This window comes from Cupressus sempervirens, chromosome 6 (assembly GCF_028749045.1).
Source record: "Cupressus sempervirens isolate cs-2001-9-10 chromosome 6, ASM2874904v1, whole genome shotgun sequence".
Taxonomy (NCBI): Eukaryota; Viridiplantae; Streptophyta; class Pinopsida; order Cupressales; family Cupressaceae; genus Cupressus; species Cupressus sempervirens.
This window is the reverse complement of record NC_143123.1, coordinates 468,759,770-468,903,948: the sequence shown is the minus strand read 5'-3', so window position 1 is coordinate 468,903,948 and position 144,179 is coordinate 468,759,770. Positions and strand designations below refer to the sequence as shown.

At 35.3% G+C, this 144,179-nt stretch overlaps 2 protein-coding genes across 16 annotated transcripts; both read right to left on the bottom strand.

The window, feature by feature from the left end:
* Positions 1-41,616: 41,616 nt before the first annotated feature.
* LOC149553084 (Peptidase S24/S26A/S26B/S26C family protein) lies at positions 41,617-108,764 on the bottom strand. Of its 15 annotated transcripts, XR_016353019.1 has the most exons (8): positions 108,461-108,704; positions 107,336-107,491; positions 106,824-107,045; positions 106,633-106,743; positions 102,174-102,237; positions 65,879-66,984; positions 65,682-65,773; positions 64,796-65,300 (listed from the first exon to the last, which is right to left on the bottom strand). XR_016353019.1 is itself a non-coding variant. In XM_089788595.1 (6 exons), the coding sequence occupies exons 2-5, from the start codon at positions 107,474-107,476 to the stop codon at positions 102,202-102,204; spliced, it is 510 nt and encodes a 169-aa protein (XP_089644721.1). In that variant the 5' UTR covers positions 107,477-107,491; positions 108,461-108,709; the 3' UTR covers positions 41,617-41,943; positions 102,174-102,201. The 15 variants fall into 15 exon arrangements, 5 of the variants coding, with proteins under 5 accessions (XP_089644721.1, XP_089644722.1, XP_089644724.1 ...); XR_016353024.1 differs by lacking the exons at positions 64,796-65,300; positions 65,682-65,773; positions 65,879-66,984 and adding exons at positions 41,617-41,943; positions 75,168-75,252 and having other exon boundaries at positions 102,082-102,237; XR_016353023.1 differs by lacking the exons at positions 64,796-65,300; positions 65,682-65,773; positions 65,879-66,984 and adding exons at positions 41,617-41,943; positions 74,165-74,227 and having other exon boundaries at positions 102,082-102,237.
* Positions 84,295-84,747, bottom strand: LOC149553085 (uncharacterized). Its single transcript, XM_089790282.1, has one exon. The coding sequence runs from the start codon at positions 84,745-84,747 to the stop codon at positions 84,295-84,297; it is 453 nt and encodes a 150-aa protein (XP_089646408.1).
* Positions 108,765-144,179: the final 35,415 nt, after the last annotated feature.

The window sequence follows — 144,179 nt, the reverse complement described above, 5'->3', positions numbered from 1 at the left end:
ATCTTCAATCCATCAGCTGAGATCACAAATCCCAAATATACAATCTCCTCTTGCATGAAAGAACACTTTTTCAAAATAATCAGCACCTTCTCCTCTTTCAACCTCTGCAATACTTGTCTAATATGCTCAAGATGTTCTTCCTTAGTCTTACTAAATATTAGAATGTCATCCAAATAAACAATCACAAACTTACGCAAGAATCTTTTCAGAACTTCATTCATCGACCTCATAAAAGTACTAGGTGCATTAGTCAAACTAAAAGGCATAACTAACCATTCATACAAACCATCTTTTTTCTTGAAAGCAGTCTTCCATTCATCACCTTCTCTGATTCTAATCTCATGATAGCCACTCTTCAAGTCAATCTTGGTAAAATACTTTGCTCCACTCAAACAATCCATTATGTCATCCATCCTCGGCATAGGAAACATATATTTCACCATGACCTTGTTGATAGCTATGGAATCAGTACACATTCTCCATTCTCCATTCTTTTTAGGTGCTAATATAGCAGGTACAGCACATGGACTCAAACTCTCTCTAATCAAACCTTTCTGCAACAACTCATGCACTTGTTTGTTAAGTTCCTCATTCTTTGTAGGTGTCAATCTATATGGTGCTTTGTTGGGCAAACTAGCTTTAGGAATCAGATCCATACAATGACTTATGCTTCTTACTGGAGGTAAACCATCAGGTATATCTTCAACAACAATCTCTTCGTACTCACTCAAAAATTTTGCAATTTCTTCTGGTACTCGGCTACCACTATCCACAGTCACTCGGTCATTACTAGCTTCTACTTCTCTATCATTACTACCAACGCTCGGTCTTCTAGAGATTATGGCAAAACAAACTTGATTACTCTTTACTTCTTTTTCAAATTGCTTTCCATTAACCATACAAACTTTTATTGTAGTACAACTAACCTCATCTAGACCTTAGTCAAAGGCAGCAATATTTGCTTCTTCTCATTTACCCAAAGAGTATATTGATTCAATCTTCCATCATGTACAGCATATCTATCATATTGTCAAGGTCTACCCAACAAAATATGACAACAATCCATATGCATAATATCACATCATCAAAGTAATGCCCAATTTTGAACTTCACAAGGCATTGCTCACTTACCAATATCTTATGCTCATCTTTGGTCTATGAAACATGATAAGGTTTTGGGATGTTTTAGCCTCTGCAATTGCAACTTTGTAACCAACTCTTCCGATGCCAAATTTGTTGAACTTCCACTATCAATGATCACCTTGCAACATTTTCCAGCCATCTTACATCTTGTCTTGAAAAGACTTCTCCTTAAAACAAGTTCCTCATCACTTCCCTTATTACATAAGGATCTTCTTACCATCAGATTTTCCCCAGCCTCAAGTCCACTTGGTGAACACTCATCATCTCCTTAAATCACAGCATTTTTTTTATTTTGCCCACTTTAAGAAGATCTACATTCAAAAGATCTATGCCCTTCTTTGACACATCTGAAACAATTACCACCGAAACTACCTCTAGGATAAGAATTACCTCTTCCTCGGTAAGATCCAGTACCTCCTTGGTAAGAATTACCACTTTTCCACTTGGAATTGTCTTTGTCATCATTCTTCCATTCAGATTTGCCTTTGTCCTGCATAGAATTGTCAAATCTGCCACCTTCTCCATAGGATCTACCTCTACCTCTCTGGAATCTACCACCTCTACTTCCTTTTCTTTGTTCAGGCTTCTTGGTCAAGATCTCCTCAGCTTTCAAGGCATATTTATATGTTTCTTCCACAATTTCCAACGTCACAAAACTTATTTCATCTTGAATTCCATATCTCAATCCATTTAAGTACCTTGCAATTTTCTCAATATCATCATCCACGTGTCCAAATCTGATGTCCAATCTATAGAATTCCTTTGCATACTCCTTCACACTCATGTGTCTTTGCCTTAAATTTTGCATCTTTCTCAACAAGTTAACCTAGTAATCAACAGTAAGGAATTTGTTCTTTACCTTGTTCACCATCTTTGGCCAAGTTCTAATCTTTTCATTTCCTCTCCTTTGTCTATCAATTTGTAAATGCTCCCACCATAGTCAGGCATGACCTTTCAATCTAGTAACTGCAATCTTCACCTTTCTATTATCAGGAGTGTTTTCGTACTCAAAGAACTTCTCCATATCTGAGATCCAATCCAATACAACAGTGGTATCCAATTTCCCATCATAAGGAACAAATTCTATAGTAGGCTTTGAATTTGCTCTAGTTAATACTTTCAATAACCTTGCTTCATCTTGATCATCTTCAAGTTCTGGATTAGGGTTTGGTGCTACTGCTTCATCATCAAGATGCGCTCCTCTCCTCTGGGTTGTCTCCACAGCATCTAATCTAGCTGTAATTTGTCTCAATGTATCCAATATTTCATTATCAGTATTTCCTCTACCTCGAACCATCTTTAGAAATCATGTTCCTACAAAACTGTAACCCTCTGCAAGTTATAGTTCAAATCCGCAGATCTACCACCCTATAACCAAATCTAAAATAGGGTTTTACACAATCCAATCTGCACAAGGACGAACCTCAAGCTCTTATACCACCTGACACAAGGAGAATAAGGAAAACTAGGGCCTAGGGCACACCCAATTGTCCAAATCAACCTGCAAGAGTCAATAACAATGCAAAACACAACACAAATACACCACTAAGGAGAGAGAACAAAGATATTTTATTAATTCATCAAGTGAACAGTATACTGTAAGGCCTTCTAGGTTACTGCCAGATACAATTACATTCAAATCCAAGATCTAACTACAAATTCACACTTCCAATCCAGCTCTGCAATCCTATTCCAACTCTTGCTACTTCTGTTGTACTTAACTTTGAAACTAAACACTCTATTTATACTTGCCAAAATGGCTTACAAAACATTCTAGAACATAGAGAAGCCACAAGTCGGCTCTTAACAAATATAACTACCTATACCAAAATTAAATGTGAACAAAGTTGGCCCAAACTAGAACCAGACATAGATTACTCAGCAAACAAAAGCTTTTCCAAATCTGGCACTCAGCATCCAAAGGAAGCACTCGTCAACAACTCCAACTTGGCATCCAAAGGAATCATTCGACAGGAACTCCAAACTCGACAACCAATGAATTCACTTGGCAACCAAAGGAGCTCTACAACCAAAGGAATCCCTCGGCACCTAAAGGATCACTCGGCAACCAAAGAAACTCGACAACCAAAGGAATCACTCGGCACCCAAAGGATCACTCAACAACCAAAGACTCGGCATAAACTTAAGAAATCAGCAACAACTGACAGAAGGAACAAAAGTGCATGATTATAAGGGAACTTAGGATGCTCCTACATCACATACACAACTTCATCATCATGGTCATCATATTCATCTTTTATTTTCTCTTTAGTAATGTAGCAAGACGTCTTTCCTTTTTCGTTATAATCTTTGTTGTTATCATCTCTTTTACTTTTGTATTTGTCTCCACTTCAATTGTTCTTCTTCTCTAGACATCTAGCAGCAAGATGACCAACCTCATTACAATTAAAATACATGATAGGTATCTTACCTTTGTATTTCTTTTTGCCTCTATGAAATATCCTTGCTAGCAATGCTTTAAGCTCTTCTACATCATCTTCATCTGTATCACTGTCACTAGAAACATGCTTGACCTTTTTATTTTTCTCTTTAGGTTCTTTTAGTGGTATTTTATTTTAGAAAGAAGATTTGATATTTTCAATTTTGAAAGTATTAAAATTAGAGAGCTCAAAGGCAATGAGTCTACTCATCAGTCCTTTAAGGGTCAGATTACTACCAAAAACACACCTTAGATCTTGTATGGAAGAGACTCTAATAGCATAGATAGGTAGCAATGTTCTCAGTACTTTGTTGATTATAGTCTCAGCTTCAATAACACCATTAGCTCCTCTGATAGCATTCACAACATCTTTGATTCTTGTGCAATACTGAACTATGGTCTCACCTTCTTGCATTCTAATGTCATTGAGCTTTCCTCTTAAACATTTAGCTTTGGCTCTCAAAACATTCTTATCTCCTCCATAAATTGTTTGTATGAATCCCAAATCTTCTTTGTAGTATCACATCCTTTGATGTCATCAAACTCTGAGCAACTTAGGTCAGAGGTATGCTCTAACATTGCATCATTGTGTTCTTTCTTCTTTTTCAGATCATCAGTAGTAAGGGCTCTAGCAGGATCAATATGCTCAGTAGTGATGGTAGATTGTGCATTGTCTCCAAGACCTCCAAGATGCAACTTCATCAAACTTTCTCATGCAGGGAGTTTTCCTTGTTCAGTTTGGGCACCTCCTTTCTATACATCTTGATCTTTAGTTATTAGTACCTTCAAACTATTCCTCACAAGAACCAAAGCTCTTATACCATTTGTTGGAATTATTTAGAATAACCAAGAGGGGCATGAATCAGTTATCCAAGGTCTAAATGTACAAATTAACTTTTCATGGCTTAACAGGTCCATATCCATAAAACCATAACATGCATGCATCCATTAGATCATACAATTCCTTAACTTAGTAGGTCAAAATAACTTTGCAAAAATGTAAACATGAAATAACATAAACACATTAATACAATTTGACACAAATATTTTATGTGAAAACCCAATTTGGGAAAACCCACTAGTAACATGCTACCCAATTTCACTCTTTTGAACTGATGCCCTGTGAAAGGCCAACCCTATTAAAAGTTACATTACACACTATTAAATGTGACCCGGTTAGATTATTTCAATCACCTTGTTAGGAGTGAGGCTTGTTAGAAGACTTTAGAATATTCCATTATAATGTAACCTACTTAAAGCATTTACAAATGGTTGTTAGGTCAACCTTAATCCAAAGGATTTATCCACACTAGTATAGTTGTTAGAAAGTAACAACAGGACTTGATCTGATAAAAACTTACAACTCACTTACAGATTATAGATCTATCATTCAATCATCTACTTGGCATTCATACTCTTCAGCTCTGATAGCTTGTTCACCCTTCAAGCATTCACTCTCTGAAGCCTTCTTGAATTGTATGACTATAGACGATCTATTCGGCCACTAAATGAAGCAACACCCTAGACTTGTTGTCTTCCTTAGGTTCTTACACATGACAACCTTTACTTTTGGGGTTACGTAAGATCCAATGAGTCTATCCATTTTAGGGTCACGTAAGATCCAATGAGTCTATCCAGTTTTCCATTTTTGTTCCTCTAGAAACTTCCTCTACAATCTTCCTTGAGTTTGCCTCCAAACATTTTACCTTGAATTCTGTGCCACCAGCTTATCATAGTTATCTTCCACACACTTCATATAATTCAAGAAATCAAATTAGTTGGCTCAGATTCGTCAAATCTTTGATTTGACACTTTTTGTTATCACTCGACACTTACAGATTTCCATCACTCGACCAACACTAGTTCACTCGGCAAACACTAAAGTTAACTAATGCTCGACACCAACTAAACTTTACTCAGTATATACTAACTTTCACTCGAGTTCCATTGTTTATCTTCTTTTCTTGGCACCTATTGATTCTCACTCGGCTTCTACTATTTTCTACTCGGCTTGCACTATTTTCTTGGCAAGGCTTGGCAGACACTTCTCTTTACTTGATTTTTTTCCAATCTTTTCTTGAGTAATCTTTCATTACAAACTTTAAGTAGATAAACAATACACTATAGTATCAATGTCTTACTTGGTCTTAGTGCTCCTTTTATACACAAACTAACTTAACCTTTCTCTAGGTTCTTTTGTTATCTTCTCTTTTCAGATCCTCTTCATCAATCAACCAAATGATAGCATTCAAACCAAAAGACAATTGTCTCACCGGCAAGTAGCAGGTTTGACATCATTGACATAATAATGATTTTTTCATGATAGGTTCAATATTTAAAACAATCTATTTTCAACAATGTTGTGGTAAAAGATGATGTGGATGAGAGCATCCATACACCCTTATGATGGAACAATTTTCAAAAAGAAAAACACTTCCCCAATTATGTCCCAACTTCCTATCATCATCATAACACCTAGAGGGTTTAATTAATTTTCTAACACCCCTACGGACCCTCTCAGTAATATCTGCTAACATATTTGAAATTGGAAGAACAAAATCATTATAAAAGGCTGAAGAATTAGCATAAGGATAAAATCTTTGTCATACCTAGGTCCATCGTTGTACTAGCAAGCTTTATTTCATCTCCTCTTTTCTTTCAACGAAATTGGGATTAATGTATCCTATATTCTTGTATAAAATTATATGCATTAACAATGAAAAATTGTGGAATTTGAAATTCCCCATTTATCCCTTTTGTGCAGTCGTGATCTCGTTGTGCACAACATTTATTATATGGGTAAAAAAGGTGTACCCCATATTGGTGTATAAATCTTGTATTTCTAAATCCATGATGTATACATTACTAGGAGCATCTGTGGTTCCATCCAGCCCTATCACTTGGTCCAATCCAAAAAATGTATACCGAAAGTATTTTCTAAAAGATTCTAGGGGCATGAAGTTTCCAACGTTTTTAGGTATTTCACCCTTTTCTTTTCTAGACCTAGGAATGTGCCTCCTCGTGACTTTGCCAGTAAAGAAACTCTTTTGACTTCTAAAAGTCTCATTGAGTTTGTCTTGTTCAATAATCTTAGTCATAGGTCTTCCCAGGTCAAAGACTCTGTGAATGTATCCATGTCCAGTGTACACAAGACACTTGTATCCTTCCTATGAAATCCGTCAGTCATAGAATTGTATGCCTTAATCAAGGATTTTACCAAGTCTACATCCACAATGACTTTTGGCATGATTAATTTGGCCAAATTCTTGTTCCGTGGATTTGACATGGGCAGCTCGCATAATCTTTTGTTATAGAAATACCAAAACAATTCATTGCCATTAGTTTCTGGTATCTTCGCAACTCTATAGAAATGGTAAGGATCTCTCAAGATGTGTGAATTAACTAAATGGGCATTTGATGACCCCAGTAAAAATTAGACCCATTCATCAACAATACACTCAGAATTGACATTTTTACTTGCTTAGTACTCGGAGCAACTTCTTCAATATTCACTTGAGCAATCAGCTTGCCTACTTCCTGTGTCATGTTTTTCTTAATTTGAGAGTTCAAATTCTTTTGCAATTTAGCTTCTTTGAAGAGTTATATGCACAACTTCTTCTTAGCACTAAAAATCTGTGAATGTTGGTGCCAAAATTCTATTAAATCACACTTTTAATCGAATTTGAGCATGTGAGTGGCATTAATGACATTTTTAAAGCAACATGCATGCAATCTTTCATATTCGCTGAAAACTATCATATTCATTTTTTACGACTCTCGTACTGCCAGTATTAAAAAATTTACCCTTTTTCAAATAGTACTATATGATGTATCCATTATGAAAAAACAATAATCTTTTACTCTTGATCATTCTTTCTCGCTAGCTATTTGTAGTTACTCATTTTAAGTCATGACCAGGTGAACCATTAGCACTTTGAATTGTTCACAACATCACTAAGTCTTCTATCTAACCCCTTTGTCTTGCTTGCAACCATGCAAAACCCTTAATTTCTAGTTTTTGGCCATTCATCACACTTAATCTTTATGTCACGCAAAACAAAGAACAATATTGGCACTACCTCATTGTTTCTTCACAACTTCCCTTTTGGCTTGTAGTTTTAACCACGAGAGCAAGCATCAACTACAATCTCACTAACTTTTAGCCGCATTCCTTTCATCACGAAGCTGCAAACATTGTAGTCTCTCATTCTCTACTCAGTGGTAACATTGGCATTTTCAACTCATGACGGCGTGTTATACTTTAATGCTTGAATGATCATTGCTTCACCACTTAATCTTCAAAGCTTTTAAAATGGCTAGTGAAACAACGAATAATGATAACTTACACTCAATCTCTTCTTCATGGCTTCTATTTTACTTTATAGTTTTAACCACAAGACTTAGTATTAGCCAAACCTTTATGACACATTAACTATTTGGCCAGTTCGTTGTTGTCTATTGAACTACAATCTTTAGGCATGTAAATCTATGATTAGGCTAATCTCCACATATCCCTACTAGGATAACTCTTAAGAATTTAAGATATGAAGTGGCCTGAAGGTATTCTCTAACATTGATCTCTTCTTTTCCACTTGATCCTTTACACTGCACTATAATGTGTCATTTCCAAATGCCTCTACGTGCCATATTTATATGTTGTCATGAGACTATAGATCTAGCGTTAATGCATTATGTGTTGCCGTTGATCAAACCATGCCCTCATGCTTAACCTTGGAGAATCCGCGAAGACTCTCCATAAATTCTATGTTGCGCCTTCACTGCTTGAGCCAACCTTTTACAATAAGTCGTGGAGAACTTGCGGACACCTTTCGATCAACTGTTCTGCATCAACATGACGTAGAAAAGACTAAATCTAAACAATGTGGAGATATAGAGATGATCTTTAGTCGCAACTTCGTCACTTTACATTTTCAATGCTTCTTCTAAAGTGTGAAAAATCCTTAACACAATTAGTTAAAACAAAAGGGTTAAGAATCAAGACATGAAAATTATTGTATATGAACTTGATTAGGTCTTTTCCAACAAGATATTTACAACATGAAAATGCAAACCTTAATCTCATCAACTTAACCTAAATTTTCATAATAGGTTCTCAAAATTTTAGAAATGGTGAAAATGCATGCCATCGGGTATGTAGATGATCAAGTCTTCCTATAAACATAGGCATCTATGGATAGGGAGTCACAGGTGTCTTGTATTTATGCTCATTGTGCATTTCAAGTTTCAAACTACAATTTGAGTGGGAGAAATATTCAAATCTTCATTCATAATTAGTGTTAGAGACTTATAAGGAGAAACCTAACATGAAAGATTTGTGAAAAAAGAAGAAAAAAAAATCTAGCAAGAAAGGAGCCAAGAACCCTAATGTTGTTGTAGCTATGTGACCACGAGAATCCAAAAAGGAGGTTAGTTGTGAATCGAGAGAAATAAGGTGGCAAGTGTAGAGTACACAAGAAAAAGAGAGGCAAAGTGTAGGGGAACCACACTTAAGCCACAATATCAATAGAAGATCAAAGCATCCTTAAGGAGCCAAAGTAGATGATCTATAAGGTAAGGTGTGCCAGACAATTAGATCTATTACTATAGTTTGTTTTCTAACCATTGCATCTATTGTAAGACTTTAACAAGGAAGACTTATAAGAAGTCATTTAAATCCTCTAACAAGGTACCTCTCAAAAAGGGATCTAAATCCTCTAGCGAGGTAGTCTCAACAGACTATATTGTAATCTCAATGGGTTACCAACATTCCTATAGGATGCATTCTTAGAACGAATAGATGTAATCTTTTAACTATGAACCCTTTTACTTAGAAGGGAAGACTTGTGGGTAGATTATTCCCACCATATTCATTCTCCCATTAAGGGTGTCCACGTATAAATATTTGTTTCATTGATGTATGCTTATGTTTGGGATATTGTATGGTTTTACTGTTTGACTTTCATTACTTTCTTATTAGTAAAAGAGTTACTAACTAAGTATATTAGAAGGATTATTGGACTAACCAGTAGAACTTTGATAAGTAGAGGTACTGATTCACCCACCTACCCACGCCACCCCCCTCATGTCCCCCCTTTCAATACCTATTGGGACCAAAAAAAATGTGAGGTGTCTCAACCCCACACATTTCCTCCTAGCAAAAAGTAAAACCCACATGACAAAAACAAGATGAGAAACCATATAGAGTTTTGTATAAATTAGGAAAGTAATAAATTTATGTAAAATAATTTATATCATGGAGGTCTTGAAGCCAAATGAAATGGATGAGAGAATGGACTCATCCACCTGTCTCCTCTCCTTCTTGGTCATCAGCTGAACATTTAAATCACATAAACATGTACATGTCAATGTGCAATTGCTAAAATAATTCTAATAAAATAGTTCATATTTAATTATCAATACTATGAAAAATAAAATGTATAGACTTAAAGTGATACAAATGGTCCATGACTCCACCTACCCATCCTCATGTCTTGCATTAGATATCTCATTGTGAGATGCTCTAGTGTATGTAACCAAGTCTATTCCATCCTCCTCCCAAATACATACCGATATTTATCAAAACCAGTCAGGGGACCCTGGCATAAATTCTTGCATGTAATGCAAGTGTGGGGCATGCAAATATGTGAGTTCTACATGATGAACTTGTGCCAACATCGTCAACATGAGTGAATGGCTCTAATATCCTCTAAGGTATCCTTTGCAATCGCATTGGAGTGTTACACTAGAGGAAGGGGGAAAACATCAAAGTGGGGGGCATAGGTAGTTGCTTTCTTCCTCTGTGAAAATGGTCTATCCTGGGGAACTCCTAATCCTACACTCTGGTTGGGCATCATGCACCAATAGTTCACTTTATTCCCAAAAATAAAAGGGTACCTCCAAATTGGCATGTGGTGGTTTTCCAAACACCATCCACCAACGATCTCAAAAGTTGGCACACATTACCTCATTTATGCACCATTTTATTGACAATTTTAATTTTGTGCTTTCAACTTTGATGCTATTTTTGGGATTGACAAATAGGTTTTTTAGGTCATCTCTACTAATTTTGAGGATAGCGACCTCATCATAATCTAGCCCATCATCAAACTACACATGCATCGCGTTGCACCAACAAAGAGAGATATTATGTTGCTTAGTAATTGTCTCAATACTTTGTACAATAGAGTTTAAGTGGGTAGCATAAGAGAAAATACGTAAAAAATTTGATGTGGTTTAAAACCCTTTTAGTTCATTTATATTCTTTTGCATCAAATATTTGAAATGACGAGGGTTTTGAGGGGGTAGTGGATCATTTAGGCATGATTATGGATCGAGTAGAGGTGATCGTGGTTCATTTTGAGGCTCATTATTTGTGGGAGGGAGTTTCGAGGATTAGTTCTATCAAACATCCCTGTTTAGATTTGAAATAAAATCCAAATTAAACATGTATCCAATCAAAAACCAAATAAACCCTCTTTTTTTAGAACCTAAAATCGTTTGAAAAAAAATAAAATACATAAATGGGAAAAAACTGAACTTACTTGGGGATGTTTGATGGATACCCAAAATATTTTCACGCACCCAAAATGGTTGGTGATAATGTTGCTTTCAACTATTATGATTGGTAAAATAAAAGCATGTCGGTTGTATATATTACAACAGGTATCTAGTACCCAATATTTTGGGTATCCAATATGGTTAAGATAGTTAGACTTTTCTATGGTGATAGGCTTGGGGGGGAAGTTAGAGTAGATTTTGAAGCACTTTTGGACATTATAAAAGTTCTTTTTATTAACATCACCACATTTTGGACCCCCATGATCCTAAACACACCCTTCTGTCTGTTTATTATTTTGAGAAAGAAAAATTTGTGAGTTATAATTATTTCTTTTGAAATACTTTTTATTTGTATCATATTATCCATAATGGTCTCCATCCATTCTTCATAAAATTTATATTTTTTTATCATATACACAGTACTTTATTATATCTCCTAAGAATATCTTCATGCTTTTACATAATGAAAAATGTTTAAAAGAATTATTTAGTGATGCTTCAATTATATTATGAATTATATGTTCACTCTCTGTACATATCTTATAAAACATATTTAGACTATTGTCACATGTATTTCTCTCCTTCTTTCACACAAAAACTTTAGACATATATCATTTGGAAAATATTTCGGAGAGAATTTATTTCATTATTTTCTATTTTATTTTCTCCAATGTTTCTATCATATAATATTTCTAACAAAATTAAGTCATTTTAAAACATAGATCCCTTTTCCTATTCCTTAGAAATTTATTAAAACCATATGAATTTTTACTGTGTCCTTATGATAGATTTGGTCTAGCCTCTTAGGTATTTCATTGCAGAAGATATCAAAAAATTTCATACCTTTATTGGGTTCGTCCCTATAAGAATTGTCATTTACTTCATCTACAAGGACAATATCTTCTTCAATTTTATCCCCTAAAAAATCCTCTTGTTAATGTGTTTTATGCATTTCTATTTTATCTTTAGAGTCTACATGGAAACCAGTCATCTCACATGATGGATTATAAATGGTTCATACTTGGAAGATTATTTTTTGAAGCATTTTTGTCCAAATCATTTGAAAACTCTTCAAGACTATTTTTAAACCCAGCATAATCAAATACTTTGTGGTCTTTAGCCTTTTTATGAAACATGATCTATGTATATTTTGATTTCTTAGTATGGAATATTGAGAAAAGATAGTGACCCTCTTTCTAAACATCTCTTTGATATTCCTCATCTAATAAAATTGAAATTTTATCTATAGTAAGAGAATCCTCTTGTGATTCATCAAGAGGCGAAATATATTTACTAGAAGAATCCATCAAAATTTGTTTAACTAAGGTTTTTCAAGTAGACTGTGATGCTAGTGGGAATGCAATTGGAGTTGTTTTGAGTTAAGAAGGAAGAACTTTAGCTTTATATAGTAAGAAATTGAATGATACTAAAAACAAATACTTAGTTTATGATCAGGAATTATATGCTATTGTTCAAAGTTTGAAGAAGTGGAGACATTATTTGATGACTAAAGAATGTGTCCTATATATAAATTGTAAAGCTTTGCAGTACCTTGGAAGTCAAAATAAGTTGAATCAAAGGCATATGAAGTGGGTAGAGTATTTGTAGAATTTCACCTTTGTGTTGAAACATAGAAGTGGATAGTCAAATAAATTTGTTGACAGAAATGAAGGTTGAAGTGTTTGGTTTTGATGATTTAAAGACTTCGTTTGAAATTAACCATGATTTTGTAGAACCTTGTAAATCTTCTAAGAATCATTTGACAACTGGACATGATAAGTAGATTGACTATTTCATTTAGGATGGCATGTTGTTTAAAGGAATTCAACTTTGCATGCCTAGAGGGTCTATGCAAAGTAATATCATTAAGGAAAAGCATAGGGGTGGACTCACTAGCCATTTTGGAATCAACAAGACATTGAATTTGATAGCTAAAAGATACTATTGGCCACAGATGTATAAGGAAGTTCATAAATTTGTTAAGTAGCTAAAGGAACTAGTCAAAATTTGGTATTCTATTCACCTTTTCCTATTCCTAGTAGACCTTGGGAAGACATAAGCATGGATTTTATACTTGGTTTTCCTAGAACTTAGAGAGATTTTGATTCTATCTTCGTGGTAGTGTACAAATTTTCTAAAATGGCATATTTCTTACCTTGCAAGAAAACATTTGATGCAGTTAATGTAGCAGAACTATTTTTTGAAGAGATGGTAAGGTTGCATAAATTACCAAAGACAATTGTTTCAGACAAGGATACTAAGTTTATTGGTTACTTTGGAAGACACTTTGGAAGAAATTAAATATTGGGCTTAATTTTAGTTCTAGTTTTCACCCTTAAACTAATGGACAACCTAAAGTTGTCAATAGAATCTTGGGTAACTATTTGAGATGCTTGGTTGGAAGTAAGCTTACCAATTGGGATTTGGTCTTGGCACAAGTTGAATTTTCATATAGCAACTTTGTGAACAGAAATACCAAGAAGACACCTTTTGAGATCATAAATGGATTACATCCTAGAGAAAATACAGAACTGGGAGATTTGAGTAAGGAAGAAAACAGTAGTATTGATAATAAAGATTTTGTGAGTTTTGTGAAATATTTACATGATGAAGTAAAGGATATCTTGTAGAATAGTGATTAGGATATAAGTGGTTAATTGATCAAAAGAGGAGACATGAATCTTTTGAATTAGGTGATTAGGTAATGGTTCATCTAAAAGAACATATTTTCATTTGGAACATACTCCAAATTGAAGATGAAGAAATTTGGGCCTTGTAAGAGGAAATTTCATAGTGGAAATGCTATTGAAGTTGAATTATAAGAAGACATGGATATTTCACCTATATTCAACATTTTAGATATCTTTGAGTACTATGAGCCTAAAGATGAATTAAAAGATAATCCATATTATGAAAAGAAGAAAACAGAAGGTATTGAACAAATTTTATGCACAAGAGTAAGAAAAAGAACCAAAGGAAAAGATTCCATGGAATACCTTGTTCAGTGGAAGGGTAAACCAATTAGGATGAGTTGCATCTTTATGATTTAGGTCAAAACATTCTTGAGTCCTAATGTGGACATCAGTTCTATACTTACCCTAGATGTCTGATGCAGGAGCATCTTGGGTCAATGAGAAATCTTGCATCAACCAAAAGAAATCTTGTCTATTGTTCTAGTCTGTTGTTTTTGAAGTAGTTTTTGATACTTGCATCCTTTCTTTACACAAACTTGGAATCTTAAAGAGGACCTAAAGTGCATCATCATACTAAGAGCACATAGCCTAATTCAATGGCAAGTGTGAGATATTTTCATCTTTTTCAAGTTGAACTTCATGGTTATTATTGTGTGTAGCATAAGGATTTTGTGTTCATACGGTTATGTACATTGGCATCGTATCTTTTGCACTTGGGAGTCAACTCCTTGTTCTTGATTATATCTTCCTTCAAGTGTGTGTGGACAATTGTGTTCATTTTCCCATTTTTTGGTTGTCCCTTCCAAGGAAGGACCTATATTGTAACAAATTGTCTAAAAGGTCAACATGTTGTCTTGTTGGCTATATATTGAGTCTTTAGTGTTGTTCAAGGTAGGATAGATAAGATAGGAGATAGTAAGAAATATGAGATTTGGAAACAACTAGCGAAGTAATTCCCTACGAAGACTTGATTTCATTGTAATGAAAGGGCTCCTTGAGCTCACCAACTATTATGAATGTGAAGTTAAATAATTATACTATTGAATCATCTTCCCATCTAGTTGTTATATATGTTGTTGGATATGTTTTATGTTAAGCTTCTATGTGTTACTCTTGCGAAAGTGCTACAAGGTTTAAGTTGATGTTATTCCACTAGTACCCTTATGCCAAATAAGCATGAACAGACTGATATTCAACTTAATTTCCAAAATAGATTATTTGAAGTTCACTTCAATCGACAAACATCCTCACTTCCCTTCTCTGATAATCTAAGATCAGGGCTTGCATCATACATCTTTCACACATACCATTGCATATATCTCAAACAAGGAAAATATATGTCTATCATACCCTTTACAAATAATTAATTAGGTTAGCTTGTTAGAGCTTCCCCAATGTACAATTAATTACATAAGACCATGTTAAGGCATACAATCCTTCATAGGCATCAATAAAACCATTACATTAAATTTTCCACATGTTACAATAATAATATTGCATCTTCCAATCATAAACCATACATTTGCATAACACAATCAGTTTCCAATAAAATGTATCACACATAACACACTATCAACCTTTTCAAAATAATCCAAATGCTTCTCACTTCCAAAGATATGCACACGAATAAGTCTTCTACCACTTTCTATCTTCACCAAAGTTGATTCATATTTGCTAGTAAGATATAGCCAAAATATTTGCAATTTCCTATGCCATTATTTATTGTATTCTAGTTTGCTATCAGTCTCCACCAAACAAACTATAACTTAACTAAATCATTACATAAAGAACATTGAACAATAATCTCGTATTCATTCATTATATTTCACATATGTAAGCTCACATATCTTAATTTGTCAACAACTCTCCTTATTGATCTCATAAACAACCTACAATAAAAAGAATTAAATTGTTGTGAGCATAAGAACATTGGTGTCATCAAGGGCTTGTCCCTTTGGTGAAATGGTGGGGCTTCTTGCCTAGAGGGCCTACAACCAAGGTTCAAGTCCCCACAAGGCCATTCTCTACTGTGGATCTTAATTGAGAATGTTTTTCTATTGACCCTTGGTGAAATAGTGAGGCTTCTTGCCTGTAGTGCTTACAACCAATGGTTAATAAAATTTTAGAAATGGTGAGTGGGAGTAGGAGCGGTCAGGGGAAAGGATGGGATAGTGCGCCCTTTCAAAATTTGAAACTTGTATTGGGCAGGATTCCACAGGGAGGAGGAAATCAGAAACCTGGAATGGAGGGGTTTGCAAAGTGTCAGGGAACTGCAGACGTTGGAGATGAAATGGAGAATGGGGATGGGGACCCACGTGAACAGTGCAGAGGTCCGAACAAATCTATTCCGCTACCCAAGGTGGACCGGTCTAGTTTTTCGACGAAATGGTCGTCTCCTTTTGGTGTTAAACCCTTTGGTAAGTCTTCCTTCCCTCTACCTAAGATTCTTTCTAGATTGGATAAGGGGTCTTGTGCGATTGCTATTCTAGATGAGCTGGTAGATCATAGTATTGCCTAAATGGCTTCTATACTGGTGGGAGATTTTATTGGGCAAAGGTTGAACATAGACATAGTGAGATCCTTCAATCAGAAGAAATGGCAACTTAAAGGACAGGTCAATGTTATGGCTATGGCAAAAGGATTTCTGTCTTTTGATTTTACTTGTCAAGAGAACTTGTCTAACATCCTGTGTGGACGACCTTCGAATATAGGTTGGTCTACCCTTGTGCTTCAAAAATGGTCATCAAAACTCAATTTGAATGAATCATTCTTTGTGCAAGCACTGGTTTGGGTTAGACTTCCAGAGCTACCATTGGAATTCTTGAATGAGGATGTGTTTGTGGGAGTTGCTAATTCCTTTCGAGAACTTTTGTCGATACACTTGCTAGTTTCAAGAAGCAGACTAACGTATGCAAAGATATGTATTGGTGTCAGAGAAGGAGATGATATACCAGAAGTTGTGAGCTTTCACTCTAAGCTGGGAACACATACTCAGCAGCTTGTCTATGAAAGTATCCCTTTTGCTTGTTTTCACTATTTGAAATATGGACACAAGGCGAATCAATGCCCAAAGGTTAAAGCTAAAAAGAAAAAGTCTTCTTCCCTTTCCCAAAGAAAGGAGAAAAATATTTGGAAAAGGAAGGGCTTAAAGGGGGATTAGAAGGATGAAGTTAATGCTCCTATCATAGGAGGAAGTGAACTGGCTACCTTGACCTCTAGGGCAAATAAGGACGTCATGTTGGGAACAAAGATTGATGTTCTGGCTGAACCAACATCAAAGACTAATGGGTCTGCATAACCAATAAGGATAGTGGAAGATCCAGATAAGATAGTGAAAGTCCCTATTGATGGAAGAAAAGAGATGGTCCTTGGAGCATCAAAGGCAGATGAGACAGTTATTTTGTCTGTTGGAGAGGAGGAAGATCTAAGGGCAGTGGAAGATCTAGAAAAGATAGTGAAAGTCCTTGTTGATGGTAGCAAAGAGACAGTCATTGGAGAATCAAAGGTTGTTGAGACAGTTATTTTGCTTGATGGAGAGGAGGAAGATCTATCAATGGAGGAGGATCTATCTTTGATTCCTTGATTTTTAGAGAAAGTAAATCCAGGATTTTTAAAAGATAAGAAGGCAAATGGAGCTAATTCAATTTCTGCTCATATTATGAGGGGGGGCTCCAGGGCTAAGGAGGAAATTACTCAGTTGCAAGAAGTGGGGAAAATTTTCTTTTGAAGGGAAGATAGTGAGGGAAAATCAAGAGGATTTCTTGGCTCTCCCCTCATCTCCTAAGAAGGATCCAAATGCTATATGCAATCTAGAAAAGGGAATAGAGAAGGAGAAATCATTATCTCCAAAGCCTAACAAGAAAAATAATCAAGAACCCTCCCTAGTTTCACCAACAAAGAACAAGATTAATAGTAAACCAAACTTGGGTATAAGGTCTAAATCAAGAGGAAGGAGACATGCTAGCCAAGTCAGAGAAGATGAGACCAGAAGATGTTTGGTGGATGGGAGTCAAAGAAAACTTATGGAGTGTTCCCCCAATTTTAAATGAAGATAATCTCTTGGAATATAAGGGGCCTTAATGGTGCCCATAAGCAAGAAATCATTAGGAATATGATTAGAGATCAGAGACCTGATATTCTGCTGATTCAAGAAACTAAGATGAAAAAATTGAGTTTGGGTAAACTATCTTTTAGTAATAACATGAGTGGGGAAGCCTCAGATTCTGAAGGAGCATCTGGAGGATTGTTGACCCTTTTTAATAATAAGCAATTCAGATTCACTACCTTATATAATGATGGTAATGTCTTGTTTTGTAAAGTTTTCCATAAGTATTCCAATGATTTTTGGTTCATTTTGAATGTTTATGCTCCTAATACCAAAAGGGAAAGAAAGACTTATTAGTCCAAAGTATGTGATTTGGTTCAGACCAATAACATAATTAAAGAAATTACAATGGGGGATTTTAATACTCCATTAGTGGATGAGGAGAAGTAGGGAGGTTTGGCACCTGATTGGGAAAGTAAAATGGACCTCTCCAATTTCATAAATAACTTGGCTTAGTTGGACTTGGATCTATCGACAGGATCTTTTACTTGGTCAAATAAAAGAATTGGAAGGGAGTGTATTCAAGTTTTGTTGGATAGAGCTATTATCTCTCCAGATTGGTTGCATTCCTTTTCCTGTAAGTTGTCTCTGCTTCCCAGAATTGGCTGTGATCACTCCCCTATATCTCTTCCAGTTGCCTCTTTAGAACCAAGAAGGAACTTCCCTTTTTGGTTTGAAAAGATGTGGATTTCACACCTTGACTTATTGAATAAGATAAATCACTGGTGTGGGATAGGAGTAGGAGTTACTGCCATGTTTAGAGTAGTGAAGAAGTTGAGCAATGTGAAAAGAATGATAAAAGTCTGGAACAAGACAATTTTTGGTCATATTTTTCTTGATAAAGATGATCTATCTGTCAAACTCACATCCATTCAAGATGATATTCAAAAGGAAGGGTAAAATGATTTGAACAGAAATGTTGAATTGTCTATTATGTCTGACTTGCATAATATAATAAGGAAGAGAAGTTCTGGAAGCAAAGATATAGAATCAATTGGCTAAAAGAGGGGGATCAGAACACAAGGATTTTCCACATTTCTACTCTAAAGCATAGAGCCAATAATAGAAATTTTTGTTTTAAAAAAGGGGTAGGATATGTTGACAAAAGAGGATGAAATTGTTGTTGAGGTTGTTTCCTACTTCTCCTCTCTTTTGTTTTGGGATCCCTTGTTATCAAAGTTGGATCAGACTGAGATTATCTCATGTATTCCATAGATTATTCAACCCCATCACAACAAAATGTTGACGGCTATTCCTAATGCTCAGGATGTAAGAGAACCTCTTTTTTCCCTACCAATAGATAAGTCCCCAAGTCTAGATGGTTTTCCTACCTTCTTTTTCCAAACTTACTGGCAGGTGGTTATGGAAGATGTTGTGAAGGTTGTTCAGGAATTCTTTGGAGCTAGAAGTATTCTTAAAGAGATTAATTTGACATTTTTGCTCCTCATTCCTAATACTCCTAGGGCTAACTCTTTGCATAAATTTAGACCAATCAATCTGTGCAACTCTTTCTATAAGATAATATCTAAGGTGCTAACCTCTAGAATGATTAGAATTCTTCCTCTGAGTATATCTTACCAACAAATAGGATTTATCCCTGGTAGACAAATTTTGGATTCAATCATAATGGTGCATGAAGTTATCCACTCAATGGAAGTTAGAAAGAGAGATGGAATGCTTCTCAAACTGGACCTTTCAAAAGCTTATGATAGGGTTGACTGGACTTTCCTTGGTATGGTGCTCCAGGCTTTTGGCTTTGATCAGAAAGTTTGTAAGCTTATTTCTCATCTTATTTCAACTTCTTAATGGTACTCCTTCAGTTTTTTTCAAACCTTCGAGAGGGCTTAGACAAGGGGACCCCCTCTTGCCTATTTTGTTCATCATTCTGGATAAATGTATTGGAAGGTTAATTGAGAAGAACAAACAAGTTGGAAGGCTAAAAGGATCTAAACCATCTTCTAGGTGTGAACCTTTTTCTCACCAACTGTTTGTGGATGATACGATTATGGGAGGGGAAGATTCAGTCAAGGAGGCTAAGGTAATGAAGGAGATTCTTGATTTGTATACTAGAGAATCTGGACAACTCATTAATTGGGATAAAAGCTCGGTGTTCTTTATTATAACTCCAGAGGACACGTAGAATAAAATTGTGAGGACCCTTGTTTGTGGAGTGGGAAAGTTTCCTTCTACTTATCTTGGTCTCCCTTTGGGCGCTAAGCCTCCTGATTCCTTCTGGAATGAGATTCTTGATAGGTTTAGTAAGAAGCTAGTGGGTTGGAAAGGGACTACTCTTACTCAAGCTAGCAAATGCCTCTTGGTCAAATCTACTCTTCAGAACCTCAGAATGTATGCCTTGAGCCTTTTTGGGATTCCAGTCAAATTTGTAGAGATGATGGAAAAGATTCAGAGGGATTTTTTGTGGTCAGGTCTTGAAGGGCAGAATAGATATCCCCTGGTGGCTTGGGATAATGTATGTCTTCCTAAGTACTATGGTGGATTGGGTATCAGGAAACTAAACCATCTTAATATGGCTCTCCTAGCCAAATAGATCTGGCGCATCTTTACTAGTGCAAGGGAATGGAAAGATGTTTTTGTTTATAAGTATCTTAGAAGACCTTCAATTTAGTTTTTACTTAACAATGAGGACATTCCGAGAGGGTCTATTATCTGGAATGGTATTCTCAAAGCAAGAGAGCTAGCCAAGACTAAGGTTATTTGGAAAGTAGGGAATGGGGAGGATATTCACTTTTGGATAGATCATTGGTTGCTACAAGGACCTCTTATTAATTACCCTACACTTGAAATGTGGGCTAAAAATTGTATAAGGAAATTTGGTTTGAAAGTTAGTGATTATAGAACCGATTAGGGATGGAAACACTTGTCGGTTATCTCTGAGGATCTCAAGCCGATCATGACTATGTTGAATGCTATGGTTATTAATAACAAAAGAGATGAAGTTCTATGGGTTGACAACCCTAATGGTTCTTACTCAGTAGCTTTGGGCTACAATTGCCTTTGGAGCTTAAAAGAGAAAACCCCTTGGGCGAAAGCTTGGTTACTTGGTCTTACCCCAAAGATTAATATTTTTTACTGCTTGGCTTTGCAAGACAAAATACTTACACAAGAGGTCATATTATACCTAATAAGTGTATCCTATGTAAGAATCAGATGGAATCAATTAATCATATGTTTATTCATTGCCCTTTTTAAAGGAAGGTCTGGGACAATATAACAAAAGAATTTGGGGTTAGCCGATGTAAACTGGATAATCCACTTGATTTCTTTTGCCAATGGATAAGTATGTTCAAGGGTTCAGACATGTTAGACTTAAGTACCTGGACCTTGCCTCATTTTTGTTGGGGAATCTAGAAGGAAAGAAACAATAGAATTTTTAGAGACAAAGAGGAACTTGCTTATGTTCTAGAAGAGAAGATTTATAGAAGCATAAAGGAAAACTATGAGGTAAGGAAGGGCTGATATTGAAAATGGTGGTCATAAGAAAAAGAAAGATAAGGACATGAGGTCTAAAAGACAGGATGTGAAATGGTTGCTCCCTCCTGAGGGATGGCAAAAAGAAAACTTTGATGGTGCTTCAAAAGGTAACCCTGGACCTTCGGGTTGTGGATGTATCATAAGAAATAATTTTGGTGGAGGGGTAGCGGCTTTTTCTCATCCTTTGGGTTTCAAAACTAACCACTCCGTAGAAGCCAATGCGGCTTGCTATACAATTAAACTAGCTTTTGAAATGGGGATCAAAAAATTATGGTTGGAGGGGAATTCTACTAACATCATAAGATGTATAAAAGAAATCAATCAACCTTCGTGGTCTATTGCTAATTTAATTGAAGAGACCTGAAATATCCTTCAAAATTTCAAATGTTTCCAAGTCACCCATGTTTATAGGGAAGCTAATCTTGTGGCTGACTGGTTCGCCAATGAAGCAGTCAGGCAAGATAAGATGGTGACTTAGAATTCGGATGGGAATATTCTGGCAAAAGTGACGAGTCTTATCGAACTGGAAAAAGTCTAGGGAAGTACAATGGAGATCTTACTATAATAATGTTAATTTATGGAAGTTGGGGTGTGAGTTATTGTAATTATTGAATTTACAGCAAATGCAGTCAGGAGGTGAGGTTATTAGTGTCATATCAACACGTTTTGTGGGTTGATATTTTTGACCGCCTTTTTCCTAGGGCATAGAAAAAAATTTGGTGCTTCTTAGAGATGCGAAAACTAGAGCTTTCAAAGGGTTGAGAAGGGTTTTCAAAGGTTGGCATTTATGAGAATTGTAGGGGTGGAGAGCACAGAAATGGTGGCAGAACGAAGTAGGAAGGATCTTGTGGGGGAAGTGGAAAAGTGGAAAGAAAGGGCTAAACTATGGGAGAAATTGGAGAAGGGAGGTACAGGAAATTACATTGTTAAACTCCATGGCTTCGACCCAGATGTTACCAACAGCATGGTGAATTCTTGGAAGGACGGGAGAGTTAAAGTGAATGGAGTTTCGTTCTAGATAACAGAGGAAGTCATTGCTCTCATGTTCGAAATTTTGGCAGAGGGCTTCAAATTTTATAGAGATAAGAAGTTGTCGATGAATGTGGTCAAAGATTTTGCAAAGAAAATGGAGGAGAGGAATGATCAGGTAAAATATGAAACGTACTATGAAATGGATTCCATCAAAAAAACTTCGGAGGTATGTTTTATGAGCTATTATAGAGTATATTTCGTTGGATACCATATTTGACCAAGTCAGAACCTATCACCTTCTTTTTCTCAACCATTTTCATCATGGCATCAAGATTTCTTTCCCCTATTACTTATTTACTTCTATGAGCAAGGCCATCACAACATATAAGAAAAAACCCTATGTGAATCCTACCCTACATGAGGGATTACTGTTGTTAATTTTTTAGTATTTTAAAGCCCAAACTTTAAACAAATCCCCTCAACCTGGTGTGGATGCCTCTAAGGATTCAGGCAATTCTAGTTTTTCCTCTAATTCCAAGGATATTGAAAGTATTAGTTCAGAGGGGAGGAAAAAGCTTCCTCTGGAAAGAAGGCTAAAGAGCCAAAGAAAAAATTGCCCTCACCAATAATCTCAAGCAGGAAGAGTCCTAGAGGACATGGGCCTAAAATTACAGGCCAAGGTGATGAAGAAAACAATGAGGAAGGGGAGGATATAAAAACTGATCATGACAAGGAGGAGGAGACAGAAATTAAGAGGGAGGAACCAATTGCAAACAAAAGGAAAAGGGAAAATCAAATGGATGCAGAGGGGGTTTTAGGGTCAGAGTTGAATATCTCTACTATTCCTCTTTCCCCTATTCATCCCCAAGAGCAGGAGAAGGATAATATTGGAGGAGAGGGTGGAAAAGTGATTATTAAGGATAGGCGAAATGCATGGAGAAATTTTAATGTCAGAACATCCAAGATGGGCATAGTCAGGGAGACTATAAATCCCCAAATTATGGAAGAAAAACAAGGCCAACTCTAGTTTGAAGAGCTCATCCATCTAGCTATGGTGGCAATAATAGATAATGCTAGAGAAACTGGCATGAATCTGTTGAATAATGCTCGTAATAGCATGATTGGAAACTTCAGGTCAATCAAATCGCTTTACCATGAACTGGAAGAGCTCGATGGAAAAATTGGCCAAATGGAAAACAGTAGGATGGAGCCAAGTCCGGGAAAGCAGAAGAACAAGGAGGATAGAATCAGTCTAGCTGAGAAGAGAATCCTAAACCTGGAAAACTATAATCACAATATGGTGAACCAGATGATCTCCATCCTCAATTCTATCAATGAAAACATTATATCCCTTACTGGAATGTTAAAAGCCGGAGGCCTGTTGGATGAGAATGAGGACAAGGACAGGGATAGAGCCAGGGGGAAGAGGATGCGGCAACTGAAATTACTTTCAACAGCTTGGATCGGGAAGCCTAGAAGAGTCAGAAGCAGATTGCTGAGGAGACTCACAAAGCCTATGAAGTAGCTCAGACGATGCAGGAGCTTAAGCAAAAAATAGAAGAGTAATCATGTTTCATTTATTCTTGTCTTTAGCTGTTAGTTTACTGTTGTTTTTTGTTTAGTTGGCTTTTGCTTGTTCTGGCTTTTTCGATGTAAGTTAAACTGGCCTTTTCTTTGGCCTTTATGTTTGGCTGGGCTTTCGTTCTTTTTATCAGTCATATGACTTATTTTTGTTTGCCTAGGCGTTTTATGCTTATTATCAACCTTGGTTTTTGTTTTAACATTTGGGTTTCAAGATCCCTGTAAAACTTGTTTTTCTTATCAAAAAAATTGGTGTTATCAATATAAAATAAACTTGTCATCAATACAACATCTCTGCAACTTATCTAATTGCCTACAATGGACTCAAATGCTAACAATCTCCTCATCTAGCATTGATGGCAACATGTGGTGAAAACCCATCAATCAAAACTAAACAACATAATATAATTATTTGATTATTCTCAACATATATAATCTACAAAAAGAAATTAGGTTCATGTCCATTTACCTTCCTAATTATCTTTTATATTTCTTGTATATACCTTCCTCGATGAATTTTTTTCATTAATTTTCACCCCCTTTGACATAAATGGAAAAGGTTTCAATATGCCAAACATCAAGATTCTATTCCAAATTCTAAATATTTCTCCCCCTTGGATGATGATCTCATCAAAGTTCTTATATTGGATCAAGCCAATTTGCAACTAAAAATGTCAAGTGCTAAAAAAATACATTTATTTAAAATCATTATATAGGATCTCTAGGGTTAGCTTGCGCCATGCAACCACTCACCCTAAGGAGACATACCAAGCATCATGTTCATATGAATAAATGTGTTATGAATACACTAGATCGATGCACATTTGCATCAATTACTCTTCATAAGGTGGGGCCATTACCCCAAGAATACCTCTACAGTAGTCAAAGGTTGTCCTTAGCCAAGGGTTTAGCGAATATATATGTTACATGTTCTTTTGTGCTTATATCTTCGAATCTGATTTCCTTCTTAGTAATTTTCTCTCTAAAAAACTGATACTTAATGGTAATATGCTTAGAGTTTGAATGTAAAACTTGACTATTTGACAAATTAGTAACATTTGTATTATCACAATGCATAATGATAGGTTGTGAGAATGGTATACCAATGTCCTTTAACATTTTTTTCATCGATATTAACTGATTAGATCTAAATTATCCACCTCTATCAAGCCTTAAACATTTTATCTTTAATCCTCATTCATTCTTGACTTGTGCATTAAAGATCATAAACTTCGAAAATGCTTCATAGTTCTCTCTCAAGAAAGAAACTCACATCATCCTAATGAAAAGAAAAAATATCTCACCATAGAATGTTCCTGTCTTAGTAGGTCCACATTAATTTGTGTATACAATCTCCAACTTCTCTAAAGTAGTACATGTTTTTTCTCTGAAATATACTACTTTTCTATTTTGTCATTACACATTCCTTACACATCATGTTAGAAGATTTTACAATCTTAGGTAGATCATTGAATACATTGGAATTACTTACATTAACTATGTTATCAAAGTTTATATAACAAAATCTCCTATATCATAACCATCATCAATTTTCACAATAAAAGAACTTATCTCATACGGATTCAATTGAAATACATTACCTCTAGCCCTAGTACTAGTTGCAATTGTGTTTCATTCCTTATCCTTAATTGAACATTACTAATTAGTAAATTGTAAATGATAACCTTTAACTACAAGTTGACCAACACTAACAAAATTATGTTTCAATCATCAACAAATAAAACATCATCAGTGTTAGTATTATTCTTAAATGATATAAAACATTTTTCCTTTTATCAAGTAGGTTGCATTGTTACCAACTCTAACAACACCTCCATAATATTTTTCAATTCCACAAACTTGTCTTTGACACATGTCATGTGATGTGAGCATCCAATGTTTATAATCCAATTTATTCTCTTTTTTCTCAACATGTGAAACAAGTACTTTTTCCTCTTTAACAGAACTTCCATATTTATTAGAAACAAATCCTATTTCATCCTAATTATCATTGTCCTCAAAATTAATATCCCTAATCTCAATTTTATCATCACTAACATAGAGACATTTGCTAGGAAGTTTTGACTCGTAAAGCCTAGGTTTCATCTTAGATTTTCTTGTAGGTCATCTTGATAAAAAAATTATCAGCATTTTTTGCATTTATAACAGTGTATAGATAACTTACCTTTGAATACTCATCTACCTCTTTGTTCCCTTTTGTAATCAAGGCTACAAGTTCATCCATCTTTCTTCTTCTTCAAATTCTACACATTCACTAGAATATTCTCCAAGATTTTTGCTATTGGTACTTGCACTCTTTCTTAGTAATCTTTTACCCTTATGTGCACAAGCTCTAAATGTTGTCTAAATTCTAGGTAAAGAATCTTTCAATCTTCTAATTTTAAAAGCTTGTAACTTACCAACTAATATTTACCTATTAAAATTCTCAATGAGAGGAACTACTTCAATTCCATTTACCTTGTTCTCATAGATTGGTGTTAAGGATCAAAGAATTTTTTGAATAACTTCATCATTTTTTATAATTCCTCTTGTTCTCTTCATCCTTCTTGTAATTTTAGTAATCCTTTGCACATGTGCTATAATGGTTTCATCTTCCTACATTCTAGCACTCTCTAATCTATTTTTCCAATTCTGCAACTTTTCTTTTTTGTATATTTGTCACCTTCATATAAATTGCCTAATTCAGCCCAAATATCATGTGCTATGTCAAGTTAACTTACCTCAATGATTTTTTATTTAGATAGGGAAATTATCAATGTTTCTCTTGCAATCATGTTGTCAATGCATGAAGATGAGTTGCTTTCATCTTTGACATCAACTTGATCCCTTGTGATCAACTAGTAATCAATTTGCATACATATCATATGTATTTGCATCTTGTTCTACCAATTGTCATAGTTGTCACAATCAAATTTAGGACTCTCCTTCCTATAAGACATAACAGATCTCCTCAATTGTGATATGAATATCAGGATTTAACTGTGTGATTTTGAGTCAAACTCGATGACCCATGTTTCATGAGTAGTGTTTCAACATGAATCCATCTCTCATGAGAATAAATGGAACACTTAGTACTCATTGGATCTAGGTGATGCTCACAGGGGTGAAGCACTGGGACTTCCCGGGAGGTCACCCATCCCAGTACTACTCCAGCTTGAGCGTGCTTAACTACAGAGCTTCCTCCATAGTTAAACCCAAAGCTTGCAACCCCATTTGCAAAACCTTCACCAAGTGTTGTGCCTTATGAACCATTCATTAGAAAGCCCCTTAAGCTCATCAATTGATAAGTAGGAGATAATTTCCACAGCAAGTCAAATTGTGATATGAATATCAGGATTTAATTGTGTGATTTTCAGTCAAACTCGATGACCCATGTTTCATGAGTAGTGATTCAACATGAATCCATCTCTCATGAGAATAAATGGAACACTTAGCACTCATTGGATCTAGGTGATGCTCACAGGGGTGAAGCACCGAGACTTCCCGGGAGGTCACCCATCCCAGTACTACTCCAGCTCGAGCGCGCTTAACTACAAAGTTTCCTCCATAGTTAAACCCAAAGCTTGCAACCCCATTTGCAAAACCTTCACCAAGTGTTGTGCCTTATGAACCATTCATTAGAAAGCTGCTTAAGCTCATCAATTGATAAGTAGGAGATCTCCTCAAGTTGCTAAGCATCCGTTTCAAACAAGACCTTAGCCTCTGATACCAATGGTTAAGAAGTGGAGTCCACACACAACTGAGAGGGGATGTGAATGAGTTGTGAACAAATATTATTAAATGCAAACTTATAAATTTGATCTCCACTAATTAAAACAATGATGCACAAAAGTAACAAAATCATACATCATAACATAATGATTTGTTGCTAGGGAAATCCTTGATCAAAGGGAAAACCCTAATGTAGATGGTACCCACAAGATAGTATACTAATATATAAGATCATTGTGAAAGCATGTGACCATCATCCTTGTTCATCTAATAAATAACTTGTGATAAATAAAATTTGAGTTTGTCATGAACAAAAGAACATATATTGTCATCAACATCAATTCAACATTTTTGCAACTCATCCAAGTGCAATAACGGTCTCAATTCCTAACATGTATATATGTGCATACATATAAGTGTGTATATACATATATACATATACAAATATATGTGTGTACAAACATATATGTGTATGTGTGTATATCTATGTGTATATGTATATACATGTCTACACACACACACACACACACACACACACACACACACACACATGGATACATACAAATGTACATGCATATAGATATATTTTGATACACCTTACAACATAGTAAATAGTTTATTATCTACGTCTTCATCCAAGAGTATCCATTCTTTTTATTATTTCCTTCCATCTTACTCATTATTGTACATTGTTTTACGATAATTCTTTATTTAATTTAATGGCCATATATGCTTTAAATGATACCCCTTGGGGTTGAGACACAAATGTTCCTTGTAGAGGATAATGTCATTTCAAGATTATGTTATTAATATTAATTGAATATAACCATTATGCATGGTTTATCACAAATCAAATATAATCATTCTTTCAATATTTATCAGCAATTAGTTTAAAATTATTATTAGTCTATAATCATAAATAAATTTATTATTAGAAACACTAATTTGTTTGATTCATTGATGCAAACGTGTTGGTCCTTTGGTTGCCTTGTAAATATTAGTAATGCCTATCAATATGTAGATCATTATCATCGATTACTAATTTCTAGTTGTTGACGTCCAATTCAAAATGCTAAATGTAATATCATTGAATTTATCATTCCTTTGGCACTAATGATATTGATAAAATTAGTGTACGAATAACTTCCATTAAATAGTTTACCCTCTTCAGCGAAGATATTCCAAGAGGTTCCATTGTTTCGAATGATTTTTTAAAAGCCAGGGACCTAGCAAATTCTAGAGTCTCTTGGAAATTGGGAAATGGGGAGGATATCCAGTTCTGGTCCAATAGCTGGCTTATTCAGGGCCCTCATATGAACAACCCCAGCTATGAGGTATGGGTGAATGATTGCATCAACCATTTTGGGCAGAAAGTTAGTAACTATAGGAACGACAAGGGATGGATAGACCTTTCTATCATCTCTGAAGATCTTAATCCTATCATGATAATGCTAAACTCTATGGCCCTTAATAACAACAGGGATGAATTGGTCTGGGGAGATAACGCCAATGGGCTATATATTACTAACTCTAGGTATTCGGCCCTTTGGAGATTAAATGAGATTGCTCCTTGGTCGACGGCTTGGCTTCTTGGCCTCATTCCAAAAATTAATATGTTCTATTGGCTGGCTCTTCAGGACAAAATCCTCACCAAGGATAACCTCATTAAAAGAGGTCATATTAAGCCCAACAGATGTGAGTTATGTAAAGATCAGACAGAGACTGGCAATCATTTGTTCATTCATTGCTCTTTCTCCAGGGAGGTTTGGGTTTTCCTAACCCAGGACTTGGGCTTCAGTTGGTGTGTGCCTTTTAACCTTCTAGATTTCTTCTGTCAATGGAAATGCATGTTCAATAGGTCTGATATGCAGGAATTGAGTTCTTGGATCCTGCCTCATTTCTGTTGGAGCATCTAGAATGAGAGAAATAACAGAATCTTCAGAGATAAAGAGGAATCGGCTATAGTGATAGGAAAGAAAATATTTGCAAACATTAAGGAAAACTATTCAGTAAGGAAAGGGGGAGGTATAGAATTAGGTGGCACAAAAAAGGAGAAGGCAAAAGACAGAAAGACGAAAAGACAGGAAGCCAAATGGCTTCTCCCCCCAGAAGGATGGCATAAAGAAATCTTCGACAGACCATCCAAGGGAAATCCAGGCTCCTCGAGAAGTGGAGGCATAATAAGGAATGAAAATGGCGATGGTATTGCGGCTTTTTCCCTACTGTTGGGATTTCAAACTAACCATTTTGCAGAAGCAAATACTGCGTGTAATGCTATCAAATTGGCGTTTGAAATTGGAGTTACTAACCTTTGGCTTGAAGGGGATTCGAACAACATTATAAATTGTATTAATGGCAACTCTCAGCCATCATGGTCAATTGCAAATCTTATAGATGAGACTCGTGAGACTCTTGCAAAATTCGGTAGAGTCCACGACACGCATTTTTTTGGGAAGCTAACCCGGTTGCTGACAGGTTTGCAAATATAGGGGTCGGCGCAAACCAAATTATGACATGGCATCCCGAAAATATTTTGCCAGTGGATGTCAAAAGCATGATCGAACTGAACAAGATCCAAGGAAGTACGGAGAAGATCAATTTGCAATTATAAGTATGAATGGATCAAGGGGAAAGGGTACTTCCCAAAAAGGTAACATGGAAAATTATAATAGCTGTAATTTATTACAGACTTTTCGACACGCTTTCTAGGTCTTTTTTTGCATTTGCAATAGGAGCAACAAAAAGGTTATTTCTTTATGTATTCTACTCAATCAAAGAGGTTCCTTTCATATTTAGTGCGAGGTGCATATGAGAATTGAGGGTGCGCAGAGTGCAGATATGGTTGGCGAAAGGTGCAGAAAGAAGCTAGTTGGTGAAATGGAGAAATGGAGGAGTAGGAAAAAAGTTTGGGAGCAGTTGGATCAGGGCGGGATTACTAGATACATTGCAAAACTGCATGGTTTTGATCAAGAGGTGACTAATAGTATGGCGGGTTCATGGAAGGACGATAGAGTTAAGGTGAACGGGGTTTCTTTCATGATCACTGAGGAGGTGATATCGACCGTCTCTGAAATCACGATTGAGGGTTTTAAGTTTTTCAGGGACAAGAAGCTCTCGGCTAACATTGTGCAAGATTTTGTGAAGGATATGGAGGAACTGAAAGCCCTAAAGAAGATTGACACGTACTATGTTACTGATACCATGAAGAAACTGTGGAGGTATGTTTTAAGAGCTATAATCAAGTACATTACTCTGGACCCTAGGTTTGATCGGGCTCGTACCCACCACTTTGTTCTTTTGAATCATTTTCGGCACAGCTGCAAAATTTATTTTCCTTTTTACTTGTTAACTTCCATGAGCAAGGCGGTGGTTAGCTTCAAAAAGAAGCCCACTAATAACCCCACTCTGCATGAGAGGCTCATGCTGCTCATTTATGAGCACTTTAAGGTTCAGATTATAAGCAATGTCCCCCCTCAAACAAAGAATATGCCCTCTGGAAGCTCCAGCTTCTCTTCAGACTCGGATGATATTCAGAGCTTTAGCTCTAAGGATGGTGGGATTTCTTTCGCTAATAAAATTGTAACCCTTCAGGTCAGGAATTCACCTTCTTCCATTACCCCAAGTAGGAAAAGCCCTAGGGCTCATGGGTAGAAGCAACCAGTGAAGGATGTGAAGGTTGACAACAATGATGAGGAGGATGTGGAGATGAAAGAGGAGGAAAAGGAGATGCAGGAGGAAAATAAGGAAGACCGGGTAGGGAAGAAATGCAAGAGGGATGGTTTGGAGGATGAGAGAATGCAGCAAGAACGGGATATGTCTTCGTTGCCTCTTTCTCCTATCCATACTCAAGCCCAACCTGAGGAGCAAAAAATGGATTCTGAGACTGAGGGTGGGGAGGTGCAGGTTAAAGATAGGAGGAAAGCTTGAAAAAACTTTAATGTTAAGACCTCGAAAATGGGCATTTTTAGAGAGGCCATGAACCCGCAGGTCATTGTGGAAAACCAAGAAGAGGAGTGGCTTGAAGAACTTATAGACCCGGCGATTGTGGCTATTTCAAATAATGCAAGGGAATCTGGGCTGAACCTCTTGAACAATGCCCGCAATAGTATGATTGATAACTTCAGATCAATCAAAGTGGCTTTTCCATGAGCTGGAGGAGGTCAAAGAGTAGGTCGGTCATATGGAGGATAACAGGAATGGAGCGGAACCTGATAATAGAGACGGCAACGGTGAGAGGTTCAGCCAGGTGGAGAGAAGGATTAACAACCTCGAAATCTACAATCATAATCTCTCGAACGGATGATTTCGCTGCTAAGCTCCATTAACAACAACATTATGTCTTTAACAGGCTGGATCAAAGACATAGTTATGAAGGAAGAAGAGGAACGAAAAGACAGGGAAAAAGCCAGACTAGAGGTCGACACTGCAAAGGACAACATCAACAATGGTCAAGACCAGGAGGATCAAAGGGTGCACTAGCAAGAGAAGAAGGAGAACCAGATGGCCTATGAGGCTGCTCAGGCCATGCAAGACCTGGAGAGAAAGAACAAGGACTAATCCACTACTTGTTCTTTTGTCTCAATCTGTTTTTTGGCTTTTTGTCTGGGCTTTTGCCTTCGTTGTTTCTAAGTTGTTTCTGTTCCTTGTCTTTTTCTTTGATCTTTGTATTTAGGCTGGGTCTTGGGCTTATTATTAGCCTTTGAACTTGAACTCTTTTGGCTAGGCTTTTCACGCTTATTATCAGCCTTGTTATTGTTTTAACTCTTGGGTTTCAAGGTCCCTGTAAAACCTATTTATCTAATCAAAAACTTCCATTATATACTCAACACCTTAATATATTAACATCGATAATGTATTCCTTGAATTGTAATTCGACTTTTTTATTTAACTAATATTCATTTTAGTTCTAATCCAAGGTTTTGATCCTCTACAAGACATTATAAATGCACACAGTCTTTCAGTTTTTCATAAGATTATATCATTATTGTTACCAGTAAGAACAATTTCTAGATATATAATTTCTAATAGAAATTTCCTTTCAATTACAGTCCTATGTCTTTACTATTCCTTGCTTGCCATTTCAAGTAGTTGATTAAATATAAGTAATGAAAGAAAAATATTTTCCCATGTTTTGGATCTATATTTTTAATCACCTATTTATACTCCATCAGCAGTCACAAGTTATTCATGACATAATAGTAAAATTACTATTCTATCATTAATAATCAATATCATGTGTTCATATTATAAATTAATGTTATAGTATTTAATAATATATCATTGATTGATATTTTAATATTCTTAGGATTGGTGCAAAAAAAAAATTTAAAGGGACCCTGAAACCCTTATACATAATGGTCAAAAAAGTTATAACTTGAAAACTCTTAATAAAGAATGACTCTTAGACCAAGGTGAGGGTTTCAACTACAATATCCAATAACCAAACAACAACAAAATGCATGAAAGAGCCAAGATGCAGTCAAAAAAAAACAATGGACCAAAGAGGGTCTCAGCCCAAACATCGACAAATGGGCACCCTTAGGATTTACCTTTATACTTCCCCTTGTGAGAGTGAATGGGAATATCAAAAGAAGAGGAAGATTTAGATTTTTTTCCCTTTCACAATAGTCCAACCCTATTCAACTTTTGCATCTACACTCCATTAGACCACCGAGTCTAGTATTAGATTTCTAGTAGCCTAAGGGAGAGCAAAAAAGTTAGACCCACCCCTAGAGACAACCTCAGCCAAAAGAACAATGTCAACCAGCCCACTAACAACAGTCTTGTCGTGATCCAAAATAGAAGCAACAAGAATAAAATCAATAGAACCAACATAAATCATCTCAAAAACATCAAGTGTACCATTAGTTGAAGGGGAAACACCAATAGAATCCCTGTCAATTGTGGGTACAAACAAGCCAAAAGACTGAGTATAACCATCCACGAGAACACCAACAACATCATGTGAAATAATCGGGGATTCTTGTGTAACAATCTGAGAGGTGGTCTTCTTCCAAATAGAGTAGTGTTTTGAAGAAGTGTCATTCCACCAAATGACAGATTTTTTCTTTTTCTCTAGTTCACAGTGAGATGAAACATGCTCAGTTTTGAAACAACTGCAATATCTTAATTGGATGCCTTCATAACAAAATTGTTGAAGCTAGGAACTCAAAGAAGTCTCAATCTTAATCTCAACAAGGAGCACATTAGAAATATCAATGTCAACCAAAATTTGGGCATAAATAGAATGAAAAATGTCATATGAATACTTATCAATCCTCAAAAAGTACCCTATAGCGTCATCATCTTCTTCTAGCAAGGAATCTATCCAAAAATTGAGAGGAAGGTTAGGGAGCCTAACCCACAGAGTGAACTTATTGAATTTCTATATGGAGGGGATAAACTTTAAATGTTAAGGCGATGCATAGAATCTTAGTTCTATCCTCAAAATTATCAAACTTGGCAATAAAATTACCCTTAGTGTTTGTTGGAATTAACCTGGAATAGGGAAACGGGAATAGGAAAATTGGAATAAATCTATTCCAATTTTGGTCCAATGCAAGAATAAATCTAATTCCAAAAAATACTTGGAATTCGATTTATTCTCATTTTGGGCCAAAATTGGAATAGATTTATTCCAATTTTCCTATTCCCATTTCTCTATTCCAGGTTAATTCTAGCAAACAAACGGGCCCTTTAGCTAAGGGGTAAATATGTAGAGAACATGAGAGGAGGAAGCATTTCCAATGATGGGAATCAATGCATGCAACCTGGGAAGGCTAGGCCAAAAGCACCTTAAGCGACAAGTCAAACCATGAGATAGAAGAAGGGAAGTGTTGTGATCAATCTCCTTCTCTATATCAGTAGATAGCTTATGAGAGAAGAGTTTAAAACTAGGAATTGGGGCTTTGTTCAGTGAAACCCTAGAAACACTAACAACCTCCTTAGAAAGATCACTTGTAGGCAACAAAAGGGTCCTAGTAGATAAATCCCTAATAGCAGACAAGTCCACCATAGGGGAGGCACTAACCATAGGACTGGCAACACTGCAATAGAAATACGAGAAACACTCAAACCCAATCTCATTCACAACCAACAAAGAACCTACCAAAGTCAAGGGAGTTATCACCAAACGAGTGCCACCCATTGATCTTCTGACCAATACATTGAGTAGACCCAAGTGCAGCAGTAGCACCATCAAGGATGACAACAAAGGGTAAAGGAATGCCAAAGGTGGAAACCCTAGTAGAGCCAAAGCATTTTGCAAAAGCCACACATTTTTATATTGTATTTATTAATTAACAATATGAATGAAATAATACTTTAGTATAGATTAACATTAATGGTTAATACTATATTGATATTAATATTGTGTTATACACTAGTATTAACGATTAATTTTAACACTCACTAATTAACATTATTATTAAGATTATATCACTATTATGATATAATCATAATATGGAATTGATAAATCAAAACAAGATATTGATGTTTTTTTTTGTTAGGGTGATATTTAGATAGAATATGTGTATTTAGGAATATATTTTGAATACATACATCAATTAGGGTACATTATATTGCTCTTCTCAACAAGGTCAATTGGGAACACCTTATGTTGAAAGTCTTCCTAACAAGTATCTAGGGCATTCTAAAAAAACATTTCCATTTTGAGTGGAATACAATAAAGTGACTTCTATTTTATTTTCACATTGTCAAAATATCTTGAAATAAGAGCACATCCATCCTAACATATTGGATATCCTTGAAAACCCTCATATTCCTTCTTTTTTAGGGAGACTATAATAAGGTGACTTTCTCTAATCCCCAACTCTATGAATATTTTGAAATGACTCTATAGCATTCTCAAAAGTTCAAAATTTTGAAAATAAAAAACAATGTAATTGTAAATTAATTTAAGAAAAACATATCATACTTAAAATATGTATTCAACTAAGTTTATATAATATTGAGGTCTTTCAAACCTTAAAAATGAAAAATGAAAAAAATGAAAAATGAAAAAGAAAGAAGGAAAAACAAATCCTAACTTGATAAAAGAATTTTCAGTGAAAATCAAAACCTAACATATTGAAGCATAGTGATTGAATGTGAAAGAAAGAACTTGAATCTTCATTGCCACCACTGTTCTAGTCTTAGATTACCAAATTCAACAATTCTACGTTAATTCTAAAATCTTCTAGCTTGGCCTCAAAAGAATGATTGTTGGTACATGTTTGCTAAGGCGGAGTTCAAAAGGCATGGCAAAACATAAGAGTGTGAGAGATAGATAAATTGTAAAAGGAAAATAGCCAAATTCTAGGAGATGTGTCAATTTTCCATGGGAGGCTTTATCTTGTAGTAGTATGATATATTAGTCCACAAAGTTTGAAGATGTCATGGCATTGGTGCATGTTCATTTGATTTCTACAAAATATAATAAAACATAATAGAATAATTTTGTTGTATTCAATACTAGTAAATGCACCTTGGTGTGCAATGGGTACACCGAAGATATTTGGAATGGAAACATAAAATTGAAATTATTTTAATAAGCATTTTAGAGCTATGGTTTTTGTTACCCCCTCTAGGACTCTATATGTTGTTAAACGGGGCAGGGATGATAAGAGTGGGACACAAAGAAAGGATGAGAAACCAAAGAAGATGATGTCGGGGTCCCTCATCCCTCAATCATGAAACATAAGACGACACCTAAAAAGAAGATTGTCAATACTAGAAAGGGTAAAGGTTGGATGGGCAACAATGGTTGGGAAACAAAGGATGTTGAAGAGGTGTCTCCTCCTCTGGCCCTTACACACAACTCTACTTCTAACAAGTTCTTTTTTTTTTTTTTTCTACGAAGGGCAAGGAGTCTGAGGAAATAGATGTGGCTTATCCTTCACCTACCAAAAACAAACAAGCTACTAATGCTACCAAAGGTAAAGATGCTAATGTGACTAAGGGTAAGAAATTTGGTAAGACCAATAAGACAAAGGGAAAAGGCATTTGTTAGTTGAATATGATAGATCCAGAAATCATGATGTTCTTATTTCTCCATCTAGGTCTTAACATTCCAAGTCCATACATGAGGAGGGTGAAGCCCAATCTTCTTGAGTGGAATTCAGTTTCAAGGACTTTGATGACAAGAGGGAGTTGGCTTGTTATGTGTTGCAAATTGCTTAGTGCAATTATATCTATATTTTTTCAAATTAGTCAAGTTGGTTTTCCATGAAATTAAAAGTATAACTCTTAAGTTCATGTTCTATCTTCAGAGTTTGAAAATTTTGAGCAAGAGGGAGGTGAATGTATTGGGCATAAGACCCTTGTTGTTGTACATCCTATTAAGCCAAATAATGCTATTATTGACTCTTCAACTTGTGGTCTCTGGACTGAAAACGAGAAAAAGGTGATGATGGATTGTGTCTCCAAGAAAGTGTACAGTATGGAGAAAATAAGGGAGATATGTGATAAGAAAATTGAATAAATAATCGGAGGATTATGAAGACTAACTCCACTCTTGGGAAGATTTAGCAAGAAGATTGCAAAGTCCTCGACTAAGAACATACAAGCCTTGGTTGCTAAGATGGAACACTTGCACTAGGAAAGATTCATTGTTGACCTTGAGCAAGAGAAAGAGGTGGTGGATGGTGAGACTATGGGCTTGAGTAAAAGAACTAGTGCTAACATGAGAAAGAAGACCAATATTGTACCTCATGATATCATCAAGTTGAAGGCTCATGGCTCAAAAGATGAACCAATAGAAGGAGATCATTTAGAAATTTAAAATTTTATGTTAGTTCTTTTTATGTCTCGTTGTAAGGAAGTTTATGTTAGCTTGGTGTTGGCTTTTTGTTGGAGTGGTGTTGGCTTTGTCTCATGATGTCTTTATCTATCATCTTATCGACTTGTTTATTTGTGTTGGGAAACTTCATTGACATATCTTTGTAATTGCTCTACAAAGGGTTTCATTGTAAAAGGTTTTAAGTTCCTTCAAGACTTGTTTTTGCCTTAATCAAAAACTATTTGAATTTAATAAAAACAATGTGACCATTTAGAGATCCAAAGAAAAATATATGATCGGATTAAATCTTTGAAAAAAAAAATCATTTTTAATTCAATTCCATTGAAATGTTGCCATTGATGTCTATATAATTGTAAGGCTTGGTGACTAAATACAGGTGAGATAGTGTGATAAAATGTTGTCAACTTGTTGATGTTACAGACTCTAATGTCACCCAAACAATTTCAATGGCTAAACTATAATTTGCGAAGTTATGAATACTCTAGCTTTTTTGTTGGGCAAGTGTTCACAATTTGAACTCTTGTAATTTTACAAACACTAAAAACATGGGTAAAATAAAGGTCTAGGTTAAACACTAACTAAAATGTGTTTTTCACACATCTTTGTTATAAAACTATGCATTCTCAAATTTTCAAACCACTCTACTAGTTAAATTATGTTGGGTTTCATTCAGATTTTCAGACCACTAATTACATTTTGACCTTACGGGCCATCATTGAGGAGGCTCACCACCGCCCAGTGAAAGTTTATTGTTGTTTTGTTGACTTCCACAAAGCTTTCGACAATGTTCCTCGAGCAGCTCTCTTTCGACGTCTTAGGGACATCAGGATCTCAAAGATTCTTCTTATAGCTATTATGAGGTTATACGAGTGTGTTGAGGGTAGATTCAGGACTCCACAGGGCTTCTTTGATACTATCCAGAGCAATATCGAGATGAAACAGGGTTGTCCTCTCTCCCCCACTCTCTTTGGCATCTACATTGACGAGCTTGAGGCTTTTCTCCGTGATTGTTCGCTCCCTAGCGATGATTGTTACCTACATCAGGTATTGATCTCTATTCTCCTAGCATCTTGTCCCAATGGTCTTCAACGGCTCCTTGATGGCTTAGCCTCTTTCTGCAACTCACGTGAGCTAGTTGTAAATATGGGTAAGACTCGAGTTATGGTCTTCAATTGTTTGAGGACATCCCATCTCCATTTTTACTTCCAAGGTACCAAGATCAAGATTGCTTCTTCATATACTTACTTGGGGGTTAAGTTTTCTGGACCTCGATTCAGCTTGAGACCAGCCATGCAGCCTAGAGTCAACAAGGGGCTCAACTCCCTTGCTATTCTTGAGCGACAGTGTTTTCAACACCATGACTAAGATGTCTCTTCTTGACTCCCTGGTCAAGCCAATTGTCCTCTATGGCTCTACTGTTTGGGGCCCCACCCTCTTGGAGTCTAACTGGGCCTCTGTTGAGAGAGTCCATACTCTTTTCCTTCGGTGTATTATCAGATGTCACCGGTTCACAACACACAGCATCATTCTAGCTAGGTTTGGCGCTCACCCTTTCAGATTGGGGACTATCTTTGATTTAGTTTGGCTTCTTCACCGGCTCCAGAGCTTTGCTGATTCCTCCGATGATTGTCATAGCTATTCCTACTTAGCTTATTGTTCCTCTATGGAGGTGGCGGGTTCAGACTCTAGTCATAGGTTTCATTATTGGTACACCCAGGTCTCTGCTCTCTTGGGCTCGGTTGGTATGAGATTGGATTGTCTTCCCCTCTTCCAATTTTCTCTAGATACTCCAGCCCATCTTCTTCCATCTCAACAGGAGTTGAATGTCCATCTTCTTCCACCTCAGCAGGAGTTGAATGAGCATGTCAGAATTGACATCTATAGATAGTATGTTATCACGACCTAGAGGAATCCCCCGGGTGGGCTCCATCCGTGCATGGCCTTCTATGCTAAGTACTTTCTTGATATCCAAGATGGGATCATCTTATGTCCCTGGTACCTCACTCATTGTTGGACTCATGCTCTTCGCATCTCCTTGGGGTCTTTTAGGATGGGTTCTCACTAGCTACGTATCCAAACTGATCACCAGATTAGTAGGGAGGACAGGATATGTCAGCTTTGTCACCTCGGGGAGATCGAGACCGAGTCTCACTTTATTTTCGTTGTCCCATTTACTATTAGATCCGAGGGAGATTCTATTGTTTGTTCAAAGAGTGTTGGTATCTTCCCTCATTCTTCAAATATATTGACCAACATTGTCTTACTGTCAACCCTCAGAAGACCATGCAACTTCACAAGCACACTATACAGCTCCAACTTTGCTCAACATTGACCCCTACGCAGCTCATCACCTCTTTCTTCAATCCTACAGTTCTTGCCCGAGGATAGAAGTAGCCTCTCTACACTATTTTCAATTCACACCAGATCTGTGAGACCCTACAGAGATTACACTTGAAAACATCCCTCTAGTAGACCTCAGAGGCGACCTTCCAAAGAACTTGATTGCCCTAATGTCCACCTTTCCATTCTGGACTACTTATTACCTGTGAGGAGTTCTTAGTTGTTGTTGTTCCTTTTTCTTGGTTATTTCCTTGTTTTTGATTTCACGTTCTTTCTTCGAACATCGTTTGGTGCTCCCTCTACTAGCGTTTTTCCCTTTGTACTATTTCTAGTCCCTTAGATCCTTGTTGGTCTCTTGTTAAACATTAATAAATTTATCTTATCTTATCTCACTCAAGATGTCAGTTTTTTATTTAGCATATTTAGTAAGTGAAATTTTCAAAAGAAATATGCTTTCAAGATACTTAAATTTTAAGTACTTTTTCAACTGCCAAGTTTTTCTCAAGTATTTGCCAAGATTTCAATGAGTTAAAAAAATTTGCACTTGCAAAATAATCTTTGAATTGGAATCTATGAAAAATTTACTAGACAAACAGATTCTTGTGGTCTAATAGAAAAATATTGATGTAGACTCAAAATTAATAAAAAGGAAATTTAATATAGTCAATCTCATGAGGATCAACTCTATTATGGATGAAGAATTTATGTAAAATGCTATGTTAAATTATTCAGGTCAGCCACTCTTAGCATCACAGAAAGATGAAAGCCTCAACAAACAGAAATAAAAGATGTTAGTGAAGAGTGATTTATTATGACATTAGAAAAATAGTAGGTACAATTGAGAAATCAATATATATATGTGGTTTACTATATGACAAGAAAAGACAGATATTGTAAAGAACAAGGTGGTGTAACTTTGTTTATGCAATCGACTACTTTGAAGGAAAAAGCTTTGGTTGATGTTTAACAATAGGCTCAAGGTGGCAATTACAATACACAAGGAGACCGATTTGCCATCTTATATTGGCCTATGTAACATCATACTAATTATTAATGTTAAGAAACAAGCTATTAATGCAGAGATTTCAATTAATTTACAAACAATAAATTAAGCGGCAGTTTATGTTAACAGATATTAAAAAAACAAAAAGAAGTGATTTGATAGATTTGTCAAAGGGTGCAATAAAGAACAATTGTCGATCCATGATTTCTATTAAAGAAAATATGTAACAAAAGGATGGAATTTCCTTAGACAAAGAGGTGCAATTCATGAGAAGAGTGCAATTAACAGCCTAGACTTTTAGGAGATGAAGGCATAAATAGAGATTGAACTTGAAAAAGGTATGTTTTGAGCTTTGAAGACAATAAAGTGTGTGTACCTAGTTTGAGTGGGTTTTGAATGATAATATCATATTAGATTTGGATATATGAGAAAATTGTTGCAGAATTGAGAGGAAAATTATTAGGAGCTTACAACAAATTTCAAGGGGACAAAGAGATTGGTTTATGGCAACTTTATGATCATCATTTAGCTAGAATTTATTTTTAGTGTTGGGGCTTCATTTGTTGAGGCTGGCATTGCATATTTTGGAGGTTGGTGCCTCATGTTGGTGGAGTTGGTATTGCAACTCTATGTAGTTGGTGCTTCATATCTAGGAGATGTCTCATATTTAGTGCACAGTGTTTCTAGTAGGCTCTTGCCTGCAAATACTGTAGAGGGGAGATATTCATATACAAGCATTTATTTTTTAGGATTAACCCATTGGGGTGAAAGGTACCATTATTATTTAATCATGTTTTCGAAGGATAAAATTAATCAATATATTGATTCAACCTTTGCCCCGCCTTCCCCACCCAAAAATAAAATAACATATATTCCTTCAACTACCAAAAATGCAACCCAAGCTACATGAGAACAAATATGATTCATTGGTCATCAAATGTTTGCAAGTTTTAATGGCATCTTCAATGTTTTGTTTTAACATAAAATAAACAAACATGAACCATCATTATTTCCTGTATCCTTTGACATTGGTAAAAACCACCTCTATTTTGTTATTTTGTCATCGAACAAAATTTGCCCATACACCTGTAAACAAAATGTCTTATTCTTGTAAGAATTGAGAAATGTCTCTCAAGAAAAATAATGTTCAAATATAGATGTGCAACCACATTATTGTTCACAAAAATGTAGCTACAAATTTAAATATGCAGCTATTAATGAAAAACTTGACTAATGTTTACAACTAAAATAAAAAAATATAGTGTCACCTGAAAATAACACATCAAAACTATTTCATTCAAGTTCCCTAAATAAAGCAATGTATTACACATTTTTTAAAATTTAGCTTGTTTTCTTTAGAACAAGTTTCTATAAACTTTCTCAAACTCCTATATTTTGAAGCAAAAATGATTCTTCATGTTCAAGAACTTATTTATGTAGGCCAACAAGTTTTAGACATTAATTTATAGTAATTTGAAGCTAGTATTAACACCTTCTAGTGAGCAAGTCTTGCCATCTATCTAGAGCATGAGCAAAAACTAGTTGTAAAAACTCAAGCAAACGGGAGTGTAACTTACAAATGATCTACATGCAGAAATGGTGAGCTCCAATCTGAGCCTCCCTCAAAAGCTCATCTAGTCCACAAAATTACAAATCGTCTTGATTTTATTTCATTAACATTAATGTTTCTGCAAGGATTGTTTTGATTAAGTAAAAACAACTTTTGAAAGGACACAAAACCTTGTACAAAGGGACAAGAAAGATGGACACCACCAAGTTCCCCACAAGAGGGCAAACAGCCCAAAAAACCACAAACCATCAAGATTTACATTTCGGTCCCAACTTTTGAGAACGTAAATACATATCAAATGAAGGTTTCGAGGATTTGTCTTTATTTCCTTTAATTGATGTCCAACCATCCTCCACCTTCCCAGCTTCCTTCTGCCAATCCCCACTAACCCCCAAAACCCTCGCTGCAGGAGAAGCACCAGTAGCAGAGTTCTGGACAGAGTCAACAACTGAAAAAGGGACAACATCAACATTTTGACTCAAATCCGCCAAAGCATGAGAAGTGTTAGCAGCAGCATTTTGAGTCAAAAGCATCAAAGGGACGGTATTCAAATCACCGGAGACAACAATAGACTCCTCAACCAAATCAACCTAAGAAGGGCTATCTGACCCATCCACCTCTGTGGATACTTTCTAAACCGTACAATGATCATTTGAAACCCCCAACCACCAAGAAAGTGATTTTTTCGAACAAACCTTGTCAAAGAAGCAGCGCGCAACAAGATCACCAGTCAAATGACATTTCCTACATTGAAAGGAAATACCCTCATAATCCAGAAGCTAAATCAAAGAACCATTTGGAGTAGCCAACTTTATCTTTACCAAAAGCCCCTTGGAAACATTTATCTCCACAAGGATGCAGGCATACATAGTCCTACAAATATTAGAGAAAGCTGAAACAACCATCAAAATATCCCCCAAGGCATCCCCCACAGCCTCCAGGACCGCTTTCATAATGGATTGTTTACATATCAAGAAATAAGATTTTGTGTTTCAAACACACTTGATTGACTTCATTTATGATGGTTCTCTTAAACAAAAAAAGACAATGTGATTTTCTAAAGGTTACTTACCCCAAGTTTCCAAGATGGCAATGGCAAGGAGGGTGGGGTGGACATGTTTCCCAAATGACATTTTTTTTGCCAATTTTGGGGACGACAAAGGGGATAGTTATATAACAATAGGGGAAATTAAAATTTGTAGAGAAATTCAAAATATTCATATGAAAACATGGATAACATGCACTTATACATAATGGAACCTTAATATATGAGAATTAGTCGAATTCATATGCCAATTTTTTGTTATTTTGAGAGAAAGTCAAAGTCACCTCAAATACATTGAATAGCCAAGATTGATTTAAAATCAATGACCTTGATTAATCCATGACAAACCCCAATTTAGAAAAACACAAATAGCCAATAAATACAACGCACAGACCCATGGGCCTGCTGATGTAAGTTTCGTTCCACTACAACATACAAAATTGAACAATTAATGTTACATAGTAAAACAAAAAAACATCCAATCCTCTTTAATAGAGATGCTCATATGCTAAACAATGTTCTAGATTGTGTGATCAAATGAGACAACCTCAAAGTTCCTTCTCTGTTGTGGACTTTCACTTGGATATAATGATGTGATATGTTGCTTATCACAAAGGGACTTACATTGTTCATTCAATGGATAGCAACTTGACTTTAACTTCTTCAATCACTTTCAACCAAATAAATTGCAAGCGAAAAGGTTAAGAAATATCTAAATAGTATACTCCTAGAATGTAAAGAAATAGTGGACACCAAATAGAGTTAGTTCAGCCATTTCAACCAAGTTGGTCCAATCTCCTTAAGGTAAATGTAAGATGTTCAAACTATCATCATATTATTACTACCACCTATCAATGCATATCAAAATGCAAACAATAATCGAAGTTAAGTTCATAAATATGTAATTCAATCACACAAGGCAAACTTACAATCATCGAGCAACTAGTGGTTTGGTCTAGGCAAGTTCACCAAAGATGCTTCCAAAATCACTTTCATTCAACTACACTATTTCTAGTAACATGAAATAAAATCCCAAGTCATGATATGTAGAAACCATGCAATACACCAAAAGCAACACCCATAATCCATGATGAAGGCCAATACTGAATCAACAATTACTTTCATAGAACTATGGTAATAATTTCAATAAGATCAAGGGAAAAGATTTATCCAATACAAACCCTTATTAGATATGCCACCCTATTATTCAATTACATGAAGGCACCGTCATGCGGGCCAATAAGAAAATATCAATGCTTTTGAGAGCAAATGAGAGAATATGTGCACTTGGCACAATATGGTTGAATGGAGGCGCATAAGTAGAGCCTTACGATTGGTTGAAGGCAAGTGGATACCACCTTAGTTTCCTTATCTTGTACACTTGATCAATTCTTGGGTGATGAGAAAAAATGTCTTAACACTCAACATTATCAAGTCTTCAATTGTGATGACATATTCCCAAATTGATTCATCATCTTAAATTTTCTCCATCTTAATTCATGAAAATTTTCTCATTGCCATGATTTAATCTTAACTGTACTTGCAAACTTGATGTCTATTTCAATTCATTGACCTTGACCTTCTAGAAATGATGAAGTCTTTCATGTAGTTGGATTTTTTCAAAATTAACTTGGATTTCCAAAGGAAATTCAAGTTGATGATAATTTTCCAATTCTATAAATTTGTTTTTTCTTTCATGACTTCTTCATTGAATTCCATTTTTTATAATTTGATATTTTGAACTTGTATTAGAATCCTCTTTTTAGCGTTCATTCTTAAACTATCTTGCTTGCCTCAAACCCTTAGACTTGTTCTTGTTGCACCCATTTGTTCTTTACTTACTTGGAATCTTCAACTTGACCTTGTCATCATCTCCTTGCCCTCCAAACTTCTCCTTTTCATATATTACTTTCCAAAATAAAAGATAAATCTTATCAACCTTACAAAATGGTAAGCATGAATGAAATGAATGAAATCTAATGATATGAGATTACATCTAGATTTGCTTTGAGTCAATCTTTTATTCCGCCAGGTTCGTGCTCGTGGCCCCATGTGTGGGGGTTATCCTCCACTGATAAAGTGTGCAAAACATCTAAATCTAAAAACATGCCCAGGAATACAAGCCCAACGAAACTAAGGTCCATCACCAACACCGGCCTCTGGTATTTTGGTGTTTGGCTAAACTTTAGAAGTAAGAAGTCTTGAGTTCCAACCACCCCCTCCCCCCAATCGTGGTGTTGCCTGATTGAGGGACCATGTGTGGGGGTTATCCTCCATTGATAAAGTGTAAAAAACATCTAAAGCTAAAAACATGCCCAGGAATACAAGCCCAATGAAACTAAGGTCCATCACCAACACCAGCTTCTGGTGTTTTGGTGTTTGGCTAAACTATAGAAGTAAGAAGTCTTGAGTTCCACTAAACCAACTTGAACAAGGATTAATATCAAAATAAAGAGGAAAACTTTTGATCATTGATTTTATTAGGTTCAAGACCAAATTTATCTTCTTCAATTCTAATTTTCTTTGTTTCTCTAGCTCGGGTGTCTTCCTTCAACATATCAATGATGTTCTTGGAAAATTAGTGATGTTCTCCCTTCAAACCTTCCCAAAATCATCGTCCAAGTCTTAAAATTGTTGTCAAAGAGGAAAATGTCGTCTTCTAAAGGAACTTGCTGCCCTTAGGTGAGAGATTTTGTTTGGGATTTATGAGAAAATAAATCTCCTCCACCTTATATAGGTGATTTCAAAGTTGAAAGTGTATGTCCCTTTTGGGTCGACTTGTTGTCATTGGCCAAAAACAATCATTTCAGTTGAAAGATATATCTTGTAATGAGGGTCAACTTTGATTGGGATAAGAAGCAAGTTTTTGACCTGGATTAGTCCAATATTTTGCTTAAATGCACATTACCGCTTTATCTTCATTTTGTTCCTTCCAATCACTAAATGGTCGCTTGATAAAATTCATGAACTCTAATTTGTATTTGAAATGTTTTTGTAGGCCAAATTAGTCCAAAAAAAATTGCTCTAAAATGAGTCACAATTTTAAACTTATTCTCCAAGACATTATTTTTGTTTACCCTTAGCCTTCGTTTCCTTCAATATTAATTGACTTAGAGCTTGTACTCATACCAAAATCATCTTATTCGGGGATAGAAATCAAACATAAGTCATGATTTTGCCAAGATATTGAGGTGGAAATTTGGCACCCTCTCGATAATAAGAATCTAAAGAGGTGGTTGGATTCTAACCACCTCTTAGAATTGTATTTCACATTTTGATTTTTACAAATCTTCATGGTTTTCTCTAGTCTATCAAACTCTTATCTTTACTAAGCCTTGGGTGCAATTTATGTTTAAATTCAAGTTGCAAACCTTCACTAGCGAGGCCTTAAAATCATTATCCATTCCAATGCTTCACATCTTAGGCCATCAAATTGACTTGCACCTCCCTCTTTCTCATGAAACTCACCTAAGTAGAAGGGTGGAATTTTGGTAAGTGTTGGGATTACGAATCCCAAGACAAGGGGGATTCTACCCCTTTTGTGGGGATTAATCTTTCTTCCCTTTGAATTCTTAACACAATTGTGCTTAATTTGTACTAACGATGCCATTATTCTTTGTTCAATTTGGATCTAATTTGATGATAGGTTTGAAACCATAAATTGCCTTAAAACATCAACTCAACTCATCTTTGAATTGCCCTACTCTTGTTGCTCTAAACTAGGAGGCAAAATTTAGAGAAGAGTTGGGATTTGAACTCTTGATAAAGGGTCAAATTCCACTGCTTAGTTTCCCAATTTGTTGATTCACTTTTGTCTCCTACATTACACAACTCAACATGATTTTCAAGGGTAATTTGATGTTTTGATCAATCTGATATGCACTTTGCTTGATTGGCATTTGATTTCATTCAATTTTCTTCTTCAAGGTTTTCTCAATTTCATCTAGGCCCTTGAATGGTTTTTCATCTTTTATCCTTCAAATTTGATCTTTGCTCAATTTCATCTGTGCCCTCGACTAGTTTTTCACCTTTTCTTAAAATTTGAACTTCCTAAATCATTTCGATTAAAAATAAAGACCTCAGCCAGCCCATACACTTTGGTTGAAATTCTTAGGGTTCTTCGAAACATAACGAGGAAAAGTGCCAAAAATTTAATGACACTCAAGATTGAGAATCTTGAGAGGTGGTCGAATTCTACCTCCTCTCGAGATTACTTTACTTTTGCAAATTACTTCTCAAAATCATCGTTTTTCACTCTTTGAATCATTTTCACACTTGAAATTCACCTAGAATATGAGTAGAATTTTTAAGGGTTGTCGAAATTGTCAATCTTGAGACATGGTCTAATTTTGAACTAGTATCAAGATTTTTCATTTTACAGGCTAGCTCCTCATTCTTCAAGTAAGTTTCTAAAGCTCTGAGGGCGAGGTTGTGTATATACAATATAAAATTTAAGTTATATTTTATATAAATGTTGTTAGTATGTTTGAGATAGATTTCAAGTTCGTAGGAGTTATGATAAAGATTTTAGATTTTGGGAATTTCTAAAAAAATCCAAACTTGGCCAAATTTCAAGATTTAGCACACATACCTTTCTTGACTTTCTAACATTAAATTGAAACTGGATCAAGAAATTTCAAAAGGGTCTAACTCATTTCATCAAAAATCTTTTGATTTCAACTCCATATCCTTGACTAGCTTAGTCAAGCTCTTTCTTACATGCCTGAGAGACTTCACTACCCAACAAGCCAGAGTTGCTTGAACTCATCTCTTTGACTTGGAGACTTGAAAATTGCTAACAAGACCACCTAAGACCATCGACCCTATTGCTTAAGAAAAAAGAGTTGGTCCCCATTTGCAATGGGCCAATGGTGTGGAAATGTCACAACAAGGCTAAAGGCAAAATGACATTAATTTGAAATACATATCCACTTGAAAATGCACTCTGTACACTTCGAGTAATTTGATTCTGAGGATAAGTGGATGCCCCCTTAGCATATTCATTCAATCTTTGTCTCAATTTCATCTTTCAACTTCACCTTCTTTAGGAAGCCTTCCTATTAAACTTGTCCCTAAACTTGGTTCTAATATCTTGGCTTCCCTAGAGCAATCAGTGCCTCTGCGTTGAAGATAGACTTGTAAATTTTCATGTCGTTGTATGTTTAATGATGACAATCTTTCTTATTTGTAGACCTATACTCGCATTATTTGATCATCCTTGTTCAATAAAGCCCTAATTATGCTTGGGACATCTGTGATACCTTATCTATTTCCTCCTTGGCTCAGAATCCTTTAACCTTGATCATTATCGTACCTAGGTACAATGTGAGGAGACAATTGACCCTCATAGAGAAAAATTAGAGTCCATAACAACCATGTAAGATCCTTATGGAAAATTGATGTAAATATGGACAAATTGATTTCCCTATAAGATAGTCCTTATTCTTCAAGCATTCAATCAAGTAAAAATTTGACTTGCTTAAGGACACATGAATGTCCTTGGAGGCTATTCTTTATTTTGCACACAGTAGTTTTTGAGTGGAAGATCAACACATAAACAAATATTATGATTTACGCAAGATTCTCTTGATGTTCCATTGTTGCCCTCCTTGGTTATTAGGGTCTCATGCAATCACTCCTGCAAAACGGACGAAGGCATGAAGTTTATGGCCTTCTAAGGAAATGTAGTAGAGAAATTAACTTCAGACCCCTAATCCCATGATTTTACCATTAATTTGCAACTTTATAGCTTAGAAAATCAAGCACTTAAGCTTGTAACCAAAGTTTAAAACCAAATGCAAGATTGTAGGCATTTGAAGACAAGTCTAGAAAAATCAAGCCTGCAGTCTGAAGATGAGTGAATTTAAGGGTTTAAAACTAGTCCTTGGCTGTTTAAAAACTTAATAAAACCAAAACTTTGAAGTCGCAGATCTTGATAATTTTCCTACGACATGCATCTGAAGACTTGGTATGCAAACAAGATGTAATCAGATTTTCTAGGAATTAAAACATGACTCCAATGACTCACTTAGACTTCCAAAAGAAAAAATCGCACTTTCTCATTTAAGCACAAACTCTGTTAGAAATCAATCCACAAGCCTTGCTAAATGTCACCCAAACATCAATCCCGAGGTCTGACAATGAGGATTGTTTCCCACTGCTAGACAGATTTTTCAACAAATTCTGAGAATAGAAGTCTTAAGACACTTGGTACAGACCTCATACACTCAGAGATATCAGATCTTGGGGTCATGAAAACACGTATTCTGATAGGTATTTTGCAGATGCAAATCTTGAAAACAGATTTTCCAACATAAGACATATCTGATTCTGTAAGACAAAACTCAAACAGCATATACCTGGGTGCTTCTTTCCTCCAAATCATATGTTTTTTGTAAAAACATTCCCCAAACACCCTGCAATGAATTCAGATAAGGTTTAATTGTTTAAGAAGTTTCTAAGGTTTTTCATAAAACACGCACCACCAGGGGGGCTTTCAGACTTAAGTCTGATCCTTACTGAGTTTGCAGCTTCTTGACCTAAACACGCACCACTAGGGGGCTTTCAGACTTAAGTCTGATCCTTACTGAGTTCGCAGCTTCTTGACCTCTTGGACTTTGCTTTTGAGTTGAGTCTGGTTCCAATTCTGATCCTAGGACAGGTTTGTTAATTGTATGTTGGAACCTCTGATTTTCCTCCCTTGCAAATCATCGCCTCTTAAGAATTTCCCGGCTTAAGTCTGTAGACTTCTCCCTTCACAATCACCTATGCCTTGACGAATGTTTGATCAATCTTGAGCTCCCTTTACTTGCAATGACTTTGTATGGCACTTTGACTTCAGACTGTCACCTCCAATGATGGCAGCAGATAAGTTTCAATTTCTCGCTGATATTTTGATGTTTTATCGTCAATATAGTGACAATTTATCGCGATATTTAAAGAACTTATTGTACAAGACCAATTCATACAACAATCATATTCACATCTACAATATTATGATTAGCAATTATATGTCAATCATTCGATTATACGTTTAATCAATATTATAGCCAATCATGACCTAAACATTTGAAATAAACTCAAGGACTTTTGCTAACAAGAACATTGTAGGGAAGAAGACAATTGTCATAAAGGAGTCTATCGGCAAAGACATATCTTAACCATGACTATGTTACTAAATCAATGGCAGATACAACTAGATTAAGGAAGAAGACAATTGTCATAAAGGAGTCTATCAGCAAAGACACATCTTAACCATGACTATTTTACTCGACCAATGGCATAGATATAGAAGCGATAAAATATAATTAGATAACCAACATCACTAATATTGGTGAATAATATATGCAGTGCAGTGATCGGTGGTCAACTAGTTGATGTCAATTCTCAGTAACCGAACTATCATGAGAATGACTTAAGTAAGAACTACTCACATAATGAGGAGAGATCAAGACCAAAGGATGAGCCAACATACACATGACAGCGATACCAAGGGACTCGGGCTAGACCTCATTCCATTCTACTAATTTTTACTAGATCTGCTAGGAAGGGGAAAGGAAGATGTAAACTATTTTAATATTGTACTCGACACTTGTATTTGCTTATAGTTTTACAAAGACAATTTGTCATTTTTAATTTGCTTCAGACTATCAGACTATGGCTAGAGCCATCAGTATTCCACTTGAGGATGCGATTTCATATCCTATTTACATTTATATATATCTAGATCAGCTTGTGTGGTTTGTTTACTCATTTACTAACTCATTAAAAGCATCTCCTTATTGAATTCTGCAAAACAAAATGCATTTCTAATTATATTTAAGCAATTTAAGTTCCCGAAAAGTTCCAGACTTATCTTCGATATTTGTCGATATCTTATTTTTTTCCCCTTGGCGATAAGTTGCCAATAATGATATTTTGAACCATGCTTTCGAGTACCATCTTCAATTTGACTCTGCTACAGACATGAGGCAGCCCCAAAAAATGTTTGTTTGACTCAAAGAATGCCTGTTTAACTATAAGGTTTAATTGCGAAAAAAGTATCCAGGCTCAAATCTGTGTTCAGTGCAAAACCTCTCAAATTCATTCACTATTCTCTCCCTTGAAATCAATTGAGATATTTATTAGAGGAGATTGAGTTCTTACATTGTCTATCCAATATTCTATTGCTGGATGAAATATCTGGAAACTGCAGTTGTACTGAAGATTCAGTAGAAATTACTGGATTTTCTTGGGCATTTTCTATTGGTATTTTCCAGTTGCTGTTATTTGAAACACTGCATTCTTGTTTAACAGTTTTTGGTTCAGTACTTAATCTTCTTCAGCCTCATATTTGCTCTTCACTCAGAATAAGTTCTAGGGAATCTCCCTTCTCACCTATTCTATCTTACCCCATTCACCAATCTTTCAATCTGAAGAAACCAGCCCATTTCCTAGTGTCAAGTGCTAAGCTCTATAAACAACTACAACATAACCAGGGATAGAGTGGCTTCAATTGTGAAGCCAGTTGGAAATCTGTCCTCAGTACTAAAAACAAGTCAGATTCGCTTGTTCCACAATCTGCAAAATTGAAGTAGCAAACAAACTATAAGGCATCTCAAACACTACATTTTCTATTGGTGATTTCTAGTTATAGTTATCTCAAACACTACATTCTTGTTTAACAGTTTTTGGTTCAGCACTTAATCTTCTTCAGCCTCATATTTACGCTTCACTCAGAATAAAAGATGTTCTAGGGAATCTCCCTTCTCACCTATTCTGTCTTACCCCATTCACCAATCTTTCAATCTGAAGAAACAGCTCACTTCCTAGTGTCAAGTGCTAAGCTCTATAAACAACTACAACATAGCCAGGGATAGAGTGGCTTCAATTATGAAGCCAGTTGGGTATCTATCCTCAGTACAAAAAACAAGTCGGTTTCGCTTGTTCCACAATCACTGCAAACCTAGAGTAGCAAACAAGCTATAAGGCATCAAGACAATTTATGTGTTTCACATTGCCAAAATAAGTAATCTATACATCATTCTAAACTATCCATTTTTACAAACCAAGAACAGTCATCCTAGACAGGTTTCGAGGCCAATTTAGCATAATGGCAATCGAAAAATATATGCTGATGACTTTAAGACTGAATACTAAGGAATCATTTCAATATTTCACAAATATCTAGTCTTCAATACAAAGCTAACCAGCTAAAGAAGGAATTTTTGGTTTTTTTGCCTCCAGAGCACCAAACTAAGTTCAAAACTCCATCTCCATTAATGCTCAGTAACTGTTGCTGTATTTGATTGAATTTAAGTTGCCAATACATTCTCCTAATTAACAGCTTGTACAGATTTTTAGAATCAATCCATTTCATCTACAACTTGATCTTCATTGCCATTGTAGAATTCAACTATAAAACCATCAAAATCTAGATATCTGTCGATAATTCGTAGATTAATTTAACAATCAAATCTCACCCTTAATATTTCCTTATCAAGCTCCATGGCACCTTGAGCAGATTGCTTTTTAAGCACAAATAACTAACAAATATTCCTCTTTTTCTCTCTTGGCTGTCACACTCACTACATAAGAGCCATTAATAGAATTCGGAAAGAAAAAAAAGATCCTGATATGTAGTTACCTGATTCCAATCAAGCATTTCATATCTATAGCTCCTCCTTTTAACCAGTTCATCTTGGACCTAATCCTGGCCCCTTGTACCTTATATGTCCTGAAATCTCCTACTCCACCTGTGACTAATATATTCTTGTTAGAATGTTGTGCTTGGAAACAATCTTCATTCAATCATATAGATAGTTATCTTTTACTTATAAGTTGCATGTTTCTTGGCTTGTGCCTTAGCTGTGCCTCATACTCGAGAAAACTTCAATAAAACCGTCATGGCCTCCTCACATTTCTGGATCGGACATTGCAAGGAGTGGACATGCTTATCTTCAAGAGAAATTGCCTCTGCATGACCCATCTTCCAAGAGAGCACATAAATCTTGCACAATGCACAGTCCTTATTTCCCAATACTGGTCCTTTTCAGCCAGTTCATGTGGAATTTCAAAGAGGAAAATGAGTAAGGTGAATTGTAACATTTTCATAGCATTATTCTGCCCTCCCTTTATGACTCTAACTGAAGCCCCCAAGCACAATAACTCTGTTACTGATACGTCCCTAGGCAGCCCTGGGACCTGGTCTGGTTTGAACTGAGTTCAAGGTCCTGATCTGGTATTCTGTAGGCTCAGCCAGGGTCCTGCCCACAGCTTGAGGACTCTGCCCAGACAAACCTGAGCCAAATTCCACCTCCAGAAGCATCAAGCCAGTGAACTTAGGTGTTTTTTACTCACTTTTTTCACTTTTTTATTCTGATGTATCCATCTATAGCAGCTGTAAAAGGATTGTCAAGACTAGCATCAATGAATGATCACCAGGTTGCTATACTAGAAAGAAAATGGAAGGTCTACTATTAATCATAAATCTTTGCATATTCAACCCTCAATCTCTAACAGTACCAAATTTGTAGCAATGCATGACACATGTTTATCAATGTTAAGCTAAGTCACAAGGTTCGAATTCGAGTTTGACTTCAACAACAATAATATCCGGATGAAATTCGGAAAGAGTAAAAATTCAAAAAAAACAAAATTAATTGAAATTTGGCTTATATAAATTTAAATTTAGAATAAATATAATAAATTATAATAATAAATCCTTAACAATGCTAAATAGCTTTAAGATTATATTATATTAAAAAATATAATAGTTGATTGTATTGTTTATTAAAATAAATAAAATTAAAAATTAATATAAATATTTTAGACTTAATCAAATTAAAATTATTTGAAAAAAAAGGATATTATTTAATTTAATAAGTATTACAGGATAATAAATTTAAAAATATTTCAATAAATATATTTAAAAGTTTAAGTTGTCAATATATTAAAAAATGTAAGGTTTATAATAATTTATAATAATAGCCATAAAGTATTTCCCACATGGTCTTCATTTCTGTGACATGCTGCGATGAACTTTCAGGCTCGATGGTCTTGAAAACACAATAGACATCATTTCAAATTTCCGCCATTGTTTCCATGGCTAGGGCATGATGGATTTCAAGAAACAATGAATCTGCATTACATTTTAAACTTCCGTAAATTCTTTATCATGACTGTTTAGGGTAAAATATAATCGCTACCTCCATTTTTGGCTCCTAAAACTTCTTGGATATTTTATCAGAGTTTCTTGATTTATTGAGATAAAATTCTGTTTGAAGCTTTTTTTGTACGAATTATAGGTGAATTTGAGCGATTTTTATTTTATTTTATAGGGATTCGCCGCACTTCAAATTTCATACACAAAGTTCGGCAAACCCTATGACACAAGTGTTAAGGGCAGCAGATCGTATCTGCAAGAGTATCAATTCACTGCCTTCAGAACTCTATCAAGTGTGTGGAGGCAGTGACATGTAGATAATAGCGAGCAAGGGTTAGAAGGAGAACCATGTTTTGATTAAGTAAAAACAGGTTTTAAAGGACCCAAAACCTTTACAAAAAACAGAAGTCTAGAGATAAACAGGAGAAGTAAACATCAAAGAAAAGTAATACATGACAACATGAAATAGACCTCCAAAAAGAACAAACATGAGGTCACTCAAGACAGAGCTGGAAAAGACAGAAAAAGAACAGTAAAAGAACAACAACCGACCAGCTAAGAAGTCTTTATCTGGTTAACAGCCTGATCCCCCAGAATATGCATATCATCAGCACCGGCCTTCACCTCGTCCTTCTTACTGACATCCTCATTCTTCTTAGAATGAGCACGAGTACATTTGCTTGGTCCCTGAGTCTCTACCACTAGAGGGGAGTCCTGCCTTTTGTCAATCTCATTCCTCTTCAAGAGGTTACTCACATTGTCCGCCATCTGTTTGAACAATTTTTCCAAATTGCCCAGTTTAGTTTCCATTTTTGAGACCTTCCCCTGAATACCACTTATGTCTTTATCCACCACCCTTTGTTTGGCCTCAAGCAGTGGTATCTTATGCATGAGATTTTTAACTTCTTCTGCATTCCTAATAACCTCCAAAAGTCTATCTATATGTTGGCCCAATGTACGCTCACCTCTGGCAGTTTTGTTGACTTGCTCCATTTCCTTGCCCAGCAACTTCATTTGTTGCTTAAGGAAGCCATTCTCCTTCAGAATTGAACCCGGGTTACCAAAAAGACCTTTGGACAACTCGAGCCCACCTTCACTATTTTCATCCAAATCTAGAATATGCCCCTGTTCTCCACCATCCTCATTATCTAAGTCCCCATTCTTCCTAGTCTGTGACCTATCCTCCTACCGCCTTAAAGATTTTATTTTCCTTTCCAACCGGTGAGCCAGAGGCTCATCATGAGGAGGAGAGACCCGATCATCTTGAAGGCCCTTACTACTCTTTCCTTTACCTCCACTCCTCTTATTATAGTGGTCTCTAAGTAATTCCTCCATGAAGTCGCTCTCCCTGTCAAAATCACCTTCCTCAACAATCTTTTTCTTCTTTTTGGAACTGCCACCCAAGCCCTTTTTCAAGCTACCCAAACGCCCTTCAGCTTCATCTTGGATATTAGAATCATAGCCCTTATCTGGGAGACTCCCTTCCGTATCCCAGCCCCTTTCAAACTACCCCTGGGTTTCACAATCTTTTTGGACTTTTAACACATTCATAATCAGGACCATAAGACCCTCATGGCAGACATGCTCACCATTCTGGTCTTTCTGAATAGCCCGAGTGGAAATACAGAGAGACTACAATAAATAAAATGGAAAATTGATCCTAACATCATGCTGAAAGTGATTTGCCAACATGAAATGATACCCATACAGCTTAGTAAATCTCCCATCTAAAGTTAGATATTCCATAATCACAAGAAGCACAGATCGCCATGGTCGAGAAACAGAGACCGGGTTGTAATACGAGTTACCTATTTTAACCAAACGGTTTTTCTCCTGCTCTGTCTCCACAAAATCATCGATGGCCCTATCTGAGAGCTTCCTCTTCCAATAAAAATTAATCCCATCCATGTCCAGCCCCATAGCCTCCACAATTACTTCTTCGGTAACATCCATTCGCTGGTTACCAACCATCATAGAGCCATCCTTCCAAGATTTGATAAATTGGTGATTAATAGCCGGATTGTTACCTCTCAGCCTTTCCATATACCCTGTGAAATTGCCTCGCCTCCGAATATCCCACACCTCCGACTTGTTCCTACACTCTGAGCAGCTAGCCGGCTCCACCCTTTTCCTTTTTCCCCCCATATTCTCTGCTCCAAATTCGCTGGTTTTTGTTCTCTAAAAACCCCAAATCACTCTGCAATTGAATGCCACACCACAAACAAAGAGAGGAATGGTAAAAATTGCCCAGAATCTGTGCGAAATGCTCGACTTTCTAAAAATCATAACCCACCACACTCCAAACGAGTTCACCTCATAATTGCAAATCACTGACACCATCATAATTAAAATATTTTTGCTTAGATCTCCATTCATCATACTCGATAAGTTGGCGGCCATCTGGAGGTAAGGACTCATAAAAATCCCAAATGATTTTATGATCACTAAAACAAGCCACATTCGCAGCCCAATCAGCAGTACGGTTGGCTTCTCTAAAATTATGAGTTATAATGCAAGTTTGAAAAGGATTTAGAATATTAATAGCCTTGAAAATAATATTGCTGATAGTCCATGATGGTTGTGTAATTTTATTTAAACAATTAATTACGTTGAGGGAGTCGCCTTCCACCCATATGTTCCTCAAGTTCATAATTTTGGCATAGATAAGACCATGAAGAGCAGCAGAGGCTTCTGCAACATGATTAGTTTGACTCCCTATTCGAATAGCCATGCAACCCACATAATCACCATTAGAGTTTCTAATAATAACTCCGCATCCTACTTTACCCGGGTTCCCTTTCGAGGCCCCGTCAAAGTTTATCTTAAACCAATTCACAAGAGGACAGTCCCATCTAGCATTATCCCTTGGATTAAGATCCTTAATATTCATTCCCAGACTCCTTATATTCCAGCTATTAAGCACCCCTTCTTCCCACTCATTACAAGGTTTTTGTCCAGAGCCAATAAAATTTTAATGTTTTCAATCATAAGGACCTTAATTTTATAGAACACCTTATCAAGACTGGATTCCACTCCTCTAAAGATCCTATCATTGCGCTCCTTCCAAATGCCCCAACACAGATAAGGAGGAATGAAGTCCCACAATTTGACAATCAAAGCATTGTTGGAAGGGGCCAGCCAACTGGAAAAGAACAGTTGGATGGTAGCATGGAAAACCCAATCCACTTTCAGTAAGCTACAAACTTTATCCCAAAGCTTCTTGGTAAAGGGACAATGCAGCATAATATGATCCACCGATTCCCCATCATTCTTGCAAAGAACACATCGATTAACAATGATGAAATCTCTTTTCTTAAGATTATCAAGAGCCAAAATTTTATTCTGCAGAAGAATCCAAAAGAAGATATCAACTTTGGGTGTCATGCCTTTCACCGAAGTCTTAGCCCAGCAAGGTTCATCATGATCATCAAAAGAGTTAGCATAGGCTAAGGCAATAGAGTAAATACCACTGGAGTCAGTTTTCCAAATCAAAACATCATCTTCATGGTTTAAAAAGAACACATTCAAACACTTACCAAGCTCAACCAGGTTATGGTCCACACTATGAAGATTCACCCACATATCATCCTTCCAATAATCACCCACAAAAGTACCAAACTGATTCTTGCATTGCTCCATATACCTATTCCACCTTGGATCATCACAAAGAGGGTGGTCCAAGATCCAAATGTCTTCCCAAAAAAGAACTTTCCTACCATTTTCCACCTTCCATTTAACCCCTTTCCGTAAAATATATTTGAATTTATGAGCATTCTCCTAGATCAGAGATCCCCCTTGTTCAACATCAGTATTAAGGAAATGATGAAAATCAAAGTGGTCCCTATTATATTTATCATCCCAAATATTCTTCCATTCCCCCTTTTCCTTGTGCCATCTCCATAATAATTTAGCCAATAAGAATTCATTCATTGTAGTAATCCTTCGCAAGCCAAGCCCTCCCTTCCCCCAGGGTATACAAACATTTTCCCAAGCAATCAGAGGGAGTCTTTTTTTAATCTCCATTCCAGTCCACAAGAAAGTCTTCTGAATTTTCTCAATAGCAAGAGCAAACTTTCTTGGAATTTTGAAAACACTCAAATTATAAAGTGGAACACTTTGCAGAATAGACTTCAAAACAATAACCTTACCAGCCTGACTGAGGAGAGAGCCTTTCCAACCCGCAAGTTTCAAGTGGACTTTATCAATCAGCGAGTTCCAAAAGCTGTTAGGAGGGGCTAAGCCCAAAGGTAAACCCAGATAGGTACCAGGGAGAGAACCGCTCTCATAGCCAATAATCTTTTTGATCTTATTGTCTTGCCTCACTAACATTAATAAAGTAGATCACACTTTTGCTCCAGTTAATGATTTGACCAATGGCCATCCCATAGTCACCCAAAGTCTTCTTAATGTTCCTAGCATTTCTCACGGAGGCCTCCCCCATAACAATAGAATCATCTACAAATTGCTGATGAGAGCACACTAAAGTAGAAGATGAGGGATTAAGACCCACAAAGTCCCCTTTCACCACCATATTATTCACAAATCTCCCCAAGCATTTAGCCAGAATGACAAAAAGAATAGGAGAGATCGGGTCCCCTTGTCTAAGACTCCTAGAAGCCTTCAAGAAAGAGGTAGGGGAACCATTAACAAGCACCGAGAAGGAGGCTGACCAAACTAACATGTAGATAAGGTCCTGAAATCTCTTATTAAAGCCAAACACTTCCAAACCACGGAGGAGGAAATTCCAGTCCACTCTGTCATAAGCTTTTGAGAGATCAAGCTTAAGAAGAAATCCTTCCTTCTTCGACACCGCAAGAGAATGGATATTTTCATGAACTGAAATAATGGAATCCAAGATTTGTCTTCCGGGAATAAAACCATTTTGCTGCCTTGAGATGATAGCCAAAAGAAGGGATAAAATTCTGAGAGTAAGAACTTAAGAAATAATCTTATAAAAAGAATTACACAAGTTAATAGGCCTAAACTGATCCAATCTATCAGCACCCGGCTTCTTAGGAATAAGGGCAATAAAGGTACCATTTAACTCCCTGAGGATCTTTCTAGTACCAAAAAATTCCTTCACACCATTACAAATATCAGCACCAATGATATTCCAATATTTATGAAAAAACAAAAGAGGAAACCCATCAAGACCAAGGGCTTTGTCACCCTCGAAAGAGAAAACAGCCTTAGAAATCTCATCCGAAGAAGGAATGGAAGTGAGGGAGAACCATGTTAAAACCTTAATACTAGTTCATTACTTCAAGGATACCTAATGCTTTAACCAAATTCTTGACACACTTCAAAGTTCCATAAACTCAAAAAAAAAGCAATCTTAATATGCCTAAAGACCTTGTCATACAGCACCTAATTGTACAGGGAAGCAATAACGAGAGTGGTAGTAAACTTCAAATTTTAGTGGTATCCAAAGAGAGATCAGAATGTTCAACAAAAAATAGCCAATGTATCGTAGTGTTTTTTGAAGAGCCATGGATACGGTAGCCATCAAATTGTTACCTATGAAATGTCACCCATAGACTCAAACTATTAAAGCTCATAACCACAAATGATTGTCACGTCAAGTAAACCCATGTCAAATGACCTATAGGAAGATAGCCATCTAACATGACTAGTCATTATAATATTTTTGATGACCCATGATATAACTAATTAATGAACAAAGATAGCTGATTGTTGACACTTACATTACTTTTTAACTTATATAATGATATTTGAGTCTGACTAATATTTGACTACCATAGTCAACTGGAGACATGGAGACTGGTCCCAGTACTGGTATGGCTACTTTTCAAAAGTAGGAGACACCTTGGAGGCACCAATTTTTATTAATATAATTTAATTGTTTCCACAAACAAATCTTAACATAAAACTTTGAAAACAAGAACAATGAAAATTTTTGACCTTAAACTTTAAACATTAACTAAGAATTTATAGGGTACATAACTCTAAGCATCTTATAAAGTTTGTATCCAACGCCAATGACATGTGAATGCCTCCACATTTTGCATACATATCTACCAGCACATGCAACTGCCCTGGCAGACGTGTGCAAAATGTGGAAGCATTCACACAGCATATTAATGCTTAGAATTTCAAAATTACAACTTGAACCTAAGACTCTCCATCTCACCCAATCCCATTATTGCAGGCCTGCAGGAGGTTTAAACAACAACAAAAAATGAAAACAAATGTAAATGCAAACCTGGTCGCAGTCTTATGCACATGTTTCACTCTTCTAGGGCACCTTTAATGCTTCTAATGGAAAATGGAGAAAGAAAATAATATTCAGTGTTATTTTTTATGCCTTTTTTGTGCCTTTTTCAGCAGGAGACGCCTAGCAACTTGGTGGGAGATTGGGAGATGGTGAGGTGAAGTCTCTGACCAAAAGTAAAGACTCCAGATGCACTAAATGAGGAGACACTTCTCAAGGGGGTGGGGACACATCTTCCAGTTTCATTGTTGATTATTAACACAGCTATGTATTTACTATTTGCTATGTTTTTTTACTACTAATATGGGGGTGTATTTTTACTTAAATACTGTTACAGTCAAAGCCCTTCTGTTGCATGAATCCTCGATCTACCAACCTTGCCTTGTATTTATCCAGAATACTATCTACATGATAGTTGACCTTGTAAACCCATTACAGCTGATAGGTTTCTTCCCAGGAGAAGAATCAGAAAGGACCCAAGTGTTATTCTTCATAAGACTATGGTACTCAGCTTTCATACCCTTTTCCCACTCAGGACTTTCTTTAACCGTTGAATATGTCTGAAGCTCATAGATGATGTGGAAGTTGGCCATAAAAGAAAAAATGACTGTGTTTTGCTGCTTGCTCTTTCTGCAAACTGATTTTCTGTCAATGAGCTCATCATCATGAAGATCCCCTATAATCTTGGCTCATCACTTGGGACAGAGAGTAGAAGTACAAAAATCTGGCATAGGAGAAACAACTTCTCCTGGAATTGTTGGAACAAGGCCATCTAAATGTAGATCCAGAGGAAAGTCAATTGGTGCAGCAGAATGCCCAGTAGAATCATCATCTTTAGAGTCAAAATTATTCAAAACCCTCCTATCAGATGATCCTAAAGGAAGATGAACACCAAAATCAGAAGCCTTCATAATCTGATCCTCAAGATGCATGGTAGCAGAAGAAGAAAAGGACTAGTGGTCTCATCAACCACAATATCAGGACTAACAATGGGACAATTTGTCTCCACATCAATCAGTCAGTATGCCTTATAAGTTGTGATTGTTGATGTAACCAATAAACATAAGTTTCTGGCTCTTGGATTCCATCTCGGCATTCTTGGCTTCAAGAACCCACGCGAGCTATAGAACCAAAGACTTCCAGATGACCCACCTTAAGTTGTCATCCTAAACAGGCTTCTACATGGGTCATCTTATTGATGGGCTACGCAGGTAACCAATTAAGAAGGTAGACTGCAGTATAAATTGTTTTTGCCAAGTATTTGTAAGGAAATATTCTATGCTCCAACAGAAAATGAACCATTTCAATAATGATGTGAGTTGGAAGCTCAAATACACCACTCTGCTGAGGGAGGTGTTCTCAACTAAGGCCTTAAATTGCTGAAATGTACTGAAGACATTAGATTTAGTCCTGAGAAAAAATAGCCCACATTTTTCTACTGAAATCGTCAACGAATAATAAAAAGTACCTGAATCCAATAACTCAAGGAGTGCTCATTGGTTCACATACATCAGTGTGAACCAATTGTAACACCTTGGACACTCTCCAGGCATCACCATCTCAAAATGGAGTCCGATGTTGCTTTCCATCTTGACAGGCTCCACAAATTACATGATTTTATATCTCTATCTGAGGTACACCAGAAACCAAACCTTCCTGAGATAACTGAGAGATAGTGCACATTCAAGTGCCCAAATGTTAACGCCAAAGATTGTCGATGGAAGAAAATCTGGCTGCCATTGTGTGCTCCTAAGAATCACCCCAATCAACAAGTCAATAAAGACTGTGATCCTCAAGTCCCATAGCAATTGTAGTGCAGGTCTCCCTATCAAAAATGCTACAAGTGGGGGAGCCGGAAACAATGTCCAACCAGGGAGAATGTCTCATGATCTAACTAATAAAGAGAAGATTAACTTTCATGCCTAGAACATAGCATAAATAGAGAAATATTAAATTTCTCCCTCTAGAGTGAATTTGCACATTGCCCTTACTGACAATAACATACTCCTCTCCTCCTCCAAGGACCACTAAATCAAAGAATGGTTCAACTTTTGCAAACTGATCTCAACGATGAGTAAATGCCAAGAAGCCCCTGAATCAATATACCAAGCAAAAGATTTTACTGGACTTGCTGCTCTTTTGAGATAAAGGCATAAAAGGAAAATTCGTTCTGATCAGGGTGATCTGCAACATTTGCTTTGGGTTGAGACCCACCTGGCATCTTTTTTCTCAAAGGCCAACCGATGTCAACAATCAACTTTCATGTGAACATACTTGTGGCAATAATTACATCAAACATTATTTCTTCTTGCTATCTTGAGGACGTGAGCCTTTCTGCAGTGAAAATTAAACTTTCCCTTTGTCCTTAGCATAAGGCTTAGCAGAAAACGCTTGTTCTGTGGAGGACAAACTGGCACTACTACCAACTATTGTTTCCAATGATCGTATTGGAGAAGCTTGTTGCAAAGATTCGGAATAAGATTGGTAGACTTTTCAGAGTGATTACTACCATGTCTTCTTCCTCCAGTTTTTCAACGAATTGTCTCTAGTTGACATGGATTTCCTTAAGGATTGTCAAGTGTTGTTGCAGAAATGTCTTCCCATACATCATGACTGAAAAGTGCATGTTCTCAAAAAAGAACATTGGCTCTTGTCCAACGTTTCATGAAGATCCTTCAAGCGTTTTCAAATCTCAGCTGTTGATTTGCCCAAGGGCACTTGCGATAGTTGATCGTGAACGACTGACTTTAAAGCATAATATTTGTCAAAGACACCATCATGTACATCGAGGTCAAACTAGAGAAGGCACATAAATCAAGTTAGAAACTTCAAAATTAAAATATGTTGAGGCACAAGCCCTAATGGAAGCACTATGGCAATATAAAAAATATCTGATGCACAAATGAATCCTCAAGAAATAGAAACCCTAGGGCGCCAAAAATAACAAATCCGCACAAAAGTATTTGAAACCATAGCTGCTTGCATAAAAATGTACAGAGAACCTCCGTCCAGAGAAAGAAATCTGAGATCACACAAATCTGCAAAAAACAACTCCCAGAGTTGTTGAAAACACTAGACACCAGAAACAGATCACACTGGGCATTATAAAAAGATTTCCTTGGTCGCAAAAATAAAGCGTGGGTGTTGTGACCCCATTGCATAAGCTCTGGTAAAGAGAAAAACAGATTGTGCATGAAAGGTAGTTGAGCACAGCTGCAGAACACAGAAGAGAAGCCAACGAGCACCAGACAAAACCGCCACAATCAGACAGAGGCCGTAAAGTTTTAGCAAAACATGAAAGACAAAGACCAGGGCCATCACATTTTTGGAATAAAACAGATCACATTGGAGGGTAAAACAACTGTGACAACTTGCAGAGACCTTCAAACACAAAATGCAGGGCCAGAAAATCCCATCGGAACAAAAAATTTGAAATATGGTTTAGAAAAATAAACTCACTAAAATTTTTTAATCCCAGTCTAATACCATGTATGGCAAAATGAGATAACGGAAATTGCTTGTTTATTATTGAGGAATAAGATGTAATTTATAGGTAATTACATTGACCAAGTTTCTAAAAGAAACTATAGATAATTGAAAGTAAAAAATACAAATATTCTAACTAAACTGAACTGACAGAATCTAAACTAATAGAAACATACCGACCATTAATATATGTAGATATTATTCTAATAACAAATATGTATATATTTCTGATTTTCATATGTTTTTGTCTTGATGAAACTAAAATGAAACCAACCCTCGACAAAATCTATCTTTATTTCAAAAGCTTTTCATCATTATACCCATCCCAATCTCCAACTCTCAATAGATTGTGCCGCAAGTGTCCAAGTTGAATCAAGTGCACAATGAGGACTTATTCTATTAAGTTCAAAGAGCTCAACCTCAAACCACAAGATAGATTGAAAATCAAAATTAAACCAACAATACTAAAATCTACTTGCTGACTGACAGCCAAAATTTTCATTGTCAATCAATCACCAATGCACATTGTCAATGATTGGTCTATATCAAAAAATACCATATCAGAAAGATCATTCTTATCATATGAAATTCAAGCACTGTGTTTCTTGATCAATGCCTAAAAGTCTGCAATGCTTAACAAAAATCTTGTAGGATGACAATGAAAGTTGAGGAAACAAAGCCCATTATCACCATTCACCAAGCTCTGGGGACTATTGTCAAACCAAAATCTACAACCATTAGCATACAAGAATCTTACTAGTTGTCTCAACCTTGCAACCATTCATTGTTGCCAACCACAATCAAAGAGCAAGACCACAGCAGCATTCTATAAAACTGAAAAAACACTTATGCAGAGCACATGAAAAAATTGCAGTCAAAAAAGAAATTTGTCATTTGATGCCGCTCCCCTGTGATGGAGCACTGTAAAGTGCATTAAACCTTACCATCTCCATATTTCCATTATCACCTGTACAAAATTACGAGAACTGGATTAAGCTGCCAGGCCAGCCTTGACTATTAAGCCAATCTTAGCTACTAAATCTTTCAAGCAACTGGATAGCCACCGTACTTCTGAGAAACTAACTATGATTGATAACTCATTTTGTAAAAACATGAACTTGATACCCAATAAGACTGCAGCCAGCTGCAGTGTTTTGCTAAATATTATATGCATAATTGATTTCTGTAAAGAAATAATTAAAATCATGACCGGTATTTTAAGTCAGAAACAAAGGGGAATGAATCAGCAGCATTGCATTTCATCATACAGGCAAAACCAAGATATTCGGCACAACTCTGCAGCTGCAGCCAAGAGAATCTGGGTTTTTGAGAAACCTGTTGGAAGTACCTGCTTTACTCATCACTTTCTTTCCCTTCATTTCAGCCAAACAAAGTTGAATTGTGATTTTGCCACTGACTTCCTGAATGTGTTCCATTCAACTGCAATTGAATGTTTTGAATCTTAAAGTCAAAACTATTACAGACAATGAATTTCAATTAAAATATAAATTAGAAAATAGGAGGGCTCAGATGAGTAAGGCTTACATCATTCATTGCAAAACAAGTGCATAACATAATTACTTGTCACCAGCAACTATAAGCTGGGCAACAAATAAGACTATGTTGCACTACCTTGATTCGCAGTCTCATATGTATAATTTCTTCACAGCTCCCCAGCAAAGAAACAGTAAGAGTACCAAATAGATTTTCCTTACCATAAAAATTAAAAAGAGTATCATAGAACAACATTTTCCAAAGCTGAAAGTTCAAAAGCTTAAGAAAAATAATGAAAGATGTGGATATCAAAATGCTGCAAAGATGATAACATTGGATGTTCAAAAGTTCATCTAGGAATGAGGTCCAGATATAACAAATTCTATAAAGGTTTGATCTGAGTTTCAAACAACAGGCATAAGGACCAAAAGTTTGGCAACACATAAGATGCAAGAAGAGGGTGTGAAAAACCTCAATCAGAAGCATGGGAAGAATGGAAAGAAAAATCTTTACATTGACCATAATGTTGTTCAAATCTTCATTTCCCTGTGGTTCTCCAATGTACCAGATGAGAGACAGCATATTTAAGACCCATTCAAAGTTGTATGAAGCATTCAAGCTATAAATTATGCATTCTTTCTGGATGACCAGATAAAGACCACTAGATCTGGTGCTCTGTCCAAATAAGTGTTCAGTGTGATTGAGCTCGAGTACAACTGGAATGGGTGACCTCCCGGGAAGTCCTGGTTCACTTCTGTGAGCATCACCTAGATGCAAAAAGTGCTAAATGTTTCATTCATTCTCATGAGAGATGGGTTCTTGTGATGCACTACTCATTAAACATGGGTGAATGAGTTTGACTCAAAATCTACACAGTTGAATCTTGACGGCAATATCACAGTACCAAGCAATAAGTTTGATTCAGCTCTAAGCTCCCTGTGGTTCTCCAATGTACCAGATGAGAGACAGCATATTTAAGACCCATTCAAAGTTGTGTGAAGCATTCAAGCTATAAATTATGCATTCTTTCTGGATGACCAGATAAAGACCACTAGATCTGGTGCTATGTCCAAATAAGTGTTCAGTGTGATTGAGCTGGAGTACAACTGGGACAGGTGACCTCCTGGAAAGTCCTGGTTCACTTCTGTAAGCATCACCTAGATGCAAAAAGTGCTAAATGTTTCATTCATTCTCATGAGAGATGGGTTCTTGTGGTGCACTACTCATTAAACATGGGTGAATGAGTTTGATTCAAAATCTACACAGTTGAATCTTGACAGCAATATCACAGTACCAAGCAATATGTTTGATTCAGCTCTAAGCTTTCTAATTAACCAAATGACTAAGCGCACAGTATACAAAAATATGAAATCATTTTCTTGACAAGATTAAGTGAGTACAGTTATTGGCATATCAATATCAACGTAAGCTCAAACCCATATAATACAATGACAATTGCAATTTTTAAAAATTATTGTAAAAATATGATTTTGAACTCCTAAATGGTTGAAATTAGCCAATTACAAGATCTGATAGAGTCCTCATTATCATTAAGTATTGCAAAAGATATTGTTGTCAGCTAAGTCACAAGTCACATGTTAGTGTGTGGGTTCAGTGAGGAAACTATTAAAAGCGAATTCATCAGTCCATAGAAACCGAAACAAACTAATGACTGAGTATATAATACAATAAAAAACTCTTTGACCAAATGTTTCAAAATAAAATATGAAACTAAATAAAAGAAATGAAATAGTTAAATATATGATATTGAGAACTTTTAAAAAATATTAAACTTATCTATATTTAAACCTTCACAAAACGAAAATACCTTGTTGCAAAGATAATATAGGAATTTATTTTAAACCTCAAATCAAATGACTAAAATACTCCAGAACAAATGCCTGGACTCGATAGACACCTTTCAGATCATAAACGTTTATAATCCTGCAAAGCGATATTGTATATGTAACTTTCTTCTATCTTGCAGGCATGTCATTTCAAAATATGTGAAATGAGTCATCAGAAAAGCCACTAGTGCAAACTTATGGGAAGACTCATGGGATCGCTTCCTAGCTGTGGATGATTATCATGATTTCAACAATGAGGTGCAACAGCAACTAAAATCAGCCTGGGGATCCAAGGTCATGGACCATCTGATTTCCAGCCAGAGATGAGATTAAGAATGGAAGTGGAAAGACATGAGTAGTTTTGGAGTGCCCGATCAGAAAAATAAGGCCCTCCAGTATCTACAAGAAGAAAGGAAAATCTTCATGATAAAAGAACAGAATTCAATTAAATGGTAATGTTCAAAGTCAGGAACAGAAAAATTGGGTTAGATGGTTGAGGAATAAGAAATTGTGAATTGTGAATGGCCAATCAACCTATGTTGGCACTATCATTGTTTGTAAATAGCGGGGTTGTTGCCTGGGTGGCAATACAAAAGAAAATACTAACAGTGAACAGATTCAACAAATTAAGATATTGTGATCTATCCAGGTGTGTTCTGTGCAAACATCATGAAGAGAATGTTAACCACTTATTATTAAATTGCCCTATCTCTATCAAATGCTGGAAATGACTATGTGCTAGACTTGGCTGGATATTAGTATTCCCAGATTATAATTTGAGACTATTTCGATCTTGGTCAATCTTAAAGAAAATTCTCTCTTTTTCAGCATAACCCGAGAACAAGCCCGCCCTCGGGTCAGGGACTTGGCATCCTCCCATCCCCCCACCACTGACTTCCCACCATCGGGATGCAGGGAAGGGCAGACGTGCCTGGGATATCTGGAGGGCGCCCAGGCATCCTTCCACTATCCTAGGGACATCTACATGTCCTCCATCCCCAATCAGGATGAGACTGCAACAGCTAGAGATGTAGAGTTGGTTGGTGTTCCTTTGGCAGATCTTAACCATGAGGAGTCCGATAATTCCGGTCTAAGTCACAAGGTTTGAGTTCAAGTTCAACAGCTATGAAGTTTGAAGGAAGTTTGGCAAGGCAATCTATATATATATATATATATATATATATATATATATATATATATATCGAAATTAAATTTGCCTTAATAGAATTATCAAAAAAATGAATGTTATTTATTTTTTATGTTAGTTTCATGCAAAGAACTTTTCAATTCAAACCTACAAAATAAAAAATCTCTCCAACCATATATCCAATAAATTATCAAAATATTTTGACATTAAAAATAGATTTGTGATCATTACAAGAATATATCACATTTATAAGATATAAGATATAAGAAACATGTGAAATCATGATTACAAAAATGTTTTCTGTCAAAAAGATACGAACAGCATTTTAGAGTATAGAACTTCAAAACAGCTTCAAATTATCAAAAGTCCGAAGACAGTTTTTTTGTCAAAAATCTACCATCAAAAGTCAAAACTATAAAACTTCAAAAAAAACTTCAAGTCATCAAGAGCACTTGGCTGATCTGTTGTAGAATCATCATCAATATCACTACTCGGTCAATCATCAAAGAAGTTGGGCTCCTCTACAACTCTAGTTGCTATGTCTTTTGGAATGCCTTGTTGTGAAGAAGATGTGGAGTCATTTGCTAATTTGTTCAGCAATTTCAAATTGTTGTGAACATAGACAAGATCTGCCAACTTTCTGGACAGCAGCTTGTTCCTCTTTTTGGAATGGATATGGTCAAAGCAACTCTAGTTCCTCTCCCAAGATGATGAACTTGCTCCTTGACTCAATACTCTAATGAAAAAGCATTTTAGTTCACAAGTTTGTGCTCCATAACCCATCCACCATCTATAGGCAGTTACCTCAGGTCGTGTCAAATCATATTGTGTTGCTTCTATTTCAAACATCCCTTCAGCTTTCTTGTATCTCCAACATTGGTCTCTAACTAGAGTTGCGGTGTCTCAATCTCGCTAATACTTGCTAATGGCATCATAAAGCCCTGCCATAATTTCACAATTAGCTTGTCTATAGATACAAAATAACTTGGGCTCCAAACAATAAGTTGTTCCATGTAAAGGAGTGTGCATCATTTCCACCTAAAATCAACTGCCTCCCATATCTCCATGTACTCTGCTTCTACATTTTTATGTGCTCTCTCAATAGACTCTTTAGAATGGCCCATGTTTTCATAAAGCATGCCAAAGCAAGGAGCGTAACCATCCACCATGCGAAGAACTTCAACAATTGGCCCACATATATTCAAAACCATAGTAACAAGAGTTGTCCGAGTCAACGAGTCAATTTACCTCAACTAGGTCAAAATGACCCGTGACCTGGCTCGACGGGTCAACCAAGCTGACTCATCTGACTCGACTAGGTGACTCGGATGACTCGCGTAGGTAACTCGGCTAACTCATCTAACTCGGCTGATTTTTAATTTTTTTGCCTTGTAGTTACGTAATCGATGTATGTTATGTATGTGATCAAATTACCTTATATTTTATGACATTATTGTGTCTTTAATCTTTATTCAATAATGGGTGCATCGAATTAATTTAAATCCAAAAAAAATTTCTAAATTTCAAGGGTTTTATCACTTTGCCGAGTCACAAGCGAGTCCAAGCTAGGTCACAAGTCGAGTTACCCTTGCCAAGTTCAAGCTAGATTCAAGTCTCATTACTTTGTTCAAAACCTTTGCTCCACTTCCCAAAAATTGTTGTTTAAAAGCATTTGCTCTATGTTCTTCCCCTTAGCACTATTAGAAAGTGTTGAATTTCCCACCCATTAGAACAAATCATAGATCTCAAGGTTGCTTTCTCTTCAACCACTCTCCTCAAAGTAATATAAAATGAGGCAAACCTTGTATCTCAAGGCCTCCACAACTCCCTAGTTGCATGTTGCTTGTAAAGACTCAACGTAAGACGATGATATCTAATGAAATTTGCAATTACTTTCCCTCTATGAACTGCTTCATGGATACATGGGAACTTCGGTCAAGTCATGAAACAAGAAATCCAAAATCTGGGCTGCACATGGGCTCCAATAAATCTTTGGGTACTTCTCTACAATCAACTTCCTAGCTCCCACACAATTCGTTGCACTATCAATAACCACTTATACCACATCTTCCACCCCTACTTCAATAATGGCTTTGTAATAACCCTGCTTGGTTATGTCTTCGACAAGGTCACCGGGAGACGGGGAGACTTTGAGGTCTCCGGTACTGGTACTGGTACCGGTACGGCAATTTTTCAAATAGGAGATGGGAGTACTTGGAGACGGCAAAAATTTTTTTTTTAATTTTTTTTAATAGTTTAAAGAGTCTAATACTAAAAGAAAATACAAAATTTGAAAAAAGTAATACTGTAAGACTAAAGTAAATAATAATAGTAATGTCACATTAAAAATTAAAATAGACTCATCGAGTCAGATTTCAAAACTCACGTGATCACAATATTGTATCTCATAGACATATTTGTTTTTCGAATATTGCATATGATCACCATCATATCAGATTGATAATTGCTGAGATTATCATTACATATTCAAATTTTAAATTCAAAAAAGTATAGTTTGATGCTGAATTGCTGATATGCAAACAAAAATGAACACTTTGTACAATAAACAAAAAATAGAAATATATCTAGTATTAGTGTGTCGATGGTACTATCATCTACTCCACCAGGTTGTGATCATCCATCTCAAGGTCTTCAGCTATCATACTCTCCAAAAATATTTTAAATGATTTAATCATTTAAATTGTTGAATAAAAATAATTTTTTAAAAGTGTTTCTAATGTTTTTAAAGTTATTAATTTATTAAATAAAATATTTTAAATGATTTAATCATTTAAATTGTCATGGTCTTAATTTTTGTATTAAAAACATTAAAATGAGGGTTAAAATATATAAAATTATTTAATATTATACTTTACATTTATATTTTACCAGGAGACTTTGGGGAGACTTCACTTTTTGGATTAGGAGACAGGGAGACTTCAGAAAACTTCGTCATGAAGTCTCCAACCTTTTTTGAGGTCTCCAGAGACGCGAAACGTCTCCGAGACGCGTCTCGGTCTCCGAGACGTGACTTTTAGGGGGGAGACGGGTCTCCCAGTAACCATGGTCTTCGATAAATGCTAAGTCTACTAATTTTCACATGTTGAGATTTACACAAACACTTGGCAAGCTTCTTATAGATATTACAATTAAACCCCAATCAATTCTCACTATTAGTTACTTCTTTGCTTGAATAGAGACTTTGGATTTTTCTGGAAAATATTTGTTTCAAATGAAAGTGCCAAAAAAACACAAGAACTTCTTGATACCAATAAACCATGCAATTTATTTAATTCCATTGGATCACTGAAAATGACAAACAAAATCTGGTTGCCTGATTTTATAATGTAGGCTGATTGATCCAATGCTGTAGATGACAATTTAATTATAGCCTGACCGCCTTATCTAGTAAAATTCAGCCTCCGATACTTGCTAACGATTTGCATAAATTGAGCCACAAGGCATAAGTCAAAATCGCAGGTTAATGGATAGGACCTGTAGACTCCAAAGGCCTGCTCCAAATGATCTCTCACGCCTTCCCAGACCAGTAGTGGCTCCAAATTTGAAACACGGGGGCAGGAATTTAATCACAGGTCTAGATATGAATGTGCCTTGACTGCAGATGAAATGCAGCACTTCTGGGAATTAACACTAACCTCCAATTCAGGAAACGGCAGCCCTGGAATGAACACAGCCCTATGGAATAATTGCCAAATTGCCCAATGATGTTTCAGACCTAAGTGTTTGCAGTCCAGCATGATAAACTCCAGCCAACAAATCTCCTTAGACACAGTCGCTACAGTAGGAGAATGGCAAATTGAAATTATATACTTCAGCACAATTTGCAAGAGTAATTCTTAGAATATACTTCAGCAAGGGCACACAATTCAGAAAACTCGAAAAAACCACAAAGGCAACAAACACAAATAAATATCCAAGAGTGCTTTTTCCAATGAAATGAGCTCATATTTATCATGTTTTGCTGATAAAAGTTACAAAAAGAACTCAACTTCAGAAACTGTGAAAAATTCCCAAAAGAATTCACCTCTTGAAAACTTTCCAACATGACATCGCTTTAGATATTTAATACTTGGCTTAGGCATATAATAAATGGCCCCTTTCCAATGATGAATACCCTCAATTTAAGTGAAGTTATAAAGTTAAATTATAACGAAGTCATTTAATAATTTAATAATAATTTGGCCACTAAAAATATACTTGTTATAAAGTTAAATTATAACGAAGTCATTTAATAATTTAATAATAATTTGACCACTAAAAATATACTTATACTCATCATTTAAATATGTCGTCTGAAATAGGAGTCACACCTATTATTTCTCCATGTAACCAAATGCACTTTTCAAAAATAGAAAGGGTCCATCTCAATCAACACCCAACTTACCACAAATAGAAGTATATAAATCTAAGCCCAAATGAAGTTCAATCTAAGCCAAACAAAGACCAACCTCTAGCTTATTGAATTGTGGACAAGACAAGATCCTCCCAAGCCAAGTCACTACTTCAAAAGACCCTTTATTCACAATAATTAACTTACGAGGATCACGATAATAGGCTAATCTCTCAAACTCCAATGCTGGCAAAAATGGGGAAATTACAGGCTTCCTCTAATGTCTAAAAAAAATACGTTGAAGTTTTCTTTTGGTTCTCACTTTCAAGTATACAACATCTCCAAGGGAAGTCACTAAAACATTAATTAATAGCCTCTGACATATATCTAACCATCCATCACTCAATATAGGGCAACCTGTTGCCTTCCAAGAGGCTTTGATCTCAGCTAACTTTCTTGTCACTCTATCTTTGGACTCTCTAAAAGAATTGTCCTAGAAGCCTTTGAAGAAGGAGATGTGTTCCCTTAGCCAAACTCTACAACTTTTTGAATCGAATTACGAAAATAAGGATTTCTTTCCGTATTGAATAAAATAGCATTTGTATAAAAATAATCAGTCAATGCATCATCCACCTGCTGTCTCTCTACTAGTTTCCAAAAGTTGTTTAATGTTCCACATTGTTTTGTTGCACTTCTAGGCTTGGGTAAATTAGAAGAGAACACTATCAATGTAAACCTACACATATCCTCTTCAATTCTTTTTTTTTTGAGTCTTTTTCAGCTCAGCCCCATTCACTTGTGGACATGCTCTAACGCCTCCTCCTGAACCCCCAGCAATACCAAGTGGTCTCTAGCCCTTAGTAAACTTCCTAAAAAAATCTTTTGTACATTTAGTACAATAGAGTTTAGCACCTCTTTTTGTCATATGTTTCCACCCCTAGTTAAGCTTCCTAGAAAATCTTTTAAACATTTAGTATAATGGAGTTTAGCACCTTTTTTCCTCACATATTTCCATACTTCAAATTTTGATCTTTTCAGAGCCATTCAATTACAACCTGCATGATGCAAAAGAAAATATATTTTTTTTATTTTGAGTCATTCGATATTTATTTTTAAAACATTACAGTTAAAGTATCATAACTTTTTTACTATTGAAAAGAATTAAAATAAAATATTAATCTTCCTATTTAATCTTTACTAATAAGATAAACCTGTAAACACTACAGAATTAAAAATAATAAAAGAAGTCCATTGCTGATAACAGGTATAACTAGATATGATAATCTTGGAGATAAAGATATTTAAACTAAACAAACAAAGTAAAGATTATACAGATCAAAAAAGTTTAAAAGGATAGCTTAAGGATTGATATTAAGTATAATGGTTAAAGCGGGTTGAGTGAGTATAATAATATAAGACATAATTATTAATCCCAAACTAGAAGTATGTTTAAGCAGATAAAAGGTGGGTAATAATTTGCTCAGTGATAACCAATAAGTAAGGAATGTGGTGACATCTTAAGAAGTCTCAACTGTTTTAAAACTGATTTACCTGACATCTATCCTTTTAATGAATAAAATGTCTCGGTTTAATGCATAGTTCTAAATTGTATACTTCAATTTTTTGACACTATAAGGGATGGTTCAAAACAGTATACACAACACAATGGATTTATTTTACGAAGAGTTTTTACTGTTCGTGTACTATATTATCATTTCATTTTTAAGCTTCTTTTTAAATAATTTAGTTATGGAGCATTAATCCCCTTTAGCTATCATTCATAATATCTAGACAGTATTTTTGTATAGGTTTCTATATGCAGATTCTATGAACAATTCAGCGAAGATGATGAGATTTAGTATCGGGAATCCTAATCTCATCGACTGAGGTCCCAAAAACGAAGTATGGCCAAGTGTTTCTCATTTCATTCTACTTTGGTTTAATCTGGATATGTAAGGATAATGAGTTATCCAATCAGTTTGAATCAACACATACCTTTGATAATTGGACTATGATACTCTTGGGACAAACCGGGGGTATCTTACTTTGTTGTCCCTTCTGGTGCCCTCGCTGAATGGAGCTGTACTCATAAGTTTGTTTTATTTAGTTAATATATCAAGGATTTGGCTGTTTACCGATTAAAAATAATAATAAAAGTGCTGTAATTATAAACAAAATAATTGTCAGGCAAGAACCTATAGCACAACGGTAAGTTGTGAGCTGAACACATAATAATAAGTAATCTCAATAAATAATAACAATTAATCTACGCTTCAGCCATTTACCTATCAACATAATAATAATCATAAATGAACATACAAAACATTAATATTTTACTGATAAAAAATAAATGAAAAATATATATTATTATTGTTTTACTAAAATAATTACAAAAAATAATTTACTATTGATAAAGAAATAATAAAAATAAAATATATTATAATAAACTTACAGAACATTGAAACCTAAAAATAATAATGAAAATATTATGAACTTAACTAAGTCGAGAACATCAACTGGAAATGGTCATCTGTAGCTACCATTGAGAGATCGTCAAAAACTACCATTGGGCGACTCAAAATGGCATGACTGATGAACGGTTGAACCAGATGAAAGATGAGCGCCTGATTAGAAACAACAACAGACAGAAATTGAAGGGTGACACTAGACAATAGTTGAACAGCAACACCAGATACTTCAGAGTCTCAGACGTGTTGACTCTCCAACAGCAACACCAGATGCTTCAACCCTCCAATGATTTTTTGCCCTAGCCGCGCTTCAGACGCAATCTTTAGAAGATGGATGCATTTTCAGTAATCAAAAGGCATTCTTTTATAAGTTTTCTTTGCCAAAAACGCTAAAAAACTCTGTAATAAAATATGTTTTCTGCAAAATGACAACTACAATTATATGAATTTTTTAAATTTTTTATAGGTTCATCGAATTTCGAACCTGAAGCTGAAAATTTGAAAAACACTATGACACGGATTCCGATAATGAGGGGTTTGCCTGGGGATGAGTATAGACCTCCCTCCACTACATTTTGACTTGATTTTGTACTCATTTTGATATCATGGTACTACTTGTAATCATCTTTATGATATTTTCAATATAATATAAATCAGAATCTTCTATTTGCCATAGATTTGAATTTTTAATAGTAATTGGTAATTCGATATTCAATGTTCAATGTTCAAGTGTATCGTATTTTGTATTGGGTACGTTGCAGTTTTGCTATGTTCAAGTATTTGGTATTATTAGTTCTTATACTGTTATTCATCATTTCATAACTCCATTTTGAGAACTATATCTATAGTATATCACAGCACACCAGCCCTGCCACCGCCCGCAAATTGAAGCCCTCTTTTCCCCATCCCGGAAAAGAAACCTGACATCCCACAGTACCTGTATTACACTGCTCTTTTTGCTTCTAAATGGCTGTGTGGAAAATTTTCAGGAGAGAATCAGTAAACTTTCAAAGCAGCAGTGACCAAGAAGGCTGTTTGATTTGTAATTCAGATGGTAGATTTCATCTGAGCAGCATCCAAAAGACTAAAAGAGAGAGAGAATAATGAAGCAGAAGTACAATGTTTTTATTCTTAGCATTCACATTTCCCACAAGTATCAGAAAACAAACTTCAGCCGATTGAAATATCAATAAAATATTACAGTCAGTCTAGCCTTTATTCAACTTTCAAGCCAATTCTGCTATTCAGCATGTATATGTTGAAATAAATGGGTTGGTGGCTTTCTTAGCCAACTATGCAATCAATAAGAAGGGATCGCATTATCAATGATAACGTTGATACTTGGGCCCCTCAAATCAAAGTTGGCTATATAAAATGCATTCATATCTTAGACCCAATATTTGAACGGCTCATGAAAATAAGAGACCTATATAGTTTATTGAAATCATTTAGAGAGTGGCCAATAGTCTCTGCACATGCACATACATGCAAAGTAACAATGACTAGCATTTCACTCTATCACAAATCCTATTTGCAGTGACTTGGTGGTAAATCACACGCCATCGCTGGGATGTTCAAGATTTCAAGGACAAGTAGGGCTTCAATCACGTTGAGTTGGCTCAGCAGCAAGTATAATGTGAAGGCAAGAATTCAATGTTATTTTTCAAATGACCACTAGCTTCCATAAAATAATATCTTTCTTCTTTTTATCAACATGCATTTTTATTGGGTTTATAAGATTTATTTTATCTGGCTCGTGTTTAGCCTATAACAGATATGTGTATTTCCATACAAGTATCTCCTATCCAAAGTGCGTCATTCTTGTAAGATATTATTTTATCTAGCTCATTTGTTTAACCTGTAACAGATATTTGTATTTCCATACAAGTATCTCCTATCCAAAATGCCTCATTCCTCATGTTCCTCTATTCTTTCCTTTTCTTTTTTCAATTGTTTATTATGTTAAATTTAATAGCTTCATATGAAACACTAAGCTGTTCGATTATAACTTGTATGTTATCACGTTTATCCTCTCAAGTTGAATATCTCTCAGTATCAATTATACGATTAACAGGATACTAACATCTTTAGTGTACAAATGTGGTTGTGTCTCCACAAATGTAACTTCTGGCGGTCAATAATGATGATGTTGGCTTCATTGGTGCTAAGTTGACACACAGCTTGGACACCTACTGTGATGCGCATGTGGCCTTCAACCTGGATAACTGTCGGGTTTAATTACTTGGAGCCGTCAACAGCTCTTCTCCTCATCTCTGCTCAGTGGTAACTGAATCGCTCCTCTTACTGTTGGAATTTTCCTCTCGTCTGTCATTATTTGTAAAGGGCGTTACTCTTATCATCTAGTGCAAGAAAGCGAAACGCGCACGACTTGCCTCTTCTGTTGTTAGAGCCTAAGCAGCTCAAGTTTTGATACGATAATTCTCTTGCTGTGAGATAAAAGGATACACAACCACAATGAAGAAAAGTCTCATAGTTCTGGTTTTGTGAAGAAAAGCATTCTGCATGACGTTAATATTCTGCATGAAGATAGATGAGTTCTTAGTATTTTTGGAATTTGTACTACTTGTTTAGAGAAAAAGAGCTTCTCTACTATTTGTTTTGGCAACTGAGAAGAATTTTCTCCAGTTCTTGTATTTCTCAGCAATCCTCAATGGTGATGATATAATCACTCTTTAAACTCACACCTGAAACCCTTTTTTAGCAATAAAATTCCAGGATTTGCAGGCTGGGTTGTCTCCCTCAATTTTGGGGGGTTTTCCCAAGATATTTTTGGTCTCAGTGTAATTTGTGGTATTGTTGTTCTGGTTCATTATTTTTAACATAGTATCAAAGCCAAGTCGGTGCCTTCAAGTTTGAACCAGATCTTTTCGCTTGATTCTCCTGCTCATTTATGTTAGCTCATTAACGCCATCATGGTGCTTGATCTTAAAGTTAAATATAGGTTGGAAAGAGCCTCAAAAATTTTTATTGTGGATGTATACAATTTTACTGGTTCTTGAAGAAAATGATATTTTCAATTATGTGGAATCTGAAGTAACAGAACCAGATGATAATGCAGAGAAAGCAACATGGAAAAGCAATAAAGTCATGGCAAAGAGGATCATTATTGATTCTATGAATGATCACCCAGTCCCTCCAATCTCCATGTTAAATTCTGCGAAGGAGATGTATGATTACATTCACAGCATGTATGAATTTAATAACACCAGTAGAGCTTTGGCTCTTCTAAGGCAACTGCTCCACATCAAGATGAACATAGGAGACTCTATTGTTTCCTTCTATCTGAAAATTACAGAATTAAAGGATCACTTAAGTGCTATTGGAGATTCCATTAATGACAAAGAACTTCTCATGCTTGTCATGCTTGTCATGAATGGTCTCCCACACTCTTGGGAATCATTCATCCAAGGCATTAATGGTAAAAATGATTTGCCAAACTTTGTACTAAGTTACCGATTCAGATACGTAATCGGAAGCGGATGGGATGCAAGGTTTTTTTCGGGGGGGTTCAGATGCATTTGGAAATGTCTATATATATATGTGCAAAGAATTTAAGAAACTTATAAATACAAGAACTTAAGAGTTATAAACTTAGATATATACAAACATACATCATTTAATAGTATCATTGTTCATATGATACTTCACCATTTATCAAGATTCAAGATATTTCATATGTCAATTAAATAGTTCAAGCTTCAAATTAAAACTTCATAGGCACAAATGTCAAATATTCATGTTCTAGACTCCATGTCCAAACTACAAAATCAAAAACGTAGTTTATGATTCAATGTTCACTAATCAAAATCATAAGGATTCTCAAAAAAATTGGGATCCTCCTCATCTCTAACCGCTACAATGTCCATATCATTTAAACGAAGAATGGTTCCACTTGCTCTAGATGCATCATGTGTCATGGACCTATCATTACCATCATCCATCATCGTAGTAAGATAATGAAGTGTTGCATCCAAGTTTGCACACTCAAGGAGTACATCCCAAAGTTTTTTGGCTACCCCATCCATGTATTCTTCATCCTTTATGACAAAAGACGCAAGTTGGTATGAATGTAGACCAAGTCCTCAACTTTCTCTGACCCCAACCGGTTGCGCTTCATTGAATGGATATAGGAGTATGTACTCCGATTCCTTTCAGCAGCAAAAGAACTTGCAACCTACATTGTGTTCACAAAATTAATTATTAAACATACAAATGAAAAGTAAATGACATTGTAACAAAATACAAGTTGTAATTAAAAACAAAAATCAAAACTTACTTGTGAGAGGATTTTGATTGCGAGAGATTGTAGATGCTTGTATGGCTGACCATACATGTACCACCATGTGATTGCTCCCATTTTATTTTGGTCCTTAATTGCAAATGGAGTAAGCCTTGCTCCAAAAGCAAATAAGACAAACTCTACCCTCACCTTTTCATGCATCTCATCATCTGGGAAGATTCTGGCAAAAGCTTTTGAGCACCCATCAACAACCTCTTCATCAGCATATGGTGCAGTTCTATCTACAATAGAAAGTACCGCCTCGCTATAATACCTCATAGGTAAAGCATATACAAGAAGGTGCAATGGGGTAGTCATCTTCTCCCAACGATGCATAATTATTGTTTTCACTTTACTACATAAGGCTTGACTGTAGATTGGAATATCACACACTTTCTCACAGATATACAAAATAATCCAATTGATACATATGAAGTGAAACTTAGAACATACCATTCATACCACAATACCAGTATGCAAGGAAATGATTTCTTTATCAATACCAAAAACCAACGTGAGTAAAATACCAATGTTCCAGTCATTTATAGAAGGGTCGATTAGTTGGAAACCAACCGACGCATTTCCTTACCACCTAACTACCCAACCCAACTAGCTCTAACAAATACTAACATAATAGTTACTTTATTCCAACTACATCTATCCCCCCCCCCCAAAAAAAAAGTCGTCTTCCAAACGACTGTAGAACATAAAACCAACAAAAACAACTTCAACTTTAAGAGGAAGGATGGGAGGACATCCCTATGCTCGAAGTTCCCTTTAGCCGTTACAGGTCTCGCTCAGCTGTCTTTTGCTTGGTACAAACGCCCTGCAATACCCGTAGCGCGTCCATCTTTTTGGCTTTTGTCGTGGTGATCTTGCTCTCCAATTCAGCTTTTTCTTTGTTCTAGGCTTCCTGCATAGCAACTTTTTATGTTGCCCACTACTCTTGAAGACTCGTTCTTTCTAGCCCCCAAACTTTAGCTAGGTTCTTCTCCTTTTGAAGTTCCAAAAAAAGTTCCCCAAAAGGCAACCTCTATTGCTGTCAGCGCCTCTAGGAGAAGCGATTGTTCCTATCCCACGGAAATGATAGAGCTGCCCATCCATGTGGTAGCCATGTCCTCTGAATAGCCACCCTGTTTTGGTAGTCCTCAATCTGTGTGGCAATCAGTCTGCATAAAAGCAGCCAATGCCTCTGCTGCAATGATGATGGTTTCTAAATTCTAAGCCTTGGTCTGCTCCACGATCTTCCTAATAGAATGCTCCATGGCTTGAAGCTCAGTGGGGAATAGTTCAGCCTTGGCTGCAAAAGAGGTTGTGTCTGGTGGTTCCCCGCGCTCACTTTGTATCTCAACCTGCTCCTCAACAGTTATCTCCATAGGTGAAGACACCATGACTTCCTCTTCAAGTAACCTGACCACTTCCTCCAAGATGGTATCTGCCTTAGTCACATCAGTACTAGCTAGTGTCGCCATGCTACCCTGGGTGTGAATTTTCCCAATTTTCTCCTTTCCCCCTACTGGCTGTACAACAAAAGCAATCGGATGAACTACTTCTGGACCAAGAGGTGTTTGTAACCTCACTTTATGGGCACACTTTGTTTGGCACCTCAAATCTATGAGTTAAGTACGGGAGGGTCTGGAAAGATAAGTGGCGCCATCTTCGGAACTGATAATCTAGAAGCACCCCATGTTGGAATTTGTTTTCGGCCACCCGTTCCCGCCTTGACTCCTGCTTGATTTGGATTGGAAGTATCAACTGCCTCAATTTTGTCGGAATCACTAGGCGATTTCTGGTAAAGTTCAGGAGGTTCTTCTACCCTTGTTGGAAGTGGCCCCTCTATGGGTGGTAAAAACGTCACTGCCTATGGGGTCCCCTACAGATGACTCAAGCAGATCTTTGCCTCCTGTGAGTCCAAGGAGGGTGAATCCATATCGCTACCTTCTTCTGAACTTTCATCATCATCCTCCTCTTCCACTTCTTCGACCACTACTATTTGTTTCGGTTTCTTTTTCTTAGGTTCTCCTTCATTATGAGATCCCATGGTATCCATATGCAGCCAATATGTCATAGCCGGCTTGTAGGGCTCCACCCTATTAGCCGGTACCAGAATTCCTCGGTGCTCACTGCTCGCCTAAGTGCGTACTGCTTCCAAGAACAAGGCCACCGTATGATGAGGCATATAAAAGGCTTTATGTTTCAGTTCCATGAATTCTCGCAGTCTATCACAAAGAAATTTAGCCCAATTATATACCTGTCCTTTATACAATCCCTCTACTGTAGGTAACATCCACAAGGCAATGTCAGAAGTGTGGCTGCCCGCAGTGAGCTTGCTTTTAACCAAATCTACCACACAGCGCCATTCATCATTTGCTATGAAAATTTTCTTCAGACCCTGTCTGTTCTTCAAGATTCCTTCTCATTCCAGACTTGTAAGATCTTTTCAGCACAATAATTTCAACCATTTTTTCTTGTCTTCCACTATCATAGAAAATTTTTCTATTTCTTGCCCTTTGTTAGGAATTCTGAAAACCCTATTTATTTCTTCTGTTGCATAAGAAACTGTCACCTGTTGTTGGGAATGTTGTACTACAGATTTATGACCTGGTTTCTCATATCCTATGATTAAATTCCGTTGTATAGACTCAAACTCTTTTAATTCAAAAATTGGCACGAAAATGATTTTATCTACCTCTGTTATACATAACGTTTTCTTCAGGGGATGGTCTGCCTTTGTTTTTTCCCACCAAGTCCAACACTCGCTCCCCATCACAATTTCAAATGTAATATTCTCGGTAGTGATGGTAATTTTATGTACCACTTTCCCTTTAATTTTTGTCATCTTTCTTACTTCCTTTGCTTGCAATACAACAGATTTCTTCTTTTTGGAGTCGATAATGTTTCCCTTGCTTGGATTCCCAATACTGAGTTTCACCATTGTGTGTCCCTGTGTAAGTTCGCAAATCTGTTGAACTAACTGTATATGCCACTTGTACTAGCCGTCCTTTTGCAGTAGTTGCTTGTAACCAACTTCTACTTCCACGCGTACAGATACTCATACTTGTACGGATTGCTCACGTACTCTGAGGGTCGTTTGTGTTTGTTGTACACAACAATCACCTCTAAATTGTTGTTGTTGTACGGATGCATATGTTTGCTTACTTTCCATGCATCCCTACAGTACGGATGCACGTATGGATGCTCCTCTAGATGTCGAACTTTGTTCCCGTACAAATGCAACTGGCTGCCATACTAATGAGAATTGCCGCCGTACTGATGAGAATGGTTGTCGTATGGATGCAACTAGTTGTCGTACGGATAAGAAGGGTTGCCGTATGCCTAAGAAAAGTTGTCGTACGGATGAAAATATCTCCTCCTGTACCTTATTCTTTTGAACATTATTTCATACGTGGTTCTCTGTGGTTTGCTCTAGTACAGCCACTCTCCTTCGTATGGATGGTCGTACGGATATCTCCTCACCCGCTCCTTCCACCTTTCCTTCGAATCATACGGATATTCGTACGGCTAGGTAAGCTACTTCATCCTGTCCTCCTTCTCTGTCAATTATCGTGATGTTTAGTGACTCTTTATAAGGACTCTGTTCAATTTCTCCTTCTTGATCACTTCCACTTTTTGCTTTTCGTACTTTTTCCTCTTCTGCAATTATAAAATAGCTACTTGCCGATATATTCTTTTTTTCATACACTTTTAACTTAGACCCATTTACTAGGTCTCTGATAGGTTTGTTATCCAAAGTAGATAACTTTATTACTCCAATTGATTTTATTTCTAATAATTTTAAATGGTCCTAACCATCGGAATTTAAATTTTCCTGGTTTTATTTCATTTTTCCCATTGTACCTTAATACCAATTGTCCTTGTTTAAAATTCATTTTCTTTAAATGTTTGTCATGCCAGAATTTTTGCCTTTGTTGGGCCACCTTTGTACTCCACTGGGCAAATGTCCTCTTTTCATCCAGTTTGAGTAAAGTACATAATCTTTCTTTGAGGCTCTCCTCATCTCCCAATCTATTTTTGATTGCCACCATAAGCTTGGTACTACATGTTCCATTGGTACCACGGCCTCCTGTCCATACAGTGAAAAGAGGATAAGTCCAGTAATGGCCTTATACGTAATCCTATATGCCCAAACCACTGCTAGGATCCATTCTTCCCAATCCAACCCTTCTACTCCACAAGTTTTATATAGGATTGCCATTATTACTTTATTCATGGCCTCTACTTGGCCATTTTCTCTTGGATAATAAGGATTGGAGAAAGAATGAAAAATTTTATACTCGCTTGTCATCCTCCTGATGGTATGATTGAAAAAATGTACTCCCTGGTCACTTGCTAACTAGAGTGGAATCCCGAATCTGGTGACTGTTTGTTTATACAAAAATCTAGCCGTGCTGAGAGCAATGTTGTCTGGAAGAGCCCATACTTCGGTCCATTTCGTTAAGTACTCTGTTGCCACTACTATGTACTTACAACGATGACTTTTGCTTATGGGTAAGGCTCCTACAAAATCTAGTACCCACCGCTCAAATAATTCTTGTGGTTTGGTCAGAAATAATGGCATGAATTCTCTTTTGAGTGGTCTTCCTGCTCTTTGACAAGTGTCACAACTCAATACCCATTTCCTAGCATCTGCAAACAATGTCGGCCACAGTAGTCCTCCCAGCAGTACCTTCCTCGCCGTAGTATCCGGTCCCATGTGACCTCCTACTAGCCCTTCATGGCCCTCACTTAGAACCCCTGGAATTTCTTCCTCCATTACACATCGCCTTAGTATTTTGTCTGGCCCCATTTTGTACAATAACCCTTCAATTAGCTAGAATGTGCTACTTTTTAAGGCAATTTTTCTCCTTTCTGTTGTAGGCATCTCCTTTGGAAAGGTTGTTGTTGATAAGTAGTGTCCAATTTTTTCGTACCATTGAGGTAACACTGCAATCTAAAATAAGTGTGCATCTAGAAAATCCTCACACCCCACTACCAGAAGCTTCCCCTGACTTGATTCTTGACAACTGATCAGCAATCACATGAGATCTTCCCGACCTTACTATAATTTTAAATGTAAATTCTTGCAGTAGAATTAGCCATCTACTTACTCTCCCTTGAATCACCGGTTTATTTACTAAGTACATTAGTGCCTGGTGGTCCACAAAAAATGCAAAGGGTGTAGCTAGTAAGTAATGTCTGAATTTCTGCACTACATACACCATTCCTAATGCTTCCTGTTCCATGGTACTGTAGTTACACTCTGCTTTAGGGAGGAACCTGCTTGCAAAATATACAAGATGATCCAGCCTTTCCTTCCCTGTTTGTGCCAAAGTGGCACCTATTACATAATTGGAGGCGCCCACATGGATGCAGAATTCTTTGTCCGAGTCAAGATATATGAGAATAGGGGCCTCGACTAATCTTTTCTTCAGTTCTTGGAAAGCCTCTTCCTGCTTTTCTTTCCACCCAAATCACTCACCTTTCCTAGTTAATATTTCTGGTGGCATTGATACTTCAGCAAATCCTTTTATAAATCTTCTATAGTATCCCACATGACCCAGAAATGACTTGATACCTGTTACATTGGACAGCGCTTCCATTTCCAAAATCACCTTGATCTTATCAGGATCTGTCTTTAGTCCTTCTTTGCACACAATGTGTCCAAGCAGTCTCCTGTGTGGAACCATGAACCTGTATTTTTTTGGATTGAGAGCTAATCTTGCTCTTCGACATTTCTCCATGCATTTTCCCAGAATTGTGAGGTGTTGCTCTTGTCCACTGTAGATCGACTAGTCATCTAGGAATGCTTTGAAATTCCCCACAGACATTCCATCAATGATATGTAGTATGAACCTCTAGAACATAGCTAGTGCATTGCATAGTCCGAAAGGCATCCTATTATAGGCATACACCCCGTCTTCAACCACAAATGTAGTTTTTAGCTTTTCTTCCACAATGTTAATCTAATTATATCCTGAAAATCCGTCCATGTAGGAATACATCTCATGACCGACTACCTCCTCCAAAATGCTATCTGTAAACAAGATGGGAAATGGGTTTTTTATTGTTACCGCATTCAAACATCTAAAATCTACACATCAAAATTTGAGTGCCATCCTTCTTGAGTGATATGACTACAGGAGATACCCATTCACTTTTTTGTACTTTGAATATTATTCCTACTTCTGACATATTTGTGATTTCTTCCCTGACCTTATCTGCATAGTTTTTATTCATTCTATAAGGTCTTTTCCGTAGTGGTCTTGCTCCAGGTACCAATGGAATCCGACGAACACAATTCTGGAGGTACTCCCTTCAACTCTTTGTATGTCCAAGCGAAGACATCCTTATACTCCAAGAAGATTCTAAGGGCTACCGCTTTCAAAACTGGTTCCCAATCATCTCGTATCCATATTTCCTTAGGTTGATCTTCTTCTTCGAGATTTAGCGCCTGAAGCTTGGCTTCTTTGTATTCCACCTTTTTCTCAAAAATGTGTATAGGTGTCTTGTTGAGAGTTGCCATACCTTCCTTATACTCTGTGTACCCTTCCGGGTATTGTTCCTCTGACTCAGATTCTCGTACTTTCAACATATTACATTCCGCATGGAAAACTTCATAGTCTCCCATCTGCCAATGAAATAATCCATTAAGGGAACTTGTGTCATCTTCTGAGCATTCCCCTAATCCAAGGACTCCTTCCTCATCTGGTTCTATCCCTCCATAGTCTTCTCCTTCTGAGTATGATGCCAGGTCTTGGCTTACTAACTGGTTCTTGAGGTCTATGATGTACTTTTTTCCTTTTGATTCAATAGATAGAGTATTTTGCTTCCAGTTATGGGTAGCTTTTGCTACAACTAACCATCCCCTTCCTAGTAGAGCATCGTATCCTTTCTTCTCTAGGGTGGTAACCACAAAATCTAGGAAAAATTATTGCGTATCAACTATGACCTTTTGTCCCATCAACATTCCTATACTTTTGATTCCATGTTAGTCGACTCCCACTAGTTGAAATGTCCGGGGCTAGAGTGTAGGTTTCCTTATTTCCTTCCATGTTTCTTTTGATAAGACATTCACACTGGAACCTCCATTCACAATAGTATTTGAGAGTTTGCACCCTAGTATTTCCATCTCCACAACCGCTAGTATTCTCCCCATCCCTATGGTGAACAGTGTATAGTATTCTGTCTATATTTCTCCCTCCTCTTTCTTTGAGGTTATCCCTTTTGGGTTTTCCCCTTGTGTTAGTGCTACCTGTAGTTGGGGTAATGTTTCTAATAAATCACTTATTTTCACTGGTATAGCAGTATCCAGTACTTGCCGCACAATATTCGTTACACCTCTATTTGAAGTAGACTTCTCTGATTTTACCTTTCCTTCCTCTCTCATGCTATCTTGAATGTGTTTCTTTGTTTCCTGAAATCTTTCGGTTTCTATAGTAGCATCCGGATAGGTTAATTTTCTGCCCTGCATCCTAGTGACTGCAAGAATCTCGCCTTCTGGATCATCAATGTCTAGCATATTTACTCCCTTCTGTCTCAGGCGATTTGCATCCTCATGGTTGCCAAGTCCACACCATTTGCAGAGCATTCCTCCATTTTGTCTGCCACCGCTTTGACAATCTCGTGCAAAATGTCCCCATTCATTACATCTCCTACATTGAATCATCGGCCTCCCCTTGGAATCATACTGGAGTGGCCACCATGGTGTGTTGTTATTGCTATAATTATTACTATTATTGTTGCTTCCTCTCCTATTGTTTTTGTATCCTCCTGGTCAGGCTTCTATATTTATGTTTTTCGACGGAGTGGAAGGAGGTGTGGATTACCCCCCTTGGGTCAGGAACACTTGGGTGCTCCTTGTTTTCAAATTATAGGGGCAATCTTTAATTTCGTGCCCCAATACCTGACAGATCTCACAAAATGCTTTCTTCGGGCATGCTCCCTTAGTATGGCCTTCTTTTTCACACTCCGTACACCAAGGTTCTCTTCTTTCTTTTCCTCCTTGCTCCCTGCCACCTCCTTCATCAAACGCCTCAAGTCTTTTCTCAGGGCTTGAATGGTTTTAGATTCTTCTTCACTCTCGTCCGAGCTTTCACTTGAACTTCCATGCCTTCTTGCCTTGGAAGTTTTACTCTCGCTCTCTATGTCCATGGCACGGGTACACGCATCTACAAAGGTCGACGGTGGGACTATCTTCATCTTTCTCCTAAGAGATGGTGGTAATCCTTCTATGAACCATCATTTTTTTAGTCCATCTGCCAGCTTGTTATCTAGTTTTCCTATCAGCTCTTTCATTCTTCTGCTATAGTCTTGACAAATTCACTCTTCCCTTGTCTTGTGTTGTAGATCTCCATTACTATTTCATTGGCATCTCTCAGGAGTCTGAATTCTTCCTCGAAGGCTGTGCGGATGTTATTCCATGTGTTTTTTTTTCCTACCTCCAGGTCTGTATACTAATCAATAACCCTTAATGTGGCCAGAAAGGCTTTTAGTCATTTCGTCTCTTCATTTTGTCCATTCGCCTACAATATTGTTATACATGTTTTACAATGGCGAGCAAGGTCCTCCGAGCCGTCCCCTGTGAACCTTGGTAACTTTTGCTTATCTATTGCCATTATGTGAACACCTCCCAATGGAATGCCTCCCGATGGAACACTTCATGATGGAACACCTCCCGATGGAACGCCACCTCCGGATGGAACACTACCGAATGGAACACTCCCTCCCGGTTGGAAGTTCGTTCTCGAGGAGGAACTGCTGAAAGTATCCCCCTCTTCTTGACTTTGTTCCTGTTGGAAGTCTCTTCCTGCCGGTGTCTCTGGGTTTTTGTATCCCAACTTCCTTGTTGGTGTCTCAAAGATGACCAAATTTGCTATAACTTCAATTGTATTTCGAATCAACCCTTCGTGGATTCTCGTGGAATCCCCTTGTCCTCCTTTCTAGTTATGACGTCTCTCCTCCTATTGTTAGAGACATAGTATCCTCAAGGCGACTTCTTCCTCAGTTTCTTCTCGCCTGGGATATATGTTAGGAATCAAGGGCATGAATCTTTTTCATGTTTGTTTCCTTTTTTGGAATCTTCACGTTCTTCGCACTCCCTTGTCCTCCTTTCCGCAAATTGTTGTAGTACTTGTTGTCTCCTCCTTTCCCTTTGTGTCTCCACTCTTTCCTCTTCCACTCATAACAAATTTCGTGCTAATAGGTGAGGGATCTCTCCCAGGAGACCGTACACTGCTGGCGGTACCTAACGTTTGTCGCATACCGTACCTTCAAGGACCACTCTCTCACGAGCATCCCTTTGTACGTACCGATCAACCGCAACTTCCCAGGCCGTTACTAGATCACGTGTCAACTGATCTTCCCTGGTTATTTCCTTCTCTTCCTCGTCACTATTTGTTACTTGGATGAGCAGTACAAAGGGCCTTCCCATTACTTCATCCTGCCAACCTCCAAGTTCGACCTTAGGGAACGGCGCCAAAAATGTAGATTGGAATATCACACACTTTCTCACAGATATACAAAATAATCCAATTAATACATATGAAGTGAAGCTTAGAACATACCATTCATACCACAATACTAGTAGGCAAGGAAATGATTTCTTTATTAATACCAAAAACCAACGTGAAGACAATACCAATGCTCTAGTCATTTATAGAAGGGTCGGTTAGTGGGAAACCAATTGACGCATTTCCTTGCCACCTAACTACCCAACCCGACTAGCTTTAACAAATACTAACATAATAGTTACTTTATTCCGACTACATTGACATTTTGTAGGGTCACTCTCATGTGCTTGTATAGCATGTTTTACCTTCTCAACTATGGTGTCCATGACATCATATACATCTCCCAAGCAAGGTGTATCTGTATTGGCAAAGCGAAGCATAGTCATGATGGGCTCGGTAATATCCAATACATTTTACACACGAACCGACCAACGTTCATCCAAGATCATTCCCCTAATCTTTAGGGCTCTTTTTTTATTTGAAACCTTCCACACACCACATTGAGGACAAATGACCATTTGGCTCAAAGCATCTTTCACCTTGAGAAGCCATCTCATAACAATAGTATGAGACTAAGTTGCCGATACAGATACGGGTACGGATACAGGTGCGTGGATACGGTACGCTGGTACGCCACATTTTTTGGGGGAAGTTAGGTACATTTGGGTACGCTAATAAAGAAAATAAAAAATAAAAAACAAAAATCATAACTATATCAATATTTGAAGCCTTAAAAATTTAGAATAACACATCATGCATGATAAACAAAACTCAGAATTTTCATTAATATTACTAATTCAAAATATGATAATACTAATTTACTATCAATATGTCAAAACTTGAATTTTATGATAGATATATTGAATTGAAATTCAATGTTTGTTGGGTCAACATTAAAATAACACGTCTAGTAGTTGTAAAGACCGAAAAGCAGCAATGCACAGAAAAGTAAAACAACAGTGCAAAATCAATATTCAAAACAAAAAAGAAATCGTAATTCTGAACAGAACATACTCTGTTATGAGGTAGAAAAATAGGATTTATTATTTTTTGAACTTCTGATTACATCATTCGAACTGCATAAGACTGTAAAATATATGAAGAAGAGCAATCAAATGCTCTCACTGCTGAACTGCCCAGTATGCATTAACATGCATGGAGAAATTTACGTAAAAACTACACTAATCAAGGGAATGAATTGAGGTTTAACTAGCTAACAATAAGTAAATGATGACCAATGACTGAAACAGCAATTTGCCTTATTGCATGGAGCAGACAACACGAAGATTAAATAAAACAAACTAAAGAAAGCTATTCCTAATTGCCGGCAATTTTGTGAGTGGCTGAATGCATGGTGTTGATCATCTCATTAACTGCAGCATCAATCTTCAGAGTAGTTACCAACTACGCATCATATAAGTTCATCAACATCATATTGACAATAGATGATGCATGCAGATTAGAATCACATGCAACCCCACAACCACTTGCACTAGGACAGTTGCTATCCATCTGCACGTCCAGTAAAGATTGTGTTGCAGCTGAAAAATCCAAATCAGTTCTCTCTGAATCTGCATCCCAATACTTTATGCCCCCTTCCTTGTACTCATTGTGACTATGAGTTAGAAGGCACAAGTTGGAATGCACATAAACTAGTTCTTCTGCCTTACTTGCCACCAATCGATTGCGTTTCACTGAGTGAATAAAGGAGTATGTACTCCAATTTCGCTCAGATGAAGAGGAACTAGCAACCTTTTGAAACAAAGGGAGAGTCATAAAAAATTGTTAAGCAAATTAAAGTTAATATTTTTTGTTAGTTTTACAAATAGTAAACAATAAAAATAAAAATTTATAGAGTGCTATAAAATAGAAGATCTTACTTGTGATAAAATTTTGATTGCATGTGTTTGGAGGTGTGGTGATGTATGGCCATTAAGGTACCACCAAGCATGAGCATCCTTCGTATACTTGTCACGGAAAGTGGAAGCACTTTGACCATTGGAAGCTACAAAATCAGCAAACTCACTCGTAACTATATTCTCCATTTCACGATCCGGGAAGAGTTTTGTAAGTGCTTCCCTGCATCCTTCACTACCTTCCACATCTCTGTATGGTGGCACCCTTGATGGCATAGCAAGAATTTCATCGCTATAAAATTTGGGAGTCAAGGCAAATGCAAGAAGATGAAGTGGGGAGGCAAATGCAAGAAGATGAAGTGGGGTGGTCATTTTATTCCACCACTCAACACAAATTGTCTGCACCTCTTTGAGGATAGTTTCTTCAGGATGTTGCTTCTTTTGATTGATGATGCATCTCATTTTCTCAAGCATCAAGTCAATTCCATCATATACCTCTCCCAAACATGGATGATCCATGTCGGTATAACAAATCATACTCATGATGGGCTCAGTGAAACTAAGAAGATATTCCACTCATTCCCACCAAGTGTCATCTAGGATCATTCATTTTACGTTTGTTGCCCTCTCAGTACTGGATTGCCTCTATAGTGACCAGCTTTGACTAATAACCATGCTTGCAAGTGATTCTCGCACCTTCACAAGTCACCTCAAGACGATTGTGTTTGATGCAAATCGGGTCTCAACAACCAATTCAACATAAAAAATTAAAATTAAAATTCAAAGATGCGTTCAAGTTTGAAAACTATATTTATACTTACTAAAGTAAAATAAAAAATTCAAAAGTTGAAGTGTTTCAATTACCTTTAGTAACTCCAACTGCGAAAATGATCTAAAAATGGCCTGTGACATGTGATGGTTTGTGATGAACATTTGGATCTCTTCAACTTCTGCATATGTTTCTTTCATCCAATTTATTTTCCTACCCAACTTTTGTAGCATAAGGTTTAGAGAGTGCACTGCACAAGGTGTCCAAATATGTGCTCAAACCGCATCTCAATCAACATCCTTGCAGCTTTACAATTCTTTGCATTATCCGTTATCACTTGGACAACATTTTGAGGGCCAATATCCTGAATGCATTGTATAAGGATGTTGGTGATAAATTGTGCATCCTTTACTTGCCCTTCACAATCCACAGCTTTAAGAAACATTGCTCCTTTAAGGCACACTGCAATCACGTTGATTAATGGCCGATTTTTGGCATCCTTCCAGCCATCAGAAATAATTAACACCCCTGTTTGTTTCCATGAGTTTCTAATAGGAGCCAAGGCAGTGTCTATGTTTTTTACCTCTTTTGCTAGTAAGGTGCTACGCACCTTCCCATATCCTGGCTCCATGTACCCTTCTGGAGCTTCATTTACTTTTCTCAACATATCCTGCCAATATGGGAATCGTACAACATTAAATGAAAAACCATTTGCATATAAACATCTTGCAACACTTTGATCTACAATCTCTCCTGCATCATTCTTAAATGCTCTCTCTAATGGCCCCTTGCTTCTCTTTACATTGACATGTTCTTCTTCAGTTCTATCCAAAAATGGGTGGCTCTCTACTACAACATCAGGGAAGTCATGAGATGGAGGGGGTTGCCTACTTGATCTCTTCCCTTTCTTCAAAGGATGGTTTGTGCCACGGGAAACTCTTGCATATGCTTCCTCTTGCTCTCTAGCATATCCTGCAATTTGTTGAGGTGGTAATCCATTACCATCCTCTCCAGGACATGCTTTGATACCCTGTTGGGTAATCACACATAAATGGGCTTTCACACGACTGTATGAACTTTTGTACCTCACATTACAAAAATTGCATATCCATACAAATGTTCCACCCCCTTTTACTTGTTTTATCATTTGTACATATTTCCATCAAGGTGAGTTTGGATCGGTTTTGAAGGTCGATAAGCTAACATTAGTTGCCATTATCCTATTAACAAAGATTTCAAAAACCAATTATTAAATAATAAATTTGAAATATTTGATCAATTATCAAAATATAATTTATAATTTATAATTTATAATACAAGATTTATATTACTATTTATTTAAATTTTAACATTTCTATTACTATTTTTTAAATATTTAAATTATTTTATTAATATATTATTATACAATATAATAATTTAGTCCCTGTCAAAAAAAAAACAATTTAGCCTATATTTGTTATTTTTAATTTTACTATAATCTAAAATGCTAAAATTAAATTATATTTATAAATATTTTAAATTAACATTGTTAACTTCCATTGTATGAAAATAAATTAATAAACATTGAAAAATATTTATAAATAAAAAAAACATATTGAAACACATTATAAATTAGCAGGACATATTAAATTTCATTATATATGAATATAAATTAATAAACATTGTTAACTTTGTAAGTTTAATTAAAGCTAAAATATCAAAAATTAAAGTTAATTAAATAAATCATATTGTATGTATTGTAAATGGACATTGTTAAAATCTAATATATTAAAATAAATCGATAAACATATTCAAGAACATTATATAAAAAAATCATATTAAAAAACATTAAAAATTAATTTGACTTATTATGTTTCAATATGTGAATATAAGTTAATCAACATTGAAAATAATATTCTTAAGTTAAAGAAGATGGTAAATACTAAACTATATTCTTGAATTTGAATAATAATTACTTAAAAGTTATAATTTATTAATTTATTCATTAACGACTACACAAAGAATAGATTACTATGAATTGCATAAAAACTATAATCTCAACTATTATTACCTATTATTTTAAAAACCTTTAGGAAATAAATACTCTTCATATTGAAAAATATTATTCTTAAAAAACTTTAGAAAACATTAGAAAGCATTGATCACAGCCTGCAGGGCTTTGCAAACACATACGCGGCTATGCAAACAAATATTGTTGCCATGACCCGTCCGTTGCTTCTGGCTGCCCTTCGTCCTCCTATAAACGACGAACGATCAAAATGCCCTCTACAAATGACCTATGTTGTGACGAAATACTAAAATGGCCTCTATTTAACTATCAAATCCTACTGCAAGGAATTAGAAGTTTATTTTTACCGCTATCGAATTGGGAAAATTGTTCCCAAAATTGTGCAGCCTAAGAAAAACATTCCTAGAATCATTAAACTTTCATCTAGATTTGTTGTAGAAAGAACACATTCCAAAAATCATTCGAATCCAACCAGATTTGTTTTGGAAATTTTTGAACAGATGTTGGCTTCGACCGGATTTGGGGGGGTTCTCATTGAAACATTTCAGCTTAGCAAAAAAAGAATCCATGGTGAATCTGGAAGGTGTTTTTATCGTATCCGTTTTTTATGCGATTCATACCTGGAAACGATAGCACAAAGGGGCCGAATTTGCAACTTAGGTATGAGATGCAAAACAAGTCCAAGCTACCTACACAAGTTAACAATATATCAATTGATAATAAATTTATAAATATTAACTAAATTACAAATCCATGAAATTTAATAATTGCAAAAAACTAGTTTACCTTAAGTAACTCCAATCGTGAGTATGTTCTAAAAATGTATTGTGACATGTTGTGGTTAGTCACAAACATTTGGATGTCCTCTCCCTCTTCATATATTTGCTTCACCCAATCTATTTGAGTGCCAATTTGTTGCATAATCAAGTTGAGGGAGTGTACAATGCATGGTGTCCAAAAAATATGGTCATACCGACCCTCAACCAAAGCACCAGCTCCCCTGCAATTTTTTGCATTGTCTGTAACAACCTAGACCACATTCTCACTACCCACCACATCTATGGCCTCAATGAGAATATCAGAGATGAATTGTGAATGTTTCACCTCGCCTTGACAATTGTCTTTAGAATCATTGCCCCTTTGGGGGACACTATGAATTAATGGCTTGTTTCTTGTATCTTTCCAACCATCAAACACAATTGTCAAACTCGAAGTTTTCCAAGAATTTCTAATGGGTTGAAGTGCTTTCTCTATAGAAAATATCTCCTTTTGCAAGAGTGTAGTACACACCTTTTCATACCTAGGACTTGTATAATCATCTGATGCTTCTTTGATGGCTCTTACCATTTCCTTCCAATATGGTAATCTTACCAAGTTAAAAGGAATGCCATTAGCATAGAGGCAACGTGCAATGGCTTCATCAGCAGGATCTCTTGCCTCCATTTTAAATGCAAAGTGCAATGGGCCTATTTTCCAGGCTGCTGCAAAATTTTCTTGTTCATCCTCCTCCCCAATACGGGTACTTGCATGAATGGATGTTTGGAAGATGAAATAGGTTCCATTTCAATGGGTGGTTGCATTTTGATCTTTTTTGAGGAAGGATGTTGAAAATTTCTCTTTTTCAATCTTTTAACCAAATGAACAGCAGCCTCTTCTTTTACATACGAAGCCATATGTGCATTAGACAACCCCTTCCCATCTACACCTTTGCACATTCCAAAACCGTTACCAGTAGGGCCCATGAAATGAAGCTTTACCCAAGAATAAGAGCTATTGAAAGGCTTTCCTTTGTTACTTTGACAAAAATTACAACTCCAAATATATGAGCCACCACCTACAACCTGTGATATTCTTGTTGTATGTCTCCATAGAAGAGATCCTAAATCAATTTTGAGATTATTCCCTCCTTGCCCTGCCACTGAACTCTAAGCTTGTCCTCCCACTGAACTCTGACTACCAGTGGCTACCATTCCTACACAGTACAAGTAGTTTCTTTCTATAATAAGAAATTAAATAAATTTATATCAATTAAAAAACTATGAATATCAAGCATACAAGTAAAAAAACAATGGTCCAAAACCATTCAAATAGATACCTAAACTTGTTTCTCAATTTTTTATTTTATTTTTAAATGAAAAAAACTTGAATTTTTTCTTCGCTGACTTGAAAAAATTCATCGAAACATTCAAGAATAGGATAAAATGCTTACCTCTTACTGTTTTAATGAACTTATGAAAGCCAACTCTTGCCCTACAATCATTCCTCTTCAAAAATAATCAAGTTGCCTTCAAAATGCCAAAATTGAAGCCAAACGAGAAGAGCAAACCCAGCTGCAAACCAAGTGATGGCTGAATGATTTCAAAGCCTCTATTAGGGTCATTTTAGGGTTTGGTCCAAAAAATGATATTATAACGCAAAAAAGCACATGTTTTAAATCAATCTTAAATGAAAAAGTATTTTTTTGTTCTCATTCCCATGGCTTTCCCACGAAGGTGCCCGGATGCATCCGGAAGCCCTGTGGATGCCATCTAGATACATGCGGATGGCATCCGTACGGCACCCACAGGGCTTCCTCACACCTCTGCACACCCGTCTACCTCAGCTTCTGCCTCCATGGTTTTCCAGGCAGTATCAGTATCCTAGCTTTGATAGACTAAGATCATATTGCATTCAAGAGGAATATAAGCTGAAGGCTAGAGGGAACTCTTGGAAATCACATAATGTAGAGGATCAAGTTCTTGTTGCACATACTTAAAGCAGAAGAGGGAGAAAAAGGAATTTCAAAAAGGTTGATGATAAGTATCCTTCCTCCTCTTCTTCTAATTTTAAAAGGAAGAGAAATATGTCCAAGGTGAAATACTTTAGACATGAAAAGTATGGCCATTTTGCCAGAAACTGCTCTATGAAATTTAAATATCAAGCAGCAATCATTAACGAACAGGATTCTTCCCCTTCCAAAGATTCTAGTGATAACTCAGAAGGATTCAATATTCATTTCTGCCTTGTCTAGCAGTGCTCCAGCTGATTGCAACACATGGTGATAGATAGTGGTGCATCCCGTCACATCTCTAGATACAAGAAGCATCTTTCAAACTTAGTTGAAGAGGATTCTCACTTACAAGTCATAATTGGTGATGATGCATTGTACTCTGTCAAAGGGGGTGGTAACACTTCTTTCAATTTAACTTCTGGTATTCCTCTTTATCTTAGCAATGTGCTACTTGGTCCCGGAATCAAAAGAAACTTAATTTCTATTTCTGCTTTAGATGACAAAGCATTTAATGTGGCTTTTACTGATGGTAAAGTGGTTGCTTGGAGGAAAAATTCTGATTTTAATTCAGCTCATGTGATTGGGAAACGTCATGAAAGTTTGTATAAACTTTCAGCAAATCAAGTTCAAGTCTTAAATCATGGTGCATCTAGTGATATTTTCATTTTGTTATGGCATAAAAGGTTCGGTCATCTAATTTTCAAATCACTTTCTTCAATGAACAAACTGGTTGTAGGTCTTCCTAAGCTTAGTGCTGCTCATGTATATGTAAAGGTTGTGCATTGGGGAAAAATACCAAGAGTCCTTTTTATTTCTGCAAAAGTATGTTCAAGAATATTCTAGAGCTAATTCATTCAGATTTGCGTTCCCATGTCTTCTGCCTCTTTAAGCAGTTTTTGGTACAATGTAACATTTATTGATGACTTATCTCGAAAGACATAGATCTACTTTCTTAAATCCAAAGAATCAAATGAAGCTCTTTCCAAGTTAAAGGAATTTCAAGCACTTGTTGAAAACCTTTCAGATAAGAAAATAAAGACTCTCAAATCAAATAATGGAGGTGAATTCATTTCTTATGCATTTCAATCCTTTTGTGCTGAAGCAAGAATTAAGAGGGAGTTTTGTGTACCTTACAATCCTCAATAGAATGGAGCAGCTGAAAGGAAAAACAAGGCCATTGTTGAAGCAGCAAGAGCCATGATTCCTGATCAGGGACTGACGATTTTTCTTTGGGCTGAGGCATGCAGAACAACAGTTTATGTTCAAAATAGAAGTCCTCACAAGATTCTAAATAATATGACTCCGAAAGAAGCCTTCTCTGGTTCTAAACCTGATGTAAGTAATCTTAAAGTTTTTGGTAGTTCAATTTATATTCATGTTCCCAAAGACAAGATCCAAACTAGAACCCTCAGGTAAGAAGGGGTTTTTTATTGGTTATAGTGTGTCATCTAAAGCTTATAGAATTTACATTATAGGACAAAAGATGATTGAGCTTAGTAGAAATGTATCCTTTGAAGAAAATATTGAATGTAGATCCTTTGAAGAAAATATTGAGTGTAGACAATTTTGAAATGGAAGAACCTGTCAATCCTCAAAATCTTTCCCTTGTTGTTCCATCTTCTCCCAGCCACTCTGAGAGGGAGGATCCTCCTTCAAATTGCCCTCCTCCTAAAAATCAGATTGATTCAAATGCAAGTCCGAGTGTCAAGATGAATGAAAAGAAGAGACCTTTGTGGGCAAGAAATATCATGCGAGATGCTGAAAACTATTCAGCCCCTCATGCAACTTTTTGGGAAAGTAAAAGGCCTCAGAAATTTGATGAGTATGTCGCTTTAATGTGGAATATCATTGACTCTGAGCTCTCTTGTTATAATTCAGCTATAGAACAGCAGGTTTGGAAATATGCTATGCTGGAAGAATATAAATCTATTATGAAAAATAATGTTTGGGAGATTGTACCTTGTCCAAAAAGTAGATCAATTATCTTTTCTAAGTGGTTGTTCAAAATTTAACATGTTGATGGCAGCGTGGAGAAACTTAAATCTAGATTTGTAGCAAGAGGTTTCTCTCAAAAAGAAAGAATAAATATGATGGGACATTCGCTCTTGTAGCTCGATACACTTCTATCAAAGCTGTCATCGCAATTGCAGCTACTAAAAGATGGAAACTACACCAAATAGATGTCAAGACAGCCTTCCTTAATGGTGTCATTGATGAAAAAGTTTATGTTGAACAGTCAGAAGGGTTCATCATTCATGACAAAGATTCTCATGTATGCAAGCTGAAAAAAGCATTGTATGGCCTTAAAAAAGCTCCTAGGGCTTGGTATGGGCGTATTGATGGTTAAATTTTGAGTTTGGGATTTATGAAGAATGAGGTTGATCCAAATCTTTATTTCAAAAGGTATAATGACTTTATGTTGATTTTAGTTCTTTATGTTGATAATTGCTTTATTACTGGCGAAGATGAGTTGATTGCTAAATGTAAGAAAGGCTTGACTTTTGAATTTGAAATGAAAGATTTTAGTTTAATGCATTACTTCCTTGAGTTGGAAATTTGGTAAAAGTCTAGTGAGATTTTTCTTAGCCAAGAAAACCATGCTGTAGACATTCTTAAGTGACTTGGTACGCTTGATTGTAAGCCAAATGTGACACTTATTGAGGCAAATTTTAAGTTCCTGCTGGTTCAAATTTAATTGATTGCACTCTTTATAGGCAGCTGATTGGTTCTCTTATGTATCTTGTCAATACAAAGCCTGACACATATTATGCAGTCAACACGTTAAGTCAGATTATGTGTAAACCTAGGAAATTTCACCTCATTGCTACCAAACATGTTTTGAGATATGTCTTGGGCACACTAAAGTATGGTTGGAAGTTTTATTGCTCTAATGTTCATCATCTTTATGAGTTCTCTAATTCTGATTGGGCTGGATGCATTTTGGACAGAAAGAGTACCTCAGGTTTTTGTTTTAGCCTTGGATCTGCTATGGTTTCTTGGTGTAGCAGGAAGCACAGCTAAAGCTGAATATGTTGCAGCTTGCATAGTAGCTCGAGATGTTGTATGGCTTCGCAAACTTCTTGGTGGTTTATTTGGAGAATCCTTGGACTCTACCATAATTTTTGGTAATAATCAAAGTTGTATTAAGCTTTCCATTAATCATGTCTTCCATGACAAGTCCAAGCATATAAAAATCAAGAATCATTACTTGAGGGATATGGTGCTTCGTAAGGCAGTGGAGCCGCAATATGTCGATACAAATGACCAAACTGTTGATATTCTTACCAAGCCACTACCTAAGGTGAAATTCTCTTATTTTCGAGACAGGCTAGGCTAGGTTGAATTTGACACTTCTATTAGGATTGAGTCTTGGAAATAATGTAATAATTTACCTTCTTGTTGAGTCTGATTTTCTTTAATCATGAATAAACTAATAAGAATATAATAACTCTTTCACTTTGAGAAGTAAACATCATGTTGAGTGAGTCCATGATGACATCACATTGAGAGATTATGTGATTAGAGTTGGATGTCATGTTGAGAGATTCCATGATTGCATCATGTTGAGAGAATTTGTGATGCAAGGCTTGCTGAGATCCTTTCAAGTTTATCATATTGAGTAACTCCATGATTATGAATAAGATTAATTTATTACAGGTTATCATGTTGAGTGATTCCATGATTATGAATAACAGCAAATTATTACAGGTTATCATGTTGAGTGATTTGATGATTTTGAATAAGAGTAAACAATTACAAGTTATCATGTTGAGTGATTCCATGATTTTGAATAAGAGTAAAACTATTATAGCCTTACCATGTTCAGTGATTCCATGATTATGAATAGAGAGAAAATTGTTACAGGACTATCATGTTGAGTGATTCCATGAAATTGTTTTCTTATCATCATGTTTATTGTGTCCATGATTGCTTACAGCTAATTTCGTATTTGCTAAGAGGGAGTGTTAAATTTAATAGCTTCATATGAAATGCTAAGCTTTTGTGTTATGACTTGTATGTAATCACAGTTATCCTCTCAAGTTGAATATCACCCAATATTTCTATTTATGATTAACAGGATACTAACATCTTCAATGTTAGTGTAGAAATGTGGTTGTCTCGACAAGTGTAACTTCTGCCGGTCAATAATGATGATATTGGCTTCATCAGTGCCAAGATGACACACAGCTTGAACACCTACCATGATGCACATGTGACCTTCAACCTGGATAACTGTCGGGTTTAATTACCTGTAGCCATCGACAGCTCTTCTCTTCATCTTTGCTCGGTGGTAACCAAAACGTTCCTCTTACCATTGGAATTTTCCTCTTGTCTGTCGTTATTTGTAAAGGGCGTTACTCTTGTTATCTAGCACAAGATACCAAACACGCGCAACTTGCCTCTTCCGTCATCTAAGCGGTTCAAGTTTTGATATGATAATTCTCTTGTTGTGAGATAAAAGGATACATGACTACAGTGAAGAAAAGTTTTGTGGTTCTGGTTTTGTGAAGAAAACCATTCTGCATAATGTTAACCTTCTGCATGAAGATAGATGAGTTCTTAGTATTTTTGGAATATGTATTAGTTGTTTAGAGACAGAACTTCTCCGCTATTTGTTCGAGCAACTGAGAAGAATTTTCTCCTGTTCTTGTATTTCTCGGAAATCTTCAGTTGTAATGATTTAATCACTCCTTTATCTCAGCCCTGTAACCTTTTTTTAGCAATAAAATTCACAAGTTTTTGTGGGCTGGGTTGTTTCCTCCAATTTTGAGGATTTTTCCCAGGGTATTTCAGGTCTCAGAATAATTTGTGATATTGTTCATCTGGTTTGTTATTTTTAACATATTATTTCTAATATTTTCCTCATCCCACCCCTTCTATCTCTTCTATAGCTAGTTCTGCCATCCTACTACACATTTTCCTCTCCCTGATGATGGAACACTGGGTGTGGTCTGAAACATCAAACAAAAAAAGCACACACAGTTTAAGCCAGAATCACGAACACTTAATCTATTGAGCTGTGGAAAATTAATGCCACCTACAGGTTTAACATTGTCAATGTAAGAACTTTATCAAAAATATTATGGAGAAATCCAAAGGGAATCTGCCTCAGCAGAAATAGTTTTAACTCATTAATTAACAAAAGCTTCTGACAGCTCAAACTGCTTTAACAGGTGAAAGCAAATTTAAGTAATTAAACAGAAAATTAAAAAGATACCTATAACTTACTCTTATGTTGCACGGGTACCAAAAAAATATTGCAACCATCTCAGGCTCAGTCAATAACCAATTAAATCAGATGCTTCTAATGGTTTGTGTACCTTGAAGAAACTGTATTGAAGAACAGCTTCATTTCAGGCGCCCAAATCCTTCAGTTGGCCAGATCTGGAAGAGGCACAATGGGGAACAATGTAAAATAACTCAAATGCATAAGTGCTTGCTTAAAAAACAAAATCCTGGAGAAAAAACACATTTTAACCAATATCAATAAACTAAAGTAAATATATTAAATGCCAATTCAACTTAATCATTTACTTGTTGGAAAATTGGAAGACTGGCATGTAGATCCAATTCTTAAATATTTTAAGGCCTTAATTGATACCTTGTTGCAACAAAGTAAATATATTTCAATCCATCCATTTTACGCACTCGTGAATCTCTAAAATAGGCCATTCAACTTCAACATTAAAAGGCATCTGCCATCCATCCAGGTTCTTTAAGATTAAGCAATTCATTTTTCTTAAGCATAAATCTTCTAAATACCAAGGCCCTCCAGGTTTCATGTTTTTGAAGCATTCCATAAAATTGAAAGTCAAAAAGAAGGAAAAAAATATGCCAAAACAATTTATCCTACTTTGCAAAGTACTTCTAAATTCATAGCAAAATATTTCAGCATGGAACACATTTCTTCTTTTAGACAGAAATTTCCCTACTCTTTTGAAAGATGTTTCCAGTCTGGTCTCCTGTGGTCGCGATGTGATGCAGTTAATAATCCCTGCTTCTCTCCAAGAATATTGCATGGTGCAAATGATTTATCTCATTACATGACACAAACTGATACATTATGTATCTGAAAGATGAAAAAATTCCACCATATTAAGCAAGAAATGCTATCACTTTAATATTCTGTACACAGAGAACTACAATCTTTTCACCTCTCACAACTGAAGAAAAAGGTAACAGCTGGGAACTTGGTAACTCAAACAACTACACCTACTTTACACATTGTTGGTTGTTCCAACTGATTGTTCAATTAATCTCTATTAAGTAGCCAATTTCAATCAACGAGAACTTGGAACAGTGCCCAATTGTACAGGATTTGATCAAAGATAAGGCTTTGATCACAATCCTCTACATGAGTTTTAATTTCTGGATTAGATTGTGTATAATTTTTTACCATCAACATTTCGGATCATACTACATGATCCATCATCAGGATGCAAGAGAATGCAAGAGAACAGGAAGAACAATAAAATTAGAAACTTTATTTTTTTGTTCTTCCTGTTCTCTTGCATTCTCTTGCATCCTGATGGTGGATCATGTAGTATGATCCAAAACGTTGATGGTACAAAATTATACACAATCTAATCCAGAAATTAAAACTCATTTTCATGGATTGTGGAAATCTTATAGATCTAATCCTCTACATTTTAGGCTCTATTAAATCTAGGTAGGTGTACCTTTACCAATATTCTTATAGCCCCAATTCCAGTTCAAGGGGGTACTATGACAGATGTGTTCTCAACATAACAAATCAAAAAAATGTGTGATTTTAATTGGTTTTGGCTATATCCTTTGATTCAGTGACATCAGCAGCTTGAAAACAGATGATTCTTACCCTAAAATTTGAAACTAGAACAAACCTAAAACTTTATAACATGAAAAGGGAACACTTCCTGATTTTTAAAGATGTGTCGAAGTTGTAAAACAGAAAAGAAGGATCGGTGCCTATCCTACGGCAGATGGAGTGAAGAATAAAGCAAAAATAATGAAACAACTGCAATGTGTTATTCAGTAACATACAGAATCCCCTTGATTGATGTCTCACATTAACCAAGCTTTGACGATGAGCTACAAGCTATAACTGTTCATCCAATATGCATAATATAAAATCTGTGTGTAGATTAAAAAAATCAACCCTTTACTTCATATGAAATCTGTGTGTAGATTAAAAAAATTAACCCTTTACTTCATAGGAAATCAAAAAATCAAACACACATTAGCAACACAGTGCAAAGACAGCCAGAAGGTCATTAACCGTTGATTTCATAAGATTTTAGACACAAGTACTGGAGACAGATTGGAAATCATTAACTTTGATTCAAAGATATGCTGGAATCATATTTTCTTTACTATATTAACTGTATTCATGAACATAAATACAGATTAGTGTAATAGAGACTTGTCATTAGAAGCTTACAAGATATACAACACTTTTTCCATGACCTCCTAAGACCCATTTGGATCACTCGAAGCCAGAAAATAAGGCCTTGAATTCCCTTTTATATAATGAGGGAGCAACAAGCTTTGGGCCTTCTACAAATAATAAGTGGCAGTAGGTAACGCTTGACATGCTAAAAGACAAAAGACCTTTTTGAGTTGTTGACAATGAATCAAACATTCTCTAGTGAACACACAGTTGATTGGATATTTGATGTATCTAGTGAATGCTAGACCAGATATTTGTTATGCGGTGAGTACTCTCAATTAGCTCATGAGTGAGCCAAGACAAACTCATCTAGTTGCAGCAAAGCATATCTTGAGATACTTGCATGGCACAATGGGATGACTTTGAGATACACTTCCGATAAAGATCTGAAGTCGCAAGGTTATTCTGATTCTGATAGGAAAAGCACCTCTGGATGTTGCTTCAGTTTGGGGTCTGTCATGATTTCCTAGTGTAGCAGGAAGCAGACCTCTGTAGCACAAAGCACTACATAAGTTGAATACATCGCAGCATGTGTAGCAGCTCGAGAAGCAGTGTGGCTTTAAAAGCTTCTTGCGGGATTGTTTGGTCAAACATTGGAACCAACTGTTATACATTGTGATAATCAAAGTTGTGTGAAGCTCTCAGTCAATCCAGTGTTTCGTGATAGAACAAAACATGTGGAGATCAAATATCATTACATCAAAGATGTGGTATTACATTAGAGATATGCTGCTGAGAAAAGCAATTCAACTCTAAGTACATTTCCATTGATGATTAGACAGTTGATATTCTCACCAAGCCCTATCAAGAGTGAAATTTGCACATTTTCAACACAAGCTTGGTGTTGTGGAGAATGCTTCTCTTGTTGAGGGGGAGTCTCAGAATCATTGATGCTATATGCTAAAATGCATATTTCTCTAAGACAGAGAAATATGGGGTAAAAGCCCTCTAATAGATGTTGCTCTTTCCACTCGTGGAAGTAGTCATGGTGAACGTCATGTCGAGAGACTCTATGACGGCATCACATCGAGTGACTATGTGATGAGCACTTGAGCACATGCTTCTTTCCACACATGGGAGTATCCACAGTGGACATCATGTTGAGTGACTCCATGGTGTTATCACATTGAAAAGCTTCATGATTAACTCTTTTCCACAAAGGGTGTAATCATTGTGTGTGCCATGTTGAGAGACTCCATGACATAGATCTCTGGAAATATTCCTCCCTAGCTAAGAGGGAATGTTGATGTTATATAGCTGCAGGAGCTATCTTTTAATGTTATCGTGCTCAATGACGTTACCACATTGTGGATGTCATATTGAGGAGACTCCATGACATGGATATCTGGAAATACAGCTCCCTAGCTAAGAGGGAGTAGTGATGTTATATAGCTGCAGGAGCTATCTTTTGATGTTATCGTGTTGCAGAAGTTATATAAATCTCACTTATTTGATATAAATAAACATCCTTGTGAAGTTGATTCATCTTCATTGTAGTGAAAGAAATTATTATAGCATTGTCTCTCTTCGTAGCAACACACCCAGTCGCTTCAACTGTAACATCAGCGATTACCTTTGCTATGCATCGACTATTCATTTGATAATACATCAACTCTTCGTTGGTAAGACAATGAAGATTCTTGACTCTAAAGATGAGCATTTGCATCAAGGGGATTTTCGGCATTCATAGTAATGATTGACATTCCTTTCTTATGACATAGGATATTGAACAAGTATTTTTATGGTCTGCACATACATAGAAATTATTATAATTGATTGCTGCAGTGAGATTGCTATGGTTTGTGGATTAACATTGAGAGAAGTGTTGTTATGTTTTCTTCAGTTTGGCCTAGTTTGTGCGAATTGTAAATCAGACTTCTGCTTATTCATCAGTAAGGTGATATTGTTGTTGCTGGGTTTTTCACCCTCGTGTTGGAGGATTTTCCCAGGGTATTTGCTGTGTTTTGTGCTTATTATTTTTGTTTTTACAGCTTGTCTTTATTTCTAGTATGAAAAATCACACTAAAAAAGGGAGCCACATTTGTTGACCATTTCTTAGTGTCTACACACACTAGTGTACTGTTTTAACAAAGATAATGCCGCATAAAGGAGTTGATTTTTTAGGATTTTTCATTTATGCACATCTACCTTGGATTGTTCCTCTTGATAAGCCTTTCAGTTATTTCCGCTTGTTCACACAAAGTAGGCAGCAAATTACAAGCTACAATAACTATCTCAATCCTACTTTACAAGTACAATTACAACATAAGAGTTCTTCAAAACAGACTCGAATGGTCTGTGATTTTTTAATTTTAAAAAACATAATACAAATCTGTAACATGTCAGCTTACCCTAAAAAATAATTTTCCTTCTATAAGCGCACAAGGAACAGCCCCGTAATTCCTTGAATCGTTTGAAACAGAGAGGTTATCACCTTCCACCCATACATGCCCTTTTGGTACCTAGACAGAAACACAGGAATCATTTTCATTTATTTAACTCAGGAAATCTACTGCAACGGTATAAAGGTTGCAAATCTTACAATAATTTGCTGATTTTTCTTTCCGTGCTCAGTATTATGAGAATCCATAGAGTCACCTTCCATGCCTGTAATTCGTTTAGCAACAAGCTTCCTTGGATCTTCTGGTGAGCGCAAAAGAACAATATCACCTCGCTTTATCTTTCCATATCTTACAGATACTTTGTCTTTGAGAAGAACATCCCCTGAAATATTAAACGTAGGAAGCATGCTAGGTCCCATTGGCTGTGCGTAGTCAACAACATACATTAAGCCAGGCTTCAGGTCAGATGCAATATTTAATCAAAAAAAACCTGGCATTTTCTAAAGATAATATTTCCTGTATTTGGTTTAAGTAATAAACACGAAAGAAGTAATAAAGAAATCATTAGAATAAATATGACATAGGGGCTAAGAAAGCATTGGAATCTAGAACAGATGAGTTATACTTTTGCTTCGTATAATAATTTGATTTCTACATAGAATAGGGGAGGAAGATTACATAAAGGAGAATAACAAAACGTCAAGAGACTAACCATTGTTATACCACCAACATAACTGTCTAAAACACTCATGAAGCATATGAACTTGAACCAAATACATGCCGGACGCCAAAACTCCCCTGCAAACTTCCTCCAAGGTATACCGGTGACCTCGTGCGCTAATCTCGGTGACATCTCTTCTCAAATAATCTTCACATTCAAGCAAGCAACAGTTTTGATCGCTTGAATCCAAATTCAAAGCAAGCATATTCTCATTTGAGTTCTAACACAATCTATACAGAAAACAAACAATATTTTATCTGTTATTGTGTACTGCAACATTATTAACAATGGTGTAAGCACAATGCAGACACTTGTTCCAATTCCTGGATCAATTCCCCGGACTGGGATCAGAAGAGATAAGAAAAGGTTGAATGCCTGTGTCAGCTCTGTTCGACAAGCAGAAAGCATAAAAATGTTGGCTCATCGAGTTGGGTGGGGATCATCAGAGCTTTTTGAATAGCCATCATTATATGACCCAGAATCAATAGCTTAGGCGGAGCCAGTTGTTTACACATAAGAAGCAAAGCCCTATCCGTATCTAGGTGGGGGTACCGGGAGATGGGGGAAAACCGTAGCGGACAGAACTGTCAAACATATCACACATATTCTCTGACTCTGAAAAGGACAACTAATGCTGGAAATTGCGGAGGTGCATTAATGGAAGAAAAGCATTCAGCGATATCTTCATGTGTTTGAAGGTATTGAATACAAGTAACCAAAACCCAAATTCTAAGAGTTTGTAACAGTTATAACCCATGTGACTTGTAAAGGCATTCAAAGGCAAACAAATTGTTTGACAGAATGCCTTTAACATTGTGCAGTCTCATATCGGTAGAATACGCACCAAAATGAGTTTTGTTGAATAGGCCCTTAAGCGATAAAAATTATAGATGCAGCACATTTAAAGCAGAGTTTATCAAACTCAGTCGGCAGGAATTTTAAGCACGCGTAGTCTTCTCTATCGTACTTGAATGTTATCTTGAGTTCTATTAACCTTATTTGGACTTTAAAGATAACTGCTGCTACGTTTCAAATACGGGAAATGGATTTTGAATAAGATCTAAAAATAGAAAAAATGATCTTGGGTGCATTTCCGGAGGACAGAGCAGAAAATACCTTATCAATCCTATGCTGCGTTTCTCAATTTGTCCTCGGAACAGCCAAATAAAATTTACTATAAACGAGCAAACAGTCAATAGGTGTTTGACAACAAAAATTTGTAGGAACCCATACCCTATTTTGGATGAGTTCAAATAAGGCAAAGAATTGAGCTTCCTCGGCTGAAAAGCCAAGCTAACGGGAACTATAATTGTTTACCCTAATTAGTTGTCGAGGTTTTAGGTTTCTGTTACCTCCTTCCAGAGGGAACTAGAGTTTTCTTAGCCGTCTATTAGATTTTTTCAAAGTTAGTCAAAATTTCGGGACAAAGGATAGCAGTGTATGGCACATGTAAATTTATAAAAATATTTCTTGTGGCAATTTTTAAATTAGCTGATTACTCCGTTATTATTTTTATTTTTCATTTTTTCATTTTTATTTGTTTTTGTTTTAATTTATATTTTCTATTTTTTAAATGAGTAAATTCAATAGAGAAAAGACATTGTTAATATTTTGCTTGGTAAAAGTCTAGATTCTATTTTATTAATATTAATATATTTTTTAAATTGTGTATATTAGCAGTAATTTATAAGATAAAATATATCAAATTTAGAAATTTAAAAATTTATTTTGTAATAAGTAATATTATGTAATTATTGGAACACATTTTATTGTATTTTTTATATATTTATATTCATATTTTTAGTATAATTCATTGTAATTATTATTATTTTAGAACTTTTTTATAATAAGCATATGATTTTAGAAAGTTGTTTATATTTATATTGATTTAGCATTTTTAAAATAAAATATATGAATTTTAAAAAGTTGCTTGTTGATATTTTATGATTTTTTATTTTTTATTTAATAAAGAAAAAATTCTATGATTTTAAATTTTCTTATTTATTGATTTAGAAACATAAGTGATTTTAATATGTGACTAGTTTATACTTTGATTATTTTATTTAGAATTATTTTCAAATAAAATATGCAAAAATTAGAAACTTGTTGTAAATATGAGATTTTTCCATTTGTTACTAAATTATGCTTGTTTGCATCTATATAAAATAACCTTATTATAAATAAAAAATCTTATCAAATAATTGCATTTGTGGCTTAATATATTTTTACAAAATAATTTTGCGCACATAATTTGTGTTAATGATTTTTCACACATAGTTACTATTAATAATTTGTATTAATTAAATATAAACGAATGGACATGTCCCATGAAGGGACATGTCTATCCATATCTCATCTATAATATAAAGAAAGATAATTGTCATTTGGAAAGTACATATCGAAAAGGCAGTCCCATTACATTTGCAGCAAGTGTCTAATATGAGAAAAACAACATGGTATCAAAACCAGACTTCAAATTTAATAAAGGAAAGAAAATGGCATGGGCTATTAGCAACAAGGAATCCATGACATGGATGGTTGGAATAAACATGAAGACAATAATGATTACAAAGGCAACATAAATTGTCAGTCATCAACATATAAAAAGGGCTCGATGAATGTATAAACAATGATAAAGCTATGCACAACATTGAAAATCTCAACAAGAAGCGAAGCAATATTTTTAGTCTTATGTAGCTTGTCAGGGTCAAACATTATAGGATCGAGTGTCCATTGACAACCAACGTTTTTCATTTCAAGGGTGATACTATGTGATCAAGTTGAATAGGATAGAATGACTAATTGTCAATGGCTCGACTTATATTAACTCTTTTGAACTTGAAAATAATGCATCCTCTAATTGTGCCCTTTAAGGGTCATAAAGCATTGGAACAATGATTATAGGGAGAGTTATGGATATATATGAAGTATTTGATGATTTAACACTTGGAAATGACAATCTTCACTAGCATGTCAACTTCTAATGTTGATCCATCTATTTGAACAAATGTGGAGGTAGCAACTTGACATTGTTGGTCATCTAAGTTTACCAACAAATTTAGTCTTTGGGTTGCCTCGATTATAGTCATTCCAGAGAAAATAGAGGAAATTAATTACTATGTTTCAAAGAATGAATCAGTTTTAAAACAATCAAATTACATATTAATGGCACTATCATGAAAGCCATTGAGTTAGAGTATCACTATGAAGTTTGAATATCAGTCTTTAAAACCTTTGAAATTGTGTGAATACAACAGATATGAAATGACATGTATTAAGTGTCAATACTTGGTTGAATAAGAAAATGAGGAGAGTTAAAATAAATAGGGTGACCCCATCGATTTGACCCATTGATGTTGCATTCATAATATTAGAGAAGGATAAAAAATAATAGTCCTCAAGTATCGAAGATCAAAATAATACCCCGAGGGAATAGTGAAGACAACCATTAGCTGTCATCTGGAGGGAGGTTAGTCAACATAGTTGAAAGGACGAGGGAACATATGAGGGGAACAGGTATGATATTTTATCTTAGTAAATGATAAGTATTATGAAGGTATTATGAAATATATAACAATGTGATGATACTTTATCTTGTTAAATGTTAATTATTATGAATGTAATATGAAATATGTAATAACAATATATGTATTATTGTTATATGTGATGGAATTGGAAAATACAAATACATTCTTATTTGTATTATAAGAGATATATTCCTTGATCTTTTTCCTCTGAGGATGTTCTTGTAAGAAAAAGATAGAGTCTGACACATCCATCTAAAGGAGCAGATAGAGGATGTATTTTAGTTGATAAAGAAAATTTTGATCATATCAAAATCAAAGGGAGTTTTGACTTGATGTAAACTTTTGGTATCATGAGTGTGATTGCATGATTTTATGGGCCTACCCCCTGTGTACATCATGGGGAAGTGACGGCTTCCAAATGATTATCACTTGTATTTGCAGAAGTTATTAAAAGGTGACAATCTTACGATAGCTTAATTTTCTATCGATGTCTATGTAGATCATGATAGATTATACTTTGCATGGTGGATATTCATATGGTAAGCATTATGAGAATGCATGTGCGCACACCTTATGAACATTTTGAGTGTATGGTGAATGTTCACAATTTGATGTTCAAGAGGCCTTACACAAACTACAGGAGGCCATTACTCCCAATATCTTTATATTACATTGAGGTAATAAATGGTCCAATGTTTATCCTCCTTAATGGAGGAGTGTTAATATTTGGTAGCTTCAGTTGGATAAACTCAGGAGATGTGTGTGTGTGTGTGTGTGTGCGTGCATGCGTGCGTGTGTATATGTGTGTGTGTGTGTGTGTGTGTTTTTTTGTGTGTGTGTATGTATTTACATATATATATATATATATATATATATATATATATATATATATATATATATATGTATTTACATATGTATATATATGTATTTACATATGTATATATATGTATTTACATATGTATATATATGTATTTACATATGTATATATATGTATTTACACATGTATATATGTGTGTGTGTGTGTGTGTGTGTGTGTGTGTGTGTGTGTGTGTGTGTGTGTGGGGGGGGGGGGGGGGGGGCAAATATAAATGAATAGACATGTCCCATGAAGGGACATGTCTATCCATATCTCATCCACAATATAAAGAGAGATGGCTACCATTTGGAAAGCACATACCGAAAAGGCAATCCCATTACATTTGCAATAATTTTTCAATATGAGAAAAACAACAATTACTAGTACTACATTGATTTTTGCAGATGTCTCAAAAATATCTTCAAAGAGAAGGAAACAAGCAATTATTGGAGAAATGTATATGTGGTCTAAAAAGAAAGATTCAAGATCTTCAATTTTAAATTAGTTTCTTTTTCTTTAGATTAAAATATTTATATTAAATTGTTCATTTATTAATAATTTGACAATTAATATTTTTCTCAAAACGTAAAATGAGCAAATTGTCATAAAAAAATGCATACAACAAGCAAGGGTGATCATCAAATTCTATGTATGTAATTGTATAAACACAATGAAGACATAAGTAAGGTTTTAAATTAAGAGGTAAAGGGGGGGTTTTAGGTATGGCAAGTAGTTTACGTTGTTTCATTACTAGTTTTGTCTATGACATAATTTGGTCTTTAGTGTGTTGTTTTTTTTATTGCTTGGTTGTTAAAGGTGTATGCCTATTTTTTAATTGTTCTAGTCTTAGTTGAATTTTTATTTTATTTCATTTCATTTCTTAATTTATCTTGTTTTTATTTTTATGGGGTCTTTTGATTATATTGGATCATATTTAGGTGGTGATAGGCATGTCATGCCCATCCAAGAATCCTTGGAACACAAGGATAAAATATGCACTAAATATTTTTTGTTTTAAAATAGAAGTTACCTACTACAATGTAGAATAATCAAGTGCAATAAATAAGCATCAAAGGAATATAATATAACAACATGCTCAAAACATAAGCGAAAGTCTTTCTAACACTTCCAAGAATTCCCAAACCACTAACCAAGTACATAAAAGGGACAATACACACATTCCCAAGAATAATACAACAATATAGATAAACATCCACAGTTCACAAGAGGAAGATATTGTACTATCTAACCCAAGAAAGATACATTATTTTTATGCCCAAAGTAAATATTCCTAACATGGTTAAACATACAAATTCATTTCCAACTATCCATAGCATGATCAAAACAAATAGAAACCACCCTCTAAAGAACATGCAAAGGCCAAGGTATCAAAGTACAAGTCCAAAGGAAAGCACGTTGAACATCAAAGTTGAAACCTGAAATTTGGCTAAGTCTCAAATCTTGAAATCTCACTAAGTACAAAGACTTTTAGAATCTGGAATCTTCATCTTAACTTCTGGAGGGTTAGAACCCCTATCAAATAAATTGTCCTATATAATAATTTAAAAAAAAAAAAACATATCTTAAGTATACTTAAATTGATATATGTATACATAAACAAGGTCTTGAAATAGGTCTAGAAGACAACCTGGATAGTTTAGGAACCAACTATATTGAATAGAACATTTTAAAAAAAGAGAGGAATGAACCATAAACAACTAAAGCCTATTCCTACATATTCATGCAAACCTCAAATATGAAAGACATGAAGAAAGCATGCAAATGTATTGAAATAAAAATAAGAAGCTAACTTAATATACTCAAAACAAGACATGCAAACCTCCCCAAAATGAAGAAGTGTTGATGTTGCTATTGTTGAGGGTATGTGGTTGCTCACAAATCCTGTAGCATAACAATGGACTAAGGAAAACTTATGGAAATGAAGAGACGACTCTTCTTTTATAGGAAATGAGATGAAATGGATGGTTGAGATTCAACACGAGATGAAGGGCTAAGATTCCTTAGGATCAATGAGGTAGGTTTTTGTGAGTTGGAGACCAAGTGGAGGCCAAGTGGACTCTATGTGGATTAGGGTTTTTTCCATTTAAAGGGGTAATATGTTCACACATATGTGAGAAACCTTTGATGTGATGGGTCAATGACATGTGTAAGAGGGTTGGAAGCTCAAGGTTTCTCACATGTGCGTGAGCCACCTTTGTAAGTGATGGGTCAATGAAAACTATAAGAGGGTTGGAAGCTCAAGGTTTCTCACACATTTGTGAGAAACTTTGTTTCACATGTGAAGGGGGACAAATGCATAAGTGTGTGTAAGGTTTTTGTAAGAGACTTGTCTGGCCAAAGGAGAAAGTCATGAGAATGGTCTCCCATTTGGCATATGTGTGAGCACTCACTACAACATTTGGGGTCAAATTACAACAATAATTTGTAATGGTAGTGTAATTTGTGGTGATTTTCATATATATTTTTTGCAATTGTCCCTAATGTCATCACAATACTAACGTTGGCATTGTAATTGTGGCATCGGCATGATTACAAACCAAAAAAAAAAAGAAACACGACATTAATCATTCTCATTTGATTGATTGTGGAGAGCTACGCATGAAAGATTCTGGAGAGCTCTAAAAGAGGGTGTAGAGAAGTTACCTAGTCATGCCTTATGATTGCCTAGTCGTGCCCTTGCTTTGCATTTTGCCTACCTATGTGGAGATCTGTGTGGAGAGATCTATGATTGCCTAGTTGTGCCCTTGCTCTACATTTTGTTGTCATGGTATTTCTCTTATGATGCATTATCCTCGTTAGTTAGTCTTTCTATTGTTTCACACTAACTTTCAATATCTTCCTTCCTATATGAGATCTTAAACTTATTTTAAAAAAAAATTGTTGTCCATGGCATCAAATGAGCTTGACTGTATTGTAATGCTATTCATTGTTTGTTTTATAGTGTTCCAATCTCTCAAATTTTTTCATCTAGGTCTGCACTCAATTCAATGGTAATGCAAGAGATAAGTCTGCACCCATGAAAATTGAGATGGAAGAGTTTAAGGTAAAGTTTATAAATGTTTTAGAGTCTGGTTTTTGTGTTGGGTATAAGTCATAGAGGAGATGGATGAAGAGAGGTCGATAGCTCAGTAAATAGAACATTCTCATAGAAAATAAAACATTTATTTATTTTATTCTTTTTTCTTAGATCAGTTTCAATCAAATATTTTGTATCAGAGACAGGATAAGAGTCCCAATGCAGGAGTATGTAACCTGTGTTTGTTAATTCGGGTATTATATATTATTCTCCATAGGTAAAGTGTGAGAGGAGCAAGTGATAAGTTGCATTTGGAGATTTTAGTCATGTGGAGAGTTGCACGTGAAAGATTGTGGAGAGCTTTGAATGAGGGTATAAAGAAGTTGGCTAGTTGTGCCCTATGATTGCCTAGTCGTGCCCTTTCTCTACATTTTGCCTAGTCATGTGGAGATCAGTGTGGAGATCTACAATTGCCTAGTTGTGCCCTTGCTTTGCATTTTGTTGCCATGGTATTTTGTTTATAATGCATTCTCCTCATTAGTTAGTCTTTCTATTATTTCACGCTAACTTTCAATATCTTCCTCCCTATATCAGATCTTAAACTTATTAAAATGTTTTTTTTGTTGTCCATGGCATCAAATGAGCTTGATTGTATTGTAATGCTATTTGCAGTGGCCTATGATTCACCTTATTGTTTGAAAACTTTCATTGTAGTAATCTTGAAGCTGTAAAAAAAAAGAGGGGTAAAAGAAGTTTTTCATGTGGGTTCCCCCTAAAATTGGGAGCAAACGTGTTGCCTCTAGAGCACACCTAGTATGAGCGCAAAATCCCTTAAAACATAAATCGAGAAAATAACACATTCAATGATGACCACATGCGACATAAGGGTTTAAATGCTTGGTGCCAAACATTTATAGTATGAAAACCAAGATTCTGGTCAAATTCTTCAATGGGGGGAATTATCAAACCAAAATAACAAAGTGTTATGAAAATGTCATATATAAAGAAGTGTATGCAAATATCCTTACCAATCAAGGCAATAGAATGAATACAGTAATCATAAGCAATAGACATTTAGAAGAATGTTGGTTCTCATGTAAACCTTTTGGCATCTTTTCTCACTACAACAACCTGGTAAATTGCATCTAAAATTTCTCAGTTGGCTCCAAATTGCCTTCTATGGACATGTAAGTATCTCACCAATAGCCATTATTTTTTGCTACATTCAATGCAAAGACAAGAATATTAGAAAGGAAATTTTTAATGGACAAATATGTTTTAGAAAGGGCCGAACATCAAATTCATGGAATGGAAACCCAATTAGATAGTTTGAACCAAGAGTTAATACCGACATGGGTAATGATTAGGAATATGCTTGTAGAGTTTATTCATAGAAAAATCTTCAAATGGATAGGCAATGTATTAGGTGGTATTTTAGGGCTAGAAACTAATAAAATAGACTATAGAGAGGTTTAAATTCTTATTAATATTAGAGCTAATAGTAATAAGATTGAACATAGTAGAATTATTACCAACAAATCCATCTATGTACTCTCCCCTAATCTCTACCAGGGACACATGTAGAACATAGCATTATATGAGGAAGATTCAAGGAACACTAATGACATAAAGCCAATCACTTGTGTTCATAGAACCTCGTGATTGCAAAAGATATTTCCATTGTACACATCATGCATTAAATATGAAGGAAACTATTAATAGGGGAGAAAAAGAACAAGTTTTCAAATAGACTCAATTAGTCAGTTAGATTTATGCTTAGATTGGATATTCCCAACACAATTCTCAAATATCCACAATCTCTAATGTAAACTTTTTCCAAAAAGCTCAGAAGTCCTAGGCTTATCTCTTCAAGCTCCAAACATTAAAAAAATTTGCAACTCTTTCAGTTTGGAGGGCGCCTGTAATTAAAAATAAATTGTATGGATCTCTCAATGATTAGAAAGAATAGCACAAAGACAGGGGCATAATTTTAGGAGATTTGTTATTTTGATTGTAGAGATCAAACTACCTATGTATGAATTTCCCACAATATTTTGAATCCTTCTCCAGCATTGATTATCATAAACAACAAAATTGATCCAGTTGTATACATATTCTAGAATCCAAATAATAAAACAATAAAACTCACTCAACCTATACTAAGTGACTTACCTCAATGTCCTACACAAAAATAATGCAGACCAGGAAAAATGGGCAGAGTTCGCACAAGATTCTACAAAAACATATCATAGAAGATATTTTTAGAATAAAACAAGCCATAACCTAGTTAAATTGGTCTAGTTGTTGATTAGTTGGGTTGATTACAAATTACTGTAGAATTGTCATCATATTAGGTGCAATAAAACAAACAATTAGTTGTTCTTAGCTAGCAGGATCAAATACAGTTTTCCAAGGTGATAAAATTGCATATGCATATGCATCACTTGCATGTCAGGCATGAAGCACATTCCCCAATTTATAATGAATGGTTGGATATAAAGGCTCCATATACTAGCCCAAAAATGGAAAACAAGGATGTAATCATGCATATATTGGCATAGTCTCCTTGCGAGGATCCCAACTATCTACTGTTGTGTTAATTTGGGCATCACTATATGATATAGAATATTATGAAGTACTAAAGTCAGTAGTAACTTCTCCCATGTCTTTAGAAAACATAGCATAGGTTCAGGGTCCCTCGGCTCCCAGAAATTTGTAGTAGCTATTCACATAGCTACAAGAATAACTTCAGTGAAGAGTTGAGTGTAAGGAGTTGAAGAAACAAGTTCTGCTTTTGTGTAAATTCCATAATCATTAGGCTCACTCCCTTGCAGAAGCCTTGCCACAATGACATTACCTCTAAACCATGCAAAGGATGTTGAAGTGGTTCCCAACCTTGAAACACTCTTATAAGCAATGGAAAAGCAAATGTAAATGCAATACATGACAAATTGCACAACTTGTAGTCCTCCCGATATTTGGACTGTAAATTCTCAAAGACACTTGCAAGTGATTCTAATGTCATAGTACCTACAATAACACTTTCATGGATTCTATCCAATGCTCCGATAATATCCTCTATGTTATACCTACAACAACATTAAATTAATAATTAATAATTAAAATTCTTTAATATTTAATATTTATTAATTATTAATTAATTTAGTAATTATTAATAAATTTTATTAATAAATAATAATTTAAAATTATTAATAAATAATAATTTAAATTTAAATAAAATTAACTTTTGAAACTTTAACAACGTGGTTAAGGCTCGTCGGTCATCCTTAATAAGTGGTTGCCACACGCAACAATATTTAATACTGCTGCTATGATGATAACAGACTATGCCGCAGATAGTAAATAAGCTCGCAGGGAGAATTACGAGGGAGGTGGGGGTTTGGTGGCCCCACCTCCTCCTTTTTTAAAAAAAAAATTATTTTATAAAAATTATTTTAAAAACAATCCTCCCAAATATATATATATATATATATATATATATATATATATATATATATATATATATATATATATATATATATATATATATATATATATATATATCAACAATACTCTAATAGGGAACATATGACAAACTAGTCGAATTTTCAATCTAAAATTTCCATTTCTATTTTTTAAAACTCTTCCCAATTTAATTTACAACTTTTAAATCTACTGAACGAGGGTTCTACTAAATTTCAATCCTCACATATACATAAGAAAACAATAAGAATACCATTAAATTCTAATGAAGGATTGAAGAGTTCATCACAACGCAATTTGGAAAAGCAATTCACAATCACGATGAAGATAGGAATATTAAATTACATAATTAACTGGGTGAAGAAAACAGAAGGATCTACCTGGTTATGATGCTAATTCGCAAACAACCGAAGATTCTCCAAAATTCTCGGTCCTTGGAAAATGAACCCTCAATTGCTAATAAGGAGTTCTCTCCTAAATTCGGGGCACTAATTGTGTGATCACCCAAGGGAACTCCTTGATCACAACTTTTTAATTCTTTATTAACTTTTTCGAAACTTCATGCATACTTTATGCAATTTTAAATATCTTTAATAAATTAATTATTTTTTCACTCTTTAATTTATTTTTGAAGTGTTTATTAATAAAATATTTATTAACTTAAGTAATAATAATATTTAGCATTTATTTAAAAATGATCTCCTAAATATATTATTATTAAATTAAATAAATATTATTACGCTCTCAAACTAGACTATAATTTTCTCTTTAAATTTAATTATTTTTATTTAATTAATTTCCCAATTAATTAAATATAATTAGATATTGAAAATATCATAATAATGTTCCATTAAATTAAATCATTAGTTTAACTTAATTAATAAAAAAATCACCAAAGACCTATAGGACAAAATTAAAAAACCCATCATAAAATACCACATACAATATCAAACTCAAGGGTTATAATCATGAATTTACATCATATAATGCATTCCAAAGGGTAATCATCTCAGATACTTGTCCTAATTTTCTAGGACAATCGGTTTAAGGTTAGGATTTGGACTCAAGAATTTATCTTCCCTCTCTTACCATTGAGATATTGTGATAGGGTACACTCATTCTGGCAATTCAAGGAAGTTGATACCAGATACTTGCAATCTGCATAAAATCCACGTATGTACAAACACATATTTACTAAACTAAACCAACAATGGTATTGATATATGATTGAAAAGATCATTTGAGTAGAAAGATTGTTATTGTTGAAGAAGTGTTTTCAATCATTGTTTTGTCACTGATGTCAAACCTACTATATGTTGGTAAGACAATTGCTTATATGTTTCAAGCACTATCACTTAGTTGATTGATGAAGAGGATTTGATCAACAAGATGTAACAAAAGTACCTAGAGGAAAGGTTGAGTTATGACTATGTATTGAAGTGCAAGAATCAATTAAGGCAATGATAACATAATGTATTGATAATCTACTTGTGGTTACAAAATTATTGGCTACACTTAGAAAGTTTAGAAGAAAAAGGTTGGACAGAGTTCATTTACTAAGCTTCACCAAGTTGATAGAAGGTGCTGAGCAAAGTTAGTGCAAGTCGAGCAAAAAGTCAGTTGAAGCCAAGTGAAAGCAATTTCTAATGGATGTTGAGCAAGTTAGTAGGTGTCAAGCAAGGTAGTAGATGCTGAGTGATTTTCAATAGATGCCAAGCACTAGTAAAATCCAGTTGATGTCGAGTAACACAATATGTGTCGAGCATTAGTAAATTGATAATGCCAACTTGCTGCATTATGAAAGGATTGAAGATTCGTCAAATAAAAGCCAACAAGTTTGTTTTCTTGGAATTTGTAAATCAAGAGGAAGATAAGATTAATGAGCTAGAGGCACACAATCTTATGTAAACAGTTTTGGAGGTGAATCCAAATGGATATTACAAGAAGTTTCTAAAGAAGACAAGATATGGGGTAGATACATTGTATCCTACCTAATCCATCGAAAACCCTAACTTTTGAGATGGATAATGGGCAGGAAAAAGAGTTCTAATTCCCTATATGTAGGGATGTTTGGTCATGAAGCAAAGTGAGTTGCAGGTTAGTAAGTTTTTGGATGCAAAAATCTAACAAGGTGAAGGAAGAGGGTTTGCTTCATCAAGTAACCCAAGAGGAGAAATCTGCAATGGCAAGCTAAGCAAGAAGGCTAGAGAAGGATGAATGCTTGAAGGATGAACAAGTTGTTAGAACTGCAAAGATGGGAAACCAAGTAGAGTTGAGGAATGAATAGTGATATGTAATATGCAAGTAAGGTTGTAAGTTGTATCAGATCAAAACTCTACTGTTACTCTCTAACAATTGTATTAGATTAGGTTAAATCCTTTGGAGAAAGGTTGACTTAACAGTCATTGGAAAATCCTTTAATAGGGTGGCATTCCAAATAAATGACCTAAAGTCCTCTAACCAGGCTCACTTTTAACAAGGTGATTGAAATCCCTTAACTGGGTCACATTTAACAATGTTTGTTGTAAACTTTAATAGGGTTGGCCTTTAACAGGGCATCACTTCAAAAGAGTGAAAAAGGAGTAGCATGTTACTGGTGGTTTTTCCCAAATTGGGTTTCCACATTAAATCATTATGTCAAGTGTATTGATGGATATGTTGTGTCTTATGCTTTACATTTTTGCATGTTAGTTTAACAATAACATATCAGTTTTGGTTAACACACAATGAATGCATGCATGGTTACGAAAGTTTGAAGGGGTCACTGAAATGAAAAGTTTTATTTGGACATCTGGACCTTGAATAATTGATTCACCCCCCACTCAATTATTCTAAAAGAATTCTAACAAATGGCAGGAAGTGGTGCATCATGTAGATCCTGCCTAGCAAGTAACTTTGACTCCCTTCCTTAACCACATTAGAAATGTCATGCATAAAGAAAATATACATGCACACCATACACATGCAGTATGGGTTAAGTATCCATAAGAATACATGTATAGTAAGCCATCTAACGAATCATCATCAAACGATTGAAATCACTATAATAATCATCATCAAGGTATAATCATGCTTACATGAAGTAAATAGTACCAAGTAGTCTCATCATAAAATCAACCAAGTGTGAAACAATATATGATAATCTGAATGATAATGCTACTAATCATCAAGCATAAACTAGCCTAAATGAGTTCAACAATAATAACAAAATGTAAACTAGGGGCAAGCACTACATGTATAGACTTAAGTATTGAATTTAATAGAGAAAATTAGCTGGTTTTTTTTTTGAGATATGCCAATTTGACTTTAGTATTGATTTTAATAGAAAAATAGTTGGTTAATGGAAAGGAAAATTAATTTTTTTTTAAATTAATGATAAATAACTTTATTAATAGAAGTAGTAGTCTAAAATCTTTACATATAGAATTTTAGTACGCTTTTAATAGAATGAATTCCTTGTGTAATGGGTAGGAAAATTAATAAGTTATTTCATATAAATAAATAAAAATTAGAAATTATCTATTATTTTATAATAATAACCAATTCATATTATATATGTGAGCACATGTTAATATGTATATATATGTGTGTGCATGTACATTTCTTATATTCATTTACTTATTGGGATTCACAAAAACAACATATATTTACAAGAAAAAGTACTCAAATGATACCATATGGTCAAATTGTATTTATATGTCAGGTGCCCTATAGCTCATAGGCACATTTTAATGCAGTTCACTAAAGAAATACATGATGATTTTAATTCAGTTCAATGAAGAAATACCTTGTTCAATAATTCTACCATCTTCAAAACCATATGTGAAAATATAAACATCAAATACAACATGTCCAATATTTTTGTAGATATACACATTAATTAGACCAATTTTTCTTTCAAAACCATAAGTGCTGATATAAATATTAAGTACAACATGTCCAATATTTTTGTAGATATACACATTAATATAAGGAAACTTGCAATAAAAAATATAATCATTTCCACATAACCCATAATAAATCTAAAATAAACATGCAAGAGAATAGACAACATAACCACAAAAAATTGTGACACAAGATATACCCTAGGAAACCCTCATTGAGGGAAAAATCCAGCCTCCAAAAGCATCCATCACCATGTATTATTCAACCAAAAACACCACTGCAATACAATCATGGAAGCCTTTAAAGCCATAGCCACCACCAAGCAATCTATGTGAACAAGCATGAATCCACACATCCCATGCCATGCTTCCAACCTTCACAAATGCTCCCTTGGCTAACCTGTCAAGCCTTGTCTAACTCGACTCTTCCCCTTTTCACCCTCTGTCTTCTCCTTTCTCACACCAACAACTAATGCTGTGGCTGCCTATATAGTAGCAAGTCTTACAAAACCACCAAGTAGTATTACATAAACCATGTGCTACCTAACCCATTGACCCCACATGGAATTTTAATTCTTTTCTCCAATATCAAATAATTACATGAAATATTGTCACAATGTTACAATACAACCCATCAAGTATATCCTATGGGAATCTTTACATGTTGCACGTTCATCTAGGTGCAATATTACATAACAAAATAAAATAATACAATATAACAATGTTATGCAATGTGTGAAACACCCATTATGTCAACAATCTCCCACTTGTTGTACATTGCATAGGGTCAATCTATAGCCACATAAATGAACAAGGGAACAATCCCTCCTAACATAACCACCATCATGGATCAAAGTACACGAAGTGCTCCATCCTGGTACTTGCAACAAAATCAAAGTTTCTAGCATCTCAAACATGAATGATCTCACCTCCTATTATGCCACTGCCACTGAACATACATAGAAACCATCTAAATAGAAATCCACTCAACTTGTCACATTAGAAGATCATAAAATCCTATACCAACTAAAATGGCAAGCACAAAAAACATGATCCAAAAGGTAATCACAAGTATTTGTAGTTGTCAAAATATCCATAGTTGAAATAGCACCCACGGAAAGGGCCAAACCCATCCAACTATCCATACCTCCAAAGGTATACCAAGTGAATCTCACATCATCAACATGTCCAATCTGTAACCTACAATCAAAAGCCTCAAGAGAAATACCTGCCACATGTATACCAAGAAGCTCCCGTTGCAAAAGATAATGTCAAATCTATAACCAATCCACTCACAACATTTCAAAGAAGTGAATCCGTTTAGTCTTAAGGACATTCACAATACATAAACCAATAACCTGCAATAACAGCTCTCATAAAAAATCTCGAACAGTCTCCCAAGCTCTCCACAACCAACAAAGGAAAGAGATAAAGGAACAACAATGTTATCTCTCACATGACATACATGAGCACAAACCAGTGATCAAAATCTCTAACCAATCTCAAATCCAACGTAAGCAAAATTGAACATCCCAAAAGATAACCAAGACCAAAGAGAAACCATGCAAATCATAACTTGTACCATCCTTCTACACAAACCTCTAGATGTAAATTGTGCAAGTATGATCTCCTCCATTAAACCCCAACAAGAAGTCACAAAAAAACCCAAATCATACCATATAACTAATCATGGATGTAAGCCTCTCACAAGAAGATCAAACTCATAAACCATTCCTAATCTAAGGAATATATCCAATATAACACCATCTCCCAAACTCAACCAACATAAAAACATATGCAAATGGAGATAACCAATGCTAAACCATCTCTCGAATGAACCCTCTAGAACTAACTCATGTACCATAGCTCAAGATCCATATCCATGAAAGATAAAAATAAACATAATGCACCTGAGAGAAACAATGGGCTATACCTCTCAAGTAGCAAACCATTGAGTAGACCAAGAGTGGGGAATGATAATGCTCACCAAGATATCCAAGTCTCCAACCAAGACTCATCTAAGAAAAATTTCCTCTGAGGCCTCGCCTTGACCCATCGTAGCATAGTCGATACATTATTATTTTGATACTCATGAGTCAATATGTCGAGACACTATCAAATACACTGAACATTTTATATTATTTCATGTTGTGTGATATTTTACTTTTAGATATTTGATTTCGTCATTTAATGCTTTATGAACATGTATACTGATGAAGTAATTGAATGCAGAATTAACACGTTGAGTATGCAATTTTAATGATTCAGTATATGAGTAGAACAAGATAAACAATTGATTATTTGAAAAATGGATGTTTTAATTTATGTGATTTCCCTGATACGTTATATACATATATGCATGTGATTTTCTTGAGCTACTGACGTATGCAATGAGTGTGTAGGATATTTTAGCCGAGAAATCTAACGGAGAAATGAAACTAAACCCTATGTATTGTTTATGGAAACTAGGGTTAAATATGATGAAAGATGCAAACCCCGTCATTTGTATTTTATTTGTATCGTGGTTTGAATGAATGTATCATTTTGTAATCTTCAAATGTTAATGTTTCGTAACAGTGTTTTTATAGTGTCGCTTGATGCTTGTGAATTGTATATGCATTCCAACATGATAGTTAGGATTAACCAAGTAACCTAAAGATCTAAGTTGGACTAAGTTAGTGACCTTTTTGCTAATCAGTTTATAATCGAGAGTAATTACTCCTAATCTGGATTAGTGTTCAATCTGCATTTTCAAGGTTGTTAGATAGTCCTAAAAATTCCTATCTTTTGATAGGTCCCTAATTAATCCTAAAGGCCTAAAATAATGAAATCTAAGCACCCAAGGGGTATGGGTATGGGTTGGGGGCATTTTCCACCCTCCTGGCCCCTTTTGTTGACTTTTATGGTCACTCAAAAATCCAATTTTTGCTTTATTGTGAAAATTGATAGTTTTCATCATGAGTTGGATGACTTTAACTCCATCTTGAGGTTAGCCTTAAGTCTAGTTGAGTTAGAAGCCTCTAGAACTTTTGGGCAAGTGGGGGAGTTATTGCATCTTAGAGGTGGTTGAGTTTAGGATCTTATTTAGAGGCATTTTTTAGAGGGTTTTGGGTGTTCACCCAACCTCTAGTTTTAGAGTAGAATTCAGGATTGAAGGAGAATGAGAAGGAAGGGAATGCTCATCTCAAACTTGTTCAATTGTCATAACCCGATTTTGAAGGTAGGAATACTTCACCTCATTTTGTTCTTGTTGTGTTTCATGTTTCAGTTTTATTGCATATGAAGGTTCGTATGTGTGTGTTGAGTATGTTCGAAGGGATTGAAATAGGTTTTCTTAAATATCTTTCCTTTGTGTTTTGCTTTGAATTTCGAAAGCGATTTTATGGGTGTATTGGCATTACTCACCCTCGGATAGGGAAAAAGTGGCCATGTACGGGGGAAGGTCTTAATTTGGACTCCAATAGTGTAGAGTCTCTTCTTAGGACGAGAAGAGGGAGAGAGGGTAGGGTGTTATGGGCCCCTACTTGTCAGCACAAACCACATATGAGTTTTGGAATGTAAGAATGGAAGAATAGAATTTCTTGAGTTTATAGCCCTAAAAGGGCACCTATTTTGGTGATGTGTCTGATGTCCCCTGTTGGGAAAATCCACCTTCTCCATAGTCTGGTTCAATGTCGAACCTGTTGTGTTAACCCAGGATGGGAATGAGTGCCTGATTTTGTCTTCATGTCATGATTGGTTGTCTCCTGGTCAATTTTCGTTCTCTCCATGATCACCATGATGTATTACAAATTTTGAAATGGATCCCTTGTTAAGGGCCAAGAAGGAAATTCAAATGGTTATTGAAATTTCAGTTGTGATGGGAGATTTCTCCTTGGGATATTATCCTGTGTAAAAATGTACATTTAAACTTATTGTTGAAGTGGCAACGATGTTGGGTTTTCTTACTGGTTCTTTCCTAGCGGAGCCTTTGAATCAAGTGGTTCAATAGAAAATGACAATTGAGTAACATTCTTGCATATGAGTTTTAGCATTTCAATTTTTCTTTATATATGTTTACTTCAAATTCAGATGTAATGATGTTTACCTTACTGCGGCATTCGTAAGTCTCGTAATCATATTCATTTGATTTGGATTAATTTGATAAAATGATGATGTATAATTTTACATTTAAAAAGGTCAAAATATGTTAAAGAATTTCGATGATATGATTGGCATTTCATTTCGTAAAATTTGTAAATGTTAGGAGGCATAATGCTCCTTTTCAAATGTTCAAGCATTACAATTACATTCATGTTATAAATCAAATAAAAAAATAATACCCCCTTGAAAAAGAAAAAATTGCATTGAAAAAAAAAACAAACACTTAGAAAAAAAATTTGCTTCCAAAAGCCAAAAAGCCCTCTGGATTTTGTATAGGCAAATGTTTTATTTTCCATGTGCTAACAGAGAATATTTTGAATTGATTCCCTCAAAAAAATTGTTTTCTAAATTTAACTATTGCCAAAGAATTTATAAACAAATAAATAAATACATAAGATAAAATATCTATCCTAAGTCTACCCTAAATCCCCAACCACAAAACTTTATACCATAAATCTTCACTCACTTATTACTTCTCCCCTTTAGCCTAAGTCATAACTACCCCCTTGCATATTCCTAGGTGAATTGCAAAAGGGGCTGACATAAGTGGCACGTACCCCTAATCGACCTAACATGGTTGTCATGTCATTCCTTGCAAATCGATTTCTTTATGGAAGGAGGTGGGGGGGGGGGGGGGGGGGGGGCAGAGTATTTATGGTGGGTAGTTTGTTTAAAGTTTAAACTTCTTACCTTCCACCCATGTGAATTTCTTCCCACACATATAGCTTAGTCAGTGCAAGCATGCCTTGGGAAGCGCTTTGAAAAGCACTTGGTTAAGGATGGAGTGGGTTTATTAAAAACTTTGTTTTTAAACTTCCCACCATTCACCTTGTTAAGCGCTTGGGTTGTGACGTGGGTAGTTGAAGGTAGAATTAAATTAGAATGTAAGAGGGGATAGTTGTTTGGTTATTTTAGGATTTTGTTATTATATTTTTTTAAGTTAGTTAATTGATATAAATGTAAGTTACTTAATAAAGTTTAGTTTTAGTTTTTTAAATATTAATTAGTTTTCAATTTGTTAGTGTTTTATTGTTTTAATAAGTTAGTATTATTTTGTTTAAGTTTCTTTTTAAATTTAGTATTATTCAGTGTTAAATTTTTAGATTAGCATAAGTTTTGAAATTATGAGTTGTTAATTATAGTAGAGTATTATATATGTTAAGGGTGTCAAATATCTTATTTATTTATTTAGTTTTTATTTAATTTTAGTTGTATTATTATTTTTATTAGAAATGTTATATTTTAAATAAATTATAGTTTTAAATAAAATGGTAAATAGTACAAATTTTAAATAAAGTTTAATTATGGATGTAATGTTGTCTTAATTAGAAGTTCTTTTTGTTTTCAAATGTTTTGAAATAATTAGATCAGTAATTATTTAAATGGTTATCCAAAACATTTAATTTTTTTAAAACTAAATGAAAGTGTTAATGAGTTAAACCTTTTTAATTAAGTGAAATTAGATTGTGTAATTAATCATATGATTTAATAATGAAAGTTTTATTAAACGAGCTATTCATGCATGTTATGTTTAAAAATCTGAGAGGCAGTCTTAGGTTTTGATGGAGAAACAATTATCTCCTTTGCAGCATCCCCATAGTTTTAACCTGGTAAATCAAATATAGTAAACTTTTTCAAAAAAACCCTTAACAAACTTATTTGTTTTATTAATCTTTCTTTAAAATAAAAAATAAAAAATTGTGTGTTTTTGCCCTATAGTATGGGCATGACATTGCCCCTTGAACTTCCTATTGAAACCATCAATTGTCCCAACAAATACTTCTCTAATCCAAGAGAAATCAACATCACCATTGTCTCTAAGAATCCATGAGCACCTGTAGCCAATTAATCCATGCTAACTCTAGATGCAAAATGGCAATATGATAAAGTATCCAGCTTATGATCAATGTACTCAATACCAAGAAACTAAACCAAGATCAATGTCAAAGTTCCAACCATGGCCTCAGGAATATAAACATGACGACATGATCTAAACCATTTCAACCAAAGAGATAACATGCTCCATATAAACATAATATAACATGTCAAAACTCTGAATGCGTATCAAGAGTATATCATGACATAAAAATGAAACCATCCTAACACCAAGGATAACAAGTCAAATGAAACCATAAACCACACCTTTACCAAGAACCCCATTAGTCCTCAAGATGCAACCATCTCCACACACCATGAAGATAACCAAGAACCCTATGATTCCTCAAGATCTAACCATCTTCGTACACCATGAGGATAACAAGTGCACCATGTAAATGTCAAAGGCACTTCTGTAGCAACAGGATCTAAGACAAATCTCCAGCATTTGCAAACACTCAATAAATATATCAATGCCAAGAACTCCCACTCAACCATGGTACCAAGTCATCTATAGCATCATAAAATCCATCTCCTACATGAAGATCCTCCAAGTCTACACCCATAGAACCAAAGTGTCAATCCCAAGTGAAACCAAGATCTCCAAACCCAAGAAGATACAAACCAAACTAGAAATTGATCTTGCATTGTCACCCCATCACTATCACAAGCTCCCACTAAATTGTGTATCCAATCTATCCATGAAATCATGATGAAAATGCCATCCTTTAACCATGAGAATCAACCAATGCATCAAACCATCAAAGAACGCAAAGTTCACATCATGAGTTCCTCAAAAGAAAGCAAATAACCATGATCCTCAACCAAGAAGATATACCATCATAACCAAATCAGGAATCCAAACCAATGAACATCAAGGATTTACCTATATATCCAACCATGTCATGCCAAAATCCATGGCACCATGATCACATCCATGAACTGAGCAACTAATTCTCAAAGTGTCCAACCTGTTAGCATAAAATAGTCAACCATAATTCTTTACCATGATCGTGCCTGATAACAGCATCTCATCCCTTCTACATGAAGAAAAATCAACAAATCATGTGACTTAGGGCATAGAAAATCCAAATCTGAGCCACCAATCTAGATATGCATTAATAATGAAAGATCAATGGGCAAAGACAACCCATACCTAAGTCGTAAATGCAACCTGTAAGTATAGACTGCTTACAACACTGCACAACTTGTAGACCCAACAAGTCATCATAAATATCCAAACCAAATAGTGATAACCATATCATCATGAGATCAATTTGAAATATGAACTGAGTATATATGACATCAAATCCAAATATTAAATCTCTAAACATACAATGTCATAAATTCACAATGTTACCATAGTCAATATATACCATAAACTATTCAAATTAATATATCACCAAATAAACCATGCCAAACCTACACCAAATATGAACCAATGTGTAGAGATCTCCAAGAGCTTTTTGTTGACTACTTGAAGTCAAAAATCCAACTTTGTATGCCCAAGTTACGCCCTAATTTGTGCTCAAAATAAATAACATATAATTTTTGGGCTCTTAAACCTGACAAGATATCAAACTCACAAAACTAAACCTACACCAAGTTGTAGTGCTTTGAATTAACTTTCCAACACCTATAAGAAGTCTAAAATTCAATAACCTAAGAGAAAGTTATGGTCATTTTACTAAGACTATCTTTTTACCATTTTCACTGCAATTTCTTTTTTGTTGTGATAAAAATTTTGATGGGATTAAATTTGACGACCATCACGGCTTGAAACTTAAAAACTCTTTCATTTCTTCTAAACATGGCCAAACTAGGGCATATTATATATCAAAATTTATGGAAACATTGACCTGGATCCAATGGCGAGGTATGTTTTTACCCAGGAGGTCATTACCACAAGCCACCCCCTAAAAACCCTCATTTAAATGAAACATCCAAAAAATCTATTTGACCAATAATTTCACATGTCCAGAATCTAATAACATCCCATCATAATAGCAAACCCGAAACCCTCAGATCTGCAATAAACAACTCATATATCTTGCCCTTTCTTTTATCCTCTCATGCATTCCCATGGATTCAACCTAGAGTTACAATAATAAAACCATAGCTCTAATAACATTTATAAGGAAACTTGCAATAAAGAATATAACCGTTTCCACATAAGCTATAATAGATCTGAATTAAACATGTGATTGAAATCCACATGCAAGAGAATAGAAAACATACCCACAAAAAATTGTGACACAAGATATACCCTGAGAAACCCTCATTAAAGGGAAAACCAAGCCTCCAAAAGCATCTGTCACCATGTATTATTTGGCAAAAAAACACCATTGCAATACAACCATGGAAGCCTTCAAATCCATAGCCACCACCAAGCAATCTATGTAAACAAACATGAATCTACACATCTCATGCCATGCTTCCAACCTTCATAAATGCTCCCTTGGCTAACCTGTCAAGCCTTGTCTCGCTTGACTCTTTCCCTTTTCACCTTCTGTCTTCTCCTTTCTCACACCAACAACTACTTTTGTGGTTGCTTATATAGTAGCAAGTCCCACAAAACCACCAAGTGGTATTACATAAGCCATGTGCTACCTAAGCCATTGACCCCACATGGAATTTTAATTCTTTTCTCCGATATTAAATAATTACATGAAATATTATCACAATGTTACAATACAACTCATCAAGTATATGCCATGGGAATCTTTACATGTTGCATGTCCATCTAGGTGCAACATTACATAATAAAATAAAATAATACAATATAACAATATTATGCAATGTGTGCAACACCCATTATCTCAACAATTAGTAACACTAATTTTTTCTTTCAAAACCATAAGTGCAGATATAAACATTAAGTACAACATGTCCTATATTTTTGTAGATATACACATTAATTACTCAAAAATTTTCTTTTAGAACCATATGTGTAGATATAAATATTAAGTACAACCAACTCAATAAGGCTACAAGAATAAGTTACTCCCATGGAGAAGGATCATATAAGATTATACAAGGGAATTTGATCAAAATAGTGAGACAATTGCTAGATTGTTGTCTAACTTTCAAAGAGAAGACGATGACAAATGTTATTGTCCTTGCAAGAGTTGTAGTGGCTTAAAGACAAGAAGAATCAAAATCAAAATAGCTAAGAGACATTATAGGGAGAATGGTCACACTGAAGAGGGGTTTGATTATCATCCATTGGTAAGTTGTTTGTTATATTGTTTTCACAATTAATATACATACGAACCATGAACTAGGGTTTGATTATCATCATTTTTATATAGGTTGATCTCCTCAGAGCAGTACATGATATGGACCACCACATCTCACAGGAACATGGAGGTGTGAATATGGAGGAACATGGAGGTGTGAGTATTGAAGGAGAAGATCATGATCCCATGGAAGATGATGATCATGCATCAAAAAACACATTTGAAGAAGATGGTATGAATGCATCGATCCATGACACATTTGGCATTGGTGTTGTTGTTGTTGCTGATGATGATTATGATGAGGATGAGGATGACATTGAGGTAATCCATGATATACCTCTACTTGAGAAGGAAAACGAACCCTTTACGAAGGATCCCAATCAACTCTTCTCTCTATTGTATTGTTGTTGGTGATTTTCAAGGTTATGAATGGTTTATCCAACATAACAATGTCATATATGCTAAGGTTTGTCATCTATGTCATTATAGTCTATAAAAGATGAAATATGTACCATTAAGATTGTTTGTACTAATGACTTATATTTTTTGTTGTAGATTGATAGGTGACTATTTGTTACCACTATCAAATGTTCTCCCTCACTCATACCAAGAATTATGTGCCACTATGAAACATATTTGAATGGAGTATCAAGCAATAGATGCTTGTCCTGAAGATCATGTTATTTATCATAAAGAACATGAAAATGCAACAAAATACTCTGAATGTCATAAGAATAGATATCAAGATGATCAAGTGACAAAAAAGGTGTCTCATGAGGTTCTTCGTTACATCCCCATTATTCCATGTCTTAAATGATTATTCAAGTGCAATAGTTTGGCACAACTTATGGATTACCATGCATGCAATAGAAGTCAAGATATTTTGAATGCCTGAGGATGGTTCAACATTTATGGACATAAAGGAAAAGTGGTCATACTTTAAAGAAGAACCTCGAAATATCAGGCTTTCTCTGACAACTGATGTTGTCAATTCATTTGGAGAGATGAGATCTATTTACTTGGTGTGACTTATTTTTGTTATCAATAATAACCTTCTTGCATGGATGTCAATAAAGAGGGAGCACATAATTTTGGCAATGATTGGTCCAGGTATTTTATTATTTTATTGTTATCTACATGTAATTTTAAGTTTTGGAGTGAAATGACCACGATAATTATCTGATGTTGTTCATTCAACTAGGTAAGTACCAAGTGAAAGATATGAATATATATATTGCACCTCTTATTGATGAGTTGATGATGTTATGGAATGGTTTCACTATGTATGATATCTCTAGACCAACTGGACAAAAACAATTTCAAATCTATGCAATACTTGTGTGGACAATTCATGATGCCCTAGGGTTGACACATTTTTTGGTATGTTATGTTGAAATCTAGTTGTATCCAATAATACTAATTCCAAAAATGAACATATTTAATCCAATTATATCATTATCTTGTAGGTCTTCAAACAAAGGAAAAATTTGCATGTCTAATGTGTGGTCCAAATATGAAATCTTGTCATTCCAAAAGTTATAATAAAGTAGGTGTTTGATGAGAATATGCACTTCCTCCACATAAATCATAAGTTTTGAAGTGGCAAAAAATATCTTTTCAATAGGAAATAAGAGACTACATCAAAGCCACGAAGAATGACACCTCACCTATGGTAATTGGAATATAATAGAATTCAAGGTAGTATCACTCCAACCAATGATTTATGGTTGGAAATTATATATTTTGATTATGTTTTTTTGGCTAATTATGTAATTGATGATCATGAAGGTTGTCAAGGCATCACTGACCACCTTCTAAAGAGACTAAAATGTTATCCCAGAGAATTTAGTAGGCTATTGTACTATGAACAGCTACAAATTGTGCATTTCTTTGATACTATGCATATTGGAAAGAATGTAACAGAGACATTGTGGAAAATATTGGATGGAAGGCAAGGCAAAGAAAAAATTGCCAAAATTTGAATTGACATTCATGATTCCAATCATACAATAAAAAATATCATTGAATCAATTAGCAACATAGACTAGATTAATGCAAGTGCCTTTCCTTGGTTATTAACAGAGCAATAAAGTAATGCCATAAAAGAAGTCATAAGAAAAAATTGATTTCCTGCAGGATTTGCTGCAAATATAAGAAATCTCATAACAAAGAAAAGTGAATTTGGGCCAAGGATGAAAACACATGATTGACATAACTTCATTAAGGTAGTTCACGATCTTTTCTATTTAAAATTTATTTGTGAAGTTGCATTTGATTTTCATTGTATTACATTAGAAAAGAATGAAATAATCAGTTGACAATTGTTGCAGTATGTGCTATCCCTGTCGCTCTAAAACAACTTCGACAAAATTATCAAACAAGTGATATATGATCTTGGAAAATACATGAGGTAACCAGTGGTATTTATTCAATATATCAAACAAATAATATATTGTAAAGTCTCGTATTTATATGTTTTTGTGTCTTGAATCCCTTGTAGGTGGTTGCCATCTAAAGAAATCCATAAAGAAGATATTAAATATTGGAAGAAAATAATTTGTCTACTAATGTGTGAAATACAAAAGTGTTTACCTTCAACCTTTTTTTGAATGCACAAGAACACTACCTCATACACCAAGTTGAGGAGATTGAATTATGTAGACCTGTACAACTTAGGTCAATGTGGATGGTTGAGAGACACTTGAAATTTTTGAAGGGTTTGGTTTGACAAAGAGCACATCTTGAGGGGTCTATGATCAAGGGATATATGGTATATACCAGATGATGGTGTACATTACTCAATATCTTCCTAATCTTGTAGCAAAGGCCCATATAGATTGCATTTGGGATCTCAACTCTATTAAATTTTTTGAAGGGGAGTACTTGGTGGGGAACAGTGCATTTAGGAAAGTGAAAGGTAATAAATTATGAGATGTTATTGTAGTTAATTAAATCTTAATCTTCAAAATAAATCTATTGCAAGTCATCTATTTACTTTTGTACAACTGCTAAAGAGTGGGATGTAATACATTTGTTTATTACAAACAATCAAGATTGGATGACAATATGGATTGAACGATGTCAACATTCTGGTCATAGATTATAATGGGAATCCATGTCTTCATTGGTTAAACAAGATCATTGTAATGGAGATTCCAATGTTACACAAAAGGAAATAGATTTAGCATATGGTTTAAGAGATATCCAAGTACTTATAAGTTTGTTAATCAACCGTATGTGTTTGAACTCATGATGCAATAATTTATACATGTTTGACATTATTGTAGGTGAAACACCACAAGGCTATGTTATGCAATGGTTATAAATTTTGCATCAAACATTTTGATTGCATGAAGAGAACCTGTGATTCTCGGATAAGTGAAGTTTTCTAGGTGACCAATATTTCATCTAGAAATGACTTACATCCTCGAGAATTTCAAAATCAATAGTGTGGCATTTTGGTTGATATACATGATTGTGACTTTAATTCCTTCAAAAAAAATTCTCTTCATCATCAAATGGTACAGACTATGATTCAATCAAAATGATCCTGATAGAGCTATTATTGGGGATGTGAATGGATTTCCAATGATTAATACAAGATTGTTTGAGCCAATTGGGGATGAGCCCTATATTCTTCCTATTGGAAATATAGAGGAGTAATTGAGAGGGGAGGGGTGAATCATTTACCACTAAAATAAATCCTAGATTCCTTAGCATTCAACACAGAAAAAAAGCTTTACTAAAAATAATGATGCTTAACAAACACACAAGCACTCGGCTAATACTAATAATATGTTGTAACTTGGTAACCACTAAAATAACAACTATAACTCAAAAAATTCTTAACATACAAATCTTAATATATTATTAGTGATTAACCTTACTTAACTTAGTTGCACACACATAAAAGAAATAACATGAATACAAGTGACACCAAGATTTAACATGGAAATCCAATTTGGGAAAAATCACCGATTGTAACTAGTTACTAATTTTCACTCTTCTTAAGTGAGCCCTGTTAGGAGCCAACCCTATTAAAGGTTACAAAACACACTATTAGGGGTGACCTTATTAGAGTATTTAATCACCCTATTAGGAGTGGGCTTGTTAGAGGTCTTTAGACACTTCAATCAAGAAATGCCACCTTGTTAGAGGATTTACAAATAGTTGTTAAGCCAACTTTTTTAAGAGATTTAGATCACAATTAAAATGGTTAGAGAGTAACAATGCGATGTCCTAATTTCTAATGTAATTGAATTGTTGGTTATAGATCTCAATTTTGGCCTATATACTTGATCCTTTCTGATTGAATGTATATTTGTAGCTCCTTAAGGATATTTTGCTTATCCTTCTAATTCACTTCATCTAAGCATCATTTATTCTTCCATACATTTTCACACATTCAATCCTCAACTTGACCTTATATTTATAGCTTATGCATTATCAAGTCAGCTTGAATAGAACTTAGAATAATTAATATTCATCTCTTCAATCGGCTAGAACCAACAAACAAATCTATTAAACTCATTATGCCAAAACATGAAAATCCTTAGTTAGCCAATCCTGCTCAGTAGACGCTAACTCAAAAATGATTTTTCTCTATTAACCAAGTGAACTTAGTTAATACTACATCTTCACAAAATTTTGTTGGCAATCAAGTGAGCTCAGTTAACACTAGTTCCATCCAACTTTTCTTCCATTAACTGAGTGAGCTCGGTTAACACTCAACTTCTACAATCTTCTTTTTGTCATCCGAGTGAACTCGGTAGACACTGTACACTGGAATGCTTAGCAAACAGATGAAATTGTCTTCACCAATCAAGTGAGCTTGGCATACACTGACTGGAAAAGATATGGCATTTTGTATAACATCAATGACAATACACAATTAACCAATTGTTTTCAACAATCTCCCTCTTTGGCATTGATGGCAACACATGTCATAATATAATAAAATTTTAAAGAAAAATAATAGTAAGGAAAATATCCTTAGTTTCATTTTGATTCTCATCCAAGAGAACTCCCTCTATTAGTGTGAACTCCATCTACCTTCAGTTTATCCCTCTGTCAGCAAGCTTTGTCTTCAACATCTTCTTCTGATAACAAACTCTACCTTTTTGATATCATATCAAGTTCTTCCTCTTTGACATCTCTGAAAATTCTCCCTCATCACAAAACTCTCCCTCTTTGACATCTAATGCCAAAGACAGTATTTTGTGAATATCAATATACCTCATGTACTGATTCATATGCAATATGTCCTTTCAATACTGCATCAACCTGATCGATCTTCAATATGCTTTGGTTGATGCATCACTAAACTTCATTTAGTGAGATTCAGATAGGGGAATAACCCCTAACTTACCTTTTAGATACAAAAATGCATCCTTAGAAAATGGCTTAGTGAATATCTACAATATGTTCTTTAGTATTCACATATTCCAATCTTACCTCCTTATCTTGCACCAATTCTCTTAGAAAATGATATTTTATTGCAATGTGTTTGGTCTTGGTATGCATCACAAGATTCTTTAATATATTAGTTCCACTGGTGTTATCACAGAAAATAACCACTGGATCTTTGATCTCTACCTTCATACTTGCCAACAATTGCTTGAACCAAACAACATTGGAGCAATTAACTATTGCTACTACATACTCTACCTCTGTTGTAGACTGAGAAATACATTTTTTCTTCTTACTTGTCCAAGACACTAGTCTTTTACCAAGAAAGAATGCTCCACCACTGGTGCTCTTCTTGTCATTAACACTTCTTGCCCAATTAACATCTGTGAAGGCTTTAAAATCTAGATTGCCTCCTTTCTTGTACCATAATCCATAGTCTACAATACCCTTCAGATATCTCATGATTCTCTTGATTTCCATCATATAATTTTTTTAAAGATTTTCTGAGAATCTTGCCACCATACCAACTGCTAATGCAATATCATCTCTTGTATGCACTACATATTGCAGTTTTCCAATCATTGATTTGTATGTGGTCTAATCTACCTCCTTGGAATCATCATTTTTGGAAAGCTTATGTCCAGTAGACATAGGTGTTCCAATTGTTCTTGAATCTTCCATTCCAAACTTCTTTAGTATCTCCTTGATATATTTGGATTGAGTAATGTAGATACCATTTTTCTTCTATTGAATTTGTAATCCAATAAATAATTTATCTCTCCAAACATGGACATCTCAAATTGTTTACTCATCTCTTCTAAAAAGGCTTTGCACAAGTCATCATTTCTAGGAAACAATGTGTCATCCACAAAGATTTCTTCCAATACAATCTTCTTGTCTAGTCCTTCTTTGATATAAAGGTTATTTTTATCATATGTTTTTTGAAAACCAATCTTTATCAAATAGTTATGAAGTCTTTCATACCAAGCTCTAAGATCTTGCTTGAGACCATACAACACTTTGTGCAATTTACAAACCATATCCTTTTTTCTAGGATATACAAAACCTTCAGGTTGTTCTATGTAAACTTCCTCTTCAAGAATTCCATTCAAGAATGCAGATTTCACATCCATTTGATAAACTTTAAATCCTCTATGTGCAGCATAAGCAAGTAGAATTCTAAAACCTTCTAATCTTGCAATAGGAGCAAAATTTTCACCATAATCAATACATTCTTCTTCAGAATAACCTTTGCATACTAACCTTGCTTTGTTTCTAGAAACTTCTCCGTCTTCATTCAACTTATTTTTGAAAACCTACTTTGTGCCAATTACATTCTTGTCCTTGGGTCTAGAAACAAGAGTCCAGGTCTTATTTCTCTCTATCTATTTTATCTCTTCATTCATAGCTTTAATCCAAATTTCATTATCCAAAGCATCTTTAACTGATATATGTTCATATTTAGTAAGAAAACATGTACCTTTCAATTTGTTTCTTGTCATTGTGCCATCTGACTTGTCTCCAATGATCTGATTAGGTGCATGTTGCCTTCTGACATATCTTGCTAACATAGGTACTTTGGATTTAGAACTTGTTCCACTAGCCTCGCCATGATCTTCTATATCAAGCTTGGGTCCCACTATCTATGACTCAAGTCCTTCAAACTTGGTTTGTTCTGGCTATAACTTGGTAGCCTCTGATTGCAACTTGGGTCTTTCAACCTGTGACTTGGGTTGCACTAGTTGCAATTTGGGTGCTTCTGGTAATTTTGGGAACTTGGGAGGTGAAGTCTTCTAACTTAGATTTGGCAAAGTATCAGGTTTAAAGTGAATAAACTTTCTATAGTCTTCAGGTTCTTTGTTGCTCTCTTCTTCACTCTTTTCTACAAACTCATCAATTCTCACATGTGCACTTTTTATGATCTTATGAGTGGATAAATTCAAACATTTATATGCTTTACTCATGTTGGAGCATCCTAGGAATATTACTTCATCACCTTTGACATCAAATGTACCTTTCCTAGTCTCTTTTAGAATATACCATTTACTACCAAATACTTTCAAGTAACTTACAGTAGGTTTGCATCCATACCATAGTTCATAAGGAGTTTAATTTGAGTCTTTCTTCAGCTGTACTCTATTCAAGGTATGCATTGTAGTATTGAGTGCTTCCTTCCAGTATTTGATTGCAACATTCTTTTCTATCATCAAAGTTCTTGCATAATCCATGATGGATATGTTCCTTCTTTCAGCTATACCATTTTGCTGAGGTGTACCAGGGGCTAACACTTGTCTTTTGATTCCTCTTTCAGTGCAGAATTCATTAGAGATGAATTCACCACCTCTATCTGACCTCAAACACTTTAGCTTCTTTCTAGTTTCCTTTTCTACTCTTGCCAAATACCACTTAAACTTTTGAAACTCTTTTGACTTCTCTTTTCAGATACATTATAGTCATCATTGTAAAATAATCATCAACAAAAAAGAGTAAAATACTTATCTCCACTATAGCTCTCTATTCCAATAGGTCCACATAAGTTTGTATGAACCAACTCCAAGACTTATTCAGAATGATAGTTCTTTCTTTTGAAACTTGTCTTACCCATCTTACCAATTTGACAATTTTTGCATAGGCCCATATCAAGTTTCCTCAGACTAGGAATACCTCTCACTCTTTTTTTCTTGCTTATCTTGATCAAATTATAAAAGTTCACATGATATAACATTTTATGCCATAACCAACTTTCTTCTACTTGAGCAATGAAACATGAACTTTCATTGAGATCTAAATAGAATAGATTACCTTTGGTTTGTTTACCAGACCCAACTAGATTTTCTTTTCCATCCAGTAGCTTGGTCTTTCCATTCATGAATTCTACCTTGAATCCAATGTTATTCAATTGTGCCACACTTGGTAGATTATGCTTTAGTCCTTCAACCTAATAAGTATTATCACATCTAAGTTCATTGGTTAGTGGGATACAACATTTTCCCTTGATGCAACATGGTTCATTGTTTCCAAATCTCACACTTCCACCATCATAATGTTCCATATGTTAAACTTTGTTTTGTCACCGGTCATATGATGTGAGCAACCACTATCAATAATCCATGTATCATTTTTGCTAACATGAGAGATATGTACCATTTTATCTCCTTCATCATCAGATTAATCTTTTACAACAATATAGACCATTTCATCATCTTCACTACTATCTAAATCTTTATCCATAAAACAAGATTTCTTACCTCTTTCCTTGTAATCCTTGAAGTTTTTGAAATTCTTCTTGCCTTTGTACTTGTTGTGCTTATTTTCATCTTTGTCTTCTCTATTTGGACATCTTGCAGCAATGTGTCCAACTTCTTCACAAGAGAAACATATCAAAGGAATTTTACCTTTGTACTTTCCTTTGCCTTTGGGATACATTCTTGCAAGTAATGCTTCAATGACTTCAAGATCATTGTCAAAACTATCTTCCTCTTTACTCTTAGATTGTTTGCCTTTAGACTTTGCAAATTTCTTCTTCTTTAGTGATAACTTGGCTTCAAATGCAGACTCAAGATTGCTAGAACTAGGAGTATAATTGTCATAGTTATCTAGTTCAAATGTAGTCAATCTTCCAACTAGAGCATCCAAAGTTATCTTGTTATTTGGATCACATCTCATCTCTTGAATAGAAGACACTCTAGTTGCATAGAAAGGAAGAAGGATTTTGAGTACCTTGCTTACCACTATCACATCTTCAATTGTCCTTCTAGAGGCATTGATAGCACTGACACTAGCTTTGATTCTCTCAACATATTCAACAATTTTTTCATCGTCTCTCATCTTAATTTGATCAAACTTACCTCTCAAGCTTTCTGCCTTGGCTCTTTTCACATTATCATCACCTCCATAGATATCCTTTATTTTGGTCCACATGTCATGAGCAATAGCACATCCTTTGACCTCATCAAATTCATCATAATTAAGAATTGATGCAATGTCGATCATCATAATGTTATGATTTTTATTTTCAGCAATCCATTCCAAAGCCAATGTTCCAGTAGGAGCCTTGTAAGCATTTTCCAGATATTTTAAACTTGAATCACTAATGGTTGCCAAGTGCAACTTCATAAATTCTTTTCATGCCTAGAAGTTATCTCTATTCAACTTGGGAATTTCTCTTCTATAAGAGATCCAAATCTTTAGTTTAGGGACTTGAAACCTTCTCTGCAAGCACTGATCTAATACCAATTGTTGGAAATATAAGAGGAGTAACTAAGAGGGAAGGGGTGAATCAATCACCACTAAAATAAATCCTAGATCCCTTGGATGTCAACACAGAACACAAAATTTACTGAAAATACTGATGCTTGGCAACACACAGGTACTTGTTTAATACTAATAATATGTTGTAACTCGGTAACCACTAAAATAACAATTATAACTTGACAATTAACATGAAAATCTTAAGATATTATCAGTGATTAACCTTACTTAACTTAGTTTCATACACAAAAAATAAATAGCATGAACACAAGTGACACCAAGATTTAATGTGGAAACCCAATTTGGGAAAAACCACCAATTGTAACTACTTATTGATTTTCACTTTTCTTAAGTGAGCCCTATTAGGAGCCAACCCTGTTAAAGGTTGCAAAACACACTATTAGGTATGACCCTGTTAAAAGATTTAATCACCTTGTTAGGAGTGGCCTTGTTGGAGGTCTTTAGACATGTTAATCTAGAAATGCCATCTTGTTAGAGGATTTACAAATAATTGTTATGCCAACTTTGTTAAGAGATTTAGATCGCTGCTATAATGGTTAGAGAGTAACAATGAGATGAACTAATTTATGATGCAACTAAATTTCTGATTATAGATCTCAATTCTCACGTGTATACTTGATCCTTTTTGATAGAATGTATCTTTGCAGCTCCTAAAGGATATTCTACTTATCCTTCTAATCTGCTTCCTCTAAGAATCTTCTATTCTTCCATACATTTTCACACATTCAATCCTCAACTTGACCTTATACTTATGAATTATCAAGTTGACTTGAATACAACTTAGAATAATTAATATTTATCTCCGCAGTTGGCTATAATGAACAAACAAATCTATTAAACTCATTATGTCAAAACAAGAAAATCTTTCGTTAGTCGACCCTACTCGGTAGACACTAACTCAAAAATGATTTTCCTATTTTAACCAAGTGAACTTGGTTAACACTGCATCTTCACAAACTTTCTTTGGTAACCGAGTGAGATCGGTTAACACTCAACTTCTGCAATCTTTTCTTTGTCGCTCGAGTGAACTTGATAGACACTTTCTTCTAAACTTGGCAGACACTGGAATGCTCGATAGACACATGAAACTATCTTCATCACTAGAGTGAGCTTGACATTTACTGACTAGCAAATATATGACATTTTGTGCAACATCAAAGACAATACACAATTAACTAATTATTTTCAACAATGTCATCTTTGACAATGCATCAAAGAGAGGTAAAATGTAGGTGTCTATAAATGTCATTGCACACAATTGTTAATTAAATAAAATTTAATTAGTCATTCCTCTAACATTATAGTTAATTATAGTTAATTTATTATATTTGTTATATTCATCTACCTATTTAATTAAATTTATTTATTTAAATAAGTTCCTCTCATAAGCTATATAAATTTGATTTAAATATATACCTTTCTAATATATTAAATCCTATTTAATAAATTTTCTCCATAAACCTCTTTCAAATAAATTTTAATTTATTTAAATTCCTCTATATTCCTATGTTCTTCTAAAACTTTAAACTAATTAAAATTGAATTTAAGTATAAACCCTAACCTAAACCTAGTTTGTACACATCATCTTACTCACAAAGCCAACTATTTTGGACTAATCCATGATTAAGCCCTTAAAAAGGTGATGCTAAACTTAAAAAGTGCCTAACTAATTGGTCACATGTGTGAGAAACTCTTCTTGGGGTGTCCAACAACATAACTTAAACTCTCTAACTATATCCCTACACCTTTATCACCTATCCCTTTCACCAAATTTGTTCATACATGTATGCGAAACCTTGAGCCTCTAAAATTTTAAAAAGCACATCTTGTCCTATTTTTCTCACACATTTTTGAGAAAATCTAAATTTTGCATGACTTATCCTTTTCCCATGTGTCTCTTATGTGGTTCGTATGTTAATTATATATAGGTGCCACCTCATTCAAGCCCTCTCACTTCTCCCAAATATCTATAAATAGGAGCCTTGCCTCTTCCATTTCATCCATCATTTTCTTATTAGAGTTATCATGTTATTTTCATTCTAGATAATTTTAGCATATATATTTTTAGTTTCATCTCTTAGTTTTGAAATTTTATATCATATAATTAGTATAATATGGAATCTATGTTAGCATAGTTTTCATATCATCTTAGTATTATTTCTCTATCTAAGATAATTTTCTTCATCTTCATTTGGTTGAATACTTGTTATTATCTCTTCATACTAGTTTGCAAGACATTTAATCTCCATTAGTTTATTATAGCTTCATTTCAATCCTTAATATTTCATATTTTATATTGTGTTTGGAAAGCACGCCCACATTCTCCCAAAAGAGAAAATCAAACAAGCTTTGGGTGCACTTGTTTTGGTTATATCAGGTGTTATGTGCTTTTCTTGGTTGTGTTTAATATTTGAATACATGTTTATCTTGTTTGAGATCTAATATTTATGTGAAAAAAAACACATATACATATTTAAGTTTTAATAAAACTCTAAAAAGTATTGTTCATGGTTACTGAAAAAACATGCATCTTACTATAGACACCCAAAAATGGTTCACACCTATGTGTCTCCTTGTCATCATGTCTTCTATATTGTATCATTTTCTATTCAATTTCTTACTAACATTTTCGTTATCTTGAATCATAATCTTAATCACTTTGGCCAACTTGATCATGTTCAAAAAAAAATTTGAATCATGTCAAGTCTTTGAAAATAATTTCTAATCACCCCTAACCATTTCAACATATTTTTCAACCTATCAGACCTTTTCAAAACACTTCTAAATCAATCTTAGGCATTGTCAACTCCATTAGTTCCTAATCAAACCATCATCAAATCAATCCAAAATCTCATCAAAATTAGTCGTATTCCACATCAACACCATCATTTTGGTCAATGATCATTTCATTTATCCTCTAAGGATATATAAACCATAGTTTATACCTAAGTCCTAATTGAATAAATAAATCAATTGACTTTATTTATTATTTATCTTCTTATGTCTTCACACTTAATTAATTTATATTGATTATTTGACTAATTTTCCATGTTGGAATTTTATAAATACCTATATTCCTAATTTCCATTTTGGTATGAATATATGAATTT

Bases quoted from the DNA above. Each gene is read 5' to 3' on its own strand.
- LOC149553085 (XM_089790282.1), bottom strand. From the start codon at position 84,747: ATGGGGCCAGACAAAATACTAAGGCGATGTGTAATGGAGGAAGAAATT.
- LOC149553084 (XM_089788596.1), bottom strand. From the start codon at position 107,476: ATGTCACCGAGATTAGCGCACGAGGTCACCGGTATACCTTGGAGGAAG. The intron at 106,744-106,823 runs GTAAGATTTGCA...GTTTCTGTCTAG, and splicing joins AGAAAAATCAGCAAATTATT to GTACCAAAAGGGCATGTATG. The intron at 102,238-106,632 runs GTAAGCTGACAT...TGCCTCTTCCAG, and splicing joins AAGGAAAATTATTTTTTAGG to ATCTGGCCAACTGAAGGATT.